Below are 136,608 nucleotides of genomic sequence, written 5' to 3' on the forward strand. Positions count from 1 at the left end.
CTGCACCACCATGCCTCCTCAGGCATGTGGATCAGTTCAGTTCAAAGTTTATTGTCATATGTACAGGTACTATGTGCAAAGTATTGTGAAATTCTTACTTGAATGCTCCTCCAGAGACTATAAACAAGATACAGTAGACAGTACTACCAAGTACACATATATGCAGAGATAACAACAGATAAAAGAATTAGCAGACAAGGTGACAGCACAGATAATAAGCTTGGAGAGATCAGTGCAAAGACCAGTTGCAAAAATGACATTATAGAGTCCAGTATCATTATTGATATTGCACATTAGTGTGCGTTAAACATGCTTACAGCAGTGGGATAAAAGCTGTTCCTGTGCCTAGCTGTGCGGGTTCGAATAGACCTAAGCCGTTTTACAGGTGGCAGAGAAGAGAAAAGAGCCCGTGCGGGGTGACTGTGATCCCTTATGATGCGCATCGTCTTTCTGAGGCAGCGTGTGGTGTAGGCGTCCTCGACTGTTGGTAGCTGTGTGCCCATGATTTGCTGAGCTCTTTTGACCAACCTCGGTAGGGCTTTCTTGTCCTGTATGGAGCAGCTGCCCCACCGGGACGTGATACACCCTGTGAGGACGGACTCCACAACACATCTGTAGAAAGTGGTGAGGACCGAAGTGGACATCCTGGCTTTCTTCGGACGCCTGAGGAAGCGGAGGCGTCGATGGGCCTTTTTGATGGTCGATGCTGTGTGCTCGGTCCATGTGAGTTTGGCAGCGAGGGTGACCCCGAGGAATTCGAAGCCGTTGACCCTCTCTACCATGTCCCCTCCTACGTAGATGGGTGCCTGAACCGTATCCTGTTTCCTGAAGTCAATCACCAGCTCCTTAGTTTTCTAACATTGAGAGACAGGTTGTTGTCCTGGCACCACTCTGCCAGGAGCCTCACCTCCTCTCTGTAGGCCGTCTCATCGTTGTTGGTGATCAGACCCACAATGACGGTATCATCAGCAAACTTTACGATGGTTTTGGAGCTGTGCCTGGCCACACACTCATGTGTGAACAAGAAATACAGCACCGGGCACGGGACACTTCCCTGTTGAGGGTCAGTGGGGAGGAGGTATTTCTGCCAATCCGCACACGCTGGGGTCTGTTGGTGAAGAAATCCAGTATCCAACTGTACAATGTGGCACTCAGTCCTAGACCGAGAAGTTTGTGGATCAGCTTGGTTGGGATGACAGTATTAAATGCTGAGCTATAGTCCACAAATAATAGCCTCCCGTAGCAGTCATCACAATTCTGCAAGTGCTTATGCAGATACTATATTTCTTTTTATTGCCTTTAAAATAATTTGTTTACTGCAAGAAGCTACTTGCAATTATTTACCCATTTATGCAGAAGAGTGTTTCCTACTCATGCAGATCAGTAACTTTAGCAGGTGCAGTGGCTGCAGGAATTCGAACCCAGGATGCTGGGCTGCAGAAATGAGGGCCCTCAGAACTGTGGCACCTGCAGCCCCAGCATTTCTTCATGTCAATTTTTACTTTCCCAGGGACACACAGTTTAATACACACTTTTACTTCTACTTCTCTAAGAAATGTAAATGTTGCATTTTTTTTTATCGATCTGCTGCAAGACAATAACTGAAGAATAATTCAGCAACGGTTCCTGTCACGTTTCAGCCATTTCTGAACACACACTTTCAGAACTGCTTGTCCCTTACGGGGTCACGGAGCCTACCCGGTGACACAGGGCATAAGGCCAGAGGGGGAAGGGGACACACCCAGGACGGGACGCCAGTCCGCCGCAAGGCACCCCAAGTGGGACTTGAACCCCAGACCCACCGGAGAGCAGGACTGCGGTCCAACCCACTGCGCCACTGCACCCCCAATCATTTCTGAACACGATACAAAACATTCACATAATCTGAGTCATAAAAAGTAAGGTGGTTCAAATTCCACAAGACTTATCGATGCCGTACTATTGAGAGAGACGCACAGATTTAAATCCAACTTTATCTTACATTTCCTGTCACAGGGAAGTTCATGTACTGTATTTAGATGCTAAGAACATTTTTGTTCATCTTAATTATTTATACTGAGCCTTTCCAGTAAATGAGCTTTTTCCGGGTAACAGTTATGGTAGAGATGAAAGTGAAAGTAAGGACCACCCCCCCTCCCGGCTCCCCAACCCCCCCCTTGACTAACGGGGAGGTGCTGTTATTCGGACACGGTGTATATAAACAGAAGAAACAGAAATTCCTCCGATTCTTCACGAATTCATCGTTGAGACGTGTGACTTACGAAACTCAAAGCACCACAGCGCAGCTGAACCTGTGTAAGTAAAACGTTATTTCTGTTCACCTTTCCCTTTGATCTCTTGCACAAACGTATAGCTGCTTAATGTGTCAAGAAATGTATGCAGAAATCAGAATCAATTGACCTTCTTCTAAAAATTCTAATAAAATAAATTTGAATTTAGCAGTAGCTAGGCTGGATTGCAATTAGTTTTTTTTTTTTTTTTTAATATGCAGTAGATTTGAAGATACAGGTTTCCCCCGCTATCCGAAAGCAGAGCGTTATGTGTATCTTATAATATTTAAAAAAATATTGTTGGGAGGGTATCAGGATTTGTCTGTCCTGTGTTTTATGCACCTACTCGTCGATGAACCTCGGTGCAGAAAGTGGTAGGTAAACTAGGTTTAGTTGAGTCACGTCTGCAGCTATGTCTCCTTCTCTTAATGCAATACACAAATTGTACTTTTGCTGAGATCTACGTCGCTTTGGACAAAAGCGTCTGCTAAATAAATAAATGTAATACGAAACCCTTTTTCGGAAGTCGAAATGGCGTAAAGCAAAGCACACACACACACACACACACACACACACACACACACACACACACACACTTCCTGAACCGCTTGTCCCATACAGGGTCGCGGGGAGCCGGAGCCTAACCCGGCAACACAGGGCGTAGGGGGCGGGGACACACCCAGGACGGGACGCCAGTCCGTCGCAAGGCACCCCAAGCGGGACTTGAACCCCAGACTCACCGGAGAGCAGGACCCGGTCCAACCCACTGCATCACCACGCCCCCTAAAGCAAAGCAGTTACCATCAATTTATAGTACAGTATTTTTATATTCGTTCACCACGATCGAAACGCTTATTTACGTCCAGTTTACGAGCTCTCTTAGGCTTTTTCATGAGGACACATCTTGTGAACGGATGCACAACATAAATGGAGATAAAGCACGGATGCTCACAGACGCAGAGTTCAAAGCCGCGGCGGCGGCTCGATGCTCAGATGCTGAGTGTAGTTCCCGCGGACGACGCACGGTGGCGCCACTGCGCTGCCTCTGTACCGAGTCGCCGCAAAACAAACGCTGAGCGCAATTTTCGGGTTTCTTTCGGTGAGCGTCATACGAATAATGACGTATGGATGAGTGACCCAGTGTAAGCAGTGTATCTAGCAGTGTAAGTCACCGCAGTGAATAATTATAAGGTGTGTGGGCCAATAACACTACATAGAGTTCATTGGAAGTCGCTTTGGACAAAAGCGTCTGCTAAATGAATAAATGTAATAATGTAGGTCTAAGTTTCGTAAAGCGAACTTTAGAAAAGCGGGGGATTACCTGTAAGTAGTACAGTAGCCTATTAATAACCCACTTTTGCACTTAAACATTACGTTGCCCTAAAACAGTACATCTTGTTGTTGTTGACCATTTTGTGGCCACTAGGTGAACTTTCTGTCTTTTCCACCTGCTAAGTACCAATAAATATATCATGCCGATGCGCGTTTTATATTCGCGTGGGCGGCGCGCCGTGATTCCTGTTCCGTTTATTTGTCTGCTGCCGCTAAATCTGATGGTGTTCAGTCCTCGTTGTGCCTCTAGTGAACAGTCATCTGTTGTCTTGTGTTTGTTCTTTCGTTCATTCATTCATTCATTACTATTTCTCTCAATACAGAAAATACACATTCATTACTTTTACATGAAAAAATATGAGCTTTGTATGTGTAACTGTAGTTTTAGAAATGTCTTATAAGCACAGCTGAAGAAATCTGTAAAAGTGACGTCTCTATATATACTTTTATTTATTAATCAAAGTCAGATCAAGGCGGAATCATGGCATCCGGAAAAGAATTAGTTGCCAAAATCAACAGCGGTGTGATGAAGACCAGCAGAGCACAGGACGTGAGGAAGGATACAGAAAAAATGATGAAAACTTACGCCAACTGGGAGGAATTTCTCATGCCTGCTCCTTTGTCGGTCGCGTTATTAGGTCAGCTGGTGTGTGTGTCTGCGAAAAAGGATTTCGCTGTAAATCATGGCATGAAGGACAAAAAATTTAAGTACATTGAATACCCAGAGTCTTTCCGAGCCTGCCTCATGCAAGTTTGCAACACTGGATGGGTGGCCTTCAACATGGCACACAAGAACATGGACCAAATCCGACTCTACTCGTTGAACATCCCAACGGACATAGGAACAGTGGTGAAGACCCTAATGCAGGAAGACGATGCGATTGTCACCGCCCTTCTACCTGGTCAGCTTCGGCACATAGAACACACAGCCAATGAGTGTTACACATTAGCTTCGGCAGTTGAAGATAAGTTCATGGATGTGATCAATTTGATTTCAGAGCTCATGGAAGCCTTCACATGCTCCACTAAACTGTACAATGACTCCGTGAAGGAAGCTGAAGCGGCCATGAGAGAGGCAGAATTAATGAGGAAATCAGCAGAGGACGCCAGGCGCGTGTCACAGCAGAATTACGAGCAAATGGAAAAACAAATGAAAGAGGCACAGGAAGCATACAAGGATGCGATGAAAGCGATGCCCTCGGGCTGGTCGTTATTAGGACTTGAAATAGTTGACGGGCTAAGGAATATCGTAACGATGATACCCAATGCCGTGAAGCAACTGTCCTCAGGTCTTTCGCAAAACAAGTTGCAAGGTGGGCAAGACGATGAATTATCGGAAAATGACGATGAAGGTGCAACAGTCGCAATTTTGAGCAAAGCGCAGCAGCTCCATCTTGCTTCACATGCACTCGCTGGTTTTGTTTCAGAGAGCGGTCAAATTAAAAAGAAAGACCTTTATGATAACATGGAAAATAAATTCATGTCTGACTTTAGCAAGTTCATATTCCTAAGACTTAAAAGGGAGGTCAAAGCTGAGAAAACATGCAGAGCAAAACAAAGTTTTCTCAGTCTTTGTAACATAGGAATTAAAATCTGTGAGGACCTGGAGTCTGTGATTAAAACTCCTCAATCACAAAAGGCGAAGGGTCTGCCGAAGCGGATTAAGAGTCTCTGTAAGAAATCTGAAGCGTTGAGCATCGCTGCTAGCATGAAATCCCGTAGACCTCCATTAAACTGCAAAGGCCCCCACATGGCAAAGGCATCAGAGAAAGTACAGTGCACTGACTCTATTGTACAAACACACGTTAACCTGGCAACTTTCAAAGTCGAGCAGGCAAAAGCCCAACTGCACCACACCGATGAGGAAGTCAGGATAAGATTTGAAGAAATGACAAGGCGCAACAAAGAGCTTGATGAAATACTGATAAAGATTTCAAGATGTAATGTGGAAAAAATTGACTATGAAGAAACTCTCGAAGTTCTTTCAGAGGGATTGAAAGCCCTGGGACAGGTGAAGGAGCAGTGGTCAAAGTTAGTTCAGTTCTTTCAAATGATCTCCAACTTGATCAAGACTTGTCTCAACCAAAATCTGAACAAGTTCGTTATGGACTGTAAATCCATCCCGCAGATCGAGGGATACACACATTCTGCGTATGTGAAAGATCTCATATATCAGCAGGCCTTTCAGGCCAGTAACGTTTCCAGCCTCGTCAACATGATCTCAGAAACATATGTTACGGTTTCCAGAAAGCACCTGATGGACAGGGTTAGCGCTCTGGGAACCCTCATGTCACTGAAACCATCTGACCAAGAATTTAATCTCACCAGGATGAGGTTGATGGAAGGGTGTAAACAATCAAAGGCAGAAATAGAGGCATTAGTGTCAAAGAATATGAAGGAGTTCTCTGACAGTGTTGAGGAGCGCATCGCAACAATTGACCGCAATCTGAAGCCAGCGCTTCCATCTTCATCCGGGGAAAGGGTGAAAGAAATTGAGGAGAGCTACAGGAAGGAACCAGACATCCTTATTAGAGAGCTTTCTGAAGAAGATATGGACCAGTTCTGCTGAGTCATGTGGGCCAACGCACGTATAAATTCTCTGTTTCTGTTGGATATTCATTTCTCTGCACTGGCTTCCTATAGCTGCCCGAATCAAATTCAAAACCCTGGTTACTGTGTACAAATGCATCAATAGAACTGCTCCCGGCTATTTACAAGACTTAATCAACCGGTACACCCCAGCCAGGCCCCTTCGCTCATCTACTTTCAATTTTGGATATGTTATTTGGGTATGATACATGTAACACATCATTAAAAATCTGAATTTTGTTTAAAAATGCACCTATAAAACTTGGGCTAAAAAATAAATTATACATTAAAACTTTTATGACAATTACTAGTATTTTATTGTTAACAAACAATATTTAGGTTTAGTAGTTCCAACAACAAGCTGTTGAAGTGAAATACTTGTTGCATTTTAATGGATTTTTTGGATAGCCTTAGTAGGGTATCTTGTCACTTGTGAACTCATTAAACAGGGTTGTACTTCATCTGCAACACAAATCATCAGTAAAATAATATAGAAAATCACTGTTCTTCTGCTGTTGTTTTATTGTAGTCTCCTGTAGTGCACTCATGTTTTGTAATGTATTCTTCCTTATGAGATGGATTTTCCCCAGTTGTACTTTTAGAGTGATATTGTGGATTACAATGTGTATTTTAATGCTTAAAAAATATGCATCTCTCACCACTATGTCTTGTATGACCTCACCATGCAGCTTTGTGTTGTGCTGGATGCTGTTCTGTTCCTGCACTATTAAAGTATTGTTGAAAAATGAAAAATTCCCTTGAATATTGTGTGTTTTTTCTTGTCAGACAAGATGTTTGGACTCATGTAGCTAGTCTACATTTCAAAAAAGATTCCCATCTAATGAAGCACCATGATGATATAGTGTGTTGGTTTCTTCTATAATTCATATAAATACTACATTTTGGTACAGAACAGATTTAAATATTAGTTTACAAAACAGCACTATCAGTGCCATGGTCCGCAATGACACAGTCCTACAGAGAAAATTTTGAGTGCAGCTGTATAAACGGTGACGTCACTCGGGTTGGTGTCGTCACCGCCCCCCACAGACCTCCTCCCGTACCATACAGAATCCTTACTAATGTTTTTTCTACTAATGTCACTCGTAAATCGTAATTCCCCTATATCACTGAATGTAGCAGTGACATAAACAACTAGCAAAATTAAAATTACACCTTTAAATTACAATCTATATCAAGCGCACAGCCGAAATCATGTATTTACAGAGTGTAAAATGTAACAGTTCATGTGGTAAAGTGAAAATTTGGTAAGAAAAGAATTCGAAGTAAAACCGTTTAAGAACTACATCAAAATGATGTTTATTTTGAGGTGACTGATGCAGGTTCACAAGTACTAATAACCACAATATTGCAGCTGAACCACCAGAAAATTTGACGAAATCGGCAGCAGCGACGGAAGCAAAAGCGCGTGCTCCTTGCGCGTGCGGACGAAACCACGTGATTCGAGGCGTCACTCTAATTGGGTAATAATGAGAGCTGTGAGCGGAGCGCATTGGAAGGTTCGAAAAGTAAACGGCCATTTTATCTTTGTAGCTATATCGATACATGTAAAGTGGGCTTTACTACGAAAAATGTTTTCGTTCTTATAACGAAGAAATAAGAAATGATAAGAAATAATACATTTATGCTGAAACACTAGACTGTCATTTTTGGTATCACCCCCCCTCTGATGGTCCGCACCCCCTAGTGGCGCCACTGGGTATAAAGATTATTTCGCTTCAGATGCGAAATAATATAGCGCCTCCTACAGGTGTGGCTGCTCCATGCAAATTGCAAGACTCTTCTAGAAAGTGAAAAAAGTGACAAAAGCACAAGCTGGCAATAGACTGAGAGTAAAGGGCAGGACCTTGTGTAATGAACTTTCAGAAGAGACGCTTTTTCTTCTCGCTGTCGACACAATGTTAATATTCTGCGCACACTGTGAAAAAGTATGTTTGCCATTTGTGTGAGTCATATGACCCAAGATGCTTTTCCACCATCCTTTTGCACTTTTGTGCGAAAAACATTTAAATAGCGACATAAAGCATGAACATGAAATAATGTGGTACGTTGTTTTTACCCCACTTCGCTCGGGGTAAAGCAGCGCCACTCACTGCAAATGCTTTTCGTTTACGCTGCATCAAAAATGGGGTTTTACTCTTGTTTCCAGTTTTTCCAGATGGCTGGTTTCAAGGAGTGTTGGAACTGGTTTGATTTGTACCTCCGTGGTAACAGGACTAATATCACAGAGTGTTTTTTTGTGAGTGTTTTGTACAGGTAAAGTGTACCAGTCTCATAGTGACCGTCATTTATGTTCTTTCATTATCTTCACGCCAATGGATCATCGATAGCACAAAACCTTTCTATACATGTATAGGAAAAAATGTGAGAATAAATGTGTAAACCAATAATAATAAGACAAAGAGGAGGTGAAAGTAGAGGGGTGCGGTGGTGCAGTGGGTCGGACCGGGTCGGACCGGGTCCTGCTCTCCTATGAGTCTGGGGTTCGAGTCCCGCTTGGGGTGCCTTGCAGTGGACTGGTGTCCCGTCCTGGGTGTGTCGCCTCCGCCTCTGGCCCTTCACCCTGTGTTGCCGAGTTAGGCTCCGGCTCCCTGCAACCCTGTATGGGACGAGTTGTTTCAGATGATGGGTGGGTGGGTGAACTGAAAGTATTAAACCAAACTCTCACTGCAAGAAAATTTGCTAAGTAAAAAAAAATGTTAAATTGTAATTCTTTTTAATTGTTTTCCACAGATTTTTCAGATTGACTGCTGGGGTAGTTTTCTTGCTTCACTAGATCCTGGAACTGCTCTGGATTTCTGTCTCTGATTCCAGTAATTTCATTTAATTGGCTGCTTTCTTGGTAAGTCTCTGTGTGGAACGACTAATGCTTGTGGTGTTCAAACTTAGTAGTAATAGAAATTAATTACACACACACACACACACACACACACACAGAACCGCTTGTCCCATACGGGGTTGTGGGGAACCGGAGCCTACCCGGTAACACAGGGCGTAAGGCCGGAGGGGGAGGGGACACACCCAGGACGGGACGCCAGTCCATCGCAAGGCACCCCAAGCGGGACTCGAACCCCAGACCCACTAGAGAGCAGGACCTGGTCCAACCCGTTCCAACCCACTGCACCACCGCACCCCCCTAGAAATTAATTAATCATCATTAATTATAGAAATTGTTAAACATGGTAACTGGTTATATTTCTTTGTAATGTGTTTTAAGGCTGTGTACTGGTTATGAGAATGGAAAATCACTGTGGAACAGGCTGTACCAGGCACCAGGTCAAGGTGGCCTGATAGTTGGGCTGCTTGCATACCAAGACCATCTTATTGCAGGATGGATGTTTCTGCCTTTGGATGAAAATGTTTTGAGAGCAAGGAGAGTGGAGAATTGCTGAGACCAGAGGGCCGCGGGGCTACGATCGGAGAGATGTCCAATTTCCGGGGCTCTCCCATCGGCCGATGTTGTCGTGAAAAGTTTCTGTGTGTGTGAGTGTGTTTCTGTAGAGGTCTCCTACGGCTGAACGGGAAAGAGGAAAATTTCTTCCACACACTGAACACATCATATGTCAGTTGCTGTTACAGAACAGTGAATGTACACGCATTTATTCAGAGGTTTTTTTTTAACACTGCTGGCATCAAACACTTTTTTCAAAGGAAAATTGTACATTGCAGTAAGTTAAGGTCAAAATTTTGGCTCAGTTTTTGTATTCCTGTTTTATTGTTTGTTTCATACGTTTCATTGAGGGTTACGATTGATGCTACATTTTTTAAAAATTTTCTTTGATCATCTTTTCAGTTCTCACATACATTTACCCAATCTGTTGTGTACTATGCTACGGATGGTGCATTTTTAGTTTGTTTGATTTCTATTTTCTATTGTGCAGTTAACGCGTGTTGTACAGGTTACCTCAAGCATTTCTTTGAAGTATGAGCAAGTGCCCTGCCATATAATGAACACCAATATCATTCCTACCTGCAGTTTGTCCAACAATCTTCAATGTTCTATTCAATTATTGTCACATGACTGTGTTTGTATTGTATCTATTCAATTAGCTGATGCTTTTCTCTAAAGGGCCTTACAACATTAAGCTACTTTGTTTTTTTTTACCTAGCTGGGTAATTTCACTGGAGCAACTTACAGTAAGTGCATTCTTCAGGTATATAACCACTGGAAATGGGGATCGAACCCACAACCTTTGGGTCCACAGGCAGCAGCAGCTGTAACCACTACGCTACCAGCTGTCCAAGCTGCTCCGAGTTACATCTTTACATTCTCAAGAAGGTTCATGACCAAAAAGCTTTCATGTTATAGTGTCAATTTTGTGTTCGTGTTATACATGTACATATATATATATATATAGTGACTGTGAATGATGGCGTCATAGCACTTTATTTGCCTTTTTTTTGAAATTGTATTTTCTTCTGTTTTCCCCACCTTTCCAGCTGCCCAACATGGCTTTGATGATTTCCCGGGATTTTGTGGGTGCAGTCGAACGCACTGTCGTGGTACCTTTCACGGAGGCCTTGAAAACACTAAGTTCTTTATCAGATACAATCAATGCGATGGAAACTGACACTGTGGAGAGTTCGCAGTGCGAGCTACTGACGGAGCTCATACAAACTGCCGGGAAGCACACGAGTGCAGCTGAGAAGTCGGCACTTGCGCTACAGGAAAAAGTCAGCGCCGAGTCCCGACGACTGCTGAACGAGCAGAATAAACTAAACAGGGAGATTGTAAGCAAACAAGAAGACCTGAAAGATTTACAAAAAAAATGTGAAACCATGAAAGAAGAAAAAGATATTTTAGTGAATAAAAAAACAGAATGTGAGAAGGAATTGCAGGAAACGAAGGAAAAAATTGCAGCGGCCCGGGAAGAACAGCAAAGGGCAGATGACAAAATTCAAGTCAGCCTTTGGGTGATGTTAATTCCAGTCGTTGGAACTATAGCAGGTGAGTCATTTTAATACTTCTTATGTATCTGTGCATAAGAAATAGAATTTTTACAGTCTGAGTGTGGGCAACTGCTGGAGGTACAAGAGATTGCACATTTACTACGTTTAATAAACATGTTGACAAATGATAAAACATAGACTTTTCCCTCTAGTTTTCCTACATTTTCTTGAAAAGTTATCCAGTTAAGTATAGTGTCTATCTTTGTAAAACCCACCCCGGGTTCTGCGTCCTTACGTTCTGAGAGTGATTAAGCCTATTAGGCTCAGTCCATTACTCTCAAAAGTACTTAGAGATATAAATTGCTTAACTGAGGGGCAAACTTTAACCCATCTTCGCTGAGCTACTGGAACAATGAATGAAATCACCCAACGTCACTTGTATTGATATCACCTTCCATGAAAATGCTACGTATTTTGCTACTCCAACTTTTGTGTAATGCCTTCCTTTGGTTTTCACCTTCTACCGCCTTCTTTAAAGTGATTTGCATCAGGGCTCATCATTCTTCTGGTGAGTCAGCAGGTTGCGGTTAGACAGCTAAAACACACAGGAGAAGCCATACCCCACGTGCTCAATCTCAGCAAAGCTTGTGTCATAAATTTAAATTTATTTTCTCATCCCAGATGACGATTATTCGGCCTAATTTTTGTCCAGATTTACTAAATGATATTTATTAAAAGATAAAAATCCCATGATATAAAATAAAATGTTATTGTTTTGATTTAATGGTCCACATCAGTCAATAGCACAAGTTATTGTTCAGCTTAATTTGACTCAATCAGTTACTGTCAAGGATACTTGGAAATCTGAACTGCGACGAACTCAAAGACGAAGAGTCAAAGTGTACACAATTATTCACTACTGTTTGGTCCGGCGGGTGATGTGAAAGGACTCGGTGCCATGGTGAAGTGGTGACTTGGAGTCTGAAGAACATCAACACATGGAGATGTGTTGACTTTGAATCTTTGGGATCTTCGGGGTCGTTGGATATGGAGAATCCCAAGGGCACTTCAAGGCATGAGGACTAATGAAGAACTTTGTGGATGAAACACGGTAACACGCATGAGCAGGGACTAGAGGTCAAGGGTAGGTACATGGGATCAGAATATACAGGAGTGGACTTCTCTCCAGCTGATGCAACGCACAGGTCAAGGATCTGTAACTCCACTCCGTCTCCCATTTTTTAGAGCTGGATGTTGGTTTATGAGCTCAGTAGCCCATTGGAACAAGGTATCTCGGGCTCAGCCCGATGACTCTGAGCAGGACCTGTGGGGATCACTGGAAGTATCGCCCCTAGGGGGTCATGATAGTCACTCCTCTTTTGAATAGAAGCTGCCAGTTATGCAATCATAGTACTGAAGTAATAACATTACAAACAGTTTTATTACTTGAAGAGAATCATATATTAATATATTAGTATTTTATACACAGGACTTTGAAGAGCCAAGCCCTTGAAACCCTGATACGAACTGTACTAATGAAAAATTGCAATTCTTTGTCCTCTCTATCCTTTCCAGGTGGAATTTCGGCAATTATGTCTGCAGTTGAATATGACAACGCAGTTAAAGAAGAAAAGACTCAGGAAGAAATGTCCACTTATCTCAAGAAGAAAATAAATAACCTCAAAGAAGACCTGTGTGCAGTGAAGGCCAAAATAAGGGAAAAAAACTATGACATTGAAAATGTAGAAAAAAAACTGAAAACTGTGAATAAAAAACTGAGTGAGGCAGAATTACTTTTGAAGAGTTTGACACAAAAACTCCAGCAGATACAGTCTTTTACGTGGCGCCTCAGCGAGTTTGATGGAAAAATGAGATACATGATGGGCTCGACTAAGACAGTAATCAACATGCGTTCACTTAGAGGTGTACTTCAAGAATTATCATCTGGTCATGAGATGTTTTTCTCAAATGCTTTAGAAGGAAATGATGTTAAGGGTTAAGAATACAAAATCCTCTGGAAGTGGAAAGATAGAATCCTTGCCAATGTGTTATTATGAAATCTTTCTTAAAGTTGTTTTATTCTTTATATTTTGTGTTTACGTTAATATGTTAGACAAAGCAGCTGTGGTTTTAATTTCCATGTTTACAGCTATTCAGATTTGACATTTTCTGGGTTTTCTCCTTCTGTTTTTTGTTTTCTGTGGTTTTTGTGAACTTGCTTCTTCCTCCACTAAAGTAACAGTGCAAATGAAATGATTCATTGGAAAAATTTCATAGGTATACTATACTGACTTATTAGTTTCAAATGTATGGCTTAGCATAATGTACATTTTGGTGAAAGTGTTTGTGAAACTTTTGTGATTATTTGGATTTCTGCATGGTTCCTAAAATGTGACCTCACCTCTGAGTCATAATAAAGATAGACTTCATTAACAAAAAACACACAACATGGTCTGTACAGACAGTCAGTTCATTTTTAATTTTTAAAACAGAAATAAATTTGTGAGGAAGTTCAGAAATGAGGGATAATGATAAAGTACATCTCATCACTCCTTTGCAGCTCATTATAATTAGGTGTGGAAGGAACCAAGTCAATCATACTGTACTATACATACTAGTATGTACTGTAGAGCGAAGTTTGAACACCATTTCCAGCTTTATTATAAGGAATAAACTTAAAATAAACAAGGGTAGGGCTCTAAGTTCTTAATAAGAGTTTTATGGCAGGCAGCCCTTAGGGTTAGGGTTATTTTAACCCAAGAAAGCACTCTACACATTGTCATCGGTTAGTTTTAAAATCATTCAACATGCGTTTGGCGCTGTCTATTTTCATTGGTTGATAAAATAAAAGCCCTCCCACAACTTTGTGACCGCTTTGAAGTACGTTTATGTCACTGAAAGTATAGTCAGTTTTGTGTGTTTTCATTGGCTAATAATATATCCCGCCTATTTTTTCTGTACTCTATTTTTATTGGCTATCTAGAATGTCATTCTGAAAGTAGTCGTAGCATTGCGCATTTTCAGTGGACAGTGAAACATTTTCCATCGTGTATTTCCGGGAAGTTGTTTTCGTGGCGGAGAACGTACACGAGCAACTTCTGTGTAATGTTTTTATAAAATAAAACAAAAGTCTTCCGTGTTTGTATTTTATCACAGCGAAAGAACTCAGAAGAAGTAATGTTTAATCTGCAAAACACGAACTAACAGCTCGGTAAGCTCGTGCAGGAAGCCAATTCAATTGCAGTACGGTAAGAGTCAGTCAGACGTGAGGTGAAGTTCACTCTGACCAGACGAGAAGTGTGACCATTTATCAGAAGTTATTATTACAGTCCGCGCACTGGCCTATACCTGTAATTGTTTTTTTTAAAAAAAAAAAAAAAAAAAACAATAATGTCCTGGCTCTTTTTATTTTGCTCCCTACTAGTTATGTTGCACTGTGCAATTCATGGTGGGTTCGTGCCTCAGAACAGAGCAGGGAGAGCGTGTGTTGCGCGTGTGTGTGTGTTCAGTGCTACTTCCCAGAGCAGATACACACATACGCTGGACTCTTTGTCCCAGTGTGTGTTCATCTGCAACACACACTTGAGTACTCAGTGTGGCTTCACATTCACCCTGAAGGTGCACATCATGATTATGTGCTGCAAAGCAGTTTTAGTGCTTTAAGTTTATCAGTTGAAGCCCAAGCCTCCTGATGTTGTACCATTGAGCAAGTAGAAGATACTTTCCCAAAATTGCTCTAGTGAAATTACCCAGCGGTATAAGTGTGTACATCACTGTAATTAGCTTAACACTGTTACAGTGTAACCTGCTTTGGAGAAAAGCATCGGCTAAATGAGTAAATGTAAATCTCAAGTCATCAGCAACTTGACTGCATTTAACAACTTTAACGAAAGGTCAATTGCATGGTTCTGGTGTTAGTGTCCATGGTGACCGATGCTCTTATTTCCCGCTCCTGTCCATTCAGGGGTCTTAGAGAATAACCTCTGGATGTTGGGGCTGCGGGCTCTGCTTGGGATCGGGGTCCTAGTGACATCACGAGGAGGTGGGCTTCTTGCTCAGAAGGGGGTGTGTCCACTGCTTGGTGGGAATAGCCCTCTCAGCCGGGAGTGTCCCAGACACCAGTCCACCATGGCCCAGGCAGTCAAATTCCTCAGGTGAATGCCCAGCTCACTGCTGTCTCAGCCAGAATCTAAGCATACTGGACTTGTGGCTGAATACACTGCCTCTTTGTGTCTTCCACGTGTGTATAATATTTCTTTTTCTACAGTCAGGAGGAGGCCCAGCACATCGACGAGGAGCTCTTCACTGAGTACCAGTACAGCGTAGACCAGCTGATGGAGCTGGCGGGGCTGAGCTGTGCCACAGCTGTTGCTCGGGTGAGAGCTACTCCACCCTCTTTGTAGTGGATGTATAGACTCAGTCACTCTAACACCCATTTTTTATTAAAGGGATTTTTCACAATGGGTAAGTGGAGGTAGATGGATCTAAAATGTGAAACTGCTGTAGCTCTTCTGAGGAAACTCAGCTGCTGTGGTTGTGTTATGTTGCTGGGAGAACCTGATCTGTGTTAGTGCGCTAACCCCTCTGGCCCGCGCTGCCCCAGGCGTACCCCCTGGACTCCCTGCTGAAACCCAGGCCAACAGTGCTGGTGGTGTGTGGCCCAGGAAACAATGGGGGAGATGGGCTTGTCTGCGCTCGCCACCTCAAGCTCTTTGTGAGTTCCCGTTCTTCCATGAAATTTCTTTAAAAAAGAAAAAATAAATAAAAACTAATCTTTTACAGTTTTGACATTTACATTTATTCATTTAGCAAATCCTTTTATCCAAAGTGACATACAGCTCAGCGAAAACAAAACTGCATTTCACCAAAAGGCACAGATGCAGACGTGTGATTCTCATAGTGCAGTCAATTTGTCTGCAGTCACTGTTTAAGCTAGCATACATTAAATGGGTAGCTCCGTATAGAATTGATAGGAAATACAAAGGTATTTCTGACAAGTGATGTCATGTAAATTGATGGGTTAGATGAGAGATCGAGAGAAAAGTGAATCTGATAGAGACGTTTTGAGACCCTTCTTGAAAGTCGAGAGGGATTCTGCAGTTCTGAGTGAGAGAAACATCACCAATTTTTGAACAAATAACCAGTTCAAAGGTGTTAATCTACAGCAGAGAACGTGAATACATAATATGAAGGGGTGGTGACTGTATGTCTGGCTTCTTTGCAGGGTTATGAACCTACCATAGTGTACCCGAAGCGGCCCAACAAGCCCCTGTTCCAGAACCTCACAGTCCAGTGTGAGAAGATGGACATCCCATTTCTGCCGGAGATGCCCAGCGAGGTACCTCAGTGTGTCTCGCTCTTCTGGCACACGATGATGCCGCCGTGCTCTGCTATCCAGCAAATCAGCTGGAATCTCCTGGATGATTATGTCTCTGTGATCTGAGGCTTCCACGGTGTCACCTCCCCTTTTCAGAGCATGGAGTGCAGAGCGAGGTCATTTTATTTTAAATAGAAATTGTCTGTGATGTGTTTAGAGGATATTGAGCACTACTTTATGTTGCATTTAGATGTAAGCAGAGTGGACATTATTGTTCTGAACTTTTGACAAGTTATGTAGTGCAAATATAAATTAGCTCTCTAGAGTCAGTGACATCAGTGCTTTCTTTCCTCATGTACAAATAGCACAGACCCCACGTAGCTGTACTGTATTTATTTGAGAGTGATGTCATGCAGAGACTCGTTTTCTGGGATGTACTTGAGCTGCTGACAGGGTACATGCTTGCTACTAGATTAAATCACATGGGCTGCAGAGGCAGTGCTGATGGGACACAGGCACAGCATGGAGGACTGGTGTGAATTTATTTAGTTAAAATGTTCCTCCAAAGCGACTTACTGTTTTTGAACCTTTTTTATACAGTAGGGTATATTTACAGTTCCTGTCTTACACTCCCAGGAGGTGGTGATTGACGAGGCCTACAACCTGGTGATCGATGCCATCTTCGGCTTCAGCTTTCAGGGTGCGGTTCGTGAACCCTTTGGCTCCATCATCAGCACACTGAAGAAGGCCACAGTGCCCATTGCCAGCATTGACATCCCTTCAGGTAGGTGGTGATATGTGGATTCTTTCAGACACCAGTCTTATCTTTGATTGCCTCATTCCATGCTCATTTACTTTATACCATTGTTTTGTCTCATGCATTTCTCCTCCATATCTATGTCATCACATCCTGTACTGCAGGCTGGGATGTGGAGAAAGGCAGTCCTGACGGCCTACAACCAGACCTGCTCATTTCTCTCACGGCTCCCAAGAAGTCAGCAAGACACTTCCGTGGCCGTTACCACTTCCTGGGGGGTCGGTTTGTGCCTCCGGCTCTGGAGAGGAAGTACCAGCTGAACCTGCCCCAGTACCCAGGCACAGACTGTGTGTTACAGCTGTCATAGCCTTGCACCCAACCACAACACCCCCCCCCCCCCACCGGTAGCCATGGAAAAAGAGCACAGCTTGAGTATGTAAAATTTGCAGCCAAACAGCACTACATGGCCTGAGTACACTTAGGAAATTTAATGTAGGGAAAGGGGATTGAAAAATATATTCTGTCACTGAGTAATTCCAGTGGCTCAGTGTAAGGTGACAAAAAAAAAACTCTTTCTGTATCTATGGGTGTGAAATTTGTTTCTCTTCTGAGTTTTGTTTTGCAACTCCCCTAAAGTCTGTAATCTTACCAAATTTGCTTTATTCGATCCCAAAATGATTTTTTCCTAAAGCAAATAAACTATTCAGTCCTTATAATATGCCTGCAGAATGGTTGATTTGGAGTTTAAGAAGGACTTTGTTCTAAATCCAGTTCTTTCTGAAAATTGTCCCTGTAACTGTACAGGATATTTGTAGACCAGCAAAAGCAGGCAGGTCTTTCAAAGCAGCTTAGTGTAAATTTTTCTTTAGTAGTCAGTAGTAATTGATTGACTGTAATTGTGATTGAACTGTAATTGACAAAACTGTAGTTGTGGGTTATTTGTTTAAAGTAATCTTCTATGAACGTAACTGTTATAGAGAAGTTTACCACAAGATGCCGCCATTTACTACAAAATTCGGCTAGAATCACACAGGCGTCACAGACCTGAAAATGGAAATACTTTTTGTTAGTCTTAGATCCCAGATGATTGACTCTCATTCAGTGCAATAAATATGAATATTGAAGTGTTTTTCCAAAATCAGTACTATGCAAAGTAATATGTCACACAGAGGGTTAGCAAAGCACAGTCGTTGTCAACAAATTGAAATATTGCAGGTATGTAGGCGAGGGGACGGAGCAGTGAATTGCAGCAATAATGTTTATGACGGTAAATCTAGAAATAAGAGTAATGAACATACCTACAAGGAAATTGTGAAGTGCCAGCTGAAAGACCTGGGGATCCTTTTTTATTCATGTTTTTAAAGTTCATATCAGTTTTCTAGGACTGGTCAAACTTGACACAGTTCTCCAAAGTTCTGTTTCAGTGCAGTAAAATGGGGTCTGTACTGCAGCTCAGTGACAGCCAGCTGTCAGCAACATCACAAGCTGCAAGGAAATGCTTTTGTTTTCTTGTTGAGTTCCTGGTCTCCATGCTAGAAGGGCGGACAATGTTGAAAGACGCCGCTTGCTGTTTATGTGTCGGAAACCCCAGTGATAGGAACAGCAGGCATCCGAAAGCCCTTCTTATCTCCGCAGGCTTATTGTTGACCAGGAAACCGCAGCGCCCCCCTGCCGCACCAATACTGCTCAAATTATCACTCTTCTTTTGTTACTTGTGCAAACTGAAGGCACATGTCATTCGACAAGAGTCGTCTTCATTCTCTTCTGCACTACAAAACAGCGCCCAACTGTCGAAAAGCGTTCCGTTGGAGGGGAGAGAGCTGTGGACAGGAAGGCACAAGCGTGTGAGCTCCTCTGGACGGCGGGGGCCCGAAATATACTCTTCACATGTCAGTATGTGTGAAGGAAACGCATGCTGGAGGTAGGAAATCAGGAAGGAAAAACCTTAAAACCCCTGTGGAACATAGGAAGGCAAACAGTGGAGCACATTTGTTTAGAAACAAATGTACAGAGTGCCACCCACCCTAACAAATGGGAGGCATTTAAACATTTCCTCACAAACAAAAATATTTTTGATTCACACATTTACTCAGATGCTGCATTTAGACTGTTTAATATATCGGTCACTGCCAGGTCAGTTTATGAAGGACTGTTTAATTTTTTTTTTTTTTTTTTGATGTTGAACCTGTTTATTAAGAATGATAAATACATTATATTTTTTTGTGTGAAAGAAAGTGGTTTTCTGCTCATTCTCCATTTTGTGTGTGTGTGTGTGTGTGTGTGCGGGTGTGTGCGCGCGCACGCATCTGAGGCCTGAACAAGCCCTGCACACCTTAATGAAGTCCAGGATTTCAGTTACTTCAATTCACATGGAAAAATACAGTAATCCATCCGTGATCAACAGCCACTTGGCCAGTGCAGGGTCGCGGTGGGCTGGAGCCTATCCCAGAATCATACACCGGATACACACCTGTTTTCACACCTGGGTACGTACAAACATGTTTTCTCAACTGACATAGTTTCTAACAATTGTTCCTGACATACATTCATGACAGACATAGTTCCCAACAATTTTCCTAACTGAAATAATTTTTATATGTATATTATTAATATACATTTATGAAGAATTTATATATACTGTATATACGTCTATGTAATATACATTAATTATACGTACATATATCTATAAAATTGTAATCTTAGCGGTTTATGTTCATGTGACGCCGCAGCCTGGCCCGTGTAGCTGTGTAAGCGCGCGCGCACACAAAGGGGGGTCACTGTATGCTCCGGTTTCTTTTTCCTTCCCATTGGGTGGTTTCATGCGCGCGCTGCCCGCGGAAAAGGCGCGTCGGCTGCTCGCGCTGCGCAGAGCTGCGTCCGACTGCGGCGACTGCGCACCTGACGGCGGAGCCCGCGCCTCCACTTTGGCGCCGTTCGCGAGCGCGACTCACAGGAGTTATTTTTGCCCGGAGAAACGTGGAGGGAGGAAGGTCTGCAAATTGTCCAGACGAGGTAAGAGCGGCTTTCTGAGCAGTTGCGTTGATTTTTGCAGGCAGGTTTTTTAAAGGAAAAATATGTAATAGAATATTATACACAAAATTGTGTCATTTTGTACCGGACCGCGGTCTTTGCATCTCCAAACCACTGGCTGACGCGGGTAGGTTCTGAATGAATGTTTAACCGTAGCTGTGTGGCAGTTTACCCAGTACTACTAGTCGATTAGCTTTAACTTCTTAAAAACAAGTAAAGAACATGTGTAGTCGTGTGTCTTTTTTTCGTCCTGTAGACTAAACTTTCGTGTTCATCACGTGCTCCTTGTTGTTGTTTGTGTTGTTACTTGTGGTTGTGCACCGTCACTAACTAATGCGTAAAGCATGGTAATCTTTAATTTTTCATGGATCCTCTCAGAGGCCCTCTGAATCCACTTTTGCCCCTTCTTCTGTATTTACCACAACTGCTCCAGTGAAACACATGGATGAGTGGTACTAAAAGTCTGCAAATGCTCACATCTGAGTTCAGAACCGAGATGTTATTAACTGGACTGAACACTTACTGTTCAGGTCGCGACCCGCCAGAGTGTGTGTGGGCAGTGAAGGGTGTCCAGTCCAACATTGGTTAATAACATCTCAGTGGTTTGGAAAGTGTGTGTGATGTTCAGGTTTACTGTGACTTGACAGGAACAGACTGCATATAAGTTAATTAAATCTGCTGAGCGGCACAGAGGTGCAGCAGGTAGTTTGGCTGCCTGGCAATGCCTGGTCTGTTTGGCCATAGCTTCGAACTGAGCTCTGTGTTTGTGTGGGTTTCCTTCGGGCGCTCCTGTTTCCTCCCACAGTCCAGAGACATGCAGTTCAACTGAATAGGACACTGCACATCATATTTGTGTGTGGGTGGGTGGCTGCCCTGCAATAGACTGTCCTCCCATCCAGGATGTACCCCCTTGCCTCGCACCCAGTGATTCTGGGATAGGCTCCAGACTACTGTGATCCTGGCCAGGACAAGCAGTATTGAAAGTGAGTGAATTAAATCTACATATGATGAGTATCAACCCTTGCAGCGCCTCGCGTGTCCGTGTCCTGTCCGTCAGCATTAAGGTGACAGGACGAAGGTGGGGGGGTCTAGTGCTCTGTAGTTTGAACCCAGTTCCATGGACATGGCTGCTGTTACTGTCGTTGCTGTTCCTTTTAAACAAGGAATGACCACTTCTATAAACCTCCACCATCCCCTTCACATCTCACACGCAGCAGGGTTTTTTAATACTGACGATGACAAAAAATCTTGTGTTGCTTGAAACTGTATGAACCCCTCGTGTCCCTTCGTTTTACCACAAAATGGTTATTGAACGAGAGTCAGTGTTTTTCATCTGACACAATAGGTGTATAATGACCAATTCCTGATGATGTTTTATAGGAAATCATGTGTGTTAGTGTGGACTAACTTCTTAGCTGTTGATACACCCCACACAGCCCCACCGCAGTGTGTTAGTGTATTACAGTGGGGCTGTGTGGGGTGTATCAACAGCTAAGAAGTTAGTCCAGTTGGGTAATGCGGAACTGGAATCTCTGTGAACATACGCCACATCTCAGTCTCATAATCATTTGTTCATTTTATAAGATTATTTTAATACTTTATACAAGAATAATGACCGTTCCTGCAGGGTTCATACACTTTGAAGCAGCAGTGTATTCACCACTTCTCATGGACTGATGACTTGGAAGTTTCTATCCTGAGCACTGAAACCCTCAGTTGAACTGCATACCTTCCTGCAGCACTGAGCTTGTTTTGAGGGATGTGAAGATCCCACACACACTGCCACCCACCAGCACACGGGGTCTCATAGGACCATCAGATTTCTCTTCCCATCATTCCTGCTTTACTACAGTAAGGCGTTCCAAGGCTCTGACTCCAAGGGAGTACCCCACCAAAGGAGAGACTGGCGGTCTTCCCCTGCGCTCTCTGGATGACCCCTGCGTGAGGTCTGCAGAGGAAGCCGATGGGAGTGGTTACCGTGTTTCCTGCCCTGATAGGATCTCCTCTCACTGACTGCTCCCTTCCCATTGTCCTGTTACTCAGCAGTAAGCTGCATGTCCACGCGTTTTTGACATGACACTCGTACCCGTGACTCACTCGTCATCGAAGGAAGGAAAGGCAGCAGCGTTAAAAGCGTTTGCATGCACTGAGAGGTAGACTGACGTGTCCTACCTTCCCAAAAAAAATTTTTTTTGATTTGTTTGTGTAACCAAATCATTGAAGGTGGTGTTACAAGGGCAGCTGGTAGTGCAGTGGGTAGAGCCACTTCCTTTGCAGGTTCAAATCCCTCCTCCGGCTATACCATCCTTGAGCAAATTACTTAGAGTATTAAAAAGCCTTCTACTCCAGCAAAATTACCTAGCTATATAAACGGGTAAATAATTGTAGACTGCTTTGGAGAAAAGCATCTGCAAATGAAAAAATATTTACTTAGGTTAATAACGTTAAATAATATTTTCTAGTGTACTTTCTCTCAAAGGAGTTGGAAATATAAATTCCAACCCTATACAAACCTTTATTGCTTTATACACCTCTGTATCTGCTTTTTGCATGGCACATTTTCCATTTCCTATTAATTAAATTTGCCAAACTGAATGTTCACAAACATTTTTGATGAAAATGAGATGCCCAAAGCAGCAGGCACAATTAAAATGAGGTATCCGAACGCATTCTGCCCGGCACTGAGTTGATATAATCCTTGAAGCATGGGCTCTGTGGCCCTTCACAGTGTTTAGAGTAAAAACAGCCACAGTCAGGGTGGTTTTGGGGTTAAGAACGCCCAGTCTCCCCCTGCCCTCCTTCATTTCCACAGAACTCGGGTTGGCACCAGCGTGCCGATCCAACACCAGTTAATAAGGAGAAGGGAGGTTTTGTGAAAGTGGAGGGAGGGGTGCTGGTGCACCGCACAGCCCTGTAGTGTGGTGAGGGTCTGTACTGTAGTCTTAATGACAGTGTTGGGTGGGTCTGCGGGGAGGGCGAAGGAGACGGGGGAATTAGGACCTGGTGCCGCTCTGGGGCTGTGGTTTCTCTGCTGGAAGAGTAGAAGAGATGGAGCGAGATGCTGGAACCCAGTGTTCATGGACTGGAAAGTACACCACCAGGGAGATGCTCCAGCCACGGCTCTGAACCCTCCCATTATTACTGCTATTATGTCTACTTGCGCTCTGGTGAACAGCAACATTGGTTCAGATGACTAACTTAATTTATTAGTAATTACAGTTACACAGTTATAAAAGTAGTTTTTTTTTTTTTTCGTCCCCCCCCCACCTCATGTGCCTCTCCAGTCCACCAGCTAAAATCAGCCATTGTTTCCCTTCTCCCCCAAATTCTTCAACAGGCTAAGTAATGTGTTGCTGGAGAACGTCTACAGATAGCGCACCGAAATGCTTTCCGCTCTGGCGCTTCTCGTCTTTGGAGGACGGCAATGTCTGTGTGGCGGTGGAGAGCCTGCAGTGTGCTGGAATTGAGGATGGATTGAGCTCCAGATGAGCGGGTGAAAGTAAAATGAAGCTGTTCTTCCTTCGGAGCTCAGTGCTTTGGATGCTCTCCCACTTTACATTATTTATTGGTGCATTTGGAATTGTTAAGGTCTTCATGACCACAGCAGTTCGGTCCTTCGTTGTAAACGATTGTTCCCATTGCTTAAGCAGTTTTTCATGCGAGAAACAATTTAACGCTGACTTAGTGCGGTTGCGTTACACTTAGTACCCCATTACCATCTCATCCAAAAGCGTACTTAGTCAGATTTACTTACTCTGTTGAGTTAACATGGACTTTAGATGGTGCTGCATGCTAGGTTCTGCAGGAAAACTTGCCTCTTTCCCCTTTGTGATGTGAAGTGAGGCGGTCTGGTTTGTTTCCCATGAGAAGTTGATTTCTGGTAAGGCCATCACTGAATTTGGGAGAACCATTGATGCAGGGGGGGTGTGCTGAGTTGGACCATGCCAGTATGGATGATGAGGTCTTGTATAGGTTTGCTGGTCCTTCTTCCTGAAGGAAGCAATTACTGCCAGTTACTCTGTCTCTTTGCTGTGGCTCCTGCTTTGAATCCACACTCTTGCTGTACATTTTTTTATTTAGCTGATTCTTTTCTCTAAAGTAGCTTAACTTTGTAAGCTGCATACATTTATTTACCCACTTATGTAGCTGGGAAATTTTGCTGGCACAATTGAGGGAAAGTGTCTTGCCTAAAGCTACTGCAGCTGGGATTCAAACCTGTGACCTTTGAGTCCAAAGGCAGCAGTTCTAACCACTGCACTGCCAGCTGCCCCAAGCTACCATCCCTGAATAGCACCAGTAAAAATTACCCAGCTGTGAAAATGGGTAAATCATTGTAAGCAGCTTAGTGGGCCAACCTGACATTATAATTTGCCTTGGAAAATAGTGTGAGATATGTAATGGTTAATAACAGTGTTTAATGCTCATAAAAGATATCGCATCAGTTCAGTCACGCTCTGCTCTTCTAGCACAACTGTCAAAAATTGAGTTATTTGCACTTTTGCCTGAGAAGACTGACTGTGCATAGCACAGAGAGCACTGAAGGATACCCTGGAAACTCCTGCAATGGGACATCTGACCTCCACCTGTCCGTGGACCAAGGTGGAGTGATCATCTGTCCAGATGGCTACCATCTGCTTTTTACAGCTGTAGTCTGCAGCATTTTCATCAAAGGAAAAGAACAGGCTCCGAAGATGCGTGAGCCGTGGTGTGTGATGAGGGAAACGTGAGCCTGGGGAAGTAAATAAAGAAAATGGTCACACAATTTGTGTCCAGGACCTCGGTGAAAAACACATCTGGGCATTCCCCCCCCCCCCATCTGCGCGACAAACAGGCTGTGATAATAAGGAACAGATTTCCTTTCTTCCCTCAGAAAGTGCAAGGCTCCATTAGGATCCCCCCCCCCCCCAGCCTCAGCCCCATAAATGTGTAGGGGGTTCCAGTGCTTATCAGGGAAGAATTTACTGGCTCAGGCTGGGTGCCCTGCGGCGGAACGAGCTGGTACCACATGGTACGAAACCCGAGGAGGCCCTCTGATCCGTGGCAGAGGCTCCGTGGCGGATGCTGTCCGATGGCATGTATTCCTGGAGATTCTACAACCGGACTCAAGATGTCCACAGCACGAAGGTGAAAAAGCAAAGTGGCGAAGTGCTGAAAGTCCTTAGTCCTTTACATCCTATCCCTGTTTTAGACCATCTGACATTTGAGTCCCTCTCTGAAACCTTGAGGATTTGACCACAATGGGCAGCAGATCATTCCAGTCTGTTTGTTTTGACAGGCCTGACATTCTCCACACAGGAAACTTGCTGGATTTTCTTTATCAACCGCTTCTAGTGAGGTAACTTTCCTAGAGGGGTGTGGTTACTGTCCACAATGCTGCGCATCCACACAGTAAGGTAATAGCAGGAATGTACAGTGGTAAAGCTGGCGATATTGCCAGTCAAGCGTGGAAGTAATTAATCAATTGGAACCAGGTGCTGTGAGTTTTGTTGCTGCCAAATGTGCAGTTGAACAGGCCTGATTTCTGGTTCCTTTGCTGAGCGACACGCTCTCCTCATAAATGTACAACCTTAGAGAACACCGACACCAGGCTCTGGGGCAGCTGTGAAATGGGCAGAACCGATAATAGTTCTGTTCTAGCTTAGATCAGGGACACGAGTTTCTCATCAGTGGATTGCTGTACCCTGACTAGTCTGGCACTCTCTGCTTCTGTAGTAGGCTCTGTACCACAGTAACCCTAACTTGGACAAGCAGTTAATGATCGTGAGTGGTTGGGTGCTTGAGGACACTTTCAGATCCATTCTTTAGCGTGTCAAGACATGGTTGTGCAGTTTGTCTATGGACTGGCTTATGCAGGAAATCCCAGGACAGGGGAAACGCAATGGGAGCAGTGCAACTGTGCAGGTGTCCATGCTGTCACTGGTAGTGGGGTGAGACTGCTGCTCGGAGCCCTGCTGTCTAGCCAGAGCAGAGCAGAGCAGAGCAGAGCAGAGCAGAGTTGTGTGGGCAGCCACGTTCCCGAGAGGCAGGTGCGGAAGCGGGATGTTTGATGATGGCACCATTGTTCCAGCCTATAAACACCACTCCAGTGCTTCCTCCACCTGATCCTCATTGGCCTGTTTGGGAGAGACCCCTGCCAGTCATCAGCCAATCAAAAGGCGTGGATGTGACCTGGTGTTGCCTGCTTATTGAATAATGACATATAAAGCGGAAACGGAATGTTTGTTGGCAGCTGGGGATCTGGCCTCTCCAGATGTGCGTGCGTGGACATTGGATGAGTCTCCATCGTGATTAATTCCGTCTGTCAGTTGTCCTTGTAAAAACACGCTGTCCACAGCGTGACCTTGCAGAGCTTCTCATTCCTCTCGGATGTGTGGGAAGCAGACTTCCTCTGTGGTGGATAAACAGAGCATCATTCCATCAGCGAGAATGAACAGGAGTAAATAAGGACTCGAGTAACTGGAAAAAACCTTGACTGCTCTCATGGGGTGTATAGTAGCTGTATAGGAATTGACCTTAGTCATCTGGGAAGCAACTGGACTCTAATACCTACTGTACTGGGTGGCCTGAGAACACTGAGCTGTGGCGTATGTCCACGAAGATTACAGTTCCGCATTACCCAGCTGGACTGGCTTCTTAGCTGTTGATACACCCCACACAGCCCCACTGTAATACACTAACACACTGCGGTGGGGGGTGGGCACTGCTACTACTTGGACCCCCAAAGGTTTTCTTTCAACCAGTTCCTCAGCCTGGGACCTTTTTGTTTTCCTTTCCTCACTTTCCACGTGGCTTATTTTAGAGCATTGGCAAATGGCATTTTGTGTTAGCTTTGTTGTCATTAATGTGTTCCTGTATACAGCACTGCTTGGAAATATGTGATCCTTATCGGGACAGTCATTATTTTTCTATAAAATGTGAAAATAAACCTATAAAGTCTAAATGTTAACATAAACTTATGAAATGAATGAATGACTATGATTTACACCCCAATTCTACTTACCTACTTGGTTTAACCAGTATAACTTGGGCTTCACTTATTTTTGCACCTGCACTACTACCATGTTTCTACTACACACATAATTTCCTGTAAAGTAACATAAGGAATTGCTCTTTACACACCTATTATCTCAGATGAGAAACACTGATTCTCATTAAATAACTGTTTTGTGGTAAAACTAAGGGACATGAGGGGTTCACACAATTTCAAGCTGCACTCTATGCTGTACTGTACTCTGTGGCACATGGCTGAGAAGAGAACTATTTCAAAAAAAACAAATGGATTACATGCACAGGATTCGCTGCTAATGTGAATGGAAGTTTTTGAAAGACTGGGTGCAGAGCTAGGCATTTTAGTACAGCTGTAAATTGAGGATGGGGCTGAGAATGTCATACGTGCACTTTTGGGAATTGCACATCCAGGAAGGTCCTGCCTATAATGGAAAGAAGCAGAAGTGCAGCGCAGAGGTGATCCAGCAAGGAGGTGGTGGAGGGGAAAGGAGAAGCTGCCAGAGGAGTGAAAATGAGGCCAATGTGAAGGCAGGAACACGGTGTTGGAGCCACACGTGGTGGCCAGCAGCATGACACTTTTATTTTGAAGGCCAGCATTAATGAACTGTGAATGGAAACATTTAGTATGTCAAGGGCTTCTTGAAAATGTCTACTGTCTTGGTCTCTGTCAACAGTCCACAGAGCACACTTTTACTGGAACCCTTCATCTTCTGGTCTCGGTTTGGAAGCGGTCCACATGCCAAAGGACAGCTTGGTCGTACCCAGAAACCTGCAATCAGATCAGCAGTGGAGTGTGAACATGGTAACTGTGGTCTGCATATATGTGTGTGTGTGGGGTGTCTTGTATGTATCCATGGGTATGTGTCAGTTCTTCTGTTCTCATCCTTTCTGCGTGAGTTGATGTTTTTTTTTATTCTTTGTGTGTGGTCCACTCGTGGTCCTAGTCTACACAGACACAGTTTTGCTGTCTGTGGTTCATGTCTGGAGGCTACAAGGCATCCAAGCGGTTGTTGCTGTCAAACCACAGGCAAACACTCACTAGTGAGTGGCACCATGGGGGGCTCGGGGGTCTTTTTTTCACGCAGCCTTGGAGCAGGAATGGCTCTTCCATGTGTGTTTACTCCCATTTGACAGCTTTCCATGCAGTTTGACAAAGTGTCTCATTTTAGTTTACTTTCTAGCTCTTGCTTATAATTGGATTGAGAAGTGTGGAGTTGTGTCCAAACTCATCTGAAAGGGATGTTGGACATGAAAGCCAAAGTACAACCATCTGTATTAAATTTTTTTTTTTTTTTTTGCTCTATTCCCAGAATAGAAAACACCCTTTGAAATCCTGAGCATTTAATTTTGAATAAGAACTCTTCTTTTATTGAAATTCAGTATGTTATTTTTTGTGACATCTAGCATTTTATTCATGACCCCTGTCATCTGGTTCTGCTGTGTCTTTCCTATCCATCCATTCATACCCTTCCCCAGCCCTGGAGGGAAGTGGCCAAGTAGGCTGGCATGATGACTGCTGTCAGTACCACTAAAGATGAACTTGTGCCCAGAGAACCCTGGAGACTTGGACCCAGTGCAGTACTGGAACTCGTTTATACACTGAGTCTCCTTGTCTTACGATCACAGCTGGCACTGGAAGTCTCTCAAATTTGTTTTCATAACCTCTGAGTTGCCTTTACAGCTAAGTCATAATCAATATAAACCTAATAACACAGGTTGCTTTGATATGTTCAAAGTTTATGTTGTATAAAAATGAAACAGCTGCAACAACTTTTACTTTATTATGTTTTATTAACTTTGAGACAAAGTTAAAACTAATTTCAAAATACTGAAAATCAAAAATACCTTCTTTCCACAAAGTCCCATTCAATCACAACGGCTGATAAATTCATCCTGTAAATATGTGCAACCTTCCTTCTCTTGGTGTTGGTCGTGTACGCTCAGGAATAGCACACGTGTGCTGTGAATACTGTAGAAGGGAGTTGAACTAATCTTGTCCCACACTGGTGACTGAACAGTTTGTAACACAAGGTGGGGGGCGGGTTTTACTCTTTCACCACAATTTACATTCATTCCACTAGCTGACAATTTTCTGCAAAATGATTTACACTGTTAAGATACTGACACTTATTTATCCATTTGTACAGCTAGGTAATTGTATTGGAGCAATTTAGGTTAAGCACCTTGCTCAAGGGCACTACAGAAGGGATTCAAACCATCTCTGCTGCGCCACCAGTTGCAGCTCGATGATGCCCTCATTGCCGTATGGTCACCTCAGAGTCACGGAAATAGGAATGGCTTCAGTCAAAGGCAGATCTGCTTCATTTTAAGTAAGCTTTGAAAACGAACCTTATGATACACCCAGCAGGTAGTTTCAGACCACACCTCAACAAGTGCACGTGGATACCGTGAATACTGTGGTGCTACGGCATGGTGAGGTGCAGTAAGCAGGATGCAGAAAAGGTGTTTTCCAGCACACTCCTCCTTGTCACATGCTCCTTGTGCTGCCCTCTTTCATCTCCTCGGTAGCAGCAGGACTGGTGGGTGGGGCATGTCCTGTTTTTGTAGTCACATTGGACACATTGGCGATGCAGTCGATGCGCCCGCTGCCCGCAGACAGAGCAGTGCTGTCTCTCATTCCACCACTGCGCCATCAGAGAGCCAATTGTGACCTTGGTCTTCCGTGACACTTAGCAGCCTAGACTCCCCTTGGACTCACTTTTGAGGTTCATGGTAGGACATTGCACAGATCCACGTTTCGTAAGAGATGTTTTGCGCTGTTATCATTTTCATTGTGTGAAGTGCATTCTTGGGAAGTGACCAGGCCTTGGAATTTTTTTGTTTGACTTTGACATGTTTGTTTTGCCAGATGTGTCTACATGTTTACTCTCATTGAGGAGCATTTCCCCTTTCCCTCTGAAATGGAGTTAAAAGAAAAAAAAAAAAAAAGGAAGAGTACCCCTATCTTGTGGAAGCATATAAGGCTCCCAGAATGTGACAGTATGATTCTTCTGTTTTTATTTCTAAAGGATGTCCTTTATAATTTGGCTGTTTGGGGGGGACAAGACAGCATTTTGGCAGCATAGTACTTAGAGCTGCTGCCTCTAGACCCAAAGGTTGCAGGTTCAAATCCCTGTAGTACCCTTGAGCAACATACTTATTCTAAGTGGCTCAACTGTATAAATGGGTAAATGGTTTTAACATGGTAAGTTGCTCTGGAATAAATACCAACATTAATGAAGTCAAACACTTCAGCATATTTTACCATCAGTGGTGAAACTCCCCCCCCCCCATTTTATTAAAGCCTTGGTTGTGTTCATGCTGTTTTGCTCTTGCCGCTGTATTTTAGCACTGGGGGGGGGTAAATATTAAACTGAGAAACAGAGGAAGACTGTCTTATTAGGACTTTGTGCTTTGATAATAAGTCTGGCACTTCTATTGTTTTCATGTGCTTGAAACATGTCGCTTGGGGTGTGGTTTTACTGGGACACTGGCACGCTGGCGCCTGGCGACAAGACCACAGATGACTAAGGCGGATGGGGGTGTTTTGTCATCTTGGGCTTCAGTGGAGGAACTGGAGCAGCTCTGGCTCACAGCGCAATGGAACAGCCCAAGTCACCTGTTGCATATTAAAGTGTTTCTTTCCTCCAGAAACTCCTTCCATCATGGTGGTGAAATGAACACAATGCTCATGATGGCTTTCCTGACCTCTTGAGGGAGGTGATGATTATAACACAGTGTTGGGAACTTAATCACACCCACAGACCTGCAGACACCTGAAGGTCATGTGGGAGTGGCTTGTCCAGTTCTGAGCTCTGATTCGCTGATGATTGGACCCTCCCCCTCCCAGAGCAGCACCGGTTATTGGATAGTCAAATTAGTGTTCACTGTTGAAACGTTTATTTTTTTCTTGTTGCGATGTTGATGCAGTCAAGGTGGGCGATGCTGCAGAGAAAGTGGAAGATTATCATTTACACTGGATATCAGGTTCTGAAAACATCCCACCTTAAGGTTCGCCCCTTTCCCACCCAACACCGTATTCCCTGAGGACGTTGACATGTCTCAAAGTGTATCATCCATTCCTTCGGAAAACCATTTAGCAACCCAGGATTACTGCAGTTCACAAAGCACGTGATTGCGTTGATCTAAGAGCCTGCAAAGAATATGGAAACTGGAATGCGACTGAAAACTGATGCTTCAGGATGAGGACACGCACATGACACATGGGTCTGACTACACACACCTCTTGCTACTCTACACTCTCCCATTTTTCTCCCTTATTTTTTATTCCTTTTCCCCGCTTCCCCTTCCTTCCAGAGCATGAGTAATATTTTCTAGCTTGGTCAAAAGCTCAGCTTGAGCAGATGAGGAGGGAGAGGGGGGCAGAGAGTAGCGGTTTGATCAGTTCCATGTGTTTGCCGGCATATATTTAACTGCACTAACAGGAGGAGAGAGGACTCCTACTTGTGCAGTAATGCAATAAGAGGATGCGGGATAGAGGACAGGCAGCTTCATACAAGCAGCCTCTGGGATATTTTTATTCCCCTTATATATTCAGGGTTGTGTTTTCTTGTCATGGTGGGTGCACGGTGGATTTGGGATCACCGAGAGGCTCTTTGGGGGGAATTGTTTTGGAAAGGGATGCACTATGGTAGAAAGTAGGCGCCGGGACATGTGTATTTCAGCGTACTTGGGCCTGTCCTGATCCTAGGGCGCGATTCCCAGTTTGCAAGCAGTAGTTGTGGTGAAATACTTTCTTGCGCTGTAATTCCATTAAATAACAGTCATTATAGATTCTAATGCTGAAATTGGGTTTGATTAAAAGACATGATGGAAAAACCCACAAGTCCCGCAGGACAAAATGCATCTGTGTATTGTGTTTAAAAAGAGTTGTGTACCTCTGTCTTTATTTATCTGTGTGTGTGTGTGTGTGTGTGTGTGTGTGTGTGTGTGTGTGTACAGGTCTGCCTCAAGAGTCTTGTCAAAAACTTGGGTTCCATTCACATTAGCAGTCAATCTTGTGCATGTTATCCATTTTTTTATTTTGAAATAGTGCTCTTCTCAACCATGTGCCACAGAGTACAATAGAATGTACGGTGCTGCTTGAAAGTGTGTGAAGCTCTCGTGTCCCTATGTTTTACCACGAAATGGTTATTTAATGAGAATCGGTCTTTCTCATGTGACACAATAGGTGTGTAAAGACCAATAGAAACATGGTAGTAGTGCAGGTGGAAAAATAAGTGAAGCCCAAGTTACCTACTTGGTTTAATCAGTGTAAGTAGAATCAGGGATGTAAATCATAGACATTTCTTCATTTTATAAGTCTGTTTTAAAATTTAATGACCATCCCTACAAAATTTAATTTGATGATAGAGCTCTTTTATTGCATAAAGAAAATTAAGAGAAAGCTCTACTTTTAATTCTTTTCACATTATCTTTCAGCAGAAGCTTTTCTCCAAGAACTAAGCTACTTAAAGTGATCTACCCATTTAATCAGGTGGGTAATTTTTACTATAGTAATTGAGGAAAAGTGTGTATCCTGGTCTGGGATACTGCAGTGGAAGATGCAGAGGGAAGAACAATCAGTGTGTGCTTTTTGAAGAAATGTAGGAATTGGCATCAGTTAAGGACAGTAATCCAGTGATCAATGGGCATGTGTTTAGCAGGCAGTGTAAATATAGTCTGAGATTGTAAAATCAGGGTAGACAGGGTAAGAACAAAGTGATCGGTTCATTGGTGTTTTCAATATGGCGCACAGTCGTGAGTAAAGTTGTTTTGTTGCCGTCAATCAATTAACTTCAGCTTAGAAAGTTTTTAAATCTGGAAATCCTAGTAAAGATAGACTATTCTGAAGGACTTCCAAGTTCAAACAAATCCAAAGACACCAATACCACAGATGAGGAGGATGAAGAGTTACTTCTTGATGCCATCTCAAGAGTTTTTTTCAGTGAACTAATGGAGTCTTAAAGAAACAAAATGTATTTTTCTTGGAATTAATGATTGTGTACCTTGATCGTTGTTCCCTCTACATCTTCAGTTGGCGTAGGTGTGTGTGGTGAATCAGGTGCAGAACACGCAGGTGTCGGGGAGGGGGGGGGGATGGCGGCAGAGGCAGAACTTGAGTCCCGTTTGTGGAAAACACACTCAGGATTTTCCTCTTGAGCACCTCGTTGGCTATAGCGGCGCTTCGGGAACTCGTCTCATGCCTCACGCTGCAGATTAGCTGGCTCAACCGGAGCGTGGCGCCAGCTCAGGTTCGTCGACCACCTGGAGGTGTCAATTTCCAGACGCCGAGGCCTGCTGAGCATCCGGCTTCCTGCTTGGATCACGGCCCTGTCAAGTCCGCAAGCCCTCCCTCCTTGCTAGGCTTTGCACCCTTGTCCCGATACCTGTCAGCAGTTTGGAATGTAACTGCGGCCTGCAAGAATTTTCTAATAAAGCTCTGTAATGAGGCAAGGGGGAATAAGGACGGTAATTAAACATTTACTGGTGTTCAGTGAAGTGCCTAGTGAATGAAACGCTCTGTCCTAATGAAAGCCGTTTGGTTTGTTTTTGCACCCTGCCCATCTGCTCTCGCTTGCCACGTGCCGGAGCACCGACCGCAGGCAGTCTCCTCTCCAGGTCCACGGCAGGAAGCATTACGCCGCCTCGCCAGCTGAACTCACATCACTCTTTATTTACTTTGCCTTTTCTTTTCCAAGCAACCCCAGGTCCAGCCATGAAGATGGAACTCGCAGTGTTTGATTGTAGCTCTTATGTAATGGGCCCCGACCCACTAAGACTGATTGCTGCTACGTTTACTTTGGCTCGCCGGGATTGGGAAACAAATGAGACGTATTTTTGGACGAATTGTCGAGATGCATTTTAAGAGGACAGGAGGACGTTCATACCGAGTGTTTGGGGTTGAGGAAATGAGGTGAAATTAAAGTACAGTGGTCATTGTGGGTTCTGCTGAGTCCTGTGCTTTGAACGACAAGGACTTGTCCGTTCCGGTGGAGATCCAGAGAGGCCCGATGGGGGGTCCCGTTTCAAGGGGTTCTTGACGAGACGCTCATGCTGCCTGGCCTCACCCCTCACACCACTACCACCATCATCCCCCCAAGGGGACTCGCAGCACTGATGGGAACCAGATGAGAACCTCCCAGCAGTGCTGTGGAAGCGAACGACACCGAGAGGAGAAGCCCTCTGGGGGCACAGACAAACAACGTTCTGGCGACATCCTGGGAATGTTCTGGGAACTGATGTCACATTATTTCTCCCTTATGGGAAAATAACTCACTGAATATGTACTGGTTTTCACAGAGCTGCACATGCATTTAACTGCTTTTCACATCTGAGATTAACTGCAGTATTTCTTTTTTCCGGTCACAAGCACTTGTACGTCTGCTTCGTGGATTACGTTTATGTTTACATTTTTATTTATAGTGCTTTATTTGGCAGACACTTTTCTCCAAGGCAACATTCAACTCAGAATAAACAAATGCATCTCGCAACATACAGATAGACATGTGGCTCGCAAAGTGCAGTAAATTTGTTTGGTACCTCTGTTTTTACCCAAAAATGTTGCATAAATAACTGCATATAGAATTGATAGGGAGTATTTTTCTAACATATAAGTATTCAAGGTTTATGGAGCAGGTGGGAAATCCAGAGAGAAGCGGGTATTGAACATGTTTTGGGTCTCTTCTCGAGTTTTGAGAGAGATTCAGCAGTTCTGAGGGAGATACAGAGCTCATTCCAAAACATTGGTGCCTGATCCAAGAACCTTCTGGCTTCTGGTTTTGGACCTCTTGTGTGTGAGACAACCACGCAGTTAGAGGTGGAGGAGTGTGGCACCATGGCTGAGGCGCAGCTGAGAACATGTGCTCTCCCTGTGTTCCTGTGGATTTCCTCTGGGTGCTCTGGTTTCCTCCCACAGTCCAAAGACATATGTTTCAGTTGAACTGATGACAGAGTGTGTGAGTGAATGAGTGGGTGTGATTCTCCTGCACTGGTCTGTTGTGCTGTGCAGGGTGTGCCATGCCTTGCATCTCATCTTGCATCTTAAGCTCTGGACCACCACAACCCTGCACTGGACAGCCTGTTATTGATAGTGTAAAATGACTGCTGTCACTGCACTGCATTCAGTAATCAAATAGCTGCATTAAAGGAAAGAATCAAACACTTTGTCACCTAAAATACATTTTTTAAGATGATGTTCTGAGCATCTTCACAGCAGTGAACATTTGCTTTTAGGTTTTTTTTTTTTTTTATAGCCCTCCTTGTCCAGAGCTGTTAATGGAGGCCTCAGCATGAGAGCGTTCGGACTCGGAGAAAAGCCCGCGAGAAATACCCCGGTAGTGGACTCGCTGAGTGTGGGCGCTCACAAGTTTTATTTGTTTTGTGTTTTTTACAGGATGGATTCCTCGTCAAAGTACTGCAACGCCCTCGTGATCCTCTTCACCCTGCTTGACCCCATGTGGCTCTTGAACTCTGGCGACCCCAATGTGTGCAGCCAGTGGGAGAGGTGAGACCCAGCAGTGTACACCTGGTAAAGTCATTCGTTTACATATTCATTCTTGTTACTTAAGAACTTCATCACAGTAAGTACCACGGTGAAAGGTTTAGCTACTCGTGTCCCATGTTGGAATGTGACCTTGTCAATCTTAGTTCCTTAACCGCTATTCTTTTGTGTTGTTCGGTTAATGAAGAGGTTTTGCTGCGTTGGTGTTTCGAAGTGTTGATTGCGTTCCTGTTGCCCATCCCCCACCTAGCTACACGACCTCGGTGAAGGAGTCCTACGCCCACCCATTCGATCAGGTTCTCAGCGAGCCCTGTGCTCAGACCTTCAGTGTGTATCCATGCCCCCGGCACAGGTACGTGTCCGTGCATTGGAGAGTGTGTGTGTGTGTATGTGTTGCTTTCTGCTGGTGGTTGGTGTGTGTGTTTAGCTCCTCTGCCTTGAAGCAGCTGCTCTTGTTGCGCACGCAGGGTTGTGTACCGGACCGCCTACCGGCAGGCGGTGCGAGTGGCTTACCGCAAGAGGTACCATTGCTGCCCTGGATACTACGAGAGCCGAGACGCATGTGTCCGTAAGTGCCGCACCAAACACAGCCAGCATACTCACCGTTTCCGATTTTACTTGAACAACTAGTTTGTGTGTGTATGTGTGTGTGTGAGAGTATGTGACAGTGTGTGATTGGATCCCTCTCCTTGCACTTCCTCTTCCATGAATGTGTGTGGTTTCTCTGTGCGCAGCCCGCTGTACGAAGGAGTGTGTGCACGGGCGATGCCTTGCTCCAGACCGGTGCCAGTGTGAGGAGGGCTGGCGGGGGGAGGACTGCTCCAGTGGTGAGTGCACCTTCGCACCCTCACACTCCAACAAATAATGGAGATCCAATGGCATCAGTCACTCGGGGTCTCGGCGTTCACCACTGGCCTGGAGGTCGGGTTTCGTGGTTCTGTTTTGTGATTCAGTTTCTGCAGGTGACCTTTCTTCTCTGCTTGCATATTCCTCTTGTTTTTTTACACTGTGCCACTGTAAGTAAGTCTAAATTCTTCCATCACTTCCTTTTTGACAATGACAGCTCTAAACCTACAATATCAATTATATGTATATATTAATTATACTATAAGTAGGGGCACTTAGCAGTGTAGTGGTTTGATCTGCTGCCTTTGGACCCAAAGGTCACATGTTTGAATCCCAGCTGTAGTACACTTGAGCAAGGTATTTACCCTGAACTGCTAGGGTAAAATTATCCAGCTGTATAAATGGGTAAATAACTGTGAGTAGAGGCTCAGCACCTTGTTTTCCCATCATCTGTAACATTCTTCCAACACTGGGAAAGTGGTCTCACTTACAGAAGCTGAACATGACCTTGTTTTTACAGCATTTTTCTTTGGTTCAAATTGAGAATAGGAGTTTGGGGATCTTTTCAAGGTTTTTCACGAGTTTGACCGGCAAAGGCGGGCAATGAAAGGGTTCGCGTGGGAAACTCATGGCGGAGCTGCTCTGACTGACATTGTCCTACCCATCTGCTTTAACCGCTTGGCTCGCGCTGTGGGAGCGCGAGGGTCCCTCTCCAGCTAGAGCCCAGAGGTCAGCGTGGATGCTCAAGAAAAACAAGTCCATCTGCGACGAGATCAGTTTAACGGCCCACTTCCGGAGCAGCCTTCTTGTTACACTCTCTTCTCTGGCTTATGTTCAACAGAGAGGACCTTTTTGCCTAAAGCACATTTCTCAGTTTGTAAGGTTACTATTACCTGTTTATCTAAATTATGCAATACTCAAGGGTTCAAGAGTAGGATTCCTCTGGAAATGTGACCTGGTGACTTTCTGGTTGCAAGTCCTTGTCCTCAGCTGTTCTGTGGTGTTTCTGGTCACTGAGCTCTGTTGTTTCCAGTCAGAGCATCATGTTCTGCACTATGTGGACATGGGACACTTTGCAGTTCAGATTATGCCAATCCATATGCAATGGATATACTTTAACTATTTTCTAAAATGTTTCATGTGGAGCGAAAATGTGTTCACGTGGCCAGGCGATATATGATACAGTAATGCGCACCGTAACAAGAGCGTGGGACCGCCTTCGTTCAACTCAACTCCACGGTGTTAACAGGTCATGTCTGATGTCCCTGATGGTTGCTCTGTGACAAGATGACGAACGATACACATTTTCAGGGCATGTCTTGGTCAACAGTGGGAATCACAGAGGACTTCAAAGTTTTTAGTTTCACTTTTAATGTAGCTTGAAGTTTATAGCATTAATATAAAAAGTATTATTTGGATCTTTATCCTCTTTTAAAAATCTTTTCCATAGGCCTATGGCTTTCTTTTAACTGAGGGCTCTGAGATTCAGAGCTGAGGATTAGAAACGGATTGAGTTACTAAGGACACCTCCTGGTTCTCAGGCCATGAGAAGTCCCCTGGGGCTCCGTAGAGCGTCATGTTGTTCATGGACCCTGGATGGGATCCAAACCGCACCACAGAATTCCTGATTACAGCCCCATTTGTCTTCAGGCACCGTGTCAGTACGGTGATCCGTCAGGAGGACTTCGTGGCATCTCGTGTTAACTTCTTTGCTGATGCAGAATCACGTCTGCTGTTCGTTACCTTCCTGGGTTTCGGTACAGGAAGTGAGATCCAGTCCAGTTAGAGACGTTTTTATATTTAAAAATAACAGTCACACACACTTCCTGAGGACCATCTGCTTACATCACTGAGGTGTGTGTGAAGTCATGACTGTAATTGCACTCCTTCAGCAGGAGAGCAGTTAGTTGTATGGCGCCACCTGCTGCCACGGGGTGCCCCTGTCTACTGGTGCCACCCCGCCACGGCTGATGACGTTACTCTGTTTTGTTCCGTTCTCCACACTCTGACATCACTGCGTCCCGTGTGTGTTTTGCAGCCTGCGACGAGAAGCACTGGGGTACTGGCTGCCGACAGTCCTGCAGGTGTGAGCACGGCGGGCGCTGTGATGCTCTGACGGGGTCCTGCCGCTGTCGCCCCGGGTTCCGGGGACCCGACTGCAAGCAGCCATGCTCCTCGGGGACCTTCGGCCAGAACTGCCTGCAGAAGTGCCTGTGCGGAACTGGGGGGTCCTGTGATCCAGAGACGGGGGAGTGTCACTGCAAGGAGGGCTTCATAGGAGTGCTGTGAGTGTCTGTCTGTCTGCCTAATATTTTCCTCTTGATGCATTTTACACATTTTAAGAACGTTATTTATGGGACATAGAGCCCACACACAGCAACATTACTCATCATGATCATTATTCCATGTTGTTATATAACTGTATAATACAGTGCTGCTTCAGAATATATGAACCCCTCGTGTCCCTTAGTTTTACCACGAAGTGGTTATTTAATGAGAATCAAGTGTTTCTCATCTGACACAATAGGTGTGTAATGGCCAATTCCTTATGTTACTTTAGAGAAAATCGTGTGTAGTAGAAATGTGGTAGTAGTGCAGGTGCAAAAATAAGTGAAGCCCAAGTTTAATAGGTTAAACCAAGTAGATAAGTAGGATCAGGTGTGTAAATCATAGTCAGTGATTCATTTCAGTGTGTTTTAAGATTTAACGCTTAGAATTGATCATTTTCTTTCAATTTTTTTTTATACAAGAACAGTGACAGGGTTCACATACTTTCAAGCAGCTCTGTACATTGTAAGTATATTATTATGGCCCTCCTGCACGTAGTTTAGCTACTGGCAATATATTATCAATATATTAAAATATAAAATTTTTTATTTTTTTAGAAAAAAATTATGTTTTTTATTATTCTGTACATTATTAAATTTCTGTTTCTGCAAACTGTAACTTGGGGAATCGGAAAATGTACCGAAATGAGGTTTTCCTTTGTTTTATTATGTTTCTATGAAGCCAGACATGAGGTCAAAAATTTGGAGCATTTATAAGCCCATGTGGACAGTCTTCCAGCCTAAACTGCTTTCCTTCCCTCTCTCTCAGCTGTGACCAGGCATGTCGGAGGGACCGCTGCCGCAAGATATGCCCCTGCCAGAACGGCGGCTCCTGCCAAGGGGATGGGGGCTGCCTTTGCCCCCCAGGCTGGACAGTAAGATCAATATTAAATTGGGGATTAATTATCTCTCCTAGGGGAGGGCAGGGTCAGCAACAGGACCCAGATTTTTTTCTTCTTTTTCCACTGGCCACTTTAAATGATCTTCTCACACTCCGAGGCGTTCCCCTGACTGCAGTCCTCACTCAGGCTCAGCACCTGGCTGGTGTCCCACCCAGGAGAGTCTCCCTCACTCTTTCTTCTTGGATGTCCCGCAGGGCACTGTGTGCACCGAGCGCTGTCCCGAGGGCCGCTTCGGAGTCGGCTGCGCTCGTGAATGTGTGTGTCACAACGGGGGGCGCTGTCACCCTGAGACGGGCAGCTGCCGCTGTTCTTCAGGCTTCACCGGGGACAGGTGTGTGTGTGTGTGTGTGTGTGTGTGTGTGTGTGTGTGTGTGTGTGTGTGTGTGTGTGTGTGTGTGTGTGTTGTGTCTGTGATGTTGTCCTGTTGACCTTTCATGTTCAACACAACTTGTTCCTTGTTGTTTGTGCCCCATCAGTAGTGTGTAATCAGGGTAAAATACAGTCATCTTTCCAACTGCTTTTAGATACCTTCTGTGTTTCAAGTCCCTGATTTACACATTTCCCATTTGTTTTAATACTTGTTCTATGGCAAAAAAAAGCTAATTTTTGTACACATTTTACCCCCGGGGTGTTATAATTCTAATGCCTCTCCTTAAGGGGTCCTGCTACGTGACCTGATCATCATTTGCACCACTGTAGCTGCTGCGCCTGTTAAATACCTGTGAACGGCAGATAGCTCTGATGGTTTGCTTGTCTTCCTACAGGTGCAGTGAGGAGTGTGATGTGGGCAGCTATGGGCAGGACTGCAAGGGTGTGTGTGACTGTGCCAATGGGGCACGCTGCTACAATATCCACGGGGGCTGCCTGTGTGAGCCAGGTTTCCACGGGCCCCAGTGCGCTGACAGGATGTGTCCGGAGCGCCTCTACGGCCTGCGCTGCGACAAGCCCTGCCTCTGCAACTTCACACACACCCTCAGGTCAGTCCAGTCCGGTCACACACAGCTACAAACGCTCTCAGAACACACACAGGGGAAAAAAATCGTCCTTCAACCCTCTGCTCATCTTCGTATTGATGACCAGCTGCCACCCGATGAAGGGCGAGTGCACGTGTCGGCCTGGATGGGCGGGGCTTTTCTGCAACGAGACCTGTCCTCACGGCTACTACGGCCAGGGCTGCCTGGAGCCCTGTCTCTGCCTAAATGGAGGCGTGTGTGATGCTGTCAGTGGGCGCTGCCACTGCGCCCCGGGGTACGCGGTGAGCCTCCATAAATAGCATTGTAGCAACTCCGTTGACATACACAAGGTTACTCTGACCAAGAGTGTCTCTTTAATTTATTTAGTTTTTAATATTCATGCAAAAAATATTGTTCTCCAATATTCCCTCTGGCTGAATTTGATTTCATGAGCTGTCCTTTTCTCCCATGGGACTGTTATTCCCAAATGTGCCCTGCAGGGGGCGCACTGTGAAAGCCACTGTGAGCAAGGCTTCCATGGCAAGAACTGCTCGCTGAGATGCTCCTGTGCAAATGCCTTGGCCTGCTCACCTGTGGACGGCAGCTGCTGGTGCAAAGAGGGTAAGGAGCAATGACACCGCTGTCACACACAGACACGAGATGGTTGGCACACACTTCTAGCCTGGTGTGTGTATGTGTGTGTCGTACTGTGGCGGTACTATAGTGCGTGGGACTAAAAGAATGCTTGCCCCCCCAGGCTGGACGGGTTCAGACTGCTCAGCTCCATGTCCCAGCGGATCATGGGGGTTGCGCTGCAATCGGACCTGCCAGTGCGCCAACGGGGCGTCCTGCAGTCCTGTCAACGGCATGTGTAGCTGCCCTCCAGGCTGGCAGGGGGCACTGTGCAAACAGCTTTGCCCAGTAAGTGAACAGCGATACAACAGCGAGTCAGCGAGGAGCTTCCTGTGGGACAGTGCAGCCTCCTTTCATGTCCCGTTTCCCCTCCGTTTGCACGTCTCGGTTTGAACGGCGTCATAAAAATGATGACCTGGGGCGTCTGCTCACAAACTGGTGCTTTGACTCTGCTTTGAAGAGCGCAGCGCTTTAGGGGCGTCATCCACACACACATTAATTTGCCTAGCAGACGCTTTAAATTATTATTTTTAATTATCGTTAAGTAGCACACACCTTTTTCGAAGCCTTCACTATTTTCACATTACTTAATTTACCTGCCACTTTCAACTGAAGTAGCTCAGTGTTAATTTACCTACAGTGATTAATACAGCTGGGTAATTTTACTGGAGCAATTCAGGGTAAGTACCTTGCTTGAGGGTGCTGTAGCTGGAGGTGGGATTCAAACCTGCAACCTTTGGGTCCAAAGGCAGCAGCGCCAACCACCACAGTATCAGCAATGCTAGATATAGTACCCTGAACTCCCTTCAATCAATCATTCACCTGTTCCTACAGCAGGGAATGTACCACAAACACTCCAGAGTCACTGGTTCCCCTAGCGCGTGTGTTTTTGGGCTGTGACCGGAGAGGAAACATGAACATGAGGAGAACATGGATGCTCCCCACAGACTCAGCCACATTCAAACCCATGTCTCAATGCTCAGCACACCAGCTGTGCGGCTCCAGCACTACCTGCTGTGACACTGTCCACATAACACCCTCCGTGCTCTTTATGAGCGCCTGGGACTGAAACCTACACAACAACACTTCCCCTGCCTCCTGCCCCCAGCGAGACACACAGTGTGTGAGCCCACCGTGTGACCTGTGTGTGTTTGCAGGGGGGCACCTATGGGCCGGGCTGCCTGCGGAAGTGTGAGTGCATCAATGCGGAGGGCTGCGACGGGCACAGCGGGCACTGCCACTGCCTGCCGGGGTGGACGGGTACGTCTTTTGCCCAGTGCCTCTGCTGACCAACCGCACGTAATCATTAACTCACCATGGTGTGTTTACCCCCCCCCCCCCCCCCAAAGGCCCCCGCTGCACCCAGCCCTGCCCCCGGGGCTCCTGGGGCCGGAACTGCAACCAGAATTGCTCCTGTCTCAACGGCGCCACCTGCCTGGCACACAATGGGGCTTGTGTGTGTGGCCCTGGATACTGGGGCCCCCAGTGTCAGTACAGTGAGTGGGGTTGGGGGGCTCTCGGCACCAGCAGCACTTTCTGTTTGCAGAGTGTTCAATGCATGAGTGTTCAGCTCTGTCTCTGTGTGTGTGTGTGTGTGTGTGTGTGTGTGTGTGTGTGTGTGTGTGTGTGTGGGGCAGTGTGTACCCCTGGTACCTATGGTGCTCTGTGTAGCGCCCCCTGCCCACTGTGCGCCAATTCTGCACCCTGCGACCACATCACGGGACAGTGTCGCTGTGACCCTGGGTACACTGGGCCGCTATGTGACCAAGGTGAGTGGCGCAGCTGAGGGTTCCTCCTTCACACATTTGCCACATACTCGTCACACCAGAGTGCATGTGATGAGTGTGTGCGACAGCAACGTGTCCTGTGTGGTAGAGCGCGAGCACCTTGTGATCATCCTCAGCCAGTTTTCAATCTAGTTTTGACATGCTCCCCCCCTCCGTTTCCCAGCATGCACTGCAGGACGTTATGGCCCGCAGTGCGCCCAAGTGTGTCGCTGTGCCAGCAACGCCACATGCCACCATCGGGATGGGTCCTGCCACTGCGCCCCTGGCTGGATGGGCTCTGACTGCTCCCTGCGTGGGTGTCCCCCTCGCCTCACACACTCACTCTCAATCACTGCTCTTATGTATTTTGTTTCACTTCCTTTGAGGGCACATTTACTAACACACAAAGTAAGTGCACAGTGTATATAAATATGTGTGTGTGTGTGTGTGTGTGTGTGTGTATATATATTTATTTATATTTAAATTATTGAAGTCTATCTTGGTGTCGCCCTCCTTCTCACCTGTCTCTCTCAGGCTGCCCTCCAGGATTCTATGGGCCCAACTGTGGGCTGCGGTGCCAGTGCGAGTCGCCCTGCAATCACATAACTGGAGTGTGTGTGTGCCCCCCCGGGCTCACCGGCCCCCACTGCCAGACCGGTAAGCGTTCGGCCGGAAGCAGCATTGGTGCCAAGGGGCCCGCGTGGCATGTCCACATCTTCTGGGCCTGACAGAACCAGATGAAAGTCGGTTGGGCCGAAGGAGAAATTAAAGTATGACCTGCAGTGACCTTTACTATTTGACTCCATTTCGCCAGAAAAGGGGAGCAGCGAGATTGTGCCTCTGCCCCCGGAGGAGCGGGTCTCGTGGGGGGCTGTCACTGGCATCGTAGCCCTCGTGGCTCTTGTGGTCGTGCTGCTGGCACTACTGCTGGTCTACCGGCGGCGACAGAAGGACAAGCAGAGCCGCACCCCCGCCGTTGCCTACTCCTCCACGCACACCGTCAGCTCAGAGTACGCCGTGCCAGGTGGGCATCGTCACCCCACCTTTGACTCCACCCTGTTTCGGCTCCCCGAATGTGCTCCCCAAATGAAAGGGAATGAAAAGTCAGTTCAGTTTTGGGATGTGGGAGAGCAGCTGATGAGAAAAGTTTTTAAAATGGTTCAGTGTTTATTGTGGTACATGCAGTGTGACTGGTGTGTGAATTGCTCATTGGCAGAAATGACTTGGTGTGTCCCAAGCTGTCTGGCATTCCTCTTGGCTGGTGGTCCATTCCAGTGGGTGTGGCCATCAGCACAAAGCTGTGCTCTCTGTCCTCCAGACGTTCCCGCTGGCTACCACCACTACTACTCGAATCCGAGCTACCACACGCTGTCGCAGAACCGGCCTCCATTGCCCCATGTGCCCAACAACCAGGACTTCTCCGTCAGCTATGTCAAGGTAGCTCCGCCTTCCCACGAGTCTCCACTGGTGGGAAATGCATTTGGGGTTGCAGGTTTTGGGCTTTTCTTCTTAGTCAAGGTCTCCTAAAAACACCAAGCTGTTCCAATCCAAAAGAAATAAGAATGTTTTGTTGGATGGTTGAGAAAGGTGTCACCTTCACATGGCCTGCCAAGGTATGTAAATAAGTGTTTTGGCTCCGCCCCCTCACTAGAACACCAACAAACAGCTCTTCTGTAACGTGAAGAATGTGGAGAAGGAGCGACTGGGGCTTTTTGGGGGGGAAGCCGTTGCCACGCTGCCTGCCGACTGGAAGCACCACGAGGCCTCAACACGCAAGGCTCAAGGTGCGTAACTCACCCCCCAAAACCCCAGGGGACAGGATTTGACTGCCCAGCTCTTACTTCCCCTAAGCGTTCCTTCATTTACACGGGGGAGGACGCCCTCCCCCATGGTGCAGTAGAGGTGTGTAACTGAGTTTGTCCGGGGCGGTGATTACACACTTTACTGCACCTGCTGCTGGAAAAAGAGTTTACAGTGATAAACACTAAAATGGATTAGCGGCAACTCGTGTCTCCAGAGCCAGCAGTGACAACTTTACTGTTGGTGCTCGTGTCTCTTCACAGGTGCTTTTGGGATCGACCGCAGCTACAGCTACAGCCCCAGCCTGGGCAAATACTACGAGAAAGGTACCACTGACAACCTGCCCTGTGTGTGTGTGTGTGTGTGTGTGTGTGTGTGTGTGTGTGTGTGTGTGTGTGTGAAGGAAATGCGATGAGCTTCAGCTCGTTTCTTCTTAAAATCTGACTCCAACACTCTTGTATTTGCGCTTTTTAAATGTCTCTTTACTGTGAGCTTTGATCATGGACTAGCTGTTATTTGAATCGTCAAACTCCCATACACAGGGGAAGGGAAATGTTCCATTTGCTCTCTTTCCAGAACTTTCTTGCCATCTCTGTACTCTCCAGCAGTGCGCTACAACATGACTGACGTCTCCTTTCTTCCCACCAGAGCTGTGTGAGGACTCTGCTATGGCGGCAAGCAGCAGCTCCCTGAACAGTGAGAATGTGTACGCCACCATCAAGGACCCCCCCACGCCGCCACCCACAATGCCGCCACCACCCATCCCTGTGGAGAGCAACTACATGGAGATGGCGTCACCCTCCTGCAGGGGCAGGTCCTACACTCATGATGGGCCCCGGCCACCCAGCTCCTCCCTCAGGGGTATGACTTCAGCCCTGTTCCCAAAGAGGGAGAGGGTCATGTCATGTGAGATCAGTGCCCCCCCGAGAGGGACCGGGTACTAGGGTATGACGTTACTAGGGTACAGTGAGTGACTGGCCTGTGCTTACAAAGGATCATTGAGGTTCTCCTGGAATTCTGGAAAGTTTTCTACAGCCTAAAGCAAGAGCGCAGAGGGTAAAGAATACGGTAAAGGCCCAGCTGGGGCTAACAGTAGAAATTATTTCTTGTTTCCCTGGATGTTTTCAGGTTCTTACTGGCCATTTCTCCTCCTTGCACTGCAGAACAAGGACCATCGCAGAGTCACTACGACCTCCCTGTCAACAGTCACATCCCAGGACATTACGACCTCCCTCCCGTCCGCCGTGCCCCCTCCCCTCCCCACCTTCCATGCTGACACCACTGCTGATCCTGCTCACGGATGGGGCGGCAAGAAGAGGCACAACGCAGCGGTGGAAACGCCCCACCACCTAGTGGATGGCAGCAGAAGCATTGTTCACATCTCCAATCCTTCACTTCCCTTTGCTCACTTTCCCCAATTTCGTGGGCAAATATTTCCTAGAGATCGGAGGTGCGTGTCCCCTTCCCCATCCCAGGGATTGGTGTGACTCGTGGAAATTAGACTGAGGCCACTGCAAAGTAGCTCAAGTGGTGACTCAAATCTGCTCCACGTACTTACTTTGTTTTGTTTACAGGGATTTTACAACCATTGGGAAGGAGGTTTAGGCAGGTAGGCAGCAATGAACTGATGATGATGATGAACTGGTTTTGGGCCATTGGTGAGTGTGCACCTACTTTCCCCCAGCAGTTTGGTCAGACAGTAGTGGAGAGCCCCCTGACGCTCAGCTGTGTTGCCTCTGCTGTGGTACAACCCCGGGCTAAACTCAGGTACTCCGAAGCCAGTGATGTTGAGGGATCCTCAGTTGGTACTCTGGGATGCCCTCGCTCCTACTGGAGCTTTTCCCCAGTGCTGCCACGGATGCAGGATGTTTGAGCTGCCAGCCAAAGACCATAGTAGCATTTGATGTCGTTGTCATGGGAACTTTTTTAAATGTGCTTTTTTACAATAAGTAAAGATTATCTTCATACCATCTGCAATACTACATTTAATACCTATACAACCACCAACTCTGAATCAAGGAAAGAGCAAAATGTGGGTTTGTGGAGTTATTTATTTAAAAATCATGGTTAAAGCGGCTTTCACAGAAATTTCTGAAACTGGGTTTTCCAAAAAAGACAAGAGTATCATCAGTTGACAGCACTGCAACTTTTCATAGTCCAAGTCTTATATTCAGCAAAATAGAGGTGGCAGTATTACAGAAATTATTGGTCCTTTTCTACATTTCCAAGGAAGGAAATTAGTTTATCATGCTCAAAACACACTTGGATCTCATCTGGTGGGGTATTAATGCACCATGGTCACTGTGCTTCTGTTGTACAATCATTTTAACTATCAAGCAACAAGTTTCACTGCACATTTTGCGCACTTTGGTGTGTGGTGCTGTTCATCTGCTCCTTTTCCGTACTTCGCATTTTTTAATAGGTAATATGTTAGCTTGGTGACTTTGATGAAACTCAGCCACACCGTAGTATTTTTTTCCTTTACTGCATGTTACACCTGTTCTTTCCTGAACACCCATGAACAACATTCCTCTTTCTTGTAAGGCACTTTGTCGGCACATTAAAGCTCTAATGCAACACAACAGTAATAATAGAGAAAGCGATCCTGGACACACACATACAGAGCCCTGGCCATCTCCACCCTACTGCACAAAGCAAGCAAGCAGTTCTGTCTATTTTCTTCATCGCCCCCATGGTCCCCACACCACGGACACAGTGTAGAGGTCACTCCGCGCCACAGGCGCAGTATAGCAAAAGGGTTTAATAAAACAGGATGTATCGGGGTAGTGGGTCGTAGACTATGCTGCCTCCCGGGACCTGAGAGTGCTCACACACCAAGCGATGTGGTGAAAATCCACACATTTTTCCCCACACAGGGCAGTATAATTCCTATTTCAAAAATAACATTTCCGGAGTGTAAACTGAGTGCACATGATCACGTGTACCATAAATCAGGTGTCGACCTGTAACAGCATCTCTCCGTCAGTAATGCAGTCATCACTTTGTATATCACTATTTTAATAACGCCATCAATGTCTAGACAGCCTTTTCCCTGACAAATGGAAGGAAAATGCCAATTTAATAGTCCAAAGTATTTACAGAAAGGCCACTAAACAGCGCCACAAGTGTTTTCATACTGCTCAGGAAAGGTGCTCAGTATGATCACCACCTTAATTAGCATTTGTTCAAATGTTTTGCACTGTTTACAGTGCAGCTGGAGCCCCTTTATAAGGACCTCTGTACTTTGCAATCAGCTTTGCTGCTCTGTTATAATTACTGTACCGTAATTAAAAATAAAGCTGTTTTCAGGAACTAAACCATTAATTCACCACATAACTTTCTTTCATTTTTAAAATGAGGCAAAAATTAATTTCTCTGAAGGCCTTGGAAAACAGCTTTTCGGTAGATATAAAAAATATTTTCAAATCTGTTTACTAGCTACACGTCTAGGAACTGTTCTGAAACTTCCTGCAATTTATGAAAGCATCTGGTAAACATCCAGATTACAGTTTTTCATTATCACAATAATTCTGTCGCTGGCATCAATAAAGGGATCCGATGTGTCCCCCTTACTACGTATCATTTAAATTACTGTTCACTTCGGTGAAGACCAGAGGAAAAAACCCACAGTTCACAAGTATGAGAGACGGCAAAGAAATACAAGCAATAGAAGCCCCCAAAAAAAAGAGTTTAGGTGGTTGCCATGACAACCAGATCACATCCACAGTTTGAACCCTTGCATGTGGCTCTGGGCCTGTGACTGCCGGCCCATGGCAGGTTGAACAGTGACTGGGCGTGGCCTCTGAACGGAACCAACACCCCCCTGACTAAACCCGGGTGTATGACATAGAGTAAAGCAGCAAATGATACAATGCGGAAAGCAAAGCAAAGCACAGCACAGCGACACTAAATATTACTCCAAAACAAGGTCTGTTTTTCGACGCTTACATATAAAACGCATAATTTCATTTATAGAAAAAGTGTAAAAAAGGAAAAAAAAAAGAAGGTGAGGGTCCCTCACAACCTGGGTGCTCTTCCTAACGAGGCGTAGCTGTGTTCACATGATGGAGCAGCTGTCAGCCCGGGGTCCGCTCTGCAGGGGGCAGCAAAGGACAGCGAATGTTCAACGGCAGCAAACGAAGGGTTGGCACAGGGTCCATCCACATTTACATGTATTCATTTAGCAGACACTTTTCTCCAAAGTGACTTACTTACAGTGTTAAGGTATTTACTGTTATTTACCCATTTGGACAACTGGGTAATGTTACTGGAAAAATTAAGGGTAAGTACCTCGCCCAAGGGTACTACAGCTGGAGGTGGGATTCAAACCTGTGACCTTTGGGTCCAAAGGCAGCAGCTGTCTACACACTAACCCATATAGTCTGTCCAATACTGCCGATGTACCGCTGTCATCACTGCCCCGCAGAATCCCAGCAGAAGGGCGTGGCCTGTCTGAGGGGGTGTGGCCACAGCGCTCACTAAATCACTCCCCATGACTTGCTCACCTGCCGGGGGGAGTTGCTGCCCACCACGTACGAGGGGGAAATGAATCCCTCGGGTAGGCCGCCGCTGCGGAAGGTGCGCGAGACGGTGGCGCTGGACACGGCGGAGCTGCCCGTCACCGTGGGGTTGCCCAGGTGGCCGCATGAGCCGCAGACCACGGTGCGACTGCGCAGGTTGTACTCGCCGTCGCCGCACGTGCTGTGGGCTGCCTGAAGGGCCGAGAGACACGCAGTACTGAGAACCTTGTAGGTCTCTTGCTTAGTACTCACACACACACACACACACACACACACACACACACACACACACACACACACACGCACTGGAGGTTTTGGTTCATCTGGGGAGGTCGCAAAATTGCAACAGAAAAGAGATAATTATAGTAAAAATATCTAATTACCATCTCATCATCTTCATCATCCTGGAGCAGCATTCGGGTGACCTTCCTCATCGCCATCTCCTGTATTAAGGGGGGGGGCAGCAATTTAATATTCATTAGATGTAGTGCTGCACTTACAGCAGGATTCTTTTGCAATGACCTTGCGGTAAGTTGCAAACCTATATGTGACACATTTACATGTATTTATTTAGCAGATGCTTTTCTCCAAAGTGACTTCCAATGAACTGTATGTAGTGTCATCAGCCCACACACCTTATTCACCAATGGTGACTTACACTGCTAGATAGTACACTACTTGCACTGGGTCACTCATCCATACATCAGTGGAACACACTCTCTCTCTCTCTGTCACACACTATGGGGGAACCTGAACAGCATGTCTTTGGACTGTGGAAGGAAACCAGAGCACCCAAAGACTTCCACTGCTAGATACATTACTTACACTGGGTCACTCATCCACACATCAGTGGAACACACACTCTCTGTCACTCACACCCTATGGGTGAACCCGAACAGCATGTCTTTGGACATATAAACCATAAGGACAAATATTAAGACAAATTAACAATTCTCACTCGTTTCACATATTATTTGTGTTAAAACAGCAGCTAATATGGAATAATAATGTACAGTATAGTATTATATTCTGTGTGTGGCACCACTTTCAGTTTCAGTTCATTTCCAGATCTGTTTCGCTTGTTTTCTGCACCACTAGAATACTGCGGTTTTGTCTGCTAACCACTGTAAAAAAAGGAATTTGAATGGAGTGACAAACAAAACGCTGTCATTAAGGTTATGTTTTAACATCTATCTTACACTTTTCTCCAAAGCGACTCTTACAGTGTTTACCTACTTACCCACTCATAGACCTGGGTAATTTTTACTGGAGCAATTTAGGGTAAGCACCTTGCTCAAAGGTACTATAACTGGAGGTGGGATTCAAACCTGCAACCTTTGGGTCTAAAAGCAGCAGCTCTAACCACTACGCTACCAGATGCTCCTAATGGACCACAGGAACACACGGCTCTTTAGACCCTCCTGTCTCGTGTCGGAACAAATTCGTTGCGTGGAGCCTGGAGCGTCGCTCCATGCCTGAAGGAAAAGTGAGAGGTGAAGGGGTCGTGACCCACCTCCCCGTTGGCGCTGATCAGCATGGTCTGGAACTGGTCCCCAGAGCCCCAGGAGCTCTGGCTCTTCCACACCAGGTCAGAGGGCGGGTTGTGGGTTCCGCCTGCTCCGGCTGCCCAGATCTGGAGCGGTGAGGGTGAGAGGGAACAGGAGCGGGGGGCAAAGAAGGAGTGGACGCTGAGACTTCGGTTCCTACGGTGAACGTTCTCACCTCTCATTTGAATAAGAGGGACAAGTAAAACAGCGCCGGGCCATATACGCCGCCGGTGTGCAGTGAAACACCACGCCTTACCGTGACACTCTGCCCCGCCTTCAGAGTAAATTTCGCGGCAAATTTGTAGATGATGGGGGGCTGGGAGCCCACCTGCCTCTTCACCTGCCAGTTGCCCAGGAATTGGTCCTGAGGACGATGAAGACACACACTTACCTTACAGTAGTACCAAACCAGTACAATCACACCTGGGATAAACACACAACCATCTTTTCTCTTGTTTTGTTAAAAGGAAATAGGAAAAAGGAAATGTTTTTTCTGTATTGAAAAGAAATTTAAAGAGCTTAATTCCTTGTTGCCATGGCTACTGTGCCACACCCGCCCCCCCCCCCCAACTCACCTGGTCAGCCTTGTTGCTGAGGCGCACATACTTGCCCTCCAGGTCCACCTCGTCCACGGTGACGCGGCCGCTGGCACTGGCCTGCTGGGTGATGCGGGTGCGAGCCATGGCGCCCCCTGCTGTGCTGGAGGCCTCGCTGTCGGTATCGTTGAGTCGGCGCTTCTTGCTCGACGAGTTCATGGCGCTCGAGTTGACGACACGGGCGTGGGACCCGGAACCGGTGGTGCGGCTCACGGTGACACGCGTCGGAGGGGGGCTAGGGGACAGACGCAGCCTGGGGGGTGGGGGTTGGCATTGCGCCAAACCAGAAATATTAAACTACAAGCATCGTCAGTGGTGAAGGCTTCCCTGTTGAGTGAGTTTGACCTTGGCTCGAGCTGTGTGCTCGCGTGTGTGTGCGTGTGTGCGTGTGTGCGTGTGCGCTCACGCCCGCCCACCCACCCACACGAACCTCTCCTCCTCTCCCTCCAGCAGCTTCCTGTAAGCACAGATCTCCATGTCCAAGGCCAGCTTGATGTCCAGCAGCTCCTGATATTCATCCAGCTGCTCCTGCATACGCTGGCGCATCTCCAACATCTCGCGCTCCTTGTCGGCCAGGATGCGCCGCGTAGCGTCCCTCTCCCTGGACAGTGACTCCTCCAGCTCCCGTACCCGGGCGTCACGGGCCACCAGCTGCCCATTGGACGGAGAGAGGGAAGGGGGGCGGGGACAGGGGGGGGCGATGCACATTTCAAACCTCTTTGCTGCTTGTGGCTACGAACTGGGACAAGAAAGACGTTAAATATGCGTCTATATTCTCAATATATGGACCATTTCCCCCCATTTCCATCGACCGCTTGTAAAGCGCAGGGTCACGGTGGTCTGGAACCTATCCCAGAGGCATAGGGTGCATACGTTTTTCAACGTGTATATGTCTGGTTACCTAACATGGGGGGCCCGGTGGCGTGGCAGGACTGGGGTTCGAGCCCCACTTGGAGTGCCTTGCAGTGGACTGGCATCCCGTCCAGGGTGTGTCCCCTCCCCCTTCGGCCTTGCGCCCTGTGTTGCAGGGTTAGCCTCCAGTTTGCCGCAACCCCGCTTGGGGCAAGCGGTTGTGGACAATACTTAACGTGTGTATGTCTACACTCCGGGAATCAAAGTGAACTTCCATTTGGGATTAATAAAGTTGCATTCATTCATTCAGTAAACCTGCAACACATGTCTTAAGACTGTGGAAGGAAACCAGAGCACCCAGAGGAAGCCCATGCAAACACAAGGAGAACATGCCAACTCCATGCAGAATGAACATCTGACCAGAGAGAAGCGGTACGACAAACACCAAAAGTGTACCGCCGGGGAATGTGTGTGTGTGTGTGTGTGTGTGTGTGTGTGTGTGTGTGTGTGTGTGTGTGTGTGTGTGTGTGTGTGTGGGGTCCCACCTGCTTCTGCAGCTGGCTCAACTGCGCCGACACAGACTCCATGCGCATGCGCGTCTGCTGCAGCTCCTCGTGGGCCGCGCCCACCAGGTGGCTGTTCCTGTCGGCCGACTGGCGCGCGTTTTCCAGCTGCGGGACACACATGGTCACGGGGTCACATCCCTCGGGGAAACCGGTTTACCGGCTCCGACATCAGCCGATCATCACACCGTCCCTTTGACCTCTGACCTTTCCCTCGCGACAAATCGCAGCGCTGCCTCTTCGCCAACGAAACAAACCTCAAAAGGACAGCAGGTGGCGCAGCGGTTTGCGCTCCACCTTCAATTCCTCCCGCTTGCTCCAACACCCTCGATCGAGGTATTTACCCTCATCCGAAAGAGTAAAAATCACCCAGCTGTATAAGCAGGTAAATCGCTGTAAGGAGCTTAACGCTCGCAGTCATTTCAGCTAAAAAAACGAACCGAACACTAATAGTCATCATCATCATCATCATCATCAGCATCATCAGCTGCGTCCAGCAAAGCAGACCGTCCCCAAATCTCGTCTCGCCCCGGAGGCTCACCTTGGAGTTGAAGGTCTTCTCGATCTCCGCCTTGTAGATCTTCAGCTGCTCCTCGTGCTGGGCGCGCATCTCCAGGAGGGCCTCGGCCAGCTTGCTCTCGTAGTCGCGCTGCCGCCCGCTGTCCATCTCCACCAGGCGCGACTCGTGGCGCCGCCTCGACTCCCGCAGCTCCTGAAGGAGACGCATGAAAACCGGTGCTTTTGTACAGGTGCAAACTCCGCAGCGTGCGCTCGCTCGCTCACACACACACACACACACACAGTTGATGCCTTCAATGACCGATGAATGGTGAGGAGGGTTTTCAGCTGCATCGTGGAATCAAGCTTGACCCGTAAAATCGCGACTTCTGATGCCCCCCAGGGCGAGGAGCCTCCGAGAACCAACCTCGTTGCAGATGTTCTTCTGGAACTCCAGCTCCTCCTTCAGGGTCTGGATGCGGTTCTCGGCATCCACCCTCCTCAGCATCTCATCCTGCAGCTGCTTCTTAGCGTCGCTCAGGCTGCCCTCCAGCTGCCAGGGCAACAGGTCACAGCAAGGTCAGAGCAGGATGGCAACGGTCGCATAAACGCACGCACTCCTCTGATGACGCGCTCCAGTTCTCATGGCTACCTGGTCTCCTTCCACCGGAGACGGGAGCGCGGTGCGGAGCGTTCGCCGTCTTTGGAGCGCCCGCACTGTCGCTGTGCAGCCCAACTACCGTTTCATGCAAATCACTCATTAATGCTGATGCTGAATTTTTAGCAGCTTGTGGAAAAACAGCTTCAGTTCTTCAAATGACCAGCAGGGGGCGGTACAGCTTCACACAGGAGGCCACTGAGCTTTTTTGGAGGGTTCCTGGAAATTCTTCTCCATTTAATTGTTGTTCCTGAATGATTGTTAGTACAAAAGCAGCAGCTGGAAACATTAACCCCTGACTGCCTGGCCCACACACACACACACACACACACACACACACACACACACACACACACACAAACCCACTGTTCAGCTGTGCCTAAGGGAAACGGTTTTAACGCGGAGACATCGTGACAAGAACGGAAGATTAAACGCACGAAAGCGCCAAAGACGCACCAACAGCTTGTGACACACAGTCCAATTTGGCACGACCACTAATTCCATCTCAATTTTTTTATTTTTTAAACGTTCAGCACTTGGAAGCAAAACTGTATCACATCTACGCAAAAATTTCGAAAAACTCAACTTGGTCCAAAAGTACAGCATTTAGAGAGAAGAGTACTTCCCGTCAAAAGTGGCGATTAAACCCAACGTCACCGATATTCATTTTAATATCAGAAATGACATTGAAAAGCCTCGATGCACTTTTCAGTTACGACACACACACACACACACACACACACACACACACACACACACACACACACACACACACACATAACGCTCCCCTGCTCAGAGACCGCATCACATGGGATTAAAAGATTCAGACAAACACACTTTGGACGTTCGATACCAGATACCTCCACGCCACCTGTCTCTGCCTTCTTGTCCAAGCGGTCTGGAAGATTCCCCAGCTGAGGCCTCACTCTGCGCCCTTCGGGTCTCGGCGTTCGTCAGCAAACGGCGCGAAACCAAACACCTTCCGCCATTCATTTCGACGAACGCTTCGACTTTAATCGATCGGTCGGTTAACTCCGGCAGGATCCGACCCTGCTGTACGGAGGACCGCTAGAGCAGCGCATAGGTGGATCTACACCCCTCTGCTGTGTGGGGCCACGGAACGTCGAGCGCCGAAGGAGAAGGAAAACGCGACGTGCCGATCGCGACCGCGTTAACGACACCGCCAGACCGGACGCAGAACGGCGGGCGGGTGACACCTTGGCCAGCTGAGCCTTAAGGTCGCGAGCTTCGGCGTCCAGGCTGCGCTTCTCGCCCAGGGCGGTGGTCAGCGCGGCGTCCTTGGAGTTGAGCAGGGCCTCCAGGTCCTTCAGCCTGGCCACGGCCGCCTCCAGGTCGGCCTCCTTCTTCGTGTTCCTGCGGAGAAGTTCGGAGGTGAGCGGCAGCAGCAACACGCCACACCCACTCGTTTGCCCCTGGAGCAACAGCACGTTCGGCGCCCCTTCGCTTCGCTGGCGGCGACGACGAGTTCAACTTCGCCCACGGTCCAATCCGAGAACCTCCTGCTGCACCATCATCTACAAACTCGCTGGAGCTGTCGAACATTCACAAATGTGGTTTAAAAAAAGACAGCTGGCGGCGTAGTGGTTAGAGCTGCTGCCTTTGGTCCCAAAGGTCACAGGTCTGAATCCCACCTCCAGCCGTAGTACCCTTAAGCGAGGTACTTACCCTGATTTGCTAGAGTAAAATTACCCAGCTGTATAAATTGGTAAATAATTGTACGTGGCTTCACACCGTCAGTCACTTTGGAGAAAAGTGACATGATAAATGAATAAATGTGAAAAACGTGTGATGCCCCCCCCCCCCCCCCCGACCCCCCCACATGTGCCCAGCGAGGATGAGGTCCAGCCTGACCGGTCCCCCTCGTCCTTTCGAACACAGTCGAGTTCGCATGGACAGGGAAGATGCCCATCTGTCGTGGAGATCAATTCCAGGCCTCCTGACCTCCAATGTCCTTCCCGCTCTGCCAGCAGCTCTGTGTACCACCATCGCACCATATGATAGTACCGCGCTCCTAGAGGCCGCCGAGAGGGCTTTGGTTCTTACCGCGGCCGTCCTCGGTAGACGCTCCACCGTACCTGCTCACACACATAGCAACCTCTATTTTTACGCACAGAACAGGGTGGTTACGTGCTGGAATGACAGGTACATCGCCGCAGATTCTTTACCCTCGTCATGGTGGGCACAGTGTGAACGCCTTGCTATGCGAGGTAAAGGGGAAGGTAACGGCAGGTAAACCACGGGGCCAATCGGCCGACGAGAGCTTCGGAGGAAAACTCGGCGATGTCCGACGTGGACCACGAGGCACCCGGAGAGCGAAAGGTTCAAGGGCAGGAAGTCGCCGGTGGAGCGCGGACGCCGGAGCTCGGCGGAATTTACGACCGATGCGAAGGAGCGCTCGGCAAATCAGGGAAGGTCGGAGGTCACGGCCAACGGCAGGAAACCCCCAGGACCCTTAAGGACAGGTGATGGTCACACTAGACGGGTCGGGATCAGGACCCGCAAAGGAACAAGGCGTCCATCCTGCCGCCTTCGCTGCCCCCCCGTCAGTGACTAGACAGTAGAGACACCGAGAAATGTGTGAGGGAGAGGAAGGACGGGGTAAAAATAAACACCCCCCCCACCCTCGTTTATGGAGGCCTTTACCCAGAAGGCCTTTTGCTTACGGCTCCAGAGCCACAGACAGGCTTTGTGGTCGCGACCCACTGAGCGGCAGACCTTACCGGTGACATCCCAGGTATGGTACCGCAGCACGGTTAGGACTCTTCCCCCGATGTGTGTGTGCGCACGTGTCCGAGTAAGAATAAGTGCGTATTACAGCGCTCATCTCACACACTAGGACTGGGAGTGTGCGTGAGTCTGCGTGTGCCTGCAAGCACTGTCACGCAACACGTCTCGCCACGCACACCCCCGCCCACACGTTTCACAGCTCCTCCAATCACAATCGTGCCATTGTTCACCCGCGGACCCCCTCCGGCTCGGCGAGGGACACGCCGACGTGGAAAAAGAGGAAATATTTCCACTGATGATGTGTGGCCTGGAGAGCTGGTGCTTCCAGAGTGAACCAGTTCGAACATCGACATCGTTAACAAAAACAAAAGTGATTAGAACCCAGCCTGTTCTGGGCGGTGCTGTGCGCGAGAATGCAGTCAAGAATGCAGTAATGGATCACGAGCACAGGTAGCGTGTGCGTGTTCGTGTGCGCGTCATGCTCAAAGTTCGGCAAATATGGGGTGTGTTGCGGCACGGAGGCCCTGCTCCGCATGGCGGTGCGCGCGAGCAAGTCGCAGCCCGTCCGCGAGCACTCGTCTCGGTGCCGCGCACTCAGCGCATGCGGGGCGACTTCGGCTGGGCACCGCACCCGGGCGTGTCCGTCCGAGCGCTAATCCTGCCAGATCCCAAGGCGTCGCTCACTCAGCGCGTTTGTACCGTAGTACAGCGTTGGCGCCCGGCCCGTGACGGCGAGAAGGTGCCCAAGTGGCGTTTCCAACACGCAGCTCTACATCCCAGAGCCACGCGTTGAGAAAGTCCCAATATTGGGCAGCAGGTGGCATGGCGGTGAGCGCTGTCACCGTGCCATCGAAGCACAGGTGTTCAAATCCCCGCTCCTGCTCTAGCACCCTTGAGCGCGGTACTCGCAGTGAGCGAACGGAGTAAACATCCCCTTGCTGTGCAAATGGGTAAATGGTCAGTGGATTAGTGTGTAATCCTCACGTTCCAAGCGTCTTTGGAGAAACGTCACATAAATCGATGACTCTGTGTGTGTGTGTGTGTGTGTGTGTGTGTGTGTGTGTGTGTGTGTGTGTGTGTGTGTGTTTAGTGGTGTCATCGCCCTGGGAAAATGTGCGTTAAACCAGATGTTGGTGCCACTGACTGAGCCATCAGGCTGAACACCATATTATTTACACACACACACACACACACACACACACAAACACACACGCTTACTTTTTCTTAAGTTCCGAAACCCGTAAAAGGGGGGGAACTACGTACCGTCATCTAGATTTGCCACCGAAACCAGTTAGTTCATTATTTCTGTCCAATATGAGTGTGAGTGCACAGCGAATCAGTGCTGGAACACGTGTGTGTTTCAGAAGCCCTTTCCTGTGTGTTTCCAGCTCTATATAGACGAGAGGAAAGGTGAGCGAAACGGAAACCAGATGCACTCGTCCGCTAGAGACACCCGCGGCCTTGAGGCTCTTGCGGCAACGGGATCGCGGCGTTGTGCGTGACGTAAAACGAGGGAGAAGAGGAAGCCCTGCGTGACTCACACCTATCGTGGCGTATTGCCATGGCGACCGCAGAAGCCACAATCTAACCGAAGCTCGTCTGTGTTGCTGCGGCGTCGCCATGGCAACAGGACGGGAGTCTTTGCAGACATGCACTGTTTAGGGCAACTTACTGTAAATGGGGGGGGGGGGGGGGGGGGGGGGTCAGAAAGAATGAGTCATCAAGGTCCGTGATCAAATGCTATAACTTCACAACGAGTCGGAGGTTTGAACCAAACAGCCATAGAGATTTACATCGGCATACCGCAGAGTACGCACACAATACTGTACGCACAGCATACACACTGTACACACACTGCGCATATCCACTGAATACACACTGAGTCAGATCAGCAGGACCCGTTTTGTGAAGGAAACTCATAAAAGCTCATATGAAACTCGAGTCTTTTTGAGCAACAAAGTTTCCCAGTGAAGCTCGAGATCCACAACTGACAAAATCTGGGGGCTCAAGTGGAAACAGGTGCTAATAGAGTAGTAGGAATGAGAGACGCTGCAAGAGCGCAGCGCGCACACACACACACACACACACACACACACACACACACACACACACGTGCACACACACAAAGGCATTTTACCGCGGGCTCCACTAAACGAGTGCGGGGAACATCATTAGTGTCCTTTTCAGGAAGTCACCACTCAGCGAGGGGGCGCTCCAGTACCCTCCAGTACCTTCCAGAACCTTCCGCTACCTCCCAGAGAACCCGAGGAGCGCCCCCCACACGCTGCACCCCTCACCACGCGGACAAAGCACACGGCTCTGCCAAGCAGGGTGAGTCACGGCACAAACACACAACCCGTTACCAGACTGCAGACGCGCCTCGTGGACTTCTGGGCTGAGCAGCGTCCCACGGAGGGAGTTTCCCCAGGAACGCGGTAAAATCAGCCCGTCGGTCCTAAAATAAACTCGTACGAAGAGAGACGTCAGCTCCCTTTGAGTCAAAGCGCAGCGGAGGGGAGAGCTGCGCCCGAACAGCCTGTGGTTTCGGACCACGAGGTCCAGCGTGCGCCTGACGCTCTGTGGGGTCGGGACGCCGTCGCTAGGAGACCGAGGACTCATTAACAAAACATTTCGTTGGAGACCCTACGTCCTGTTTATACGCCCTGTTAATGCTTCCTTCCTATTGGAGACAAACAGAGATATCAGAGAAAGTGCCCACGTTCATATCCGCACGGCAACAAAAACACGGTATTGAAGGGAAAAAAAATTGCACAAGTCGAAAAGCAATCATTCATTCTTCGTTTCTGCATCCAGGTCTATCCGGGAAAGTCTGGCAGATACTTTCGAAAGCCGAGCGACAGCGATAACGAGCTACCGGTATCGCCGCCCCCGGACGCCTCGGCGCCAACGTGACACGTTCCTCCGTTTCACCGAGTTCAGCACAATTCCTCCGCGGCAGCCGTTCAACGGAAGGGTCACGATCCACGTTTCGGCGACGCGTGGGACGCCTCGCTTTGGCCGAACCGCGCGGTCACCCGACGTGTTTGTTCAGGCGGCTCCGTTGGACGTTCTCGAGAAGGACGTGGAGTGGCACCGTGTTTTCCTAAAGAGCTCGGAACAATAGCGGGGTGTGGAGACGGTGCCACGAGCCCATTTCCTCCGGGTCCTGTGGGCCAACAAACACAGCGAGGCGACTCCAAGGCGATTCGTGCGTGTGTGTGCGCGTGCGTTTTAGTGAGACGCCGCCGGTGGACCGGCAACAAAGCGAACCTTCGTGAGGTGAGCACGCCAGGCCTGCGCGTGGGGGAACGTGAGCGCGTTCTCGACCAGCCCCGAGGACGGGTGCGAACGCCTCTCTTGCGCGGGACGTTCGGCTCAGCTCCGCGACCGGGAAAACCACAGCCAAGACCAGGAGGCCAGCTTGACCGTTGACGAGCACCACAACCCAGCCCTCCCCGCTACCTGCATCCGCACCTTCCTTTTACAAGAACGGGCGACCTGTAAAGGAGCGCCGACCGCATCCAGTAGCGTTTGGCAGCCCTGCGGCGCGAAGCACAGCTCTCCATTCCTGCGTGCGATTCGCCGCTTCCGCCGTGCGGCTCCTGATAATCTCATCGGATCCGGGACCCTCGCAGGAAGCAGAGCGGCGGAAAGCAGCACGGGACCAGCGGTCAGTTTTGTACAGCCGTAGGACGGCGCGGTCCGGGGCTTCCCTCTGAAAGGACACCGACGTCTCCAGGTGGGCAACTGGATGCACGTGAACGTCGCTCCGCTCCTGTTCCCGCACACGCTGCTCACAAAATTACCATAAAGGAGGCGCGACGTGAGGGTGCAGCGCGCTCTGGGGATGTTTACTTAATGTCACTTTGAATCATGCATCTCCTGGGCTCGTTACCAGAGCTGGGATACATCCAGCTGCCTGCAGTTTAGAGGCGTGCGGGCGGAGCCCGGAGCCGTAACGGCTAGCGCGGCCAACAGCCGGAGGCCGACCGTCTCGCGCCGAGGCCTCGGGGCTCAGCCAAACGGACGGTTGGTGGAGGGTGGAGACGCCCTTTGGAGGAAGAGCTGCGGCTCAGGCTGCGACTCGGTGCCGTGGGCTGCTGTCCAGCTCAGCGTTTCCCGTTTCAGGCCAAAAACATGCCAACTCAGCGGCCCGTACTGCAAAATGCTGCCACGCACATGGCACAAAGTACACAGGCGGGTTATGGGGTTGAAGCTGGAATCCAAACACGACCGCGAGAGCTGCTTCGCGCTAATAAACGTGGCTGTCGGCAACACGGGTCGCCAGAACGTCCGTTTGCCTGGCAGCCCTGGCCTCGGAAGCTTCCGGAAAAGCACGTTTAATCTAAGAGCCAAAGGCACTCCAACGTCCATTCCTCATCTCGACGCCTTCGAAAGTCACGCTTGCCAACATGCTTTGCGTACACGTTCGCGCGCAAATTTGTGTAAACCCACGGTAGTTCTAACAACCTTAGCGCAGACCATTACGCGGCGCTCCTTCGAGAGGGGAACAAAATGGCCGTCCCTTCGGAGCCCCGCCCCACCGGAGCCCCGCCCCAGAACCCCACCCACATCCTCATCACCCAATGGGAGAGCGGGACAACGCCCTGGTCTTGATGGGATGAGTCACTGAGCAGGCTTTGCCCAGGATGGAGTGGCTGCTGTGGAAACTATGATCCAGCCATGCTCCCCAGACACACACACACACACACACACACACACACACACACACACACACACACACACACACACCCCCCCCCCCCCCCCCCCATGCAACAGCAGTCTTCCTGCTTCCAGTGCCTAATCGCCACCAGCAGTAGTACCACAGCCGTACCGTGGTCCACCGCCAGCTGCGGCTCCTTCCTTTGAACGCCTCATTTTAACGTCTGCAAACATTTCTTGTTTTCTACCACACAACCCTTTTGAAAGACATTCCGAGGCTCGTTCAAGTGCCTTTTGCAAAGTTCGTTCTGGATCTACCGTGTCCGTCTCAGCAAATCACCCCCCCGGTGTTTACAGACGGCACGAAGGCCCTCCCTACAGTCGTCAAACACGGCGGAGCTCCCATAATGCCTTGGGGTCGCTTCGCGTGCACGGCGTCTCGTGAAATCTGAAACTCGTCAAGGCATTTTACATTTCCATTTACATGTATTCACTTGCAGACACTTTTCTCCAAAGCGACGTACACCTCACAGAAAATACCGTGTTTTCACTACATTAGCACACAGAGACACTTGCCGTAGATTCGGTGCAGTTGGTTTGTTTCTTTCCACCACGTGAACCAGCGTTCGTCACACGAGTAGCTGCGTAAATCTATTTATCCGAATCGCAACGATCCCTAACGCATTCCTAGCAGTGATTGTTTTTGGCGCGTTCTGTCCAACCCGGTGTTTCGAAACGGGCTCCCGCTCAAAGGTGTTGGGTCCTGCAGCCGGATAATGACCCAAGACGTGAATCCAAACCACGAGGACCGAGGCAGCGAGCAAAGTGACACTTAGAGAGGCATAATCAAAAAGTAATAATTTTATCCAAGCTCAGCCCCCCCACGAAAATGCTCAGCTTTGATTTTTTTTTCCCCCATTAGTCTCTCTCCCTTTTTTCAGAGAAATTAATAAAGAGTACATTTCTTTTTATCTTTCCATTATAGGAGATGCGCTGAAAATAGTTGTGGTGCCAGTGCGTTTGGACACTACTAGAGCGTCTTGCATTCCCTTACGTACACGAGACACGCTTCGCATTGGGGACGCTTATTAAGTCCAAAGAAGCGTTTCCGCACACAAGCCTCTGAGCTCCGAAGTGAAAAAGCCTTTCTTGAGAGTTTACAATTGCTCTTTGGTGCACGGAGATGTCCTGCGGCAAGAGGTTCTTGGAAGCGGGAGAACACCCTTCGTCTGCTGACTGGGAGCGTAAATAGGAGCAGAGGCGTTCGCTCGATTCGAGTCTCTCTGTCCTTCTGTCGAGAGGCAGACGGTATTTGCACGTGCCTGTTTAGGCCTGATGATCGACACGACCGGACGGATGCTGGAGACCTTCTCTTAGCGAGCACGTGGCACACGCCGCGTTCTTCACATTCCTGGTACGCCGTCCCACTCAAAGCGAGCGACAGGCCTACGGTTCCACATTTCCACCCGTTTCTATGGCTAGATGAGGGAGCCAATTTCGCTGGAGCGCGAATCCACGAAGAGCGGCGCCGAGCGGGAAGGCGGAGAGCTTTTCGGGCGCAGGACACACGGACACATTGGAGGCGCTGCCAGAGTCTCAGGGTTTTGGCAGCTCTGTGTCCCAGTGACTGATGTCAAAACCCTTTCGCGTTTCCGGAAGCTTCCTTGTCCTCAGGTGCAGCCCCAGGCGCTCGGACCGACCGGTACCCACCGTCATCTCCAGGCATTCGCTACGCTGGCGGAGGCAACCAACCAACCAAAGTCTACAACCGTTTGTCCCGAGCGGGGTCACGGCGAGTCAGAGCCCAACCCGGCAACACAGGGCCCGGGGGGGAGGGGACACACCCAGGACAGGAAGCTAGCTAACCCTAATCCTAACCCAATCCGTCGCAAGGTACCACAAGCGGGACTCGAACCCCAGACCCGCCACACAGTGGGCACCGGCCAAACCCCCCGCTGGCGGAGCAGTCTGCAGTGAAACGGACCAGACACGCATACGGGACGATATTACGGCTGCGTACGTGAATATTCTGAGCGATGGGTGGGATCTTTGTGAGCTCACACTCTGTAACAGGTTTCAATGAGGACTATAATATGACATAATCAATTTGTTCTGTAAGACTCTGTGATCAAGGACTTTGTCATGGTTCATTTACGATGACCTCCTTTGCCGTAACCATTGCAGCAAGAGCGCTGCAAACGGACTGCGCCCCCGTCACAGAGGTTCGATAAAACCCAACAACGCCCTCCTGACCGAGGGACGTTGCCGCGGAACTACAAGCGTCTCCTCCTTTGCACGGGAATCGTAAGCGATGATCGCGTGCAGCGAAGGCACGGGACTCCAGGGTGCCGACCGCGAGGAAGAGGATCCGAGAGACGACGGGCTGTAATTTCACGATAAAGGCATTTCCTCCTGCGTATCCTCAGATAGCTCCAGAAGCAGAAACACAAATGGCATAACTTAGTCTCTGCTCCCAAAATAGACTGGACTACGCTACAGCTACAGTAAAGTACAGTTGGAACAAACTTTCACAGTACTTCCCAAGGCGTCCGTCATAGGACAATGTGAATATTGGTGCCATGGAACCAGAAGGGTCTCCGTAACAAGGGTAACCATAATAAAAAGGGTACATCAAGAGGAAGAGCGGATCCTTACTATGGTACAGTACAGTATGTGGGCAGCGGTTCCTCCTGGTGGGGGATTAACACGACTCCAGGAAATCTGTAATTACACCAAGTAATTACAGAACTTGTTTGGTTGACGGAAAATCTCCGCTATGAATGCGTATCGACTCGATACCAGGTAACCGGGTCTGGGCAATGGCCACTTATTCCAGTTATCTGTGGTCCTACAACTTATTTTAAGATTTATGGCTCCTTCTACGCATCGAGAAGGGCATTCAAAACGAGAAAATGTGAAGGGGGGTGGGGGGGGCACCTTTACCGAATGCAATCGAGGCCCGAAGAGCTGCACAAAAAAAAGCACCTTGGAAAGTTTGGTGATGTATTACCGCCCTGGGGAATCATGGGAGACGACAAATCTGGCAACCTGAAGGCATCCCTGTGGTGACTCACCGCTGGGGGATCGGGGTGTGAACGAACATTGTCCCACAATGCCTTGCAGCAGGACCCGGGTTCTATGGGATCGCAAGGGGTTTGATTTCACAAACACTCGCTGTACCACACCAGTTCCTTTAATAACGGAGTGCAATTCAAAGCTTGCTTATCAAATAGATCTATGTATTTTTTCCTTGCAAAATTGAGCAATCTTGAACTGGTTTAACAAAAACTTGACATTCTGCTTTCCTACATGTGAGCACAGCCACCGCGCAGTGGCACGGACACAATGGGTGTGTAGCGCTTAGAGACACAGCCTTGCAGCTCAGCAACACCCCCTCAATCCCCGCACCGTCCGCCGTACCCTTGATCTTCGTATTTCCCGTGTCGCCCCTCCATCAAAATCCCCAGCTGTATAAACAGATAAGTCATTCTGAACAGTGCGGTACACAGGTCTAACACCGTACGTCACCTTGGGCGAAGGCGTCAGATAAATGGTGGCTAATGCTGAAACAAACTATGAGCGGCGGAGACGTGAACTCTGCTTACAGTTCCTTAGGAGCAAAGAAATGGCAAAGGAGGAAGTGGGCACACCCACCCTGCCATAAAATAATCCTGTGCAAACATCTCCATCGTTATCACAGCGCTAAGGTCAGGCGACTTTGATGGGCCTCCGAAAGGTGCGAGGTTGCCATGGGAACCAAACACTGCCAAACACGTGGCGAGCAGCGGAGGGACAGAACCGTGGTGTCGCAGTGTCACGCTGGGTGTGTCTCGGTGTCACATTCTTGTTTCGCGCAGCGCCGAGGGCTTTCCTGTCGCTGACTCACGCACTCGGTGAGGTGGCTCCGACACGCCAGCGCTACCACGCAGTGGAAGGAAGAGACCGCGCACACACGCTGGCGTTCGCAACCATTCGCATCCTTCCAGTCGAACTTGGCCGAGCCAAACGTCCCAAGGACACGCGGGACGGGGTCTGCAGAATATCCCGTAATCGCAAACAGACTCAATCATCAGCGAACCAACGGGACGCAAATCTGAAGCAGGAAGAGGAAATATGAGAAGGGAAATTTTTTTAAAAATCTCTTTTGTCCAAAATAATGCAAAAGAAACGGTTTTGTGGGCGAAGAATTCCGTGGTGCAGTTCGCGCTTCCAGACTCAGATTGCGCCCGACTCTCGGCTCCCATGGGGCCGGCGCCCAGGCCTTGCCAGGCGACGAGCCTTGCGTGATTCTGAATGTGCCTCCGAGTCGCTGCTTCCCACGACAGCGACGGGCTGCTCTGGGGAAGAGGCTCAAATCCGGTGTTTAACTCTATTTATGCGCTTGGCAGGAATCAACGCATTGTGTCTAGGGCAGCCGACCGCGGCCCACTGGGCACGGATGTGTTCCGAGAGATTACCCTACATACCGCCGCACGTGTACTGATCGTCGAACGCCATACGGGCCGAAAGAGGTTCTCGGAATACGAGCGATAGAAGAACACCGAAGCACCGACTCGGCTTGAGCGCTGGGCCCGATCACTCGGCACGGATCCCGTTGGCCATTCCCGAGGGGTCATTCCCACGAGCTTCTGTGTCCCTCTTCATCACTGCCGACATCACCCACTCATTGGGGAACGCCCACAGCCAGGACACGGCTCTTCCATCCGGACCGTATGCAGGTAGAGCTCGGATGGATCTTTGCGGGCCGGACCGTTCTTCGGCGCCGGTCCTCCTCACCAGCCACGGGATTCGTCACGCAAAGCTCACGGCCCACGGCTCTCCCAAAGCACGTTCGCGCTCGACGGCGACGCATTGTGACTCGAGCACCGTGTGTGGAAAAACCTGTGGGACCGAACGACAGCTGCACCCTACGCAAAAATGCAGATCATCTTCTAGATTGGCCAGGAGGGACGTCAAATCACGGTCCGCACCGAGAGGGGAAGGAGTCGAATTAACGTGAAAGGAAAGACTGAGGTGAGCCCCGAAGGCCGAGGTACGAGCGTGAGCAAAAGCGGGAAATAAGGACACGAAGCAGACGGGAAGTCAAACACCCCGCAGACCACGGCACTTGGAAACATCTAAATCCACATCTGAAGTGTGTCTAGCAACAGGTCGGGTGAGGGGCCAGGAAAGAGGAGGAGGAGGCGAAAGCGGGGAAGACACCGGAAGGAGGCGCGAGGGCCCCACCTGGCCTTGAGCTCCTTGTACTCTTCCCGCACTTTTCCCAGCTCCAGCTGCAGCCGCGCGCGCTCCTTGGCCACCGAGTCAAGGGTCTTGCGGGCGTCGGCCAGCTCCGTCTCGTAGGCCGCCTTCATGCCCGACAGCTCGCGGCCGACCTCCGTCTCCGACTCGGTGATGCGCATCCGCAGCCCGGCGTTCTCCACCTCCAGCGAACGCACCTTGTCGATGTAGGCGGCCAGCCGGTCATTGAGGTTGCTCAGGTCCTCCTTCTCCTGCAGGCGGGTGATGCGGTTCGGGGTCAGGGGGGAGTTTCCGCTGCGGGAGACGCGTTTCTGGCCGGGGGTCTCCATGGCAATTCGAACGGTTGGTGCGTGTATCTGTTGGGGGGGCAAATTAGACTCGTTTTCACACAGCCCGTTTACACACCGCCATTCCTTCACCGAGGTCTCAACAAAGTGCACAGTCTCTACAGTTCACAGAGCAGGGTAAAAAAAAAACACGGTAATCACTGATGAAATACACATTTCCAGCGTTTCCACTCCGTGCTCTTGGCCGATCCAGTGAGTCCACAGCCTCTTTGACTCAGACGTTACTAAACTGCCTTTGTCTCCTTCACGCCTTGTACAGGTGCACAAGCACAAACTGAAACATGAACTTAATTCATTCATTCATTCCTCAATTTTTAATGGAGTCAGAAAGCGAAAAAGCCCTTTAACCGAAATGCACAATCACCGCAATGGACGCAACACGACGACCCCCACGGGTTATATGAGCCACAAACATACAGAATATAATCCATCTGTTTGCAAAACACTTTTACAGCAGCTAAAGTCCAGGAGAACAGTACAATTTACAGCTTGGAGGAATTTTTAAACAAAGAATAAACAGCGAGCGGCAACTGCAAAAATAACACTTTTACTGAAGCACAGTGTAAGAAATCCTGCGGAGGGAAAAAAAAAAAAGTAAAAACTGTGTTTAACATTGAAGTTTTTCACTGCGACGGATATGACAATCACAGTTCACCTTGGAAGCACAGCCCTTGGTTGCAAACGACCTCGGAGCTGAAAATGAAAAGTCCAGATTCACCCTCTATCACCAGTCTGAAGGCTGATATTCCCGTCACTCCCGGGTTCGAAGGAAAGCCGGAAAAGCTCTTTTATGAAGAGTGGGCTGAGTGTTACCTTGGCGGTGCGTGCGCTCAGGTGTGCGGAGCAGCGATGACTGAGGAGCGAGGAGTGTTGGAACGAGGACTCCTGGGCGGGTCTCGACACTTTACCTGAGCGGTTGAAATGCTGCGAGCTGATTGGCTGGAGCGACCCGGTCGAGTTTGTGCCGTCTCTGCTGCTGGTTTTCACACACTTGGCTCTCGTTCCACACGGGCTCCCGTTCAGCTCTTCCCCTTATGTACCAGTGGAGAGAGTGAGACAGAGGAGGGGGGGGGGGGGGAGGAGTCTGACTGGATTTCCCTCCTCTGTAACACGAAACAGAAGAGCTCGTTCTAGGAGACCGACCAACAAGAACAAACAAACAAACAAACATCGTGGAATCCCACCATCCCCAATTCAGAACATGGGCAGTCAGAGGTATTTGCACCACTCCGAGGAGCCTTGCTGTGCAGCAACTCTGGCGTCGCGGCAGATCCGAGTCCCACGAGCTGGTGGTTAGCGGCCCGACCACACACCCCACTGCTCTAGAGAACGAGCTCACTTTTATCCTTTATCTGACGATTTTCTCCAAAGCTCAAGTATTTACCCACTTATGCAGCTGGGTAATTTTACCAGAGCAGTTTAGGGTAAGTGCCTTGCTCAAGGGTACTGCAGCTTGATGCGGGATTTGAACCTGCAACCTTTGGGTGCAAAGGCAGCAGCTTTAACCACTAGAGGGGGTGGGCAACCACTCTGGTTGCAGCAGCTGTAGAGCTCTGAGCCACTCAACAGCGAACGCACGAGCGCACGAGCGCACACACTCAAACACGGTGTGCGTGAGACGTGCGGCGGAGGGTTTTTTCCTACTAACTACAAAAGGATATCTAAGGTCAAGGGAACCAAGAAAGTTCTGTGCCGTAACACGCCAGGGGTGGAGCATCACACACGGTACTATTGTGTCCTCAAACACACCCGTTTCCCTCCAGAAAGAAGGAGCAGGTCGTTCGCCGTTCCGGAAAGAGCAGTGGTACACATGGAATCAAAGCCCAGAGGGGCGTGGACGTGCGGCGACCAGCAGAGTCGACGAGGCGGAGCGTTCGTACCGCGACGCCGACCTCTGCGTCCCGTGAGAAGCATCAGCGGAGCACAAGGCGCCACACTGTGCTTAAAAACGGCCGAAAAGTGAATGTGACACAAGAGCTGGTAGGCAGACCCAGGAAGCCCCCAATGGGAGGCCACCTCATCAATATGCAGGCCCCGCCCACCTCTGCACACGTTCAGTACAATCCCAATTCACACTTCCCTCCAATCCCAGGTGCGGGCCAGTGATACGGGCTGCTCACCTGCTCATGCTCAATTCGGATGTGTTAAAAAGCTCACAAAAGTGATGTTTTTTTCATTAAAATGAAAAAACTTGATTAAAATGAGCCCCAGCAGGGGAGCATCAGCACAGCCCGATTGGGACCTGCTAGACGGCACCGGGTGCCTCGAGTGCCACTCACTGTTAACTCACTGCTACTCTCTCAATGGAAGAGAGACCACTCCTTCCTCCAAGTTCCTTTCTTCACCCGACACGCTCGCCGCACGTGCGCATGCACGCCTGCACAGCCACACCCCTAGAGTGTAGCCCCGCCCCCTTCTCCCCACAGCGCACCACAATCCAGTCTGGCTTCTCATGAAAGGGGGGGTTGGAAGACCCCCGATGACTCACGCTTTACCGACAGTGAGCTCAATACACACTCCTGCCCCCCACCTCTCACACACTGTCACTGTGAAACACAATGCTTTTTTTTATGGTTTGCAGTTAAGAGGCAAAAGCCTTTTATGTCTCCTTAATTTGCATACACATACATACATACATTTTCTGAACCGCTTGTCCCATACGGGGTCGCGGGGAACCGGAGCCTACCCGGTAACACAGGGCGTAAGGCCGGAGAGGGAGGGGACACACCCAGGACGGGACGCCAGTCCGTCGCAAGGCACCCCAAGCGGGACTCAAACCCCAGACCCACTGGAGAACAGGACTGTGGTCCAACCCACTGCGCCACCGCACCCCCCCTAATTTGCATACACTTTGCTGCCATATGCAAACACACTTAGGGAACTTAATGAATTCCTGTGTTTGTTGTACATTTACATGTATTCATTTACCAGACGCCCTCCTCCAAAGCAACGTACATCTCAGAGAAACAATTTGTACATTGTGTCACCATGCAGAATATCTACATTTATTCATTTAGCTGATACTTTTCTCCAAAGCAACTTACAGCATTAAGGTATTTACAATTATTTACCTATTTATACAGCAGGGTCATGTTACCAGCACAATTTTTTTACCCAACTTTTCTAGGGTAAGTACCGTGCTCAAGGGTACTCCAGCCGTAGGTGGGGATGGAACCTGCGACCTTTGCATCCAAAGGCGGCAGCAGCTCTAAGCACTACGCCACCCGCCATCCCTCCAGACTAAATGGAAATGCCCGAATGCGTGCACTCCAAAAATGGGGCCCTAATAAATTCATTCCCTTACAAAACTGACTTCGGAGGACCATTTACACGCACCGCGTGCACACAGCGAACACGTTGCCCCACCTAAAATCTCTGCAAGTCTCACTTCAACGCGATGGTGTAACGAACTAAATGAAGGATTAAAAATTTTTAACCATTTTGGCATAAAACCTCGGACCAAAATACATCTTTCATAAACCCGACACTATGACTATGAGGTATTAAGTAGATTAAAAACCAGATTTGTAGTAAGATCTAGGAACCGAAATGCATTTGGATTATGACTAAAGTCAAGCGAACCGCAGTCATGCAACCATTTATAGCTTTGGCCGCACTCCTACCATAGCCATGGCAACCAAAAGTGATCTCTGTTGCTAACACTGTGTTTAGTTCCACTCTGGAAACCAATGCCTGTTACTACACACCAGCACTTTTTAAACCACAATAGCTGGCAAGCTTTGGAGGGGGCTGAGCGGAAAAACATGGTTTTACTCTGCAAGCTGTGGAGAAACGTGGATTCCGGAAGTGTGGAAGCACACTTCTTCGTAGGCGGACGCTGGAGTCTGAATTTGTGCAACGTGAAAAGAACTGCGGTATAACAATAAAGGACGTGGACTCGTCACCTGAAGGTGGTTGGTTAAAATCCCTGCAGCCCCCTTATTCTGGTATCCTTGAGGGAGGCGGGTGAACTCGGTTGTAAAATGCCCCAGTATATAAACGGGTAAAGTTGATCCAAAAATGCAGCTAATTGGGAACAGCAGTACCAGGGCTGGTCCTGGATGGTTCACAATCATCTGGATCTTTTGTTCTCTCTAGAACTATTTAAGCAAATCCCAGACTGGTGTCACTTGTTTCAAAAGCAAATCCTGTTACATACTGTAGTTTGTCTGGGCAAATCGGTGTTTCGTGGAAAGGCCGATAACATTCCACAAGGAGGCAACAGGAATGAAATAAGCCACCTTTGTTGGAAGAACCCCTGAAGAGCGGCACATTTCGAAAGGAACGCAAACCGAACCGTTTACACACACGGGGGTCCGGACAAAACCCCTCTTTTGAAACACAAAGTGGGACAAATAATGTAGCATTTTACAATTCAGAGAAGTGTTCATAAACTACAAATCAGAAGAATAAAAATTTTGTTAATTATTTGTCCTAAGGGAGTGTTTTCCTAGGGTGGTTTTATCCTACACTCACACACACGATACACCGGGTCCTTACCGGTAAAACGAGCCATTCGGCTGTTCTCTACGTTCCCTTCGTGCATCACCTTCAACATTGATGTACTTTGTCAGCTCACCGCTCACTGTCCCATTATGTGAAGAACCGCAGTCTTCAAGCAGTCATACCCCACCTTTACCTTGTGTTACACTGCTCTCAGGTGAGTTCCTAATAATTGACCGTGTTTACCTTATGCAAGTTCTGTCTTATGCAAACCCAGTTATTAAGCACCATGACTACAAACTGCTACAGATAAAATGTATCCACAACAAACATTAGAAAAAATTAAAATGTGCATTAATGCAATTTGCATTCAGTATTAAGGTGCAGAAGTGAATCTTTTTTGTGGAATCCTGAGGAAAACACCAAAGCATATAAAGAGGGTATGTCTGAATTAAGCGGAAAAAAAATGGCACAGCACGTAGGACCAAACTGAAACTACAAAAACAGTAACTACAAGCTAAACTATTGCAGTGAAGGGTTTAAAAAAAAGCCAAGTCCACGTGGCTTTAATCACTTTGTGCTCCACTGGCGCCTCGCCGTGTCTCTGTCGCCCCCTTGTGGCCAATAGACTGAACAGCGCGCACCGCTGTCTCGTCGTATCTCCGTCGCCCCCTTGTGGTCACTGGCCTAAACAGCGCACACCGCAGTCGCCTCCTCGTGAAAAATGGGTTATATGGATGTTGTTTTCTCCACCTTTCTAATACCGCTACGGCTTTACTGCCGATTGTGATTTACGACTCCTATCATAATTTAACTGCTACAGCTAACGACAGATGTACTGCTCCGAAACTGGTGTTTATGAGGAGTTTAAATTCAATGCAAATATAGTCGTATATTAATTCAGCGTGGGACGCGAGTCTAATCAGATCATGGGAAATGCGGGAAAACCCTTTTACCCGGTTTTTACCCAACTATTAGAACACCCCCAAATGTTGTGCAGACAAAATTTATAGTGGAAAAAACGAGGTTCTCTGCCACGCTGAAAACGACATGATGAATTCGGCTGAAAAAACGGCCCGTTCAAAGCTGAGCTTTTCGCTCGCTGTTACAATAAGCAACACCTTGGTTCTCTTGTAACAAGTGGTGCAAAGCCTTTGAAAACGTGGTGGGAGTCGTTGTTTGTTGCCATTTCTTACTATTACACTCTCCACTCATCTACTGGTGTTTTACACGTGTGCACTTTTTAATTGCGCAGTTGGTGACGGGTGTTTGGAAAAACTTTGCACAGGGTAATAAAGTACACGCAAAAACACTACTGTTCATACATACCCGTGGAGGTAGTATTAGGGCCCCGTGTTATTTCTGTCTCATTCAACATTTTGCTTTTACTTCCACGCCAAAAAGCGTCGGTGGTGCGCCGGCGCGGGGAGTGACCTGGAGCCTCCCCGGATAAGTAAATGTAAACCTTTATCGCCACATTCTTTCCTATTTTAAATTATTTAACAGCACCCAGGATCCGTCCTTATTTTTTGCTGTCTATGTATTTTTGAATGTGTTTTTTGTATAAGGTTTTATTTCACTATTTCTAAGGAAACTGCGCCCTCTAGTGGCAGCGCTCTGCACGCGCGCATCGGCTCTTTGCGAAGCCGCATCGATTTTTATTCTTTTATTTATTATTATATTCATTTTTAACACTTGAGGCGTGTCTCCTGCGCAACTTCCACTTCTGTGTGTGAGTTTCTTAATTTAGTATTTAGATGTTGTCTTAAAAAATGTATTTCGTTGTTCTCCCCTGGTTGCATCGAACATTTTGTGAATTGTAACAACTTAAATTGAGATTGCATTTATTTTTCTTTTTATTTATTTATTTAATATTTAACTTAAAAGAAATAAGCGTTGCAAAATAATTGTGGATTTGGAAGGACGACAAATGACTGGCTTCAGTCTTACACCTTAAACCATAACTGCAATTAATTAATGCTTCTACGAGATACCTAAAAAAAAGTAGTGTGTTAATGCACTTTGTTGTCTTCTGTATCACCGGTTGCACTATGAAAATTACAGCTGTGACGTCATCATATTAGCATCGCAGCCAGAAATGCGCTTCCTATATCAATGCTTTGTGCTGCGAAACCTCTTCACTTTGGAGGGACCCTGAGGAAGGTCCGGGGGAGGAGGCTGGAGGAGCATGTTTTATTGTCCAGCTGTGTTGGTCTCCAACAATCCAGATGTCCGGAGTAAATCTCACCCCTAATGAGGCAATTATTGCTACAGTGGCTACCTGTGTCTGTGTGAGTGCATTTATGTGTGACATCATGAGGTGATGTAAATCTCAGTCATCAGCAAGGGTGGTTCGCTGACATGAGCTCCCAGCGTTTGGCGTGATAAAGAAATTTTCGAGCGATGAGCTACTGGCCAAGTAAGGCGATGGTGTCACTGCGGGCACCTGAATCATGGCGCAATTGGCAGAGCGGTCATTCCTGTCTTTTTGGGACTCTTGTTTCCAATCCAAGCACGTGTATATGTGTGTGTGTGTGTGTGTTGTTTTGTATTTCTGCTCTGTACAGTTTGAGTATCAGGACATTATCTGTTTGCCGTCCTTCAGATCCTTTTCAGCTCAGGTTTGGCCCTTTTTCGGAACCGCTGTAAAAAGGCAGTGCTGCGAGAGCACGATGGAACATGCTGGAACACCGTCATGGTCACCAGTGGTACAGAAACTCCCTGCCAGTGGGTCAAACGAGAAAAGAGAGAGCAAGGCCTCCAGTAGTCCGTATTCGAGAATTACATCGAAGGACTGAGAGGAGACTCCCGGGCCTCGGTTGACGGGGCGGCTAACGGCGGTCACCCTGAAGTCGGCTCAGACCGCAACTGCAATTAATCAATAGTCAGTTTTGTCCGTCACCCCCGGTGGGGTATGAGCCAGAGAGGTCTGGCCTGTGCCTCCGCAACGAGAACGACTCTGAATAAAACGTAATTGATTGTCGAGTCATTAATGGGGCCGATTTTGGAGCAGCAGCAGTGCGGCGCATGCCACAGAGCCGTCGGTTGTCTTGCGGTAACAAGTGCAGCACCTCCTGCTGGCAGCATCAACTGTCCCCCGGGGGTCTGAGGAACACGGCGACAGCCGACGCCGGCAAACATCCGAATTGGGCCCAGACTGGGGACGCAGAACACAGACGAGTCCCAGGCGAGTCGCCGTGACAACACCGCCATCCCGACCCCCACGGTTCAGGAGGCCCTTACACCGGGACCTTGGGGGTGGGGGGAGCAGCCGGGAGGAGCAGGGGTCCCGCACACCATGGTCTCATGTCAGGACATCTGGGCTCCACGTGGGCTCTCTGGCCGGCGGATCGATCAATGCAATCGTCCCTTATAATTTGATTTAGCCCCTCCTGACTTATCAGGCCTCCATAGCGCCACCTCCCCCCCCAACACAGTGTGACAGTGTTTGCGTACGGTTGCTTAGTACACTCCTTTTACCCATAAGGACACAAGTGGAGGACAGAACATTCTAGAGAGAACCTGTATATGCAGTTGCCATGTCGACCTCTACTTGAGGACACTTCACCACAACGGTAACGACAAGCGGAGGAAAGAAACGTCGAGAGCAGCTAGGTGCGTGTTCGCGTGGAGGCCCTCGCCCAGCAGGATTCCCCCTGGCACCGGTTCGAGCGCCAGCCTCACACTCCGCTGCCTCACGCTCATCCTGCTTAGGCGCGTCGGACAAGGAGACGCAAGCTGTGCTTCAGCCGGCAGAGCTCAGCGGCTCCTCACAGATGGTCCAATAAGGCGGGAGACACACGCGGCCAAAAAGGAGGGAACGGCCGCAAAGGGGTGCGGAACCGGGAGGCGAAAGACCGGGGACCGGGCCCACCGGGACCCTCTCCGGCGAGAGCAGGAGGCGCCGCAAGCTGAGGGACGCGACCTCTTGGGCACACTGACACTGTGACAAAGAGCCTGGCCCCACTCCATGCCCCGGTCTCTCTCTCACACACACACACACACACACACACACACACACACAGCCAATCCCTCATGGATCCTTTACCCCCCTCCACTGACCCATGCTGTTGTGCTGCTCTTGTTGTCCTTTTTTTGGTCTCGGGACATCAGGGCTCGTGGACGGATAGAGTTAATCCTGACATCGATCTCAGAGGAACACGGTTAGACACCCCAGGGGACACCCCCCCTCCAAATTAGCGCCCGGGGTACGTGTCTAGACAATGATTATGTCCACGCAAACTACACGCGGAAAGGACATCATCGTGCCCCGTGGAGCGCAGACACCTTCCTCTGAGTGAAAACAGGGTAAAATGCGCGTGATCCACAGTGGTGGCAGTGACCTTCTCTGCGGGGACGGGATGCGCGCGTCTGTGGGCGGGGGTTGGGGGGGGGACGGGAACGGGGTTATCCGCGCGCAAACATGGCAGCACGTGGCGCGATCCCGGAGTCTGCAGCAAAACAATGAGCAGTCTGCGACCGCGCGCCGCTCAATAAGTCCATAATAAATCCCGATAAATCCGAACGAATCCACTGTCCTCGCGAGGGGGACGGGAATTTTGAGACGCTCTGATTTATTGCCGCTCCCGAGCTGCAGAATTCCGCTCCGGCGGGGAAAACACGGGAGACGCGCTCTACACTGGCTGGTACACTGTACACTATACAGTGTAAACTGTACACTGTAAACTATATACTACGGTGGGAGGCACAGCGAGTTGCGCTGCTGTCTCATGGCGCCTGGTTGGTGCGAGAGAACAGGGGTTCGATCCCCACTCAGTCTGCGTGGAGTTTGCATGTTCTCGTATCTGTGTGCGTTTCCTCTAGGTGCTCTGGTTTCCTCCCACAGTCCCAAGGCATGCTGTTCAGGTTCCCCCATAGTGTGTGAGTGACAGAAAGAGTGTGTGTGTGTGTTCCACTGATGTATGGATGAGTGACCCAGTGTAAGTCATGTATCTAGCAGTGTAAGTCACCACGGTGAACAAGGTGTGTGGGCTGATGACACTACAGAGAGTTCAGTGGAAGTCAGTTTGGAGAAAACAGAAAAGCCTCTGCTAAATAAATAAATGTAAATATACAGTACGCTGTACGTACTCTGCCCGTTATTTTACGTACATCATCTTACACCGACTTCCTCCACATTTTGCACAGTCATATTTACCTAAATTATATTATTTCATAACAGTTCATCTGAATTCCCTTTGCTTATATTGCACTTTTTCTGCGTTTAACGTACAGTAACAGTATCTTTATTGTGTGTTATTATATTGACAATAAAGTCGCTGCGCGCGTGCCGATTGGGTTGCACTGAAGGCAGGGTGTGTGTGTGTGTGTGTGTGTGTTTTATGATTATTGTGCTGCTCGTGGAAACCAGCTATTCACAGCTCCTCGGGACTCCGTCAAGCTCAATTTTGGGTGGCGTTCAGACCGCGCTAATCTGGTTATCTGGTTATCCGGCTACAGCTGGTTATCCACTGCTAACCACGTCCACGGCACGGCTCTCTGCGGGAGCACGAGCCCGCACCGCGTGGCTTCCGCGCAGTACACACACCTCTGCGTTTTATGGCCCCATAAAGCAGCGACGGCTCTATAAAGCCCCTCGGTCGGGCACCCGCACGGGTTCGCAGAGAGAGAGAGAGCTCCTCCGCGTGCGCGGGCACGCGCTTGTCTTGTGTACAAGTCACACACTGTCGTTACTGTAAATGGGTCTGTAAGCATGACGTTACACACAGTGAGTGACAGATACATGATCCGCATGCTGCTGCATCGTAACCTTTCAGATATTAAAGTGGACCAGTATTAACCCGTGCGCTGTGGTCGTGTACAGTCCGCCACTCATCATCATCATCATCATCATCATGCTCATCAGTGAGTGAGTGAGTGAGTGAGTGTATTTACTGTGCGCGCGCCGCTCTTACAGTATGACAGTGTTACCTCAGTAGTACGAGCGCCGACGGAGTGCCGCGGAGCTACTAGATGTACTATTGATGTAATATTGATGGAACGAGCGGCGCAGTCGCGTTATGGTCGCTCTCGTTACTATTAATGCCGTTCATGTGTCTAGAGGGTCCCGACCGGGCGTCTACACGCAGCCAGGCGTGGCTTCTGCCCAGCGGGGCGGTTCCTGTGTTGCGCGAGGGACCGGGGGGAGGAGGGGGGAGTAGGGGGGGGGTAGTGGGGTGGCGCGAGAGGCAGCTCTTTGTTGGAGTCTTGAGCGCGAGCGCAGGCTGGGCTCCGCTGACTGGAAATGAATTGTTGTGTGTATATGTTGACATTTTTAAAAAGCTACAAGATGCTCCCAAGGAGTTCCCGGAGTGTCCTGCTGTCACACCGCCCAGCGACACACATCATGATCATCACTGTTCCACACACACACACCCCGGCACTGACCTTCTCTGCAACCCCACTGTATACATATATTGGGGAGTGTGTGTGTGTGTGTGTGTGTGTGTGTGTGTGTGTGTGTGTGTGTGTGTGTGTGTGTGTGTGTGTGTGCGCGCGCGTGCGTGCTTGCGGGGGGAGGGGGTAGTGGGATTAGGATTTGGTCTCCCCTGGTCACGCGAGCTCGTGCCAAAAGAACAACAGCCGTAATTTCATCTGAGGAAAAACAAGTTGTCCACAAGCGCGCGCGCGCCCGCTTCCAGCAGCTCGCTTCCGTCGGCCTGCCACGTGCCCTCTGCAAAAATGTGCCTGCACGCGAGTTTATTTTCATAACCTGATAAATAAAGTGTGCGTTTTGCCCTCGGCGGGTGTGCGAACGTCGCGCTCCAGGGTTCCGTTTAAAACACAAAGCGCCACCAGAACAAGTGGATTCGGAGAGTCGCCCCTCGCGGACCTACAGCCCCTAGACAGTGCAGGAGCGCGCGGCGGACGGCATGTCTGCATTGGGGGGGGTGGCGGTGGTGGAGTTGGGGTGGGGGGGCTGTTGGGGGGGGGCTGTTAAAGAGACGGGGCGGAGCCAATCATGACCTCGCCCTTCACCGCGAAGACAACCGTCCCCTCCTGAGCCCACGATAAGCGAGGAACGCGCAGGGAGCGCGCGCCTTGTGGAAAGAGAGGGCGTGGCCGAGGGCGGGGCGACACGAGAGTGGGCGGAGGAAGAAGGAGGTGGGCGGAGTGTCGGCGCGCGAACGCTGTTTCTCGAGTCTCTTTCTCCCCGTCTTTGTTTCCTACTCTTTTGTTAGCCATGCCGAGCCTGCTCGTGCTCGCAGGCATCATGGAGAAGAACGGGGGCTACGGCGGCGATCTGGCCGTCTCCGGCTTCGGGGCCGAGGGGCTGCTCGTGCCGCCCGACGAGGAGGAGGACGACTCCCGGGCGCTCCGGGTGGCCCTGGGCCAGCTGTCGCTGCTCGGTCTCGGGGAAGCAGAGGACGGCGGTGGTGGCGGCGGCGGCGGCGGCGGTGGCGGCGGAGGAGGAGGAGGAGTGGGAGGAGGAGGAGGAGGAGGAGGGGGTGGCGGCGGAGGAGGAGGAGGCGGTGGCGGTGGCGGGACGCCCGCATCTGGAACCCCGGACCGCAGCAACAACAACAACAACAATCACAACGGCGGCATGGCGGGAGGCGGCGGGGACGCGGCGCTGCTGCAGGGCAAGGGCAAGCTGTGCGCGCTGTACGAGAGCTCCCCGTCGGAAACGAAGGCGCGCGGCTGCAACATCACCGAGTGCGTGCCCGTCCCCAGCTCCGAGCATGTGGCCGAGATCGTGGGGCGACAAGGTAAAAAGACTCCCGTGCGTGCTCGCGCGCGCTGACTCTCTTCCGTTGCGCTCCCACGCGGCAGTGAGACAAGTGGCCAGCCGCGGTAGTTGTCGCGGAGCGGGACTGTTTGTTGCTCCTCTTTGTTGCTGCCGTCCCGCCTAACCGTCGCAGCGCCGCTACTCGCGTCGAAAGGCGCGTCCCCAGGCGTTACCCAGAGAGAGAGAGAGAGAGAGAGCGAGGCAGGCAGGCGCGCGCTTAAAGTGAGCACGAGGCGCGGCGCGCTACACCGTAACCGTCCTCCTCCTGTGCCTGTGTCTCGTGCGCGGCGCAGACAATGAGCCGCGGCGGAGCGCGCGCGGGCACGGCAGCGTGTCGCGCCCGCTCCCTTTGTCATGTGAAACTTTGAAAGGACTCGTCTCGATAGCGCGGGTCTCCCGCGCGCGGCGCTCGGCTCGCGCTCTCTTTGTCCACATGATCTAAGTAAATGAATCGCTTACAGCGGAGTGGATGCTCCGTCCGTGGGCGCAGTTCCGCGTGGCACGTGCCGCTGTGACAACAAGGGCGCCGAACGATCCCATGTTGTCGTTATTAATTTAACATTAAGTGGGATTCGCTGGGATAATAAGGAGTGTGGGGAGCCCATCGATTGCCCACGTGTCCGTCCGTTTTCTGTCGGCTGGAAGGGAAACTGGACAAATACTGGAATGTGTTATAAAGGAAATAATAAAACAAATGAAATGACAAAGAGCAGAGCAGACTGAGGGCTGAGCTTGAGGGCTGAGCTTGAGGGCTGAGCTTGGGTGCTTCCCACCGCCACCAGAGGTGCCCCATCGGGGGCGCCCCGGCCAGCCCCTCGCCTTCCTGGCCGTCGCAGTTTGACCCCTGCGACCGCAGCACAACGGTGCCCTTTCTCTGCAGGCTGTGTTTTGTGTCGCTGCCGTTGCCATCGATGGCTGGGTCCCCGTCCCCATGGCCTTGGGCTGGAGGGATGGGATGGGATGGGATGGGATGGGATGGGGTGGGGTGGGGTGGGGTGTCAGGGGCAGCTGAGGAGGTCGGGGGTGCGAGAGCTCAAAAGGAGGCACGCCCAGTAACTCAATGCAGCACCCCTGCGTCCCAGCCCTGGGAGTGCTCGGCGACTGTAGACTGAAACAAGACCCCAGACCGAAGCCCGCCTTTCTCTCTCCTCGCTGCACAGCGTATTCATGTCCCCAAATCCCACACACCTTGCAGCACTTGAGGGAAGCACAGATTGTGTTTTGTTGTGCTAATAAGTACTCGCATTTAAGCATTTACCTGTCAGGTTATTTTGAAGCCTGAATTTTAATAACAAAGACAGACGAATGGCAAATCCATAAAAAGAGATTCTGGAGAGGAAGGAATTTGTCTCCCGTACATACTTTTGACAATTAACTTTGGCCTTATGTCAGTTTCCTGCCAGACAGTTGGGATATTTGCCTTTTCAAAGGGAGAAAGACTTGTTCTTTGTCCCAAACTGTTTGATTGGTCTTAAATTACAGCAAGTATTACACTTATTACTGCTTCCTCTGTCTGGCCACAATCACAGGTGCTTTGACTGGAAAGGCCAGTTGACACCAAGCACACGCTGACAGTAATGACCATTTGGACCGTAGTCCCCATTCTAGTGGGATAAGCAGAAGTTGCAGCTGACTTACCTTGAAGAAGTGACCCACACACACACACACGCATATTTCTAACAGCACTTGTGCAAATCATTCCAAACCGTTAACGCGTAACATTTGAGGCTACTTGTGTTTTAAGTCGCCGTGTTGCTTCTAACGATGCCTTATTACTCCAGTCAACAAGTGTCGCTGCTCAAAATGCTGTAAACAGAGTTGGCTTGTCACCGAAACGACTGCGTCGCCTGATCAGTCGAAAGCGATTGATGCAGGGTGCGTTGCACTGGTTTCCCGTATTGCCGATGCTGACTGCGCATTCTGCTGGGCTCACTTGCTCCGCTCTGCGAAGCGCACAGTTAACACACCGCTGAATGGTTTGCTCGGCACTGTTGGAAGGGTGTGTTTGCATTTGCCTGATAAACAATGAGGAAAACGAAGAGCGGAGGCGCGCGGAGGCTCGCGGAGCACTGTCCGGACGGGCCATCTGCGATCCGCGACTCGGCAGCTTCCGCAAGTCACAGTCTGCGCAAGGTCCCCCCTCTCCCCCTCCTCTGAGCCATCGGGTCGGTTGGGGGGGTAGGTGACAACCTCGCATTTGGAGGAATCCAAACTCCCACTGGCCGTTGGCTGCTCATTGTGCGGCTCCGACGTCCTGTGAATGGGCTGCGGTCTGGGGAGGCCCAGCGAACCGGACAAAGGAAGGAGCGAACGAGGGCCGAACCGCTCCTGCCCGTTGTTGTTCACGCGGGATTCTGCAGAAACGCTTTAACTGCCACCATGCGTTGTTGTGGCTGCACCACGGAGCTGCGCCGTGCTTCGGTTTGCGCTTCGCCGCTGGAGATGCGCGAGAGCATCCCGCACGGCCTCCTCACTGACACGGCATTAAGCGTTCGCTTCCCGATGAGACCGTGCGTGATCCCACGGACTGCAGCAAAAGGTGCGACTTAGGGAGCAAAGCTAAAATCAGAACGGGCACGCCCATTCCCCCCCACCCCACACACACACACACACACACACACACACACACACACACACACACACACACACACACACACACACACACACACACACACACACACACACACACACACACACACACACACACACACACACACACACTGGGACTATTAATGTTAACCCTCTGCAGCACCCAGCACTTATAAATACCCTGGTCTTTGTCGCCCGTGTTCTAGGCTTGAAGGGGCGTCAGGTGGATGGGCGGTGCTTTTGATAGATGGATCGATAGATTGACAGACAGATGGAAAGTATTGATTCTGTTGGTTTTTGCCGTTCCAGTTGTGACAGAAGCTGTGATATAGTCGGGCTCAGCTACTCTTAAAGTGCTCAGGGCAGCATGTTCTCATGACCCTGGCGTGAGCGGAAAAAAACGGCGTATCAACACAACTTACCTGGCGCTGTGGGTCTGGGGTTCGCTGTCCTCAACGCTCATCCTTGTTGAGTCGCGTGAATTTTTCGTTTTCAGACAGTTAAAAACATTCGTATTTTCGCAGTAGGACCTCTCCTGTTAGGCAACGCCGTTGAAGATGTCACTGGGGGAAAGGAGTCCGGCAAATTCCGGCCCAAGCCAGTTTTGATTGAAGGGAGAAGCGACATGGTGACAAGATCTGCCGAATGTGCCACTGGGGCCTCGCAGCCTGTCGATTGGTGGGGACACGCTGATGTAACGCAGTACCCTGTCCTTTCGACATGCTACGCAATGGGACTCTTGGGGAAACAGCTGAGATTCAGCAAAATAAGTAATTTAATGAAATATTTCATCTTTAGAATAATTTAAAGATCAGGTAAATCTAATGAAACGGTGTTCGTCTCGCTTTCCATCCACCCCTTTCCAGAAAGTGCTGATCAGAGCGTGTGTGAAGTGCCTTTGTTTGTTTGTTTTCTGTTGCAAAGCTTCCTGGCCAGTTTCTTCCTCCAGGTATCTGTCATACCTGCTGCTGGGATGAAAAGAGCCTCAGGTCCATCAGCTCCATTCACCACCACCCCCCTATGTCTCTGTCCCATGTCCCAGGGTGCAAGATCAAGGCTCTGCGTGCCAAGACCAACACGTACATCAAGACCCCTGTGCGTGGCGAGGAACCCGTGTTCCTCATCACGGGGCGCAAGGAGGACGTCTCCCTGGCACGGCGCGAGATCATATCTGCCGCGGAGCACTTCTCCATGCTGCGAGCGTCCCGCAACAAGCTGGGCGTGTCCTTCGGTGGCTCCCCACCCGCCCCGCTGCCCGGCCAGACCACCATCCAAGTGCGGGTGCCTTATCGTGTGGTAGGGCTGGTGGTGGGCCCCAAAGGCTCCACCATCAAGCGCATCCAGCAGCAGACTTGCACCTACATCGTCACGCCCAGCCGTGACCGCGACCCCGTTTTTGAGATCACTGGCTCGCCCAGCAACGCAGAGAGGGCTCGGGAGGAGATAGAGTCTCACATCGCCTTCCGCACCGGCGGGCTGCATGACCTCAACAATGAGAACGACTGCCTGGGGCCCGAGGGCGGAGGAGGGGGCGGCGGCGGCGGCGGCAGCGGCGGCGGCCTGGACAGCCGACTGCAGCACGTGTGGAGCGTCCAGGGAGGGCAGCGCAAACCGCTCGCCAGCAGCTACCGTCAAAACTTCTCCGACGCCTTGGTCAGTGGTGGCGGCAGCGTCGGGGGACTCTACGGCAAGGCCGGTGACTTCGCCGGCAGCAGCGAGAAACCGTCCTCCTACTTTGGCTCAGACGGGAGCCCGTGTTGGGGCGACCCCGAGTACTCCAAACAGGCAGCCTACTACACCCAGCAGCGCTCCAAAAGCTTTGGCGGTCTCCCTCTGCTGGCCAGCCGGCTGTCGCCGGGCCTCCCCGAGCCGGGCTCCAGCACCGCGGCTGGCGGTCCGCCCCACGCCCAGGCCCGGCGCGCCCACAGCGAGCCCATTTCGGCCAGCGCGGGCTTTCCCGGCCGCCTACCGGCTGCCGACTCGCCGCCTGCCGCGCCCCGGGACTGCATGACCTGCTTTGAGAGCAAGGTGACGGCCGCCCTGGTGCCTTGCGGACACAACCTGTTCTGCATGGAGTGCGCCATCCGCATCTGCGAGCTGAGCCACCCCGAGTGCCCCGTGTGCCACGCCTTGGTCACTCAGGCCATCCGGATATTCTCCTAAAGCCTCAGCCGCCTCTCTCCGTTCTCTTCTTAACCTCCTTTTTTAAATCATCTTCTTTTATACAGTTACCACCGTTCTGGGGTTTTTTTTTTTTTTTTTAATTTTTTTTTTTATTTTTTTTTTTCCAAAAAACAATAAAAACAGTCAGAAGGCCCTGCTTGTTTTACTAAAATTATATAAATATTTTTAAGATTTCTTTATATATATATTTTATAAAAAGTTTTGTTTATAAAAGAATTATAGGATCTAGATAGCATTTTCTTTTTGGCCATCTCAGTAACTAGATGGTGCAGCGAGAGGGAGAGGTAATGTGAACGTTATACTTTGATTTCAATTTTTATTTTTGATTTTCCAAGTGAAGCAGCTTCGCTGTGGACGGTGACGGCGGTACGGCAGCTGGCATCTGGATGTGGGCAGCTTTTGTCCTTCTGCAGAAGCTCATTTGGGCTCAAGGAATATTCAACAAAGAACTTTTTTTTTTGGAGGGAGCTGGGGAAGAAAGGGTCTTAAAAACGGTACGATACAGGAAAACGGATGTAACCTTGACGCGGCTTTCGGTTGGGTTTGGGAGCCGTTTAATACACCCGGCCGGCGGCCCTGAAATGGGTCCTGTTGATTTTGTTCCAGTGGTCCTCCCGCCATCCGATCCCCAATTTAAAAAAAAAACATTCACATTTTTCTTTTTTTTTGACGTAAGGCGACTGAGCACCTTGTTGAGGATCGTCCGTGTTAACTCGTGGCGAAGAGGACCTGCCAACCAGCAGCTCACGCGACTTCCCTGGAAACAGAAATGGTTGGATATTCTGTTATTTTTTTTTAAAAAATACATTTTTTTTGTTCTTTTTTTTTTGTCTCTCGGGGTCTTTTTCCTTTTTCCCCGCAGAACAAAACATCGAGGGCAAACCGCACCCCCCGCACCCCCGCCCGCTGCCCCTCCACAGGCCTCCTCTCAGCTCTCCGAGCGGCGCAGCACAAGCAGGTGTTTTGCAGGGATCCCGACCCAGGTTTTGTTTCCACTTTATCCGCATGCGGCCCGTGTCGGAACGGCGCCGCCCCTGCCGCGCTTTGTGTCCTCGCAGCGGTCGTTCCGATCAGCCGCGTGGCCCGGTTCGGACTCGGCCCGGTCTGCGGACAAGCGATAATTAGCGGAAGGAGCGGGCCCAGGTGCGGGCAGCGGGAGGGCAGGCGGGGGTTACGAGTCCTTTTCGCCATCTCGGTGTCCGGCGGAGCTCTGCCGCTGCTCCTCCCCCACCCTCCGCTGCTCCTGGCCCTTCGGTGGGGGCAGGATGGGGTGCAGCTGGGCTACGCCGGGCAACTCTCCTCCCCACCTCCCCCCTGGTGCTCTGAGCCGTTGCCTCGTGGGAGTTCGGCTCCCTTTGTCCCGTGCCGCAGAGAACCCTCGAGCACAGCGACCCGTCGGGGGAACCAAATGTTCGCCGTCAACATTTTACAAAAGTAGGGGTGTGTGTTTTTCGAGCAGCGAGGCGGGACACCGCATGTTCACGTTACCGCGGACTGGTACAGGCACAGAGATTTATATTCGTAATTAAATACTCAGCGAAAGGAGAGTTTCTTGTCTAGGGCATATTGGAAATTAACGATTAGGAAGCGCACTCGCATCACACTTTGGAGGAAGTTTCTTTTCGGCCGCTCGGCGAGCAGATGCCCTCCCGCCACCCCGGCAAAATGGTGGCCCCGACGAAAAGGGCCACGGCTCAGAGCTCCAGGATTGAATGTGAACATTGTGACTGACAGGGAGGCTGAAGGAAAGCGCTGCTCGGCCTCCATTTGCGTGGAATCAAATTACACACCCGCTTTCCTCGCGCTCGGCATCTGTGGGGGTGTGTGGTGGGGTGGGGCACAGGGAAGGGGGGAAGAAAGGCACTGGGGCAAGAAAAGGGTGTACTTTTCCCCCTGAAAGGGCCACTCTCTTGAACGAGACAAAAAAGATTTTTTTCTCCCATCCCTTTTCGAGGGTTTGCTCAGTTGCTCCAGAGAACACGCAGCCGTTTGTGTGCGATCAGGCGCGGTGAGCCAACCGAAGGTAGGACGATCTCGGCTGCGACGTCGAAGGACACGGTTCGGCAAAACGCGAACGCTGCCCTTGCAGTTCTGTGGCTCCGTAGAATCGTACGTTTGCGCGAAAGGCGTTTTAACCGAAGGACGGTTGAGCGACGCATGGATGCGGTAAAGTGGGCGGCGAAATTGGTTCCGAAGCGATTTGTCCAAATGAACTCCCTTTAGTGTTTGTTTATCCTGGCAATTTTACTTTTGTAGGAAACATAAGGTGTGACGAACATTTTGAAAAAGATGGATACGGCGGAACCGCCTCTACAGCGAGCCCTGCATTTTGCGTTCGACTCAACGTCGCCGAAAATTATTTTATCGTTTAATTATTTTGAAGATACAAAATAAATAACAATTGCAATTGGTGTTAAATTAAAAAGGATGTGGAAACAGAGAGTAGGTGGTATTTTAGCTGGTTACATTTCAGACATTTGTAGTACTTTATATACAAGAAAGCACCTTATTACTTAAATAAGATACTGAAACCAAACTAACTAAGGCAGGTAAATAATCGGCTGGGTACTTACAATAACAAATCCATCAAAAAATGTAGGTCTTCAGTTCTGGGGATTTTGGGTAAATTTTGCATTTCTGAAAATAAAACCGAAATAACCGACACAATCATAATTCATGCCATCTGGGCTATCAGAGAGACTGCACTGTAAATCGGGAGTATAGTCAAGGTTCGGTGGGAGTCTCGTACTCATCAATATATTGCAGATTTTACCGCTTGGTTTGCCAACTCGCACAGAATTCAGATTTTCACAATACGAGGTACGGACGAATACTTACGATGTATTTCTGGTTGCCAGCCGACCCAAAAATGAAATGAGAATACACTATAATGAAACGGTGAAGCTCTGATGTTAAAAAAAATCACACATACACACACACACACACAAGCACACATAGTATCTTCACACCAGCATGACTGGCCATTGAGGAAGGCAGGCCTCAACAAACACTGTGGGTCCATTTCCAGGTCCGAACCTGGTGGATCTCGTCAATAAAGGGACTCCATAGGTGTAGCGTAGGTGGTATATTGTAAAAACAAGTTAATGCTGTTAAAATTAACACGGTGAGTCTTGCGTATATTAATCGTAACGTGGAACCGCGCTGGTGTCACGCCAGAAGCATTCCGGTCCTTCCACCCCAATAAACTATCCGTCCGACTTTGCATATTCTGGCGTACAATATTTTTCTAAAGCGCAAACCACAAGAGCAAATAGCATAATTGTGTTTTGTGTATCGTTTTACAGAAGCAATAACTCAAATGAGAGAAACAAAAATGCATAATTTTGGTAAGCACTTAACATCCAATGCAAGACTACGTGTCGGTCTTAGAGCACAAGCACTAAAAATCCTCTTTAGGATTGAGCGTGAATTCTCATTCACAGTTTCGCTTACTGTTAAGCAAGCAGTTGCAGCAAAAACCAACACACAACAAGCATTCAGACAGAGGCCTTTCAAGGCTCGGGGAAAATCAGACAAAGAAACGATGTTTAAAAAAAAAAAAAAGAAACGCAACACAATACACATGAAAACCAGTAAAACAAATAAAAGGAAAAAAAAAAAAAAAACACACAAAAAATGTAGGAATGGCTTTTCAGCATTTCATTACGGTTTACTAATCACTGCTTTCATAGTCTGCAATAGTATGTCCGGTCATATCCTCCGCTTTAGATTGCGTTTGTTGTTCCAGATGAGATGCACTTGTTGTTTAGATACTTAGAAATAGCAGAAACAATCAGCAGACTCTTTCTGAATACTTATGCTTGTCATGTTCTTTGCTTTGACATATTTCAACATGTTCAAATTAAAATATTGTTTTTGTCCACTTCTTTTGTACCTCAGACTGGGAAATGTTAAAATATACTGCAAAGGTGGGGGGGGGGGGGGGGGGGGGTAGACATGAAAGCCTTTTCTGGTGATAGAAGGGAAAATTGCCATTTAAATTGTTTACCGCTTATCGTGGTTAAATCCAAGCAAAATTCTGCGTCGCTGCGGCCACGTGGGGCACAAACGCCAGCGCGTTTTGTTCTTTCGGCACTGCTGAAATCATACAAAGCACAATGTTACAAGATGACTGGAAGTAACAGAGGTGGAGGAGAAGATTGCCGATGTCATGGATGAACTCGTGTTTTAGAGTAGCGCTGCGGAGTGACAGTTGAACCTCCAGCAGGTTTTCAGGAGGAAACTGTAGACATTAATGTGAGGACTCATTAACGTGGCGCTGAATATGTGTGTGTGTGTGTGTGTGTGTGTGTGTGTGTTTGCGTGTGCGCGCGTCCGTACGACAGGTCTGAATAGCCAAGCAAACACTGGATTAGGTGAGGATACAGAAAAGCGGCCCGTCCCACTGCGTGCAGGAGACCCCGTGTTAAGCCGGAAGGGGTCCGAGTGCCGGTGCTCGGTCACTCTGTGCTTTACTTATGTTTGTCCTGGTTACTCCGACTAAAACTGTGTTAAACTTGACCGGATTGAGTTGATCAAAGCCCTTTTCCTTGCTGTCACAGAGAGTGGACACAGATGCCTTGACTTAGTTATTGAGCCAAATGTACCACTTTGGAAAAGTAGCATTTATTAAACCTTTATTATATGACATTTACTTGCATTAAGAGGGAATATCCCCGTTGTAATAAATATACTGTCATATGTATTATGGTATTCAATAATATAACTGTTTCAGTGTTTTTAAACCTTTTTATGATATTTGTTATAGTTGATGATGACATTGTTTTATTAGAACTTCAATAAGATTGTTAGTGTCACATTAAAAAGTATCTTCATTTTCATTTACAGATTTGCTACACAAACACGGACAAGTGACGGTAGCCAAAGAATTAAAGGGCAGAAATGAGACAGAATTTAAGGAAAAAAATTAATAACGTGTAATTTATTTTAAGTCTTAAGCTTATTATTCTGTGAAATACTTTAGCGATAGTAAAAAAAAAAAATAAAAAAAAAATAAAGAAAAATTAAATGTCAAAAGTTTATATGTTTTGCTTACGGTGATATTTTACCAATTACAATCTGGTGGACTGAGAATTGCATTTGCCTTTTTAGAAAGCCATTATTTCAGTAGTTTTAAGAAAAATCTGTCACTGGTCAGTGCTTTATTACTGCTTTTTTCTGGACTCACTCATGAGATTCTTCTATGGAATATTCATGTTTTTTTTCCCTAAAGCATCTGCAGCAAACATCCACGGAAACATCTCCAAAGACTTAAATCTAAAGACTAACGTATTATTTAATCTGAGCCAATTATTTAGGCTTTTAATCTTGCTTTTACTAAAGTTATATTGTTAGAAATAACGTCATATGTTAAGCTAGTAGGAAGGGGAGGGTTGGGGGTTTTTAATGTTTTTACTGGTGTAATTCCTGTAGAAGTGTCACTTAAGGGCTAGCCAGTTGCTGTTTTTTTCCTAAATAAAAGTGGGAAAGTTGAACATCTATTTAAATCAGTTAATAACTTGTGAAACCTCAATATCAATATTGTAATTATTTCCTTTATTTAAAGAAGAACATAGTGGCCTATAGCAGAGAATAAGGTTATTACTGTAGATCATGAAAGGTTTTAAAAAAATTCTACACAGATTTATGGCATGAACCTACTGGTGTTCATTAGGTTACATCCACTTTTCCAAATGAACAAAGAGTTTTTGGCTCAATCTTCGCTTCGGTTCCACGCTTACGGATTATATATTGAGCTCTATGTACGATCTTCAGTCTTACGTGATTGAGTTTGTGTCTCCCGTTCATGTATTAAGTGTTAAAATCATTTCCATAATAACAGTGAAAGAAACACATTAAATATTAATATATTATTATTGCTACCAAACCAGATTTCCTTCTCATTGACAAATAAAGACAATGCCTGTGCAGGAATCGTGATTAAGACGTGATTGTAGAGTAACGGAAAACATTGACTTTGGAAATGTCCTTCAGGAACGACGTTTTTCCAAATGGTCTCGACATTCAGACAAGACATGCGCATCATGCATTTGAATGTAGAAATGTCCATCGAAGCAATGCACTCCATCATGTGAATTATTCATCAGACTGTTTTCTTTTATGACTAGTTCATGAAAGGAGGCCAACAGAACATGTTTGGGTTAAACATTTGTAGAAAGCAAAAACAAAAAAAAAAACAAAAAAAAAAAAAAAAACATTTTACAGTTTCGTAAATTCTATTTTGCTAACATGGGTTATTACTAAGAGTCATAAAAAAGTTAATATCTGGATGGTATTTATGAAAATTAAAGAAATGTCTTAAGATGTTGCTCATACTTTTTCTAATACAAAAAAGCATTAATATATTTCTAACAGGGAGCTGGTTTTTAGGAAAAATTAAAAAAATAAAAAGTTTTATTTATGAAAGTTAAGCAAATCATTCAGATTATTTATATCTCACTGTTATAGGAATAAGTGGTTGTGTGTGCTGTTGATAGTTTATATTTTAATCTCGATAATGCAACATTTTAAAGGCTGTCCTGTGCATTTTTTTGGAATTAGGATTAAAAACATACTGATACAGTGATAGAATTTTAATGCCTTTTTGTTTCACTGAGCATTCAGGCTGTTCTACTCTTGAGATAGCATCAGCAGCATTCTTTCAAAAACTTTATTTTTGCAGAATTCTTAAGTAGCATTTAAATGAAATAAGTGCAGGTGATTTTGCTAACAAGTTCTAAATTATGGAAGCGCTTAAACCCTTTAACTGTGGCTCTCAGTGAATCAAAAATGCACATTGTTATATTTATCTTTATTATAGAGGATATTATTCTAACCTTTTAATGGAAAGAGTAAATATTAGATTTTTTTTAAAACAAGTTCCCGTATCCCTCGCTCATCATGAAACACGGAAATATTAAATGCTCTTACTTGCTCTACAACGAACGTACGGCCCGTGCTCCAATTGTGAAACGAACATCGGTTTGGAGCACCTGAGCGCGAAAAGCATTGTAGTATTCGTGGTTACATGCGTGAACTCATTCACTCACATTCCTATACACACACACACACAAATACGCTATCCGACAGACACGTTAAAGCCTTAAAGAGCAGTTCAGGACACCGTCCAGAACGTAACCTGGACTCTTCCGGATACGTTCCATCCAGCTACATTTCCCTGAGGGCTTTTGGGAAGTGCGCACGCAATATGTCGTAAATGTTTGGGTAACACACACGAGCACATGCACACACACCCATACATATCCATACTAGTTTGCATGTTTCTTGTCATGTGGCCTAGATTGAAGGGCTGGATAGGCATTGGCCATCCGCTCTTGTAGATTACCATGTTAGGCTAATAAGTAGACAACCAAGGGATCATTTAGTAAGGGGCATCAACGGCGGTGGTCCATCAGGCTCTTTCAGTCCCTATGCGCTCCATACATTTCAATAGATGGTGGCGTGTAGCAGTGCAGCATTATCTTGCTACTTAACCTGTTTTGACAAGTACTGCTATTGCTGTTGGTGTCACGTGGGGGGGGGGGGGGGGGAAACTATATGATATAGGCAAAAACCCACTGGCTTCATCACACCACAATATCGATTTTTCTCGACCCTGCTGAGCGTTGAACCAACACCGACTCCCCCCAAATGTGTAGAACCTTCGCCGTTCAAACCTTTCTCCGAGTTCGGGGTGTCCATGGTGCCACTTTCACCCCCATTTAGGTTATCAAGGGTTGTTCATGTGGGGCAATAATACCGTATGGATTTGTGGGACAGCGCAGACTTTTGAGACTGAAACTGTCCGACGGACCTACCGCTGCCATCCTTCACAAGGGGAGGGGCGTTTTTTTTCCCAGTCTGGCAGTGTCTTTGCTAGATTTCCGAATCTTTGAGCATTGTTTAAAAAAAAAAATTTAAAAAAAAAGAAAAAAAAACTAAGTTCTGTACTGGTCTCATAGTGGTTTTAGTACTTTGGTTTGGGGTGGGCTTCCGCCGTGCCCATTTTCTGGTGTATCTGTGCGAAGAGAAGGGAGGGGGGTGGTTTGACATGCTACGGTGTTTCCTTGTCTTTCTGAGACACACAACACGGCTGATTCTCACAGCCTGCAGGGGTGGGCAAGCCTGTTCCCGGGGGGCACAGGCAAGACCCCCCTCGATACGGTCTTTCATCCAGGCCCATAGTTGTTTCATTGAAATTTATGATCTGAACCTACGGGTGCTTGCGCACTTGATGCGTCGGCCCTTTTGCCAGTTCGAAAGCCAGGAAAGTTGCAGTACGGCGGCCCTCCAGGCACAGCGTTGCCCACTCCTCACCCAGCGCATGTAGGTTTAATTTTTCATTGGGGTATAACATCTATACGGTATTAACATTAGTTTTTATTCATGTATTTTTTATTTTTTGCAAGATGGTTTAAAAATGTATTGTAAATGTTTCTAATAAAAAAAAAAAAAAAAAAATTCTAAGATGCTCAGTGTTTTACTGTCCTTCACAGTGCAATAGACCAAAGCACATGGTGCAAATATTGAACCAAGTGGTGATGAGCAGAACCAAAGATAATTTAAGATGGTTTATTTTTATGTACACATTTAACCAAATATACAGCAAATCTGTTAGAAATAAAGGGGGGGGGGGGGGGGAGAAAAAAAAAAAAAAAAAAAAAAAAAAAAACACACACCTTTAAATGCACACTGGAGTCTTAGGGAAGATACTGAGTGGGGGGGGGGGGGGGGGGGGGGTGTTGTTCTAGAATATGAAAAAATTATCCGTTTTCAGGGGCCTGTTCCCAGCCACTTGCTGTTCCAGCGTGGCTCTTCGTGGGTCTCAAACAGTTAAGCGAACACCCATTTCAATTTGACATTCATTTCCTGTGCAGTTCCTCAAATTAACATTACACCTTTAAAAAGCCTTATACTTCAGCTCAGACTCATTAGTGCAACCGAGGACCTAAGGCCCTGTAGTTATTCATTATCTAGTTCCGTACTAACCGTTCAAAGTGAAGGAGTTTCTTTTTCTACCAGTTTTTCTTTATGACCTTGGAATAAATAAACCTGAGAGGTGCAGCATCCTGGTCCAACCTATGAGCATCACCGCATGCCTGAGCTCAGCCAGCACCAAACCTCATGCACACGCACACACACACAAGGATCATCCACAACCAGCACTGAGAAAAGGTTTAATAATCAACACAGAGACGCAAGTGGACACAGTCAGGAATTCAGCACACCTGCTATTTAATTACTTGGAAACCCGGGACTCATTCTGCAGCAAACGCTGCTTTAGTGAAAAAGTGGTTATTGACAGAGGAATGTCTTACACGCAAGGGCCTTACAACATTTTCATAAAGGTAAAGGGGTCCAACTTCAAGGAAGAGAGGATGGGACTTTAAAGGGTGGGGCCCCGTTTTTCGGCTACATGAAGCGGAGCACGAGTTTGCTCTCAACTCCATCTGTGCTCCGCAGTAAATTGGAATTTAAGCCAAATTAAAAAACACAAACTTCCGTTTACCATGCAACGGTGTTCATTTGACACGAAACCCTGCAATTCTAAGGTCTCAGTGATGTGCAATCCTGGAACTACAAGGTCCGTTTCCATGACAAGTGCCTCTGAAGGGAACATAGGAGTAAGCAGGGAAGGTGCAAAGGTAGAGCCCTGGACTGACTGGTGGTCAGTACCACGGTCACATGGCATGTGGAGCAACTACACTAGGACAAAGTCCACTGCTTCCCTGATGGATCAGCAAGACATCGTAGAGCCAGTCAAACCTCCCAAATGGAGGCGGAGGAGACAAAGACAGTGACCGTCACAGTGAGGTGAGCTACTGCTGGCAGTGCAACATCTCAACTACATCAAGTATTCTCCAATCTCAATACCATACAGTCTGGGCAGCAAGGACCTTGTCAGCCCCACGGTACTTGGGGGGGGGACATAAAACTATACTGCCTTGAAGACTGCCAAATGACTCTTCAGAAGAGCACAACCCTTAACATTCTGGATTACTGTAGTAAAACACAGGAAGCCAGACCGTTGCAACATAGTAACGTGCTCCATTATCCTGGTTCCAACTTCGAAAGCTACAAAGGCAACAAGGAGCCAAAACAGAAAATACAAACAAGATTGTTGTTTCTTTAGATGCAGTGGAAAATATATGGTTAAAGGACTATGAAACAATGCAAACATAGTAATAACACCGCTGGTGAAACATTTGGTTTTCACATTAAATTCATTTTTATAATCTGAAATCAAATATTACTGATCTCCTCAAGAGCAAAATTTAAGCCTTTGTGTCTGAATTAAATAGTCATTTATGGACAGAAAACATTGCAATAGTGCCTAAAGATCATTCAACAGAGGAGATTCACATTCAAAAAAGCAAATTAAAAGTAACTGATACACTGATCTACTTTGTGACACGGTCAGTGCGGTAAGAGCAGAAGTTAAGGCAATTACAACAAACTGCTTACTGCAATGGCAGTCAGAATAAGTCTATTGTCTTCTGTTCCCCTTGGAAACACTGATTTCCAATCACTGACCAAATACTGATTTGAAATCAGTGCTACCAGGTAAGTCTGGAATGCAACCCCTCTCCCAACACCAAAACTATGTAATGAAACTCGTATATAACAATTCTTTAACCGTCTGAAATCTCATTTTTTAAAAATATTATTTTTAACATTTGTTATTTATTAATCAACTTCTGAGGGCATAGATCACACGTGGACTGAAAATAAATCAGAACTACATAGTGTCTCCAAAAAAAAAATCATTTCTATATGATCACATCCACAAACTACCGATTCATAACTAGTTTCTCCTCTATTCCGTGTAAAAGCTTTTTTAATTTTTTTTTTTTTTTTTTTTTTTTTAAAAAAAAAAAAAAGGTTTGTGCCATCCCTGCTGAGAACATGGCCAGAACAAACATGGGATTTGCAGAGCAGGAGGAATTATGTAAGATATATACATTTGTCTCAGAGTCCCTCCTACATTCATACACATCAGGTGATGTTTTGGATCAAGAAAGATTGTTCACATCTCACCCCATGACCTGACAACATTGGTCACCTGCAGTCTGAAGCTTTTAGCTTTCTGACCTTAGGGCTGGTTCCCCTTTGGTCAATGGTGTTATTACAACATCGTTAGAACCTGCAACAAGATGCTACAAAGATGTGTATGGTACTAACATTAAAAACCACAGCTCTTTGCACCCAGCCATGTCCGTGTCCCTTTAACCATATTACACAATATTTTCCATGTTCAAGAGGAAAGACTCCTTGTGGTTTGCTGCTGCCTTCGTCAACACTACCCACCACCTCCCTTCCCACTCCCCCAAACCCCACAATCATCCCCCAGTCAGCACAAACCCCTCCTAGGTTCCCTATGAGGAGGTCTCAGTTGCCCTGGCAACAAGAGCTCTGCTTGGGTGTGTGCTGGGTGGGTTGCACCGTGATGGGGACCACATTGGAGTTGGGCGAGAAGTCAGAATCACCAGGGCCGGACATCTGCCGCTGGGACACAATGCGGTAGATGGCTGCATTGGAGGAGGAGCGAGGTGAAGGAGTAAGCAAGCAAGAGGAGAAGGAAACAAAAACAAAACGTCAGGCAAGGAGAACATTCAGTAGATCAATGGTAGTCAAATATGGATCAATTTCATCTGAGTAAAATAAAATGCTCTGGTAAGACAAAGAGCGTACACATTTTGGCAACTTTTGTTGCTCGCTAGCAACATTTTCTACCCTGTAATCACTAAGTGATCTTCCTAGGGATGATGACCAGCCCCTCTCAGTGGCCCACAGCCCCCTTGATTCTTCCACACAGCCATTTATGTGATCCCAGTTCAGCAAGTTCATCTAAACAACCTGCTCCCTCCAGCAGCCCTTTTTCCTCACCCCTTGCCTTACATCTGTCCCCTTTCTCTTGAGTGACACTGGACCACAGCACCACCCTGTCTGGAAGCATCCCATGGTATCCCTCTCACACTCAAACCAATACACCTGGGGGCCACAGTTTCGTAGCCCTTGGTTCTTTCGACATTGCCAAACACTGCCAGCCAGCTGGTAGCACCCCCTTGTGCAGGGGGCCCGAATCATTTCAGCTGGAATGCCACCAGCTGCCGAGTCACTTCGTCACTCGTCTTGTCGCTCAGCACTAGGGTGACATCACCTGAAGAAATTCAGACACCTTAAGCTTAAGGCCATAGGAAACGAGCTGAGCACAGCAACTCATGCACACGATGCCTCTCTTCATAAATGACTAGCTGGTTTGCATAAGGCATCTAGTTTCCAAGATACATTAAAATAAGTTCTCAAATTCAGAACATGGTGGTAAAGCTAAAAGGGATCTGACAGTGTTTAGACACAAATTAGCAGTAAATTTGTTTATGTTCATTAGATAGATAAACAATTACTGTGTCAGGGGTGTGCCCTGAAGGGGATGGCTCATGCAAACCATACGGCTCTCATTTTTGGGTTTTTTCCGCCATCTAGCGTTGCCAGGTGAACATTGCGTTTAAAGCAAATTGTATTTTTGCTGAGATGTATGCCCAAAAGAGTTTGCTAAATGAATAAATGTAAATGTTAAGCAAGACAACAACGGGGGCAACACGGTGGTGAGGTGGCTAGCGCTGCACACAGGAAACCACACAGAGTCTAGGCTGATTGGGTTTGGGTTTGAATCCAGCTCAGTCTGCGTGTTCTTCTCATGTCCGTAAGGGCTTCCGTTGGGTGTTCTGGTTTCTTCCCACAGTCCAAAGACAAGCCATTCGGATGCTCTAAACTCTACTGTGCACTTGCAAGTGACTACCCAGCGATGGACTTGTGTCCTGTCCAGGATGTACACCCCTCAGCCTCGTGCCCAGTGATTCTGGGGTACGCAGGCACTAGACAGCCGTGAGCAGGACAAGCGGGTATCGAAAGTGAGTGAGAAGAATGACAACTGGAAACTCAGTTTTCGACAAAGGAGATTATAATAAGTTCAGTGATTACACTGCAAGTCCAAAAAAAAAAAAAAAAAATCATCTTTTCATATCCACCCAAGAGCATAAAAATGCCCAAGCACGGCTGAGGCTGCAGATTAGAGAAACGCACACACATACACTCAAATCCCACAGGACTGAATTGGTGCCAGTTTTCTCACTCTCATTATTTCTAATAAACCAATAGCACAGCAATGGTATTGTGCAGTTTCCTATGCTAAAGATAGAGAACAGGAGGGGTGGAGTCTCCTTTGCACACACACATACCTGTGAGGATGGTCTGGAAGGCCAGCTCAACATTGGAGGAATCCAGAGCAGAGGTCTCCAGAAAAGACAACCCATGTTTTTCTACAAAAAAAACATGGATTACAGTCACTTTTAGGGAAGTTGAAAAGAGCCATTTCCCCAAAGTGTAACAATTCAAACCAAATGAAGTAGAACAAACCCCCCCCCCCCCCCCCCCCCCTCGCCAGCACTAGACAATTCACGGTTTGAGCAACTTTCCAGCATACACCGGAATGCATCCAAAACTACCAGACACTCAGTTCCTGAAGATTGCGTCATATAACCATTTGGTTTTGTCCGACAGTTTAATCTCAACGTGAACCATTTAAAATCCATCTTTTCTATTAGACAAAAGAAGTTACTGAGAAAGATGCACATTTTTGCTCAAGCGAGACAGTGTAACAAACCTTCTGATCCACCTCACCTGCAAAGGCCCTCGCCTCGTCGCTGGGGACAGCCCTCAGGTGCCGCAGGTCACTCTTGTTGCCCACCAACATGATGACGATGTTGATGTCGGCGTGGTCACGCAGCTCTTTAAGCCAGCGCTCGGCATTCTCATATGTCAGGTGTTTGGCAATGTCATACACCAGCAGAGCGCCTACTGCACCCCGGTAATATCTGGGGGTGGGGAAAGATAAAAGACACACGTCAATTCTCTAGATTAAGAGTTATAATAAATGTGGGTGTCATTCTAAGAAGTGATCCAGGCAACTTACGCAGAGGTGATGGCACGGTAGCGCTCCTGGCCTGCCGTGTCCCAGATCTGGGCCTTGATTGTCTTGCCCTCCACCTGGATGCTGCGCGTGGCAAACTCCACGCCAATGGTGCTCTTGCTCTCCAGGTTGAATTCATTGCGGGTGAAGCGGGACAGCAGGTTACTCTTGCCCACACCCGAGTCGCCGATTAATACCACTGCAAAAGGAAAAGCATTTACATGGTTACACGGGGCAGCTCCTGCACCATCCACAGAAAGACACCTTGACTTTCCTTGATTTTTCTCCAGGTGCTCCAGCCTCCTCCCACAGTCAAAAGACACTTTCATGTGAACTTGTGCCAGTAGTGTGCTATTGCGTGGATAAATGAGTGTGTCTGTAAACAACTGCCCTGCAAAACACTGGTGTCCCATCCTAGTGTACCCTGCCTCACTATGCTTTTGGAAGAGGTTCCAAACCACTGCAGCCTTGCAACAGACAAGTGGTTATTGGCTAGTGAAGTACCCACCCGTTTCCTTTATCCAGTTTTTTTTTTTTTTTTTTTTTTTTTTTAAAAACTTGCTGTATTCATTTACATTGATCTAATCGAGGTACAGAATCATCTCCAATCCAACTGCGAAAGGGTTTTTCCATGTAAAGGGCCAAACCGCTGAAGCAATGAAATACACCCATGAAGAAGGCTCCTGTATTTCTAAAGAGTTTTGTAACCCCAAGTCTTCTGACATCAGATGAGCGTCTCTGCTCATAACGCCAAAGGCACCACAATAAGTGACTAAATAAGTTGCTACAGCTGAAGCAAAGCACTTAAGCTGCACAGTATCTCAGCCGTAGGCTGTTGGGAAGTGGGGGGGGGGCAGCTGGACAATGAGAACTTGACAGCGACACAGGCCCACCAACAGAGAAGCCTGTTCTCCAGACAGAGAGAACATCCACCGAGATAAAGCAAATGGATGAGCGGTATAACGATGAAGTGGGTGCGTGTCACACACACACTGTGAGAAAATTAAGATTAATCACTGGTGCTGCTGAGATACTATAATGGGAGCTAAGCATAGAATGTGTTGTAATACCTGTTGGGTGCATACTGTCCTAACCAAAAAGGTGAAATGCACCACAGCACTGGCGAGAACTAGGAACAACTCAGAGATGGCGGAGACAACGGCACTGCTGGAAACCAACCCTATCCCTTTGCTATTAACCACCATTTATGTCTGCAACATCCTTCCCATGCATGCTTAACCTAACGACCAAACTTGATTTATTCTTCACTCAACATAACAGGAGACACTGCGACTCATTGAACCAGCCCTGCGCACTCTCATCCTGTACGGCAGATGTCTCGAGACATTGCACAGCAATGAAACACAAACCCTGCCTCACACACGGACAAGAAATGTAGACCATTAGTGTTTGTTCTTAATCCAACAGCTTCAAATCAAAGAGGCTAAACTAAACCTTCCTTGCGACCAGCTGCTGCCGCTCACACAGGGGAAAACATAGCGATTTGGGGTTACCATGTCTCCTCACCCCAGATGACAGGTGCGGCAGTATAGGGAGTCGAACCCATGTCCCCACAGAAGGGCACGTAACCAGCTGGCACCGTTATTACAGCCGTCTCTTTGCAAAAGAGCCAGATTCAAATCCAACTCCTGCTGTACTACTCTTGAGCAAGGTCCTTACCCTGAGTTGATATAGAAGAAGTTACCCAGTTGGAATCATTTCTGAATTTGTACAAGTACCTTACCATACAAAACCTTGAATTTTAAGCTGTTTTGTAGAAAAGCATTAACTGAATGAATAAATATGTATATTGTATATTACCACTTGATGTAATTAACCATTTACCAATGCATGTCGGTCTTTGATCACACGGTTTGAACATGGTAATTCAGGCACAAACTTAGACTGTAGAACTCCTCCTTGTTCCTTACATACAGAGCCTGAAGATCTTGTAAAAACTGATGATGAACAAAGCTGGGCAGCTGAGCAAACAGAACAGCTTCTACTGTACTGAAGGCCAGTACACCATCAGAGTCTGAACTTTGCATTTATGCCACTCCTAAGCAGCATCCAAAGCTGTTTTGTCCTTTCAAAACAGTTCTGGGTAATAAAAGTCAACATACCGGTTCTGTGCTGTAATAAAGTGGTCAACTGAAAAAGACGAGTCAAAGCCAGTGACTCGGATGAATATGACAAAGTCCCAACCTGTGATACTCGTAGCAGCCTTAGGGTACTGCAGTTTTACGCTACACCTCAGAGTGAACCACCTTTTTACACAAAATTCCAAAACAAAAGGCCCAATCGGGATTCGACACGGAAAAGCTGTAGTTTTCCTGCTCCCATGATGTTGCCCACATCACAGCCGATGACAGGAAATACAGGACGGCAGTTATGGGACGACACCTGTGCTTGTTAAAACCCCCCGCCCCCAAAAAAAACACTTCAATTCAAAGATGCTACCGAGGACATCAAAAACAAGCAAAAGCAACTACTTAAAGGTGTGTAGTAGGTGTGCTGACAATGAGATACTAAAAGGTCTGTTCAAAGTGAACAATGGTCTGCTTCATTATCTGAGTCACCTGCAAAGTGAAAGGGTGCAGCTCGGGCTTAACGTGTGGGCTGTTGAGCAACTAATAGAGGAGGAACTGACGATTCGATACACCATGGGGAGAAGAGGCAGGTTGTTGTGGGGGGTTGGCCACATTGTCTGCCACATACCGGCTCCACCTTTCCGAGTACGTGGCTTTTTCCCCCAGCTCGCTCAGGGAAATCTAAGCTGCATTCCAAACCCTCCCTCAGGGATCGGCCGAGCTGCTCTCGCACCCGTGCTAAGAAAGAGGACAAATCAGGGCATCAGGCGCTCACCGACAGAGCACCGATCGGAGATGAGCAACTTCACCAGCAGTACGGGAAACGGAACCTTAATAATAAACAAGCATTTTAAAAGCACCCCTCATACTATAAATACAGCGAGTCCTTTCTGTAATGAAGCAGGAATTTCAACCTGCCATGGCCCTCTTCATTCTGTAATCCATGTCAGCTCTTTGCCACTGAAACCCTAAGAGACATTCCACAGTAATCTTAAGATACTGGCTGGCCTTTCCAGTTCAGCAAGAGAAAAGGGCAAAACGAATGGACCTTCATTTCCTGTCGTCATTCTCAACATCAATAAACAGTGAGGTGGCAGCGTTTCTAAAGTGGCAACTGTTGGGACTGGCGTACGGCATGTGCTGTTCAAGTACGTTTTAATGCTTGAGGCCTAAGTGTTTTCTGTGTTAAGTCTTTATTTGTAAACAGACTACCCAGTTGTAATTACCCCTCGGCAAATAAAACATTACAAATTACACTGTTGATTTCCGAATACCCACACACAGTGGTAGGGCAAGTTAATAGAAGCAGTATAATACACCCTTCAATAACCATTTCCAAAAAAAAAAAAAAAAAAAGGATCTGATGGAGCAATAACAAAACATACCGACAGACACATTTTAACATTTGCCGATTCATTCATTCGAGAAGTTAATGAGTTCATTAACATAACACCATATGCTGGAAAAGGACCAGTTGTGGGAGACTGAAGTCTCTTGGCTGTCAAAAAAATATGCTGTACATCTTTCTCAAGCAGGTTTTATTTGAATGCCCTGCAATGGCTTAATCTTGTGGTATTTTCTCAAAAAACAGTGTTGCAACACGCATTGTGAGAAGTCTCCGATGACACAAATCCATCACGGCGAAGCACCGACTGACTCGTAAAATCTAACCATACCTTACACTTTATTAACAAAACAGATGGACCTGTACCCTGCCACCACATTTTGCCTTCAGGGTTCATTTCGATATCTCATAGGAACATTAGTTAGGTCTGGTGGGATGGAGAGGAAACACACAGTTTTCATCAAACCATGTTACCCACTTAAGGTTGATGTGGCTGTTAATCTCTTGAAATACATTGTTACATCTGCCACCTCCAGTAGTAGCGGTTTTGGGGTCAACCTGGATACGATGTACAGTGTTGCTTACAGTATGAAACACCCTTCTGCACTGCAGCCCCAGGCCAGAGCCACTTCACACCACACACAGAAAGCTGGTTAAGGGCACACACCTGGAAGTTTCCAGACTAAATCTAAAATGGGGTTCTGCTTCTGTGGCCTGGAGAATAACACTAGAATTACTCCAGTAAAATGTGCCTCTGTACAAGTGGGTACAAACATGTTACTTTGTTGACATTTTTACCAAAATCCACTTACAGTATTTTAACAAACATTTTCTTCTTCTCCTCTGAAGCAATTTGGTGAAAGTACTTTGCTCAAGAATACTACATCAGAGGAAGCCGGAAGTGAAATTTACACTGGTAACATCCAGATGGTAAGTCCATGTGGTCAGGTAAACTACCTGCTGCTAGGTTGAGAAACAAACATGATTAATGTCTACTGTTTAACAGTCACGAGAGACGAAGTAACTACAACTTTTTACGTGTCATGTGGGTGGACTCCAGTCCACAGCAGCCATCAATCATGTCGTGGGGGGGGGGTGTTACACATCTGCATCCCCCGAGGACACCGGAAGAACATTCCCGATAACAGGAGGACAAAGCTGTGCTGAAATGCTAATTATTTTTCATGTCTGTAAGACGCCAACTTCAACTAGTACCTGTTCACGGGGACGCTGAGCACCGGATCACGTGGGCCGCGCGGACCCTCTACACTTGACTTGTCGGGAGCAGCAACAGAACTGGTAGTTCTTAGCTCATGTGGAGCGCGGCTCACGAGACGCGCGCGGCCGGCACGCTCGAGGCGGGGTGTACGACGCACCGCGACACTACCGACATGACGTCAGGCCTGACTTAGCCATCGGTGCAAAAGTCATTAGAAAGCCACCAAGTTCTTTTAAAAAAAAAAAAACTGCTAGTCCAGTTAATTCGTTTGCGATTAATCTTCATAAATGCTAAATAACTTATGGTAAACACTGGACATTATTTACACTCAGGGGAAAAAAAAAAAAAAAAAAACCACGTCAGTCAGCGGCTACCTGTCAGCTTCAGCACTTGATATCGCGATAACTGGTTCGGCAGATAGTTAAATATCATTTCACGTCAGAAAGTCCATTAAATCGACAGGGGCCCCCGTCCCGTGTCCAGCACTTCTTTCTGAGCACTTCCGTGGCGTAAATCATATACACCTACACTGATATATATATATAGTGTATATTACATTTACATAGTCCATAATAATATACTGGTTAAGTGCCTGTCTGGTGTAGAAAGCCTGAGGTCAACGTGAACGAAAAGCTGGAGTTAAAACTGTGTGGAAAGCCGCCAGACTCTCTGGCCAAGTCGGAGCGGTGCTCACCTTTAAAAAGGTAGTCGTACTCGTCTTCCCTATTCGTCATTTTACCACACGGCTCCCGGTGCGACGAAGAACTTCGGGTGTCCTCAAGCAGGTAGCTAAGGCTTTGTGTGGGTGTGTACTGTACGGTTAAAAAAGACGACCCCAAAAAAAAAAAAAAACTTGTCCAACTACTTTGTACCCACGTCACGAACGACACTTCCTACTGCGAGGCAGCGATCTGCTAGCAGCAGCCTATACTTGTTTGCTGGAGGAATTACCCTGCACAAGTGTCATCTATACGCTGTACCGCGCCCTCAAAAGAAGTCCTGGAGATCCTCTAAATGAAATGCTTGTTTTCTATTTCGATAAAAACAACTTTACAAGTTATGCGATACGATCCTCTTCTCTTTCGCGTTTCTCCAACACGACCGGCCCGCCTAGCTCTCCTTTCCAATTGGCCAGTAGACGGCAAGTGTTGACCACTGTCTGCAACGTGATTGGTTCAAATGACTTGTCAGTCGCACTCAATAAATAGTTATTCCACAGCTTCAGTCACACTCCACCCCCGAGTCCCGCCCCCTTCCAACCTCTCCCCATGACGTCACCGTCAACGGGTCTTCCGACGCGTCGAGTGGCGTCACCATTTGAAATGAGATTAGCAGGTGCGTCTGAAATGCCACGTATTGTAAACTTTCCTTGAAGATTAATTAAATCCTTGCAGCGATACCGATGTTATTTTGTACGTGTCATTTCTAAGTCAAAATGAGAAAGTACTAGCGCTAGAGTCCAGATCAAAATTGATGCTTCAGGACTCTAAGCCTAACCGGTTCAGTAGCTGGGCTCTTGAAAAAAAAGCACGTGCCCACAGTGTGTAATTTAACACTACAGAAATGTCCTGCACGTAAAATGGGGAGGAACCCCCATCTATAGACAGCAGATGATTTAAGGTTAGAAATGGCTTCCACGCACACAATAAGTGAGAATTTTAGGCAAATGGCAAAAGAAAACATGCAGCGTTCTTAGGTGTCCCAATGAATGTGTCATCAGTCAGAGAAACTTGATTTGGGTAATGTAGCTTCAAGTGCTGTATTTGTACTATGAACATTACAGACACTTTTCTCCAAAGTGACTGACGATGAACACTATGTAGTCGTTAGATGACAACTTTTCATCCGAGGTCACTTATTCTAGATACACTATAGTACAATACAGAGTGAATCACTTCTCTATACACCAAAGCAACACATTCTCTCTTTCACATATACACTAAAGGCAATTGAGAGTCACCAGTTCGCCTGAAACAAATTGTTGGACTGTGGGAGGAAACCAGAGCACCCAGAGGAAATGCACATGCACACAGACTGAGCTGGGATCAAACCCACACCCTTTTGCAACATCCTGCTGCTGTGAGACAACAGCTGCATTGCAGTGCCACCCTTTCATGTAAATGGAAATATATATGATATATACAAAATGAACAACTCAATATACCAAGAATAGATCTATAGAAAGTTAAGGAAGCAACAAGTGAACATATGTGTTTATTTAATACAATAATAAAGGTAAATCATAAAACTACATATGTATGTAACTATGTATGCAACAGAGCAAATAACCATTTATTCAGTGAATCCAGAAGTAAGGTCAAAAATAACAAAAAAAACAAAATGATCTCTCCTTTCAAACAATATCTTAAGTTTACAAATTAGTAGAAATTTAAATTTGGCATCTCAGTCTTAGTAATTCAAAATGAGGACAGGTCCACCCCCCACTAACAAAATTCCCTGAAATGTATGAATTCTCATTTCCTGTGGGTATCATGTTTGTTGGCTTGTATAAATTTCATGTTTAACACGTGACAATAGTAGGCCAGGAGGTAATACTAATACTCATGTGTTTAACTATACAATCAAAAAATAATAAAGTAGCCTGGAAGGAAAGGAAAAGTCTGGTGTTAGAACCATATATTAGTATTATGTATGTGACCATTTGAAAACTAATTTGGACATCCTTTGTCAAATACACACATCAAAAATAATTTAGCTGATAAAAATCCATTAAAATGTAGTCATTTTAAAAAGTCCTCTTTAGCATACAGAGTGTAGTAACCCTAATAAGCAATATACCCTATTTTGGGGAAGTAGACAACTTTTGAAGTCCTTTATTCTATGTAGAACAAACTTGTTCTTTTACCCTTTTAATGAATTAGAGGAACTATTTATTCCGAATGGTCACAAGCGTCTTGCATCAGTGTCAGTATTGCACAGTACTCGTGCTGGACCAGGATGTTAGGCATTAATGAGTGATGGGACAGCGCTGGTGTGAGGGGGGGCTTCCTCTTCCTGCAGTGTTGGTTGGGTGTCCTGTCAGAGGTTCTTACAGCAGGGTTTCTTCTCCTCTTGGCTCTCTCCACCCATTGCACTCGGGCTCGACAGGGTCACTGCACTGATGGACCCCCGGGTGACCTCTTTGCTAGCCACTTTCTTGTAGATGGCTGGAGAAGATGATAAAAGGTGATAACGAGAAGTGCGATCAACTTGTACCGAGGTTGAGAAATAGTGCATTTTCATGTATTATGTTATCCATCCAAGTTAATAGCTGTAATACATGCATTGTCAGTAATACAGCAGATATTACCTTAAACACAAAGCACTGAACTAACATTGGTCAACAACCTTTAGTAAACACTGGTCAGAATGCAGTATTATTAAAGCAAAGCTGCACACGATAGTTAAAACAGAATACACAGATCCAGGGCTCCAGACTGCGCCTAAATTTAAACCAAAAATATTCATTTGCGAGTGATATTTTTGCTGAGATCGCCACAGGCGACAATATAGATTCACACGTTATGATTGCAAAATTTGCATGTTGTGACGTGCGTGTTCTGCGAGGAGTAGCCTATCACATCATTTGTTGTGTTGACGTAATAAAATGAGATGCTGCGCGTGAAAGTTTCACTGAGTTGGAGCGCCAAAAAACGGACGGGTAAAGCAAGAATCACCTTTCCGCGTCAGAAAAACATGAGACTTTTTCCAAACAATCCTCATCTCTGTCAAGCACCGACACTGATGACACACCTGCTAATAAAAAAGCTGGCTCTCGCTGTGTCAGCATGCGAAAGAGAGAGCGAGAGAACGACAGAGACACAGGAGATCATCATCTTTCCGTGTGTCAGTCAATTAAGACCTAAGTAAAAGTGCCAAAAGACATTTCAAGGCTTCTTGGATTCAAGAGTTTTCATGGCTGAGGTATGATCATGAGACACAGAAAACGTTTTGTGACTTTTGTTCTAGCGGGAAGAGAAATAATAGCGGGGAAAATGGATTTAATTACAGGAACAAAGAGGACTGTAAGAAAACACGGCGACAGTCAAAAGCACAAAACTTTTCGTGCGGTGTTTTTTTGTGGGGCACGTGCTCCACAAAAAACACCGTTTTAGGGCGTGCAGTGTCTCGTGCGCGCGAAATGCATGACGAAAAAGAATGGAAGGCGCTAAAAATAAAATTCAGCACAGCTATATGATCGCATCCGAAGAGCTGTCTTTCACTAAATGCACCTCTCACATATTACTTATGAACTTAAAATGGACTTGATGTGTGCGAGACATATGACAATGACGCATGTGCTCAGTATAGGATGCTTTGCAGATGAGATTAAAGAACAAGCACTGACTGACTGACGCTCAGACAGCTAATTACATCTCCATTATCACTGACTGTGGCACAGACTTTTCTGGCAAAGACAATGTTATTGAATACTCCAGGCACCGGTTTATTGGTTCAGCTGAGCTTAACACTGCCATGCACATGGAGTATTAGATGAAATAAAATGCTTGTTTGGTGATGCTAAACAAACTGATCATGATTGGTGGCAGACAAAAATTACAGCCTTTGGAGCAGCCGGAGCCAGCGTTAACGTGGGTGCCTCGGGTGAAGTAGGTGCACTCCTATGAGAAGAAATTTCATTGTCATATGTCTCTTTCATTGTATGCCACTCAGACTGGAATTAGCCATGTTGGGTGTTCGGAAGTCTCTTCCAATGATTGAAAAAGTCTGACTTGCTACAGCTAGTATGGAAAACAAACCATTTTAGCCCCAAAAGCAAGCGTGAGTTGAAAGCCATCGGTATGGAGTTAGGCTATGCCATATGAACACCTTCTGCAGTGAAGACCCAGCGCTGGTTACCTCACATTTACCAGTTCATTCTTATTTGGCACTTAAAAAAATAATTTGGCACCTGTTTTTTTCTTTCATAGGAGCCAATGGCTCCTTAATTGATTTTTTTTTATTTTTGTCCGGAGCCCTGAGATCCTATCCCAAACCACAGCCCTGCAGTGCAAAAACAAAAATGTATACTACCAAATGGTGCCGCACAGAACGCCCTTCAGCTATGCAAAGTCTCTGTAAGCGGTGAAGTATTAAGTTGCTTTAAGGAGTGATAGTAAAAGAACAAACTGCATGTAACAATTAGTCTGATAAGGAATGGTCTGAATGAGATTACATTGGGGGGAAAAAAATCGATTACACATTCATTAGAATGATCTTTCACTAAATCTTACAAATTTTCTTTTTATTTTGTCTTACCTATCCATTGGCAGGATACCTGGATTTATTTCACAGACACTTTGGGATAATGGGTTCTTTGTGAGCTTTGGGGGTTGGCCCTAGTCACTATGGCAACTGCTATCACTTCCTTTTCAGTCACAAGTTCAGTCAATCTGAACGCAGGCAGGTGTTTTTTCGCACAAGAGCACCTGTACCTGCTGCTGCCTTCGCTACCTCCACCAAATCTTACTTGAGATACATTTTCGACCCCTTCAAAAGCTTCACGAACATGTTTAGGCTTTGCCTTGAAATAACCTGAAAAGCAGGAACTCTTTCTTTGTTTATGTTCATGTTAAACAGGCAAGCCACACTCATTGATGATTAACCTCTAGTTGACACATAGTGGTGGCCGATGTCTATCTTAACTGCCCTGCTTCAGTAGAGCAGTTCCATTGCATTCCAGCTCGGTCATAAGGTTCTGCACGTGCACCTCATGCATACAGAACTAATCCTCGTAGCCTCTTTCACCTTTCTGCCATTTCACACGTATTCACAGAGCTGAAGAGACAGTAAGAAAACCCACAGATGTTGCTCGCTGAGGAGGTGATTAAAAAGTAGAGGATAAAAAGCAATTCCGACTAAGAAAAAAGAAACACAGAGATAATATTGTCGGCAAAAGTTCACTGACATGGGGAACAAAGAAAAAAGGTCCTATTCCATACAAAGTAGAGGAAAACAATGGTGTGACAAAGAGAAACAGGGAAGTAAAAAAGGATAATTACCTTCAAGGACATCGTGGAAAGCAGATTCAACGTTGGTGGACTCCAACGCTGAGGTCTCCATGAACAGTAAACCATTTTTCTCTGAATTTGGAGAGAGCCAGTGTACATTTAGCTGACACTTTGCTCCAAAGCAGCTTTAAACTACTTACAAATATTTACCCATTTATAGAGCAGGGTAATTTTTCTAGAGCAATTCTGCATAAGCACCTTGATCAAGGGCACTATAGCCGGAGAGAGGATTCGAACTTGCAACCTTAAGTCCAAAAGCAGCAGTTCTAACCATTACGCTACAACGATTCAGAGAGATGGTGTAAAATCCACCCAGCAGCTGCCAAGGGTAAAAAAACACACAGTACTTTGCCCTGTTACATATATTTAAGCCTCTGTGAAAGATGATTGGTGCAGGAGGCGAAATAAAATTGAAATGTTGCTTTGTTTTAATCTCAACTGTATTTCAAATTTGTGATTTATGCCTTGGGTTTTTCTTTCCTTATGTCCTTACAATTTATGTCATAGGCTGCTGAGAGGATTCACAGAGTAAAAATTTCACTGTATGGTGTAACAAACTGTTTACTATATACATGACAAACTCTTGAATGATCTGATGATGTGCTGGGAAGAGTTAGTAGGCTTTCACCTGCAAAGTCCTTCGCCTCCTCCGTGGGCACCGTCCGCAAGGTCTCCAGGTCCGTCTTGTTGCCCACGAGCATGACGACGATGTGCGGGTCTGCATGGTCATAGAGCTCCTTCAGCCAGCGCTCCACACTCTCATATGTCAGGTGCTTGGAGATGTCGTACACCAGCAGGGCGCCCACCGCCCCCCTGTAGTACCTAGAGAGCGAAGCGTGAGAACAGGGTGTCACGCACGTTCAGAACTTGACTGAAGGCCAATTTGCCCAAAATTTAGAGTCGCCAGCACGCTGGACGACCTCGTGGCGAGAGGGTGACACCCACGCGGAGGTGATGGCTCGGTAGCGCTCCAGACCCGCCGTGTCCCAGATCTGGGCTTTGATGGTGAGTGTACCCAGCTGCACTGTGCGTGTGCTGAACTCCACACCGATGGTGGTGCGGCTGTCATGGTTGAACTCGTTCTTGGTGAAGCGCGACAGCAGGTTGCTTTTGCCCACACCAGATTCCCCTATGAGGACCACTGCAGGACATAAGAAAGGATAACTATAAATAAAAGTGGTCAGTGGGCAAAAAGGCAAACAACATATGATAAATTCAACGTAAGATAATGAGCTTGAAAAGAAATGGCATTCATTACTCAAAATGTCAGTTTTTACATAGTGTGGAAAAATACAAGCTACGGTATGTTTCAGATACAGTGCTGCTTTGAAAGTGTGTGAACCCCTGGTGTTCTTTACTTTTACCACCAAATAGTTATTTAATGAGAAGCAGTGTTTCTCATGTGACATAATAGGTGTGTAAAGACCAATTCCATATGTTGCTTTAGAGGAGATCGTGTGTAGTAGAAACATGGTAGTAGTGCAGATGCAAAAATACGTGAAGCCCAAGTTATACTGGTTAAACCAAGAAGGTAAGTAGAATCAGGGGTGTAAATCATATTCATTTATAGATTTTATATCTTTATTTTAACATTTAGATTTTATACATGTAGTTTAATACTGTATACAGGAATAATGACCATCCTGGTAGGGTTTACATACTTTAAGCAGCACCGTATGTTCAGTGTGACCTTTGCATAAATATTCATATTTTCCTGCACCGGGGGGTTTCATCAGAAGTCGTCACTCACACCACTTCCTGAGTGCATCAGCGTGATGTATGGACCCCCCCTCACCTCCCCAACACCATCTCTCTGAAGATCCCCTATAACCACACCGCTCTTGAGGCATTACGTGCCGGAATGTGTTAGTGCTCTGTGTAGTCATCATGACTGGACACACACATTCGTCAAGCTGTCCTCAGTTTGTGCGCATTGTGAAACTGAGGTTAAACAGCAAATTGGGAAAGGTGCTGTGAAGCAATAGTGTAGGCAACTGGCGAAAAAGGTGAAGCAGCAATTAAAGGGAAGTACACTCCCGAATACACCCTAGGTGAGTTAACGCGGTGCAATAATGGGACAAAAACACCAGCGATAAATGCGAGACGCCTCCTGACAAAGGCTTAATCCGACGGGCAAGATGGCTCATGCAAACTGTAGTCAAATGAAGGCATATTGTGAATACAAGGTAGAACACACTGGGCTTGAGCTGGTTTTCTGCCTGGATACAGTCCTGCTTGGCAGGATGGAGGAACCGTTTTCTGCCTTTAATTGCTCGGCACACCTCTCATCATAAACATTGATATTATATTACTTACTCTGGACGTACTGTACTGTAGATGATTGCATGGACCTGTTTTTATACAGCAGGCGACGTAATTCAAGGTAAGGTAAGGTAATTCAAGTGGTAAGCAGCATCCTGCCAGAAAGAGACTTCTAGATTAATGCTTTGTGCACAAAGAGGCCCACCAATAACAACCAGGGAGGTTCTACCTGAAAGTCTACTTATGTCTGCAAGTCAGGAGTCCCGCCCAGGAGTTCCATCCAGGGCCGAACACACGGGAGGATTTCGCAATGGCGCCGAGGCCCCGCCCTTTCTGGTTCCTTTGGCGCTGCTCTGCCCCACCCACTAGAGCATGGTCACTAACCACAGCCCGCCCTCATCTGAAGCAGGAGGACAGAACTTTTTGTGCCTTTCCCAGCGCACCCAAGGGTCCCTTCCCACGTTTTTTCCCACGTGTTCTAACAGCTCCTAAATCATGGCTCCAAAAGAGCTAAGAGTCCCTCGGGGATCAGTTACATGTCAAAGTCTGCGGCAGTCACGGGGCGCAGTGGTCGGAGACATTGCTTCCCGCACAAAGACACCAGACTGAAACCCCACACCTGCTGCAGAACCCTTGAGCAAGGTACTTACCCTGAACGCTCCAGTAAAAATGACAACAGTTAAATATATAAACGGGTAAATCATTGTAAATAGCGTATTCTACTCACGCAGTTACTTGCTGCAGAGAAAAGTATCAACTAAATAAATAAATGTAATGTTTCCTTTTCCATGCTGGCTTGGAATCTTTTAGCACGATTGCTTAAACATATTTTTGCTTCTGTAATCATTGAGGCAAAAATAAATTAATTAAAAAGGGGCTCTTCATATAGTCCCAGTCAATGTTTAACTGGGAAAGCGAGGTAAACTGCACCCAGTTTCTACATATATCTCGTCTTGTCTGTTTTCCTCTCTTTTTCACCAACTGTTTGCCAACTTCTGCTTTGACTTCAACCGGCTGTGGGGTGGAAAAAGGAACCGTTTCCCGTCCCCGTGGCCGTATGTCGCGTACACAACTCCACGGTGACAGTAGGCCTCGTGCATCTTCATTCTCTCGTGCAAACACAGGGCGCCGAGATGCTCACTCTCCCCGTTGCTACGGTGACTTTTTCGGGCTTATCTGATTTTACACTAACGGAAACTGCATTGACAGTCTGACGTATGACTTTAGGGATACGCTGAATTGGCAGCCAGGTCAAAACTGGAATCTCTGGTCCCCGAGGAAGGTGGGTGACCATGGGATCATACTTTTTGGTCAGACCAACACCAGTGAACATTTGCCTTTCTCTGAGTCCACTGGGTGTTTCTCTCGCCGTTTGGCACTTTCCACTGGCCTTTCCTGTTCTGCTATCAAACAATCAGTTCATTACTCTTCATCCCAGGCCATTATCACTGCTCTTCGCACTAGAGTCGGGGGGGGGCTCGACGTAGCGCCCACAGCCTCTATCAGGATCTCCATCAATCGGTGTCATTCCTGTGGATCTCTTGACTGGTCTTAAAAATGAGTGGAATGGCACAGAAGGGCACGCAACAATAACTGTAGACACTGCGCCTCGGAGAAAACGCTTCCCTCTCGCCACTGGACCCGAGGCGAACGACTGAAATATCACTAGCGGTGACAAAGAACAGCAGTGCACTCGGGGGAGGGGTACTTCCCAACTTCCCCTAAAAGCACATTGGGTTTTCCAGTAAGACAGGTAGATGGTGATTTTCACTTCGTTTTCAGCTGCTCGGTGTCACCATGCAGTCATTCCGCTACTTGCAGGCTCAACGGCACACTCCACTGATGTTCGACACCCCAAAGCTTCACATATTTACCTGCAGGTACCTCCACTTAGCAAACATCCTTGTACCGTGGTAACCCCTAGCCCACCCAGCTGTAATATCATGTTTGTATTTTTATTATTGCCGTATTCATATTATATCACATTCTGACAGTGATTTGCTAGCGAACAGTAGCAACACGTGCATTTGTGCAGTAATTTGTCTCAGACACATATATTTGGCTCAAAAATAAGGTTTGGGGTAAATATACTGTCTGACATGGAAAATGTTACTCTGCTCCTAGTGGAATCTTGCAAAGTTGTCAATATTTTGTATATTACATATTATAGGAAGTTGCTCCTGATTGGGGAGCTAAAAAACCCACCACGTTTGTGCCCTTTCATGCCATTTCTAAATATGTATAAGTGACATAATGACGGCAAACTACTGCTGATATGTTTGACGGAGGAGGTGAGCCCTGCTCCTCCCTAGAGCCACAGCAACGGCACTTTATGGCACCGCAGCAGCATTTGATCAAGCGAGATCACATGTGCACGACTTCCTGATCCGTAAACAAGCGGGTCACGCGAACCAAAGGGGAGAAAGGGACACGCAAGACCGATGGGTATTTGTGGTGGTCAGTGCGGTCGTCCCGGCGGGTGTAAGAGCTCATCGCTCCCTGCTGGTATCCAGGGCACCCAAGGGCCCTTAAGGGTCCAACTCAACCGTTTCTCAGAGCTGAGAGAGCGAGAGTCCAAATGGAGCCGCTTCACAGCGGGTCCGACTTTGCCGAAATCATACAAACGTGTACTAAGAGTGTTGGAAAGAGCTATTTGTTCATGACGTACCTTTGAAGACAAAGTTGTACGCTTCATCTGACCCCATGCTGAGCCCATTCAGTGGTTGCTCCACCCGCTGCAGCCCGGGACCCTCTTCGGGAAACTCTGCTCCAGTCGGGATCCCTGGAAAACGAAGACGGAGAGCAGGAGTCCCTCCTGTGGACACGGGAACTCGGGCCGCCTTCGCGTCGCTCGCTGGAAAGCCAGCTTGTCTCTACGAGGAACTCGTCTCGTTGGGTCGACTGCAGCTCAGCAGCCTGACGTGGGGGAGGGGGGTGGGGTGGGGTGGATTGGGTGTCTCTGAGAAACAAGGGCAGGTGAAACAGGTAGAACCACCACTAAGGTACAGTGGGCTGAGGCTCCGCCCCCCATCCAGCAGCTGCAGCCCTTGGGACCCAATCACCTGTCCCCCCGACCCCCCCCCCCCCCGAACCGCCCCGCTCCCAGGAGCACCTGCACGGGCGGGACACTTCCTGTGAATCGCGAACCACACGTCGACGCGGCGGGGGACTCGACCCCGGCCTCAGCGGACACCTGTCCAGGTGTCCGGTGGCCCCGCAGACACAGACAGACCCACCTGCTGGCCCGAGATCGCCTCCTCTGTGCTGTGACGTGTCCCTCGCACGCGCTCTCTGGCTCGAGGCGGCGTCGCCGCGTTCCTCAGAGAATAGAAAAGAGTCGAAAAGTGTCCCGGTGGATCCCAAAACGAAAGTCCAGCAAGTGCAGAATAGACTTTACGGGTTGAGAATGTTTCCCGGAGACGGGCTAAATACTCTTATCCGGGTGTGAGTGCAGTAACACGCAGGAGGAGCCGCACGGCTGACACGAAAATGTTTCAGGAAGAGAGCGACTCCGTCCGTGCCGCTTTTGTTCGGAGAAAAACGAGTGTGTCGCATAACTTCCTCCTTTAACTTATTTTAAGCGAGATTATTTCATCTCGTGGGAGAAAAAAGGAAAATTTCGCGCATGTACACTGCAAAACTGAGACTAATCTTTATTCGCCTCAGACTCTGAGACTGCATCGCGCGACGAACCGCTTCAAACCGGAGTTTATGGCGACTGTCAGTCTGCGGGGCAGCAAAGCGAGATTTAGGAGGTATATTCCAGAAATACAACTAACGACATTGACCAGCAACAACTTTAGACTTACATACGTGGTAAAATGAATTTCAAAAAAAGTTGTAAAACTACCTCTCGCTGCGCGCTAAGTGTATCTCGCGCTAGTGTTTATACTTCGTTTGCTTTAAGCTCAGCGGCACCTAGTGGCCACCGTGTGTATCGCAGCCGCCTTTTCTCTTCTCCCGCGCGCTACCTGTCCAAGCCGACTATTGCTGTCCAAGCGGACTGTACCCGTCCAGGTAGATGGTTTCTGTCCAAGTGGGCTGTACCCGTCCACGAACAGCGCCAGGGTGTTCTAACAGCCACTTTGGACAGAAGTGAAGTTCTTATAACCCAGTCATCCCCCCCTTTCTGACCTTTTAGAAGCACAGAGACCTAAAGAACATTCTAGGCTGCATGACTCTCAGATGTGGGAAATACAGTTAACCTAAGCAAACAACTACTTTGAGACATGCCCAGTCTCACGTTGGACGTGTATTTCCTGATAACTGGAATCAGATCACTCAAAATCCATGTGGCAGTATTTCCGCTGGATGTGCCGTATAGCCTATTTTCCTTAACAGAAATGCCAGAAGTGAAATAACAGAAGGAAGGAGCAACACCCAACATGCAGCACAATATTGACCAACCTTGTTTTATTTTTAGTTACAGTACTGTTAAGAGTTAGTTTCAACATCTTCAGTTGGATGATGGATTTGAGCTCTGAAGTGAATAAAAGAAGCCTAGCTTTTAAGCTGTTACCAAGGTTACCACAACTACAAGGCTGAGATTTCAAAGAGCAACCTAGAATTTAAGGTATGGTGCCACCAAATGTAAAGCCTTTTGTTTCATCTTTAAAAGGTTAAAATGAGATACACAACAGTAATTTCTAGGCACTACAGCACCTCAAATAAAAATACATAATGATCAGTTTAAAATGAAAGAAATCCATCTTCAACCAACCGTTATCAGCTTTAAAACAAAAATTTATTTGCCACATCACCTTGTCCCCCCCATTCCCTAAATCAATATTTAATTTGTTGCAAATTCCACCAATTCCTTTTTAACTGAGATTCATCAAACTGAAGGCTGGGTTTCTGGGTAAGGGGTTGCCAGTTCCATGGGTCGCTCAGAGGTGCAGGGGGAATTCAAACTGCTTTGGGCACATCCGATTGGGAATGACAGACAAGTCTCAGAATGGCAGGACAGTTAGGGCTTTCTACAAGGGCAGAGGGCAGCTTCTATAGCAATTGCAATAAATAGTGAGGTTCAGCAGGCATGGACTCAATGAGATATTAAATAGATGAGTAAAAAAAGTGGGAAAATGCAGCAAGACACCAAGTGGAAATAGAAGCCCAATCTCTGTACAGTCAAACTTCTCATTCTTATGTTCCTAAACGGTCCACCTTTTGCCTTGATTATAAGGAGTTCGGTCTCCCAGGCATGTTGGATGTAAGGATACGAAAAATTGGTCATGTTGAGCATAAACAAGCAAATGTAGACTTTTCTGTTGTTGTTTCATTCGATACTTTAATACCGGGGCAAGGTCAGGCTCGGCATTGGCAGTGGAATTGCTAAAGCTGCACATCTGGCCCCTCCCCCTGCTGGGTGTGGTATAAATGCCCCACCCCATCTTTACATAATTTTCATTCAATCCCGGGAGGATAGAGAAGGGAAAAAAAATAGGAGATGGAACTCAATGCAGGGTAACTGTCAGTTTCTGCGTGGCAGAGAAACATGTGGCGGCAGACAACTGAAGGTAAGGATTAAGTAGGGTGAGGTGTGGACGTTTAGAGGTTAGGGCTCAGACACTGGTCCTCACCCTCAGGTCACATGCCACGCTTGTTTTAGCCTCTGTCGGACTGGACTTAATCTCAGATGTGTTCCTCTCCCCTCCACCCCAAACCCTTCCCCTTCTAACCCAAGCCATGCCCCCATGCCATGGGCAGGTGCTTTAGGAAGGCTGGGAGCCCAGCAGTCTCTCAATGGCGGCATTGATGTCACCCCCTGTGGCAATGAGGGCCTGAAGGTTGGCCTCACGGTTGATGAAGCCCATAGCGCTTAGCTGCTCCAGTTGCTGCTGGAACCGCACCTCTGGAGTCTGACTTTGGGTCTAGGGTAGAAGAGAAAGGTGGAAAGACAAAACAGCCATGGCTCAGACCTTGAATTCTGAAACATTGTCCACCAACCACTTGGGGGAACACAGACTGAGCTGGGTTTTCTTGCCAAAGATGGTTACTTTCACAGAGCAGAGATCCAAACTCAGATCCATAGCACTGGATACGCACAAAGTTGCCAACACAACACAGTAAATATTTCCCTACATATTTCTGCCAGTATTAAGCCATATTTTGGTTTTTACAGACACAGGAAATTATGATCTATATTCTTGCTCTGAAAGTAATAAAACAGTTGTCCCCCTCCTGATTATCACTTGAATACTGAACTACGTAAACATACTGATGCACTTCCTCCAGCAAACATCTGTAGCATCTGCTGCATGAGCTGTTGTTGGGCAGAGCTGGTCCCAGAGGCAGGGGTGGAGCCACCTGCAGAGGCGGTGGGATTTTCAGGGGTCACACCACCTCCTGTGGACAGAGGGGTCGTCGAGATTCCTCCAGGGGTCAAACTGCGGGGCAAGATGTTACTTCAACTCCACAAGCAGAGAAAACTGAGGATCCGGGCAGCATTAATACATTAATGAACATTATAACAGTCAATAGTGTAAGAATGAAGAAATTAAATTATTTCAGGGGAGGGAAAAAAAGACAATGAAATGATCTCTTCCCAAAAAAAAAAAAAAAAAAAGGGCTGCATGACAAGACCAGAATTGTGTACCTTGGCATGAGTCCTGGTGCCTCTGTCTGTAATGTCTGTAAACCCTGCTGGATCTGCAGAAGGGCCTGCATGGCCCGTGGGTTCGTCATCACAGACAGCGCCTCAGGGTTCTGCATCTGCACAGCAAGCAACCCAGCAATCAGCTGACAAAGACTAAGCTATAAAACCAAGACATTTTTCCCATGGAGGGAAAAGCTTCCACTCAACTGCATATTCCGCTGGGCTATCACAGCACCTCCCCCACTACTCACCTGCTGCAAGAAGATGGGTAGCTGGAGCCGGAACTGCTCCTGCAGCTGGGGGTTACCGGCAAACAGGGGGTTGTTCATCATCACCTGTGGAGCAGAGACATACATAATTTAGGACGGGCCAAAACACACACACAAGGACACAATGTCAGTTAAGGCAATACTGCTGGACAGTTACAGGAACATGTCAGTGACCAGGCAGACCCATGATTCTACATTCATTTTGAAGTTATAGAGAAACCAAAACCAGAAGCAACAGGACGTTTCTTATTTGATCACATTTAATACAATATTGCAAACAGTGACTGACGCCAGTACTCGGGAGCTGGTTTGCCATTTTCGTTCTATACTTATAGGAGTGACTTCTTCAGCGAACTGTTTTACTGGCACCCTGCACAGTTTACTCCACATTCTGGTGACATGTCAAGCAACAGAGCTTCATCCCAACCTCCAATGACCGACCGTTCATGGAAAACTGGCGACCTACGGCAAGAATGGCGACTTGTGCGGACCTGTGCTGCGATTTCCGGGTTCTGTGCCAGCGACTGCATCATGCTGCGCATGTAGGGTGCAGACAACATATTCTGCATCAGCTGTGGGTTCTCAGAAATCTGCTGCAGCAGGCTTTGCATACCAGGACTGCTGAATATACCTGCAGAGGGGGAGAGCTCATCTTGAGAATCATACAATTCGAAGATGTCTATGCAGGATTGTACTCTACCAACGGACTTTGCACTGCAAGACTAGAGCAACAGAAGGGCAAAGAACTTTACCCTCCAGGAGTTAATGGTCATTCCAAGCTTAACGAAATGCAAACGTAACACTAACTTGCGTGTACAGAGAAAAGTGGTGCGGTAACCACCAACTTTATAATCTCTACATCTAGCACAGAGAAAAGGGACTCTTCTAGGAAAACTTCCTCCAATGCATGGATGACTTGTAAACAGCACACTTTCGGCCGGTACCGTTGCCCAGGCTGGCAGAGTTAATGCCCAGGGGGTTGGACACGCTAGGGGTGGTCCCGCTGGGGACAGAGGTGGAGGTGGAGGTTCCTGTTCCGCTCCCGCTCTCAGAGGGCGTGGCACTGGGTGGGCCCCAGGGGTTGGGAAGAGGTTCACGGTTCTCTGTTCGGGATGGCTGCACCCCAGATCCTTCAGAGCTGCCCCCCAGGGCAGAGAAGGGATTGTTTCCAAACTGGAAAAGAAGTCACAACCCAAACAACATTACCAAACAGTGATTCAAAATAACTAGTCAAAACAGTCAAACACTACACATACTACACACTGAAAATGAGAATAAGCTGTAACTAGTAACAGCTCTGCCACAAAATGGGGGGGGGGGGGGGGGGGAAGCCATTTGGGTTCTATATGACCACCTTCCTTTCTTGTAGGATTCCAGACATTTCATCACCCAGCAAATGGTTGTAACTTTCATGCACAGACAATGATCAGTCCCTGCTAATGTGATCGTACTTCTGTCATTGCTTTTTCCATGTAAAGTGACAGAAAGCCATGAGCACAAAAGCAACAGCACTACCTGTTCACGAGCAGCACTGAACATGGGCTCCTGGATATCGGTATACATCCGGCGCAGGGCATTGTAGCCGCCAGGGATGCTCTCCAAGTTGCTAAGCGCCCGGTCCTGGTTCCGCATCATCTCCTGCATCATGGCTGGGTTCCTAGCCAGCTCCATAGTCTAGGAGGGAGTAAAGTACAGAGAAAGCTGAGTAACCTCTCCCAAATCGACAGCTGGTACAAAAGGATACTAGTTCCTTCAAATCCCTACAATTGTTGTAGAGACCATAAGAAGATAGTTTCAGAAAATTCAACTACAGAGAACACAAAAACAAATTAACGTCAACCCCCCCCCCAAAAAAAAAAATTTCCAGGACTGCCCCCTTGTGGCTTGAAGAGGACTTTAGCTGCACTGCAATTCTCCAGCTGTGTTTTCTCTTCTCCTTCGCAGCATGGAAAGCGGGCGGCCCCCTGCACCCCCCCAGGGGCCACCGCCAACAGAAATTGCTGAACCATTTGGCAAATTGTTGCTTTTACTTTATTAATCAACCTGTTCCTACAAGAGGAAATGATTAGTGGCTCCTCCAGCAACTCAGCTTAATCAGTTCTTGACCCTACCTGTCTCATGAGCTCAGGGTTGTTGAGCATGTGCGAGATCTCCGGGTTTCGCTCCATCAGCTGCTGCATCTGGGGGTTGGCCATGATCATCTGCCTCATCAGGTCTGGGTTGGACATCATGTTCTGCACTAGTGGGTTCTCCATGATCTGGGACAACATCTCCGGGTTGGACATGAGCTGTCTCTGCATCTGCTGCTGCAGCTCCATAAAGTTGGTTGAGCCCATTCCCAGGGCGGCCAGGCTGGAGAGGTCACCAAAACCGGCTGGGGACAAAAGGAGCTCCGCTTAGAAGCCACACTAATCACCCCCCAGTGTTAGCCATGGTGGCAGCCTCTTATACCAGTTTCCAAATCTTATACTAGATTCCATCCGTTGCCTACACTTTCCGCACCTATTGAATATGTCCTAAAGAACTGAAGACATGAACCACGCGACTTCTGTCTGCTGCCCCCTTTCCTCTGATTTGACTCCTGGGCTGAATTACAGGGCACTCCACACATTCTGGATTAGGATTGTGGGATTACCCTGTGTCTGTGCAGCAGCAGGCTTTACTCACTCAGTATGTTGGCTGGCTGAGGAGGAACCGGCGTGGTGCTGCTGCTGTTGGACCCAGCTGACGACGTGCTGACAGCTGGACTGGGGCTGGCTGAAGTGGCGCCACTGCCGCCACTCACCTGGGCACTGCTTGAACTTGATGTGGCAGAAGTCTGTGGGCCAGCTCCGTCTGCTGACCTGCAGGAAATTAAATGGCGGGAAAGCAAAACAAGAAAAAGATTCACAGAGATTTAATACATTAGGATATAATCCATTTGCAACATTCAATGAATTTACAGTCACAAACCTACTTCATACAGTCTTCAAAACACATCACACTGAACTAGATCATCTGGTCTCATTATCTGGTTCTCATGTTCCACTGTCTTCTGCTTAATGAAGTCTGACTGAGCTGTTACAAAACTATGATCTACATACTGCACCTGCAAATGGGTGCGAGAAAGACCATCTTGCCGATCATCAGTATACTTGTGAACACAAAGCAACAAAATCATCCTGGTTTTCATTGGCCTGATGCCACTGTGAATAGCTGACTCATGTAAATGAAGTCGACATCTTACTTATGTGCAGTTTTGATAACCAAGTGGACTGTGAGTCCATCCTTTATGCCGTGCTGGTTAAGTGTGTCCCCGTCCTTTAGGATCTTTCCGGCAAAGATCAGCACCAGTTGGTCCTGCTTTGCCTTGAACCTCCTTGAGATCTCTTCCTTAAACTGTGGAAGTAAACAGGAAGTGTGCACAGGGTGATTTGGATTGGAAAAAGGTGGATTTCTCAGGTGGAAAGTCAGTACATCTGAGCATTAAACATTTGCTTACTCAGTATATTCTATACTTTTCACCAACATTTATATGCCTCAAAGGTCAAAGGGCAAGACTAGTGGGAAACAGTGCCCATTAGACAAATTGTTTCTTATGCCACAAAACCTTTAAATATTCCTATTTCAAAACGTTAAATAGCAACTACAACTAAAAGTAGAACAAATGCTACCAAGGAAGCACCCCGTAACACCTTTCCTATTCATTGGGTCCTTTGAGGCTATGCATTTATGATAAATGATCACTAGTGTTAGCATACAGACATAAGTTTAGAGCAAAGCTTGAGACAATGAAGTTAAAAATATTTTCTACTATTAATCCATGCACACTAAACACAAAATGGCAGGTTTGACAGATCCTAGTACTCCACCGACATATGGAAACTTCACCACACAACTGATGCTGCAGTAGAGCACAGTTTCACAAAACCACATATTCATTCCATAACCAATAAGGTTCAAACAGAGAAATTAACGGGACAAAAATTCCTGCAATTTCATTCCTCAACCAACAATTATCTTATACAACTTTTGCCTGAATTTATACAGCTGCATATTTCACTGTGATAACCTGGGTTACAAACCTGACTCCAGGGCTGCAGGACCTACAGAGGGAATTTCCTAGAGGGTACAAACCTATGTTTTTATGCTCTATATAACCACTAACAATCTTTAACAGTTTTCTTAATGTATCAAAAGCATCAGGTCCTATCAGAGGACCTTCAATCATTAAGTAGTTAAACTGCATATAAGTTCAAGTTTATTGTCATAGGTACAAGTACCATGTACAAACAAGTATTACGAAATTCTTCTTTAACACCTTATATTCTTCTGGTGACCAAGACACACAAAAAAAGTCACAAACATTCCTACCCACACAGTGAAACAAACAATTTAGACATAATAGAAACATCTCTAATCTTCTTACAGGCAAAATTAGATGCTGCATACACAGGAGTCTAGTAAATGATAACTATTATAACTCAAGTAGTGCATTCTTTTGGGACCAAGCGCACAGAGATTTTAATTAAGCTTTTCATGACGATTCTGTATTTCCTGGACTGTCTCAGATACAATTCTGAGTCACTCAGTGTATTTAGTTATGCCGAATATAACCATGTACATGTATTCAAGTAGCTGACACGTTTCTCCAAAGCAACTTACAATGTTAAGCCATTTAGTTATTTCCTTATTTACAGAGCTGGGTAATTTTACCGGAACAATTCAGGATAAGTACCTTGCTGAAGGGTACAACAGCTGGAGGTGGGATTCGAATCCGTGACCTTTGGGCGCAAAGGTGGCACCTCTAACTACAACACTACCAGCTGTAAAACTATACCATGTAGTGAAATGTGTAATAAGGGTGTAAAAGCAGCACTGCACAGGGACCATGACAACTAGAGAGATGTCAAGTGCACAGTATTCTACATTTACTCATTTAGCAGACGCTTTTCTCCAAAGCGACTCTTCCGATGAACTCTATGTAGCGTTCTCCGCCCACACGCTTTATTCACTGCGGTAACTTACACTTCTAGATACACTACTTATGGGTCACTCATCCCTACATCAGTGGAACACGCTCTTCGATACAGCTGCGTAATTTTACTGGAACAATTCAGTATAAGTACCATGCTCAGGGTACTACAGCTGGAGGTGGGATTCGAACCTGTAACCTTTGGGGGTCCAAAGGCAGCAGCTCTAACCACCACAGTAGCAGCTGTCCTGCAGTGCTGAGTGAAGCCTCATCAAGTAAGTGTGATCCAGCCCCTGGTACCAGTAGTAAAACCCAGCAGAAGCACCCCCCCCCACAAAGTTTCCTTCATTCAGGAAGTTCATTCAAGTCTCACAGCGGGGAGAAAACACGACACGGACACACACACGTGCTAGGGTTTCAAATGGAGCACAGCGCGAAATCGGACGAAATTCTCAGGAACAAAAGGAGCACCTTATTTTAAAAACAAAGAAAAATGAGAGAACACACAGAAGAGCTCCAAACTCCACCACGGATAGACTAGACCGAAAAAGGGCAGTAAAACAGAGAGGCCGCGCGGCGCGTGAGTGAGTGAGTCGTGACCCGGCGGGGCGGCAGCGAGAGGAGCCTCCTCAGTCTCGCGCCGGCTTTCCAGAACATTCAACTGCGATCGCGCAGCGCTCGGTGGGCGGGGGAGGGGAGCGGACGGCAGAAGACGGCGCTCCCAGCTTCTACCTAGCTGACAAACATCACCATTCGCATTCCGGAGCGGCGCCTCCGACGCTTCACGCCGGACTCCCGACTGCGGACCGATTTCACCGCGCAGCCGCCCGGCCGACGTGCGTCGCCGCCGCCATCCGCTTTCGCAACATCATCTTCTCAGCAGCACCCGCGAAACGCTGTTAAAATTCACCTCCACGACGCACCTAGTTCTATCGCTCGGCCGCATTTCCAGAAGAGGCGGGTTTTTAAACCAACGCTAGCAGCTCGTATCGGTTAGCTAGCCGGCTAACGAGGTCCAGCAGCACCGCACCACACCACAGCACAGGGCAGCTGAGCTGAGGCAGTGAGGGGGCACCACCGCGACACACGCATTTCGCCGAACCAAACGCGGCTTGAGCTCACACACCTGTGTAACCGAGGCATCCTCCGAGATTGCGATTTCCTCCTTATCTTTCGGGGTTTTCACCGTCACCCTGATTATATTGCCCTCCGAAGTGGTATTTTTATTATTATTGTTATTCACAGGGTCCGAGCCACCGTTGTCCGCCATCTTTACTCCTCCTATATTCACTGAGTCACCGACAAGAAAGCCAAAGCTACTAAGAGGTAATAATTTACCCTGTGGTTCCGCGAACGGGTTCGGTTGTTGCGACGCGGCGCCCCCTGGAGTGGCGGAGGTGTTACTGCAACGAGGCCGCTCGTCGGCGCGGCATCATCAGAGACCCCCCAGAGACAGGCTCTTCTAAAGTGAAGAAAAACTGTAATCACACGTTTTTTTGTGTCTTTTTATGACGCATATTGGTTTTTGTGCTTAGCACTTCTTCCTCACAGGTCCAAGGCTGATGGTTAAAAATGAGCCCCTTCGTTTGCGTTGTAGTTTGTAGGGGCTTTCTTCGGGGTCTCTCGCCTGCTCAGTCCTAACGCTGTAAAGCGTGGTTATTGCAAAAGAGAACCGAGTCTCAACTGGCTCACGTAAAGATTTTTCTGAGAACTCGGAGATGGAACTCTCACAAACAAAGAGAGGTGCGCAACGGGATTGCCGTATGTTGAATTTTAGTTATGATTGTCACCTTTTAGGGAATGATTTACAGTGATTGTTCAGTTTCTGCTTACCAGGAGCACGTGTCTTACCTACTTTACTGTTCAGACACTTATTTATAAATCTTTATATTGTTCCAAGGCAACTAGTATCACACTTTCTCCAAGTTCCAGCAGCACCGAGGGTTTTGTGCCCCAACTATTAAAGAAACTAGGCTTTGTGTGAGAACATCCTTATGGGTAATAAAGAGAGGGAGAAAATCAGAAAGACAGAATGTGAAACCAAAATGAAAGTCAGTCCAAAGCATTTTTAACATGAACAGGGATGTAGAGTATGATCATATTGCGGTTTTCCTTGAGTAAAACACTGGTTTACCCCCCCCCCACCCCCAAGCAACCCCACCCCAGGGAGCAGTTTAACCGATTTCCACGAGTCTCCAGTGTAAGGGAAGCCCACAATACGCAGACAGCAAAGATGTGCAATGGGATCATTATATGAAGCCATCACCAGCAGGTAAAAACTAAGGGTAAACTGAGGGCAGTGCTTCATTTATTTATAAAATGCGCTTATTCACTACATGTCAGCTAAATTAATACTGTACATATATCTCTGTGCAATACTAGCTGTGCTAACCATGAAATGCAGTCTCCAAGGCTATTACAAATATATGAGGGGGAGGGATATATATAATCGATATATAAATATGTATATATTTATAAATTATATAAATAATTTGTACACATGATGCCTTTGTCCCCCTTACTGATTTGCCAGCCTGGTCTTCTGCGATATTCCAAGCAGGAGCCCGAGTTTCAAGAGCCCATTGAGGAGTCCACCATCCCTGAGGTGGCCTGCAGCATCAATGCAGCGTACAGACCTCTTTACTGTGTCTGTACCATGTTTCGATGTGCGACTCGCTCTGAACACACTATTCTTTTCTGTACGTGTAACAGTCAAAGGCATCTTATTGAGGACAGTCTTGAGGCCACAGTGTCACCGTACTGTTCCATGGCCACATTTCGGAGCACCGTGCAAAGAGATGGTCTGTTACAGGTCTGTTGTTCTTGTGGTTTCCTCAATAGCTCTCAACAGCTCTGGCTGAAACCACGGGGAGGAAAATCACGCTCTCAAAGTACATCTATCATTCTTGGACGATTCCAGCTTTGTTCCTTTTCAAATTTCATTCCTGGACTACTTTAATGATATCCTTCCAAGAACATGAATAAAACAAAAGGTACAAGCGACGTGTCACAATTCCAAACTGCTGTGACAAAAACACATTTGCAGAAATAACAAAAATGTCCAGATTTGTTTGTCATTTTATTTTGTGGAAAATGCATCAAACCTGCATGCGCTGGTTCTACATAAGGATGATCTTATGCGCGCATGAAAAACTCAATTCAGGATTTTTCGATCGTCTGCTTTCGGCACGTTTCCAGTTGAATTTTACGTCGCTGATATAAAGGTTTTTTTATATGCTTTTATACTCTATCTCTCAACATTTACGTCCCGCTGTTCAGAAAAAATGAGGAAGGCTGTATAAAACATTGCAATCTGTGATTTTCTCTCAACACAGATGAGATATTAAAATAATGATGTATCGATGAACACAGAACAGAGCCGCACACCAGAATTACCTCAATAATGTCTGGGGGGGTCCTCAATCGCTCTTTTGCGTTTCCAGCTATTGTACATGCAGGTAGTCCTCCAGTTACAACATCTGTGACTTACCACCACCTGGACTTACAACAGCCGTCCCCACACACACATTGACTGAAACCGCTTGTCCCATGCAGGGTTGCGGCAAACCGGAGCCTAACCCGGCAACACGGGGCGCAGGGCTGGAGGGGGAGGGGACACCGGTCCGTCGCAAGGCACCCCGAGCGGGACTTGAACCCCAGACCCACCAGAGAGCAGTCGACGGTCGTCCTGTTAGCTCTATTGTTTTGAGTCCCACCATCTGGGTCTCAGTCTGTGTTTCAGTGTACATCGCTTTCACGTGTAAAGCCATTCAGTTTACTTTCTACCTAAAAGTAAGTGAGGAAAGGTGTTCGTTATTAACGAACACTGTACAGTATTAAATACAGTATTCATGAACATTACCTCTGCTGTATTTGCTTTTATAATTATTTTTTCTTATTTATATTAACACAATGTGTGAAACCACTGAAAATCTATTATCCAACACAGCATTCACATGTTACTTATTTATATATCCTTATGGTTCATGATATAATCGATACAACTGCTCCGTGTAATGGGCTTTTTGATTAACGACATTGACTTACGATGGGGTTGTCAGACGGAACCCCGCTGGAAACCGAGGATCACCTGTAGTCTTATGGTTCCTCTACGACTGTGGGTTGCTCAGAAATCTCGATGAAAAAGGCTGCTGGGAACAGTTGGTGACAATACCAACAGGGACAGCCTACCATGACAAACCCAGGCATGTAGCATAAAACTTTTAATGTGCTGCTGTCGTGATGTTAAATATACAACATGCAGGAATTTCACAGAAACATAGACATTCCCTCGAATATTAAAATCTAACTTTTTGCCAAAATCACAACTGAACACTTCCAGAAGAAAAAACAATTTAAAAGAGAGGACGGAAGGTACAATTAAAGTGTGATGAAGTAGTGCAGCAGGTACATGTGTCATTGCTGATGGAACCCAAGACCTCGGAGGTGGAAAAGGAGTGATCGCTGCTCCAATTCGCACATAACCTTTGAACGTCCACTAGCAAAGCGAGAAACTGAGGACAGACGAGCCGGAAGAGAAGCGACAGGCAGCGAGTGGCCACATGCCCCTGACAGGACCTTTCCAAATGTTTTCTGCCCTGATTGCAGACAGACACCTTGTCATTCACTCATTGTTACACTTTTACACCAGGAGCATAAAGCGAGACAAAAAAGTTAGCCCACGTGCCGATAAAGAGGATTAGGAGGAATTAGCAGTGATGTCAGTTCTGTAAAAGCTGTTCGCTCCAGATGTTGCCCTTTCGAGTGAAATAAATGGAAACTTTCAGCGATTCTCCTCCCGTATCACTAAGTACTGAAAGAAAATCTGACGCCGAGACGAAACACAAACAAGCCTCTCAGGCAGAATGAACACACACGTAGATATTCTTGAAGGCCATCCACAAGTGCAGCTCATCCGAGAAGCTCCAGGAGCAGGCCAGATCTTTGGATGTCTTGACCGTGTGGACAACGCAGGCTGGCAGCCGCTCAAAGAGCAGCTCTGCTGTGGCGACCACGGTCACCTTCTTCTGCTCCAGGACCAACTGCTCCACCTGGGCCTTATCCAAAGGCTCGGGTGAGGCGCTGTAGGACACCATCACGTTGAGCTTCTCATCTGGTCCTGCCACTTGGAACCGACTCTTGCCCACTGAGCAATGGAAGCCCTTTTTGTCTGCGAAAAAGCCTGTGGGGGTGCCATAAATTCGGACGGACCACTGCACCCAGTCATACTTCCGCTTCAAAGCTTCTATGATGGCATCTGCCAGCTGTTGGTTGGTCATGGCTCCCGCCTGGTCCCTTACCAGTCTGCGGGTGTCACTTTGGGCCTGTTCTGGGAAGCTGTTGATGCAGTCCTCAATGACCGCGTTCATCTTCAACTGGACTGCTTCAACCTTCTCACGCCAGTCCTGCAAAAACTTCTCCTCTTCACCATACCCCTTGAGAGCAGCATAACCCAACAGAGCGATGATTCCCACACAGAACAGGTTTTTCAGCCGGGCACAGAAGTCCTCCATAACCCTCCGGCTCTTCTCCTCGTAGTTTAGCGTGATCTCCAGCACCGACTCACCCGAGAAGTTGTCTCCCGTTACAGCCGAGTACAGCGTGTGCAAGTTCTTGTCTCCTCCAGTCTTGTCAAAGTGCTCCAGGAATTGCTTTTTCTTCGCATCCTTGAACTTGGGCTTGGCTTTGAGGATGTCCATGTACTTGCGGAACTGATTCGTGATGTTCTCTTCCACCTGGAAGTAGGCCGCGTCAACACCGCTCTTTTTGATCTCCTGGGTGATGCGCTCCACCTCCTCAGAGATGACATCCAAGCGGTCGCGCACCTTCTGGAACTGCTCCGTCATGTACTCTGCCTCTTTGCTTTCCACATTGTCCAGAGCCAGCTGAACAAGGGGTGCGGCAATAGAAAACACGGGGAAGAGATCCCCAGCAATACTGGCCACTGCTTCAGCGCCTTTCTCCAGCACCTCCATTACAGACTCCACCATGTCCTTCTTGTCCACCAGTACCTTCTGTAGCTGTTCCGCCATCGTAGTAGTAGTTAGTCTTGTAGATTTCGTATATCCTTCGAAAAGTATTCACTGTGAACAAAATCATCAAATTTTACTAAATATAATGGAAAATTATATTTGATGGAAAAGAACTTCAGTCTCTTTACACGTTTTGAATTATTTCTAAGGAACATCTGATCACTCAGTGGTTAACTGGAGCCATCTGGTCTGTAAAGGTCTGTTTCTGTGAATAATTCAGTTTTATCACTTACAAATTCTCATACAATAATAAATGTTTGAACAAAGATGGAATTTAAGTGACAAAGTGCACCTATGTATGAAGAATATAATGAAAGTCGGAAAGGACGGTGAAGACTGAAGAATGCTTAATATGTACTCAGGAATGTTCTATTTGTCTCCTTGCATGAGTGTACATATAGAGCATATATGTTTTTAAATGATTACTGGTTTTTCCTAAATTACATTTGCACGACTGAATCTGTTGTTCATAGACTTGACTTTTTGTGGAGTTGTCACTATCTTGCTCTTCTGTGTTGTTAATATTATGTTGTTATGATTATTATGCTGCCACCTTGAGAAAGTGTTCTGCAATTTTACTGAGGTTCTTAAGCGGGCAAATAAAAGCAAACCAATTCTGGCCCAGACAATCGCCATGGCAACAAAACAACAATCTCCTCATACCCCTTGAGTCCAATAGCTCCATAAAAACCACTGTAAAAATGCCTCTATATGTCTCAATTGTCAGAAACTTGTTGCTTGTGTCAAAGATCTTTGTGTTGTATGACAGGTAAGAGACTAAATGACATAATGCAACACATTAGTGGCGCTTTTCAGCACAGTAAACATCCTATTAAGGCTCAAGACTTATGACTGATGGAATACGGGTGGAACATTGTCACCTGTACTCAATGGAAGGATTATTGTGTGCAAATATTAATTTGTTCATAATTATGTATGAGAAGACAATTCATGTTGCAGTAAAGTTCTTGATTGTGGCATGGTGGCGGCAGGGGGTGGCACCTGGGTAGATTTGAAAACAACTCAAGTCTGCAGAGCTTGCATGTTCTCCCCGTGTCTGCATGGGGAGCACCAGGAGACTTGGCAAGTCCAAATTATCGTGTGTGCGCACACCAGCATCCCATCCAGAGTGTACCATGCCCAGCTTTGCACCCTAAGCTTCCAGGATAGGCTCTGGACCACCGTGACCCTCCCTTGGAGAAGCGGTTAACGAAAATGATACAAACATGTACACTTGTGTGTGTGAAAACAAAAATAGTGTTGCTTTCACTCCAAGGAGCCTTGATAACAATGTAACAATTTGTATCCTTTGATCTCGAGAGCTGAGCTCGCGGCCTCTTCATCCGGCTTTAAAGCGCTTTTCTGCGTTAACAACACGGTGTGGCAGCGCGGTACACAGTAACCAGAGCTTTTTCATTCCTCATAAGTCTCATGTTCGTCAAGTTTAATATTAATAAATTGCGTTTTGTGGAGGCGCAGGCAGGACACGCGCCTGAAACTGTTCGGCTGTCACCCAATTTTCGCCCTATAACCTAGATTAAAACACCAGGAAATGTAGCACGGTCATGTTTTTGTTTTGTTTCTTACACAAAAAACATTGTTTGCTGAGTTAAAACACATGTAACGCAGGTGAGCGATCGAAGTACGCGAAAAACAAACACCGACTAAACAAAACAGGAAGTGTAAGCCGCCCAAACTTCGAATCCAACTTTTTCCTTTCTTTTCTTTTTTTAACGCGGCACCTGTGTGAGACTGCGGTCGCTCAGTTTAACTCTGGTTTTGAACTTAGTGTTAGGATTAGGAACGTACAGAAGTCAGCAGTCGATAAACGTACCGTGTTTTGGGAAGGTGCAAACTAGAGAGCCTGTGTGTGTGTCTGCGCCGCTCCTCAGGCCGTGTGTGTGTGTGAGTGAGAAGAGCGGAGCGGACACACCCAGGTGGCGGGAATGCGATCTGCCTCAAAACGAACACAACTGAATTTAGGAATCATGTGCATTTCGTTGCTGTGTACCTGTACTATGCAATGACAATAAAGTTGCATCTTTCTAGTCTATCTAAATCCCGTCAGGGTGACGTATCGCGTTGTGTGCTTGTTCGAAATGTTAAAATAACCGCGTTTTACCCCGGATTTTGAGGTAATAGCGTGCAGATCTGAGACTAAAGCTGGAACAATCGAGAATATATGGTCCCATTCAGGTCACATTGATGGGATTGTTAAAATAGGGGAAGGGTATTTCTCCTGAGGCAAACAAAATTAACTTGAAAAACAAACTTTACTGCTTGTTTTTTCATCATGGAATCGAGGCGTATGTAGTGTAGAACACTAATACTGTTACGTAACACGCCTCACAGTGAATAATAACGACGGAGGGACTGAAACGTAACAAACCAAAGGGCGAAAACGTAAAACTCCTCAGAAAAGCACAGAGGACGCCTGCGACCAACAGCGTTGGGCTTCCGGGTCAGTCACGTGTTCTCGGATTTTGCCTGTGATTGGCTGTAATTCCTAGGCGTGTCTATGACGTACAATCCCAGTTCTTCCGGTCTCGAAACGTGGTACAGAAAGCTTTAGTAGTCTGTCTGTTCAGAGAATCAGAGAACAAGCGAAACAAATTGAGATTTTCAGACAAAATCCGAGAAGATGAAATTGAAAATAAAACTGAGTAAATACTACATTTCGTCAGCGATGTTTGGTGAATGTTCGTGTGACGCAAATGAACTCAAAATGGCTTTGAGCGACATCTGCTGGTAGATTAATGCCATTTGTTGTCGCGCAGATTCCCGCGCGCGTGTGTGGCCGATTATATTTTTACAGTGTAGTGTACTACGTTCCCGTAATAGGCTCCGGACCGCCGCGACCCTGCCTTCCGATAAGTGACCAGTAATTGTGTGTTTTTTTTAAAATGGTCATAAGTACATCAAGGTTTGACCATTTTTGAAATGACCATTATTTCTTAAGGTATTATGGCATTATTTCTTAGGGAGTTACTGTTAGGATATTATTTTATGGGGTGCTATGATTATATTTCTTGGGGGAAATTATTCATTGTTATTACTCTCTCACTCACTGTCATTAACTTCTTGTCCATGTTAGGGGTCATGATGGTCTGGAGCCTATCCAAGAAGCGCATGGTCCACCCTAGGTGGGGCACCAACCCACTGAAGGGTTAAATGGTATTACTTTTTAGGTAAAATAGTAAATTCATGGGTTCACCAAGTTACCTAAAACTAAAACACCAAAATAAATAAAATGCACATGATCAAATGGTCACAGGATTTTTATATTTTACCAGTGACCTGATGACTTTCCAAAAAATATGAGCAATAATTTTTTTTTTCTGGCATAAAATGTGTGAGGCTGCATTTTCATAAAATTTAATCCAATTTTAAATGCACTCTTTCCCTTCATCTCCATCTCCATCTTCCATCCTGCTTGTCTTAATAGGGTCACGGTGGCAACAGGGAGAGCAGAGAGGCCCAGCCGCCCCTGTGCCCCGCAACTTCCTCCAGCTCAGCCTGGGGGATCCCCAGCCGTTCCCAGGCCAACTGTGAGATATAATCCCTCCAGCGGGTCCTTGGCCGACCTTGGGGCCTTGTCCCAGTTGGCCGTGTCTGGTATACCTCCAAAGAGAGGCGTGCAGGGGGCATCTATATCAGATGCTCAAACCACCTCAACTGGCTCCTCTAATTGTGGAGGAATAACGGCTCTACTCAGAGTTCCTCCTGGATGTCCGAACTCCTGACTCTGTCACTGAGAGTGAGTCCCAACACCCTGCAGAGAAAACTGATTTTGGCTGCTTGTATCCGCGATCTTATCCTTTCGGTCATCACCCAGAGTTGATGACCATAGGTGAGTGTAGGGACGTAGATCGACCGGTAAATGGAGAGCTTTGCCTTATGGCTCAGCTCCCCCTTCACCACTACAGTCCGGTACAGCGACCGCATTACTACTGCCGCTGCTCCAGTCTGTGGCTGATCTCACGCTCCTTTCTTCTCTCACTCATGAGCAAGACCCCAAGATACTTGAACTCCTCCACCTGGGGGCAAAAACTCTCCCCTTACCTGGAGGGGGCATACCATCCTTTTCCGTGAGAGAACCATGGACTCGGACTTGAGGTGCTGATCCTCATCCCCACCGCATCACGCTCGGCTGCAAACCGTTCCAGTGCGTGATGGAGGCAACCCTGTGACGGTGCCAAAAGGATAACATCATCTGCAAAAAGCAGAGATGACACCTTCCAACTCCCACACAGAATGCCCTCCTGGCCTCGACTGCGCCTTGATATCCTGTCCATGAAAACCACAAACAGGAATGGAGACAAGGCACAACCTTGGCAGAGTCCAACACCTACACTGAACAGGCTTGACTTAATGCCGAGTTTGCAGACACAGCCTTCGCTCCGTATGTGCGGAGACCGAATGGCCCGCAGTAGTGGCCCCGGTACCCCATACTCCCTAAGCACCTCCCACAGAATTTCCCGAGGAACACGGTCATAGGCTTTCGCTAAGTCCACAAAACACATGTAGACTGGATTAGCGAACTCCCATGCCCCTCCAGTTATCTGTGAGAGGGTAAAAAACTGGTCCACTGTTCCACGGCCAGGGCAGAATCCGCATTGTTCCTCTTCAATCTGAGGTTCAACTATCGGCCGGAGCCTCCAGCACGCTGGCATAGACTTTCTCAGGGAGGCTGAGAAGTGTGATACCCCGATAGTTGGCACACACTCTCCGGTCCCCTTTCTTAAAAACAGGGACCCCACCCCAGTTTGCCAATCCAAAGGCACTGTCCCCGAGGTCCATGCAACATTGCAGAGGCGTGTCAACCATGACAGCCCTGCAACATCCAGGACCTTAAGCAGTTCTGGGCGGATCTCATCCAACCCCAGTGCTTTGCCACTGTGAAGCTTACCAACTACCTCAGTGACTTCCACCAGGGAAAAGGACTTTGACAGCCCGAAAGCCTCAGGCCCTGATTCCTGTAAGGGAGGCATATCACTTGGGTTTAAGAGTTCTTCAAAGTGCTCCTTCCATCTCCCGACAACATCCTCATCAGAGGTCAGAGTTTCTCCATTCCAGCTGAATACAGCCTCAGCAAAACTCCTCTGACCCCTTCTGAGCTGCCGGATGGTTCTCCAGAACCTCTTTGAAGCTGACCGATAGTCGTTTTCCATGGCCTCTCCAAACTGCTTCCATACCCGGGATTTTGCTTCTGCAACCGCAGCCGCTGCTGCCTTTTTCGCCTGCCGGTACCTGTCTGCTGAGTCAGGAGTCCCCAGAGCCAACCAGGCCCTAAAGGCCTCCTTCTTCAGCTTGACAGCTTCCCTCACCACCAGTGTCCACCAGCGGGTTCTCGGGTTGCCGCCCTGGCTGGCACCAACAAGCTTTTGGCCACAGCTGTTTTTTGGCTGCTTCCACAATGGAGGTTTTGAACAGGGTCCATTCAGACTCCATGTCCCCTACCTCCTCCGGGACATGGGGGAAGCTCTTCTGGAGGTGTGAGTTAAAATCATTCCGGACAAGGTCCTCTGACAGTCGTTCCCAGCACACCCTCATTAAACGTCTGGGCCTACCGGGTCTGTCCATCAGTTTTCTCCGCCATTTGATCCAACTCACCACCAGATGGTGATCGGTTGACAGCTCAGCACATCTCTTCACCCGAGTGTCCAGAACATGTGGCCTCAAGTCAGAAGAAAGGACTACAAAGTCGATCATTGACCTTTGGCCCAAGGAGCTCTGGTACCGAGTACACTTATGAGCATCCTTGTGTTCGAACATGGTGTTTACTATGGGCAAACCATGGCTAGCACAGAAGTCCAATAAAATTTAACCATTTCGGTTCAGATCGGGCAGGCCGTTTTTCCCAATCACCCCCTGCCAGATTTCCCAGTCATTGCCGACGTGAGCATTGAAGTCCCCCAGCAGGACTATGGAGTCCATAGGTGGAGCCCTGTCCAGAACCCCCTCCACCTTCTCCAAGAAGGCTGAATACTCTGAACTGCTGTTTGGTGCATAAGCACTCACAACAGTCAAAGTTTTCCTCTCTGTGACCCTAAGTCGCATTGAGGCAACCCTCTCGTCCACTGGAGCAAACTCCAACTGTATGGCAGCCAGCCGGGAGCTTGTGAGTATCCTCACACCCTCCCGGCGCCTCTCACCTCGTGAAACTCCTGATTAGGAGAGGGACCACCCCCTATCGAGGAGTTTGGTTCCAGAGCCAACACTGTGAGTGAAGGTGAGCCCATCTATATCTAGTTGGTATTTCTCAACCTCTCGCACCAGTTCCGGCTCCTTCCCCCCAGTGAGGTAACATTCCACGTACCAAGAGCCAGTTTCTGTCACGAGGGGCCGTGACACTGTGCACCACCCCGCCCCCTCCCGCTGCCTGGTATACATTGTACCCGACCCCCATGCTGGACCTTGCAGGTGGTGGGCCTACATGGACCCCCAGTGATGCCTTTTCGGGCTGAGCCCGGCCGGGTTACATGGGCTGCTCGGCCACCAGGCACTCGCCTAGGAGCACTACCCCCATTCTTTCCCTGTGTAGTGAAAACAAATGTGAGCCATTTGGCACTGAAAGTTCTTATACTCAGAATGGTAATGGTAATGGTTCAGAATTCAGTTTCCCAAATGGGAAATTATTTCAGGGCAAATTAGTTAGGTGAAGCATGTGTCTGAAACGAGAACGACATACTGAGAAACCGTCTCATTTCGGCTCATTTCTGAATAGACAGGTCAAAGGCTTGATCTATACTGCAGAAAATACCGACATCACTAAGCAGTACTGAGAAACACCTGTATATATTTAACAAATACATAAGGATCTTAATTAAATCGTTATTAAACACCAAATGTTTCCCATTATTTAAAGTCCCGTTAGTGCCAAGGTTATCTGAGGACGGCGATTATCTAGAGCTGCTGCAATAAAAATATCCATCTTTGTAAATGGACAAAGGTTGGTTTGGATCAAGGTGTGGCTGCACAGCCTAATAGTAGCCGAACAGTCTGTTAAATTCTGTTTGATTTTTTTTTTTTACTGCCATCATGACATGATGAGAAAACCCTCCGAGGCCAGACGCTGCGGTGCGGTCTGCAGCCCTCAGAGGGGTCAAAATGGTCGTGCTGACCATGCTGCGGGAGGGGAGGAAGGCTCGGCGGCGACTCACGAGAGGAGGGGACAGAAATATTCAAAGTGTGTGGGTGAAATCAGGGAAGGAGGATGGAGGGCAACCGCGGGTTCGAAACGGAGGGAAGGAACACAAACGATCGACGATATTCCCCGCGTAACGAGGACTTCATGCGACGTGAAGGAAAAAGCTCCAAAGTCCAGCCTAAGTAAAAGAATTGGGACAAATGGAAATGTTCCAGTACGGTCAATCGTGGATGATACTCTAATAATCCGTAAAGCGATGGAGCTGCTAGAATTACACTAACACATCTAATGCGTGAAGCACGTAGCGCAAGGCATCCTAACACTTACACGCGAAGCGATTTCAATCGATCGGGCCTCGCTGAAGACACATCGATGGACAAGGAAGTGGCATGCATTAGGACAACGCTTCCTTTTCATTTGATTTTGGAACGCCATGGTAATGATACACCATTAGACAGACACGGTTCTTATGACTCTCGTCTCGTTGTTCGCTACTGCCTGAGCGCGCTGGACCACCGGACCGTACTAAGAACCCGGAACATTCTGCGAGAGGCCTGCTTGTTGTACTTTCGGTGCTTACAATGAACAGTA

General features: G+C 47.5%; 9 protein-coding genes and 1 long non-coding RNA gene across 15 annotated transcripts; 4 read left to right on the forward strand and 6 right to left on the reverse strand.

Annotated features, from left to right (window-relative positions):
- The first annotated feature begins 2,195 nt into the window (after nt 1-2,195).
- LOC108930391 (uncharacterized) lies at nt 2,196-11,157 on the forward strand. Of its 2 annotated transcripts, XR_003797282.1 has the most exons (3): nt 2,196-2,295; nt 8,946-9,054; nt 10,653-11,157. XR_003797282.1 is itself a non-coding variant. In XM_018745604.1 (2 exons), exon 2 carries the CDS (start codon nt 4,084-4,086, stop codon nt 6,169-6,171), a length of 2,088 nt encoding a protein of 695 aa, XP_018601120.1. In that variant the 5' UTR covers nt 2,196-2,295; nt 4,066-4,083; the 3' UTR covers nt 6,172-6,269. The 2 variants fall into 2 exon arrangements, 1 of the variants encoding a protein (XP_018601120.1); XM_018745604.1 differs by lacking the exons at nt 8,946-9,054; nt 10,653-11,157 and adding an exon at nt 4,066-6,269.
- A 2,979-nt stretch (nt 11,158-14,136) lies between these two features.
- On the forward strand, nt 14,137-17,892 carry naxe (NAD(P)HX epimerase). The gene is made up of 7 exons (XM_018745597.2): nt 14,137-14,313; nt 15,067-15,256; nt 15,370-15,478; nt 15,706-15,816; nt 16,327-16,440; nt 17,056-17,203; nt 17,341-17,892. The coding sequence occupies exons 2-7, from the start codon at nt 15,090-15,092 to the stop codon at nt 17,541-17,543; spliced, it is 852 nt and encodes a 283-aa protein (XP_018601113.1). The 5' UTR covers nt 14,137-14,313; nt 15,067-15,089; the 3' UTR covers nt 17,544-17,892.
- Nucleotides 17,893-18,924: 1,032 nt separating this feature from the next.
- Nucleotides 18,925-47,058, forward strand: LOC108930410 (platelet endothelial aggregation receptor 1-like). Of its 3 annotated transcripts, XM_029248459.1 has the most exons (25): nt 18,925-19,097; nt 19,488-19,662; nt 20,020-20,188; nt 35,610-35,720; nt 35,968-36,069; nt 36,185-36,285; nt 36,452-36,544; nt 38,602-38,848; nt 39,660-39,765; nt 39,987-40,123; nt 40,557-40,769; nt 40,873-41,047; nt 41,246-41,366; nt 41,503-41,666; nt 42,536-42,638; nt 42,728-42,874; nt 43,016-43,147; nt 43,329-43,457; nt 43,679-43,801; nt 43,959-44,168; nt 44,463-44,581; nt 44,796-44,928; nt 45,208-45,270; nt 45,593-45,805; nt 46,108-47,058. In XM_029248459.1, exons 4-25 carry the CDS (start codon nt 35,611-35,613, stop codon nt 46,218-46,220), a joined length of 3,054 nt encoding a protein of 1,017 aa, XP_029104292.1. In that variant the 5' UTR covers nt 18,925-19,097; nt 19,488-19,662; nt 20,020-20,188; nt 35,610; the 3' UTR covers nt 46,221-47,058. The 3 variants fall into 3 exon arrangements, with proteins under 3 accessions (XP_029104292.1, XP_029104293.1, XP_018601143.2); XM_029248460.1 differs by lacking the exons at nt 18,925-19,097; nt 19,488-19,662; nt 20,020-20,188 and adding an exon at nt 27,905-28,016; XM_018745627.2 differs by lacking the exons at nt 18,925-19,097; nt 19,488-19,662; nt 20,020-20,188 and adding an exon at nt 32,674-32,711.
- Nucleotides 46,978-68,211, reverse strand: LOC108930411 (lamin-A-like). 3 transcript variants are annotated; one of them, XM_029248462.1, is made up of 14 exons: nt 67,990-68,078; nt 67,832-67,869; nt 66,815-67,185; nt 55,396-55,552; nt 53,948-54,073; nt 53,564-53,734; nt 53,005-53,130; nt 52,038-52,258; nt 51,587-51,860; nt 51,268-51,375; nt 50,978-51,097; nt 49,848-49,907; nt 49,450-49,656; nt 46,978-49,037 (listed from the first exon to the last, which is right to left on the reverse strand). In XM_029248462.1, the coding sequence occupies exons 3-14, from the start codon at nt 67,156-67,158 to the stop codon at nt 49,002-49,004; spliced, it is 1,950 nt and encodes a 649-aa protein (XP_029104295.1). In that variant the 5' UTR covers nt 67,159-67,185; nt 67,832-67,869; nt 67,990-68,078; the 3' UTR covers nt 46,978-49,001. The 3 variants fall into 3 exon arrangements, with proteins under 3 accessions (XP_029104295.1, XP_018601144.2, XP_029104294.1); XM_018745628.2 differs by lacking the exons at nt 67,832-67,869; nt 67,990-68,078 and adding an exon at nt 68,085-68,211; XM_029248461.1 differs by lacking the exon at nt 67,832-67,869.
- Nucleotides 68,212-78,669: 10,458 nt separating this feature from the next.
- On the forward strand, nt 78,670-84,199 carry LOC108930368 (RNA-binding protein MEX3A-like). Its single transcript, XM_029248390.1, has 2 exons — nt 78,670-79,328; nt 82,980-84,199. The coding sequence occupies exons 1-2, from the start codon at nt 78,803-78,805 to the stop codon at nt 84,098-84,100; spliced, it is 1,647 nt and encodes a 548-aa protein (XP_029104223.1). The 5' UTR covers nt 78,670-78,802; the 3' UTR covers nt 84,101-84,199.
- Nucleotides 84,200-93,338: 9,139 nt separating this feature from the next.
- On the reverse strand, nt 93,339-103,881 carry rab11al (RAB11a, member RAS oncogene family, like). Its single transcript, XM_018745639.2, has 5 exons — nt 103,439-103,881; nt 98,094-98,289; nt 97,802-97,995; nt 97,360-97,440; nt 93,339-95,649 (listed from the first exon to the last, which is right to left on the reverse strand). Exons 1-5 carry the CDS (start codon nt 103,476-103,478, stop codon nt 95,510-95,512), a joined length of 651 nt encoding a protein of 216 aa, XP_018601155.1. The 5' UTR covers nt 103,479-103,881; the 3' UTR covers nt 93,339-95,509.
- Nucleotides 103,882-105,020: 1,139 nt separating this feature from the next.
- LOC108930347 (ras-related protein Rab-25-like) lies at nt 105,021-113,885 on the reverse strand. The gene is made up of 5 exons (XM_018745555.2): nt 113,686-113,885; nt 109,701-109,896; nt 109,384-109,577; nt 108,747-108,827; nt 105,021-105,911 (listed from the first exon to the last, which is right to left on the reverse strand). Exons 1-5 carry the CDS (start codon nt 113,720-113,722, stop codon nt 105,784-105,786), a joined length of 636 nt encoding a protein of 211 aa, XP_018601071.1. The 5' UTR covers nt 113,723-113,885; the 3' UTR covers nt 105,021-105,783.
- A 6-nt stretch (nt 113,886-113,891) lies between these two features.
- On the reverse strand, nt 113,892-114,923 carry LOC108930348 (uncharacterized). Its single transcript, XR_001965838.1, has 2 exons — nt 114,254-114,923; nt 113,892-113,976 (listed from the first exon to the last, which is right to left on the reverse strand). It is a non-coding gene; the product is annotated as an uncharacterized LOC108930348 (long non-coding RNA).
- A 1,273-nt stretch (nt 114,924-116,196) lies between these two features.
- On the reverse strand, nt 116,197-124,269 carry ubqln4 (ubiquilin 4). Its single transcript, XM_018745655.2, has 11 exons — nt 123,962-124,269; nt 121,108-121,259; nt 120,549-120,724; nt 119,993-120,255; nt 119,397-119,555; nt 118,826-119,054; nt 118,373-118,512; nt 117,864-117,947; nt 117,613-117,728; nt 117,235-117,403; nt 116,197-116,887 (listed from the first exon to the last, which is right to left on the reverse strand). The coding sequence occupies exons 1-11, from the start codon at nt 124,103-124,105 to the stop codon at nt 116,729-116,731; spliced, it is 1,791 nt and encodes a 596-aa protein (XP_018601171.1). The 5' UTR covers nt 124,106-124,269; the 3' UTR covers nt 116,197-116,728.
- A 2,573-nt stretch (nt 124,270-126,842) lies between these two features.
- Nucleotides 126,843-130,876, reverse strand: rpz4 (rapunzel 4). Its single transcript, XM_018745598.1, has 2 exons — nt 130,702-130,876; nt 126,843-128,918 (listed from the first exon to the last, which is right to left on the reverse strand). Exon 2 carries the CDS (start codon nt 128,865-128,867, stop codon nt 127,692-127,694), a length of 1,176 nt encoding a protein of 391 aa, XP_018601114.1. The 5' UTR covers nt 128,868-128,918; nt 130,702-130,876; the 3' UTR covers nt 126,843-127,691.
- Between the last annotated feature and the right edge of the window lie 5,732 nt (nt 130,877-136,608).

This window comes from Scleropages formosus, chromosome 23 (genome assembly GCF_900964775.1).
Source record: "Scleropages formosus chromosome 23, fSclFor1.1, whole genome shotgun sequence".
Taxonomy (NCBI): Eukaryota; Metazoa; Chordata; class Actinopteri; order Osteoglossiformes; family Osteoglossidae; genus Scleropages; species Scleropages formosus.

Excerpts from the sequence above, each read along its gene's own strand:
- LOC108930391 (XM_018745604.1), top strand. The coding sequence starts at position 4,084 with ATGGCATCCGGAAAAGAATTAGTTGCCAAAATCAACAGCGGTGTGATG.
- naxe (XM_018745597.2), top strand. The coding sequence starts at position 15,090 with ATGTTGGGGCTGCGGGCTCTGCTTGGGATCGGGGTCCTAGTGACATCA. Across the intron at positions 15,817-16,326 it reads CTCGCCACCTCAAGCTCTTT|GGTTATGAACCTACCATAGT; the intron begins GTGAGTTCCCGT and ends GCTTCTTTGCAG. Across the intron at positions 16,441-17,055 it reads TGCCGGAGATGCCCAGCGAG|GAGGTGGTGATTGACGAGGC; the intron begins GTACCTCAGTGT and ends TTACACTCCCAG.
- LOC108930410 (XM_029248459.1), top strand. The coding sequence starts at position 35,611 with ATGGATTCCTCGTCAAAGTACTGCAACGCCCTCGTGATCCTCTTCACC. Across the intron at positions 43,148-43,328 it reads TGGGCCGCTATGTGACCAAG|CATGCACTGCAGGACGTTAT; the intron begins GTGAGTGGCGCA and ends TCCGTTTCCCAG. Across the intron at positions 44,929-45,207 it reads CTCAACACGCAAGGCTCAAG|GTGCTTTTGGGATCGACCGC; the intron begins GTGCGTAACTCA and ends GTCTCTTCACAG.
- LOC108930411 (XM_018745628.2), bottom strand. The coding sequence starts at position 67,158 with ATGGAGACCCCCGGCCAGAAACGCGTCTCCCGCAGCGGAAACTCCCCC. Across the intron at positions 54,074-55,395 it reads TTAAGGCTCAGCTGGCCAAG|CTGGAGGGCAGCCTGAGCGA; the intron begins GTGTCACCCGCC and ends TTGCCCTGGCAG. Across the intron at positions 51,861-52,037 it reads CTGGAGGGAGAGGAGGAGAG|GCTGCGTCTGTCCCCTAGCC; the intron begins GTTCGTGTGGGT and ends CCCACCCCCCAG.
- LOC108930368 (XM_029248390.1), top strand. The coding sequence starts at position 78,803 with ATGCCGAGCCTGCTCGTGCTCGCAGGCATCATGGAGAAGAACGGGGGC. Across the intron at positions 79,329-82,979 it reads CGAGATCGTGGGGCGACAAG|GGTGCAAGATCAAGGCTCTG; the intron begins GTAAAAAGACTC and ends CCCATGTCCCAG.
- rab11al (XM_018745639.2), bottom strand. The coding sequence starts at position 103,478 with ATGACGAATAGGGAAGACGAGTACGACTACCTTTTTAAAG. Across the intron at positions 98,290-103,438 it reads GTACGACTACCTTTTTAAAG|TGGTATTAATCGGCGACTCG; the intron begins GTGAGCACCGCT and ends TTCCTTTTGCAG. Across the intron at positions 97,996-98,093 it reads TACCGTGCCATCACCTCTGC|ATATTACCGGGGTGCAGTAG; the intron begins GTAAGTTGCCTG and ends CCCCACCCCCAG.
- LOC108930347 (XM_018745555.2), bottom strand. The coding sequence starts at position 113,722 with ATGGGGTCAGATGAAGCGTACAACTTTGTCTTCAAAG. Across the intron at positions 109,897-113,685 it reads GTACAACTTTGTCTTCAAAG|TGGTCCTCATAGGGGAATCT; the intron begins GTACGTCATGAA and ends TATGTCCTGCAG. Across the intron at positions 105,912-108,746 it reads TTTCCACGATGTCCTTGAAG|CCATCTACAAGAAAGTGGCT; the intron begins GTAATTATCCTT and ends CATCTTCTCCAG.
- ubqln4 (XM_018745655.2), bottom strand. The coding sequence starts at position 124,105 with ATGGCGGACAACGGTGGCTCGGACCCTGTGAATAACAATAATAATAAA. Across the intron at positions 120,725-121,107 it reads GTTATCAAAACTGCACATAA|GTCAGCAGACGGAGCTGGCC; the intron begins GTAAGATGTCGA and ends AATTTCCTGCAG. Across the intron at positions 119,556-119,992 it reads ACCCTGAGCTCATGAGACAG|ACTATGGAGCTGGCTAGGAA; the intron begins GTAGGGTCAAGA and ends ACTCCCTCCTAG.
- rpz4 (XM_018745598.1), bottom strand. The coding sequence starts at position 128,867 with ATGGCGGAACAGCTACAGAAGGTACTGGTGGACAAGAAGGACATGGTG.